Source organism: Psittacula echo (assembly GCF_963264785.1).
Source record: "Psittacula echo genome assembly, chromosome: 2".
NCBI classification, from domain to species: domain Eukaryota; kingdom Metazoa; phylum Chordata; class Aves; order Psittaciformes; family Psittacidae; genus Psittacula; species Psittacula echo.
The window spans coordinates 58129138-58257955 of NC_137737.1; the positions used below are offsets into that span (position 1 = coordinate 58129138).

At 44.0% G+C, this 128818-nt stretch overlaps 1 protein-coding gene across 1 annotated transcript; it reads right to left on the bottom strand.

Annotated features, from left to right (window-relative positions):
• Positions 1-5509: 5509 nt before the first annotated feature.
• On the bottom strand, positions 5510-93865 carry WNT3A (Wnt family member 3A; the record flags this gene model as incomplete). The annotated part of the gene is made up of 4 exons (XM_080611633.1): positions 5510-5989; positions 8557-8822; positions 42357-42598; positions 93795-93865. 4 exons carry the CDS (start codon positions 93863-93865, stop codon positions 5510-5512), a joined length of 1059 nt encoding a protein of 352 aa, XP_080467759.1.
• Between the last annotated feature and the right edge of the window lie 34953 nt (positions 93866-128818).

The following is a 128818-nucleotide window of genomic DNA, read 5'->3' on the forward strand; positions in this document are numbered from 1 at the left end:
CAATCCACCGTCTCTCCCATTATCTAACACTCTCTCTGCTTCTCCTCCAAGCAGCTGCTTGGGCACATGACTGACAGATCTGAGCAAATATTCCATTCACTTGCCATACCACAGACAGCAGTGTTGCTTTCACAACAATCTCAGCTCTGGAGCAGGTCTCTAGAAGAGCCAGGAGTCATTTTCGTATGGGTAGCCTATTTAACCATGTGCAAGGTGTTTGCAGGACAGTTTGATTTAGCGCCTTTTCATGGCCCTGCCTTATCTTTCCAAAGCAATATCACTAAGGCATCAACGGAACCCTGGAGTAATTTCATAGTGCAGAACCTAAGACTGGATTCACAACTCCTAGCTCCTGCAGAGTGCTCATGCTGTAACCCTGAATATCACCAAGAACACCTAGCCCCAGATTTTCAGCACTGAAACCTCTATTTGATGCTAAAAATGTGATCTAAAGCTCAGGGTTCCTCCAAAGCTCATAATGTTACTCCTGCATTTGAATTTAAGAATAGAGGCATGACAAGCGTGTGAACACACATTCAAATGTACTATAACCCTTGGACATCTCTGAGGCAATAGATACGAATGCACTGAAAACCCTAAAAACGTTTTAGATGGAGGGGCAGAAGAAATTGCTCTCTCAGGTTTACTAATACAGAAATCCTGCAGTGCTCAGCCGAGACTGTAACACTTCTGTCTGCGGGGCTGATGTGGTTGGTGCTGACAGAGAGATTTCTGCACCATGTTGCATTTTGAGGTGTGGTTGTTTATGCAGTCCCCTCCCAAGATTAGATCCTGTATGCTTTAGTTCAGTACACAAAGCCCCGCATAAGCAGTGGAAAAAATCTGGAGACTTCAAAATGCTTTGGAGGAAACTGTCAATGATGCGTATGACACTTAGCCAAAAGAGATGCATCGGGGGTCAAGTAATAGAAAATATCATGCATTTCCCTCCCCATGTTTTTCTTTTCTCTGAGAAAGAGAAGCCCCCTCATTCTAAAACTAAACAAAAGCAAGAAAAAAAAAATCATCCTAAACTTCCCATTTCTTTCATAGAAAGAAAAGAGATGAAGCCAAATTCATCCCTTGCAGGTAACTCCACTGTCTTTCATAAGGCTGGATGTGGAACTGATGGGCCCTGTCAAACCCATCTGTTCAGCTAAAGGAAAAGTTGGATAGCAGCATGTAGGAGGATGGAGTTATGCTCTTTTTTCATTTGTATTTTTTCATCTGTGTTACTTGGCTGGATGATATCTTCTCCCTTTTCCCTGGTACTGCCAAACACATTGCTGATACAAACCATCTGCCTGAAGACAAACCTCACAAGAAGTGAAGACTGAAGAGAAGGGCACCATGGATCATGGAGGTTGAGTTGGTCAGCTCCCATTTGTTGGATATTAATGTTCTTTTCCTTTTGACTATAGATTGGTGCATTACCCAGATCAGCTGAAGTGGAGGGGAAGTTTTGACTGAACACCATTTCCAGACAAGTGCACAATTCAACTGTCTACACTGAGGCATCTCATGTCATTTTGCACACCCTACAGTCTTTGACATATCTGCCCAAGTTTAAGACTTGCAGGAGTCCTATGCCATTGAAGCAAATGCTGGATTCCAATAGGATATTGTAGGGCACCTAAAATGTCACCAGGTGCTGATATTATTGAATGAAACCTTAAGTCCCCTACATAAGGAAGTTCCTATCATTTTCACAGAATGGAAGAATCTGAGGCAGAAGGTGGCTCTGGGTTAAATTTAGACCATCTCCTAAATGAGACTCAATGCAGGCATGATGAGTTGTAGGAAGGAATGGCACCTCACTCATCACTGACTCAATCTTTCATACCAATACAGTGGCAACCCTGACTTGAGACATCTATTGTAGGCAGTGGACTGGGATCTTAGTTTCCAATGACACTTTCTGAATTCATGTATACTAAGGAGTGACAGGCTCTCCCTCTTCCCTCCTTATAGGTTGGCAGAGCCAGAGCAAGGACTAGGACCCTCAGATGCACTTGGGATGATAAACAAAATTCACACAGGTATTTTTCATTGACTTTAGTAGCAGCTGCTCAACCCCTTACATTATATCATCACAGTGGATGACTAATTACATAATAAAACTTAACAATTATGCATAGGCTTCATTAAAAATCCCTTGAACGGGGTGGTAGTCCCCAAGCATTTTGCTGTTTCAAGCCTGACAGCCTGACCCCAGCTTTGAATGAAGGGGTACAACTTCCAGCCCATCTCAGCTGACGATCAGATTGTAGCTTCACCTCCTTGACTCATGGTGGACTTCACATCATCAGACTGTACCCATCTAAGAGCTCATCATCTAGTATGAGCTCATCAGCTAAAGTCGGAGGAAAGACAGAGGTACACCAAGCGGGCAGTTTACCACACATAGTTCAGATACCATCCTAGGCTATAATGAATCAGCTTCTGGACTTGTTTGTTTCTTGCCGTTTTTCCTAGCAGAAAACTAGATAAATAGCTTAGACTAGATGACATAGCCAGATGAGATAAATTCCAGTGCTGCAGCAAAAATCTGTTTAACTTAAGAGGCAATTGCTCAGCAAATGCCTAGTCTGTTTTTTCTTCCTCCCATGCTTCCCAAAGAGCTTCACCTGCTAGTGATGTTGGGCTTGGTTCTGGTGCAAAAGCAGAAACAGTGGATGTTAGCGTGCTGTGGATGGGCTGTGGTCAGAGCCCAGCTCCCATGTTCAGAGCCAAATCCTTCCACCCATTTCTTCACTGTTATGGTATAAAAGACAGAGTTTGAAACCATCTTGCTCAAAAACATTAGGGTAAATTAGTTGTGGGTGTGACTCTTCTGAAGTCAATCGATTGTCAGGGACTGTGACCTGCAATGATTTGCATCTTCACTGTCGGGGCACCATTTACTGACAGAAGTACCTGATGGGACATGTCTAACATCTCTCGATGTGACTGCTAACACTGCAGCACATTAAGTAAACGAGGTGAACCTTTCCTTGTCCCATCTTTTCCAATTCATCATGTCTTCTATTGCATATATGGTTTTCTTCCATATTTCCTTTCTTGACAGCTTGTGTTTGAATACTAGTTATTATGGCAATTTCATGCTCCAGTGGCTTCGTTCTCTGTTTTCCTTTTCTCACAGTCTGTATTACAAAAGTCAGTCATACATCCCTTAGTTGTTCCATCTTTCTTTCAATTATTAGTGTTTTATTACTTTCTACCAGTTGGTGTGTGGCCATCCCTTGGGTGCAATGTTTACATATACAAATATGACTGTTTTTCTTCCCATTTTTTTCTTTTCCTCTCTTGATCTTTTTCATTCTCCTTCCCTCCTTTCTCTATCTCTGCTCTCATTACATTCCATCTTTTCTTGCAGAGCACTGATAGAAGTGCCTCCATCAATAAGCAAAGCTTGCTTGTGCCCTTGGGCACAGCCCTGAGACAGATGGGTGATGCATAAACTACACCAGCCTAGGACTAGTCCCAGGAGACGCCATGACTCAGAGTCAGCCCTTGGAGGCATAATTTCTTCCTGTTTTCTCTCTGATGGGATTAAGCTCTGTTTGTTTCCTGCCTCTTCTGCATACTCCCTGCTTTGATTCTCTGGAATAAGCTGGCATGCAGGAAGAGAAGAGCTCTCTGATTTCTCTGCATAGATGTGCAGGTGTGAACTAGCCAATAGTCATTACAATACCATGATGAAATACTCTTTATGGGTCACTGGGTGTTAGCTCATGCCCCATTTCACTTCCCATACTGAAAAGGAAGAAAAAATGACAATCCATTGTCCTTTTCCAAGGTAGAAACCCAAAGGTATGGGTAAGGCAAAGAGAATGAAGGACAAGTGCATCTGAGGCTAAACAGGCTACTACTTTTTGCTTGGTTCACAAAAATTCTATATGCCAGCATTGACCAGGAATAACTCAAAGAGAGTTACAGTGCTATAAATGCCAAGGTGGTGGCATGAGATTCGTGCCTGATACCCATGTGGCTGAAGGAAACCCTGATGACCATGGAGGAGGCGAGAGCTGTTTCTGTAAACTGGCAATCCTGATCTGAAATCAGAAGTAGAGCAGCATTCAAAGGCAGGCAGTCCGAGGTGAACAGCAGAGATGAGCCAGAACTGCAAAGCTGGGATTTGTCTCTGTGTCCAAACTTGCCCGGACTCTGGGCTGCTTCAGAGTCTGGGGTTTGTGCAGTATAGTCTGTGCCACTTTTAGAGATGTGAATAGCTGTAGAAATTAGGTTTGGAACAGAATCTGGCTCACGTCTGAAACTGTTCCAGCTGGTGGGGTGTGGTGGTGGTGGGTTGGCTCACCATCATGTAAATTAGCATGTGACAAGCAGTCCTTCAGAGTCTTGTTCCCAACAGATTTGTGGTCTAAGGCTTTTGCTAAGTGCCCAGGGGGAAGCCTTCATGAGGTGCAGAGAGAGGATGGACTAAGTGCACTTTCCACTCTTGGTGGCAGCATTTTCTAATGAGGTGGAAGGGGTGAACACTTTCCCTTTCCTCCTCTCCAGGAACAAGCTGGGATGCTGAGGAGGTGGATATCCTATGCCGGGCAGCGAGTGTCCAACCCCAGGAATCTCGCTCTGCACTGCATGTTTCCAAGGAAGACTTGTTGGCTGAGCCATGTACCAGGCTACAGCTGGAGTAACATCTCTGTTTGTGGGGCGGTCTCCTTCTCAATACACATAGTGAGTCCTTTTCACTTCACAAGTCATGCAATGAACTTTTCCATACCATGCACATCACTTGAGTGCCAGCAGGGCATTTGCAGGAAACCATCGGCAGTTTTTTCTCTTTCTTTCCTTCTCCTTCTCCCTCTCCTGCTCTCTACAGGTGTCACTGAATTCTACGTCAAATCTGACAGAAGCTACTATGCTAAAAAGTTCATGTGAAAAGGCTGCTCACTCTACAGCTCTATAATATATTTGTAGACTTCTCTGGTTCCAGGGCAAAAGAGTATTTGCATTATTTTATTTTTTTTTTTTATTATGAATTTCTCTACTTTTATTTCTTTTGCTGCTGTTGTTGTTGCTCATATTATACACAGAGTCTGGCCATTTGGCTGTGTAGATAGATCTCAGAAAGCCTAGAGCTGCTGTCCAACACAGCCTTTATCTGGCTGAGGGAAAAGGAGATACTTAGGAAAATGCAAGTCTTTCAAAGGACACTTAATCACACGAGTCACTTCAAGTGGGGGAGAGCAGAGCAAATCCATGCCTTTGCTAATGCTCTTCTTTCCAGCTCTGTGTTGTCGGCTGGTTGAAAAACCACTGTCTCCTACAGGAGGCATTGTTGGGGCATAACTTGTGTGACTGCCAGATGTACCTCAGGATAGCCCAGAAGTCATTAGACCTATTCTATCCAACCAGTTTTAGCCTTTTTTTAAGTTTTTATTCTTTTAATATCAAAAAAGTAGCCTTCTCTCATGTCTTCAACCTCAGAGGAAGTAGGCTCAAATCTGTTTCTCCACTTGGAGCCCAGCAAAGGGTTTTGCCTGCTTTATTTGCATGTGTGGACATCATAGACCCGTATGCACTCCTGGCAGCGGACGTAGCAGCACCAGTGGAAGATACAGTGGCACTTCTCTTTCCGTTTCTCAGTCCTTGTATTATGCCCGCGGCCGCAGCACAAAAGGTCACAACCATCAATCCCATGGGAAGTGACATTACAGATCCTGTCACGGGTCCCAAAGGAACCTGTCTCAGGGTTGGGCTCACAAAAGTTTGGTGAGTTCTCATAGTAAACCAGGTCCTTCTCAGTTGGAGCCTTGAAGAAGTTGTATTTGGGTCTGAGGGTCTCGACCCAGCCACGGGATTCTCGATGTTTTTCCACCACCATTTCAGAAGCGCTGTCGTACTTGTCCTTGAGGTAGTCACCGATAACCCTGAAGTCTGGCTGAGACCACCAGCAGGTCTTCACTTCACAGCTGCCTGAGAGGCCATGACATTTGCACTTAAGATGCATGAGTTCAATAATAGACTGAAAAAGAGGAGAGGAAAGGCAAAGAAGAAGGAAAACATTAGCCTGTAATCAAAACATATTACATTCTGTTATTTAGCTAGGATTTCTCAAAGAATTGCAGTGTTTCCATAGATATATTTACACTCTTGTGAACAGAAATCACTGTATCCTCCTGAAAATTCTCTGCCCTGCTGGGTCAAAGGCAGATAAAACCTCTGCAACTTTATTGTTCTCTGTGACAATCTCTGATTCCCACCCCAAATTTAAGCATTAGTGTTTTCACTAAGGGCCAGAGATATTTCTCTGCATACTAACTTCTATCTTATCAATGTTCGTGTGTGAATATTGCAGCATGGTCACCCAAGAACACAGTTCAGGCATATCTACCACAGAAGCGAAGAACACCCAAATCTACTAAAACAATGTCTTCATAAATTAAACATACAGCTATTCCACTGAAAACTAAAGAAATATGGAATGTCCTAACCATCTAGCACAGTATTCCATCCTTTATGTGTTTGATGTTTTCTTAAGCAAACAAGATTTTAGCCTTGCTGCGGCTATGTTCAGAAACCTGAAAAGTAATGCATTTTTATTTTTAAGCCATGCATATGATTTTTATAAAACCATATTAAAAAAAAAAGGAGCCCAACTTTTGATTTTGAAGGACTCAGACTTCAACATAAAACATTGTCCTGGAACAAATGGGAAGGGGATTATTGATCCCCGAAGTTTACTATTACCTCTTATGAAATTAGTCTGAAGGTTTCTAGAGGTGTTGCCCTCCAGTATTCTGAGGTGGAAGACAGCTTTATGCAACTTACTTGATAATCTGCATTTTCAGACTGATCAGCAAATTTCCAGGTACATGAACAGACTAGTGCCAGCCTGAGTCCAAAAGATTTGCCATGAATCAGCACCTTGGTGTTCACCAGGTGCTTTCCTGTGTTATTTACGGAGTATAACCCGCCGCAAAGGAGGTTGTAATTAGTGATGAGAGAGAACCACAAAATGTTTGGTTCATATAATCATGCTGAACTTAATCAAAGCTTCTGGCATAGTGGTAGGGTTTGAGTTTATATGGGAACTAATATGAAACATTGCCTATGGCTCAGGTTTAGCTAGAAACGCTTGAGTATGGAGGCCTGGAAGAGCTACCCCATGAGTGCTGCACTGTGAGTGTGAAAAACACCATTGCTTTATAAACCAGGAAGATTTCAGATAATGGTGTGACATTTCTTTAATCTTTGACATCTGTAAAATGTCCCAAAGTATCTCAGTGTCAAGTAACAAGACTTACAGTGAAAAGATCTCTGCAGGCTTGTGATCACAGGGTTTTTGCTCAAAGCTCAGATTTTCCAAGGGCTCTCACTTTAAGGCAAATCCCTCCTTTCCACTCTACCCACTTTCTCCACAGTCCTATTGGTCTCATTATCTGTTCCACCAATGCACAATACCTTGGAGTACCTGGGAGAATTTGGGCCAGTGCTGGAGGAAACCACATCAGTGCTTGTAGTCACCTAACATTGCAGACAATTTTTGTTTCTAGTGGTATTTCATTTTGAAAGGTTGAATTCCTGATTTCAGACCTTCTCTCCTGTGGTGTGAGGTGGAGTAACTCCACCAGGGTTTGACAGTATCCACGTGAGGAGCTCACACCAAAGTCCTAGCCTGTGTGAGGACAGCTGTTCACATGCATCTAGTGCCATTTGTGAGCTCCAGGTGCGGTTAAGGTATCTATCTGTCATGAGATGGCAGAGGTCCTGCAGGACACACACAGTCTTTCCCAGTAGCAGTCCAAGGAAAGGTTGGATACTTCAGGATATCTCAGTTTATACTAAAATGAATTTGTTTAAGCAACTGAATCCTCCCCATAAACCTTGGTCTATCACATTTAACTTCAAATGTCTACAGAACAGACATCTTTGGCTGTACAACCCACCTTCCAGTGGAGAATAGGCACAGTTCAGGCATCATTAACTGAGCTATTTCAAATTTCTTCTTCAGGCTGGGATGAAATCACATCCTATACCTGTCTATCTTCATCTATTTTCTGTAAAAGAGGTCTGGACTACTGACTCCAAGGTAGACATTTACATCTGGGTGGGTGAATTTACTTAAAGCTTTCATAGATCAGGTGCATCGGTCACCTCCCTAACAAGAACTATCATGGGACAAGTATCATAGAGTAACAGAATGGTTTGGGTTAGAAGGGACCTTAAAGCTCGTTCAGTTCCAACCCCCTGCCATGGGCAGGGACACCTTCCACTAGACCAGGTTGTTCCAAGCCCCGTCCAACCTGGCCTTGAACACTGCCAGGGATGGGGCAGCCACAGCTTCTCTGGGCAACCTGTGCCAGCACCTCACCACCCTCACAGGGAAGAACTTCTTCATAATATCTTATCTAAACCTACCCTCTTCTAGTTTAGAGTCATGTCCCCTTCTCCTATCACTACATCATTTCATGGTGTAAAGCTGCTCAGATTTATGTTTGGTTATTCCACTCAATTCCCTCCCAATGTTCATTATGGCAGGTAAGAAAAGATTAATGGGAGATTGAGAAAGGTGAAACTAAATATCCTTACGGTCCTTCCAGCTTCATTGTTGTGCCTGTTCATGGCTGACCGAGCGTCTGGTCTGTTCTCTCTGGCATCCGCAAACTCCCGAGACACCATGCTCCCAAACTCCACATCCTCGCTGCAGCCCCCCCATTTCCAGCCTTCCCCTGGAGAGCCCTTGTGGCGGGTGTCACAGCCGCAGATGGTGGCTGAGCCCTCGGCGCAGGATCTGGTCACGGCAAAAGCCACTCCAGCAGAGGCAATGGCATGGACAAAGGCTGATTCCCTGGTAGCTGTGAAAGAGAGAAATCAATGAATAGCGGCCAGTGAAGGGACCACACATGGCTTTGATCAGCCCTGTGAGCACCTTCCCTCAAGGGCATGGCAGAAGGCCAAGAAACTCTCCTCTTTCCTGTGGTCCTGCTTGGACCTACTCCAAAGACATTTTTGTATACTAGGAAATAAACTCCTGTGGAGACAGGACCAGGCTTGATTCAAGGCCACTGAGGTCAGCCAAAAAGTTTTGACTAAGGTCATCCTGAGGTCTTAGGGTAGGGCCATGGCAAAAGAAAAAGCAGTGCAAACCTGAGTTTCAGGCAGTGTGTATAATATGCTATATGGTACTTTGCAGGCTATGCGTTATGTAGCCGTATCCTGAGCTGCAGTCTTGGCTTCAGATGTACAGAATTTGAGCTATGTTCCCATAACATGGAAAATGCATATTCACAGCCTCCACCATTAGTGGTGGGACCTGAACTAGGTAAAGCACTTCCTCCTTCTCAGCTAGGAGAGCTTCTGATGGCTTGAAGGTAGGAAAATAGCAGGATGGCCAGATACTTCCCAAACGTTACTATGTAAACTAAACATTGCCCCCACGCTCCATCCCGAGACCACCTTCTTTTTCCTAAGCTCACTTACAGGCAGTGTTTAATATGTGGCATCTTGTGTCTATCGAAAGTTTTGCTCACTTGCCTAATTAAGGTCCCTACCAAGGGGACTGGAAATGAGCTTTCCTTTTGTGCCCATTGCCTCAGGATGGTGGGTGGAATCAGCTGAAAGATATTGTGATAAGGACTGAGAAGCCTTAGTCTCTGTGGAGACTTTCCTTCATAGTTTTTCATCCTACCTGGAGCTGGGTCAGGAAGGACAGCTCAGCCTTAGTCTGGCTTTTGTGGATGCCAGTGCTTTTTCTGCACTGTGCCAAAATGAAAACCAAACACCTTGAACTGCTTTGTGAATTGGGAATATACCAAAATATCAGTTTGATTCCCCTCCAGTTTTGGTCTCAGTGTGTTTCTTCACTCACTAGAAATGCCAGTTCCACACAACACCTCAGAAAACACCACTGAATGCTTCTTGGATTTAGCAAAATGACACTTTTAAAATGAACAGGGATATTCTCAAACCCTTGAGGCAATTCTAAGAAGAAACAAAGATTCTCGTAACAGGCCTCCCTTAACCTCCTATACCGTCTCCCACACGAGCTCACCTTGCGCCTATAAACCAGTTACCAAGAAAGCATGTTGTCAATGATACCTTTCAGATGATTGATCTAGGACAGTGCTGAAATATTGAATGAATCCATACAGGGAAAATATCAGGTTTGCAGCTAATGCAGCTTCACCAGCTTCTACTGAGCTTTGCATCAGCTGACGAGGTGCCTACTCAAAACCGCACAAACCTTCTCTGCTCCATATTTTGCTGATCTGAGCTTTCTCTGGACATTTTGTCTTAATCTTTACCATCTAGGTGCTTCCAGGCTTTAGTAACGTGAAGACAATTTAACACGCCAAGCCTAAAAGCCAACGTGTTCTTGGGGAGAAATCAAAACTGCATGCTTGCAGAGCAGCCCCGGCTGGATTGAAGGCTTAAGCAAGAACTTGTGCAGCACCGCTTAGCTTTGGGAAGAGAACCAAATACAACAATATGCAAATCAAATAATGTGCATGAACATACAGGCCGAAGGTATGAGCAATGTCCTGGAACATGTTGTCAATGCACATCATGAGGTTAGTAAGACACTGAGGGCCAGAACCAAAAACGGAAAATGCAGGAACCCTCAATTCCAAAATGTGATTTTGAAAAGCCCTTGTTCAGCATCTGTCCAGCCTGGAGGATCCCAGCTTCCTGCAAATGGTGATGCCATTCATGAGCTGTGTGAAAGCTCAGCTTTTGAGCATAAACAGATGAGTCCACTTTTAACAGGACTGGGGACTTGGCATCTTGCACTTACCTAAGCACAGCTGGGATCCAGAAACCAAATCCTGAGGTGGGGAGTGTTGCATGATGTCTCCAAGGACATTGATGACCACCTCTGGGGTCTGTGAAGGCTTGTAGAAGCCAGTCAGATATGCTAGTGGGATGAATGCCATTTCCCTCTGGTAGGTAGGTAGAGGGTATAGTGACTGATAAGATAATAGCTGACAATGCCTTTCATCTCCCCTCATTGTGGTTTAAATAATATTGAAATCTTTTAATAGAATCATAGAATGGTTTGGGTTGGAAGGGACCTTAATGATCACCCAGTTCCGCACCCCGTGCCATGGGCAGGGACACCTTCTACTAGACCAGGTTGCCCCAAGCCGCATCTAACCTGGCCCTGAACACTGTCAGGGATGGGGCAGCCACAGCTTCTCTGGGCAACCTGTGCCAGGGCCGCACCACCCTCACAGGGAAGAACTTCCTCAGATCTCATCTCAATCTCCCCTCTGTCAGTTTAAAGGAAATCCCCCTTGTTCTGTCCCTACAGGCCGTTGTCACAAGCCCCTCTCCAGCTTTCTTTTCGGCCCTTTTAGGCACTGGAAGCCGCTCTAAGGTCTCCCTGGAGCTTTCTCTTCTCCAGGCTGAACAAGCACAGTTCTCTTAGCCTCTCTCCATTGCAGAGGTGCTCTGGCCCTTGGACTATCTTTGTGGCCTCCTCTGGATTTGCTCCAACAGCTCCACATTGATCAACACCCCCAAGTCCTTCTCCTCAGGGCTGTTCTCAATCCAGTCTCCCCCAGCTGGTGTTTGTGCTTAGGATTGCCCCAACCCAGCTGTAGGACATTGAACTTGGCCTTGTTGAACTTCATGATGCTGGCACTGTCACTCCTCTCTAGTGTGTCCAGGTCTCTCTGGATGACATCCCTTCCCTCCAGTGTGTCAGCTACACCACACAGTTTGGTGTCATTGGAAACTTGCTGAGGGTGCTCAATGCCAATGTCCATGTCATTCACAAAGATGTTGAACATTGCCAGTCCCAACACCTTGTCACTGATCTCTACTTGAACATTGAGCCGCTGACAGCAACTCTTTGAGTGAGACCATCCAGCCAGTTCCTATCCACCAAGTGGTCTGTCAAATCCATGTCTCTCTAATTTACAGAAAGGATGTCTTGTAAGACATTGTCAAATGTTTTGCAGAAGTCCAAGTAGATGACTTCAGTTGCTTTTATATATCTTCTTTTTATAGCATCTTTTCCCATTGCTCTTGATGTCCCTGGCCAGATTTAATTCTATCCTGTCTTCAGCTTTCCTAACCTGCTCCCTGGCTGCTCTTACAATTTTTCTTTATTCCTCTCAGGCTACCTGTCCTTGCTTCCACACTCTGTAAGCTTCCCTTTTTTTGCTGGAGTTTCTCCAGGAGCTCCTTATTCTTCAATGCAGGACAGCCAATGTCTGTTGGCTCCTCGTCCATACCCAGGTAAAGCTCTGTGAACTCCAGCTGGTCACTGATATAGAGGTAGAGACTCCCTTTTTGTCTCACCTGCCCGTCCTTACTGAAGAACCTGTATCCTTCCATTCCAACACTCCAGTAACAGCAGCCATCCCACCACTTTTCTGTGATACCAATAAAATCACAGCCCTGCGGGCATGTGCACATTTCTGTCTCCTGTTGTTTATTCCCCATGCTACGTGTGTTTGCATAGAGGCATTTAATTTTAGTCCTGATGAAAATGAGTTACTGAAGCTGATTTTTGATACACTGCTATTCCATGGACAGGAGAGGAAGATGATGATTCTTCTTCTTAGTATGAGAATGGTGAGGCCATGGCACAGGTTGCCCAAGGAAATTGTGAATGCTCCATCCCTGAAGTGTTCAAGGCCACGCTGGACGGGGCCTTGAGCAACCTGGTCTAGTGGGAAATGTCCCTGCTTATGGCATGGGGTAGGAACTGGATGATCTGAAGATCCTTTCCAACCCAAACCATTCTATGATTCTACAATTCTGAGATTCTGTTATTCTACAATTCTTTTTCTCCCTTCTACCTGACAGATGTAGTGGCTAAAGCACATTGCCTGGGTAGGTTAGCTCTCATCTCTTGGGAATCATCCCTTTCTCTGCTCAGGAAAAGAGACTTGATCTAGGCCTTTGGCTCTTTGAGAAGGTGCTGTAGGTGCTGAATAGATGTTTGCAAGTGCCATGGAAAGCTCCTGTGCCTTGCCATGCTAAGACTGAAAAGAAAGCACCTACAGGCACAGTGTTTGTGCAGAAAACCTTCTCCTAGATGGTTCTGAGATGAGTAGCCTTGGCTTGGAAGTCCACAGGTCATGGATTCCATCCTGGCTTCAGCAGGAGCCATTAGCTTAGAACAGAGATGGTTCTCTGCGCATACAGGTGCAGAGCTCACCAAAGCCCAGGGAGCTTCAGACAACAGCCAGAGGGTCTGCAGAATTTCTGCATTTGCCAGGACTTGGAAGCTGAGCAAGCAGTTCCAGGAGGACACTCAATCCTAAATCCCAAGTCCGTTACCTAGACTCTCCACTGTTGCTAGTCCTTCCTGAAAGCCTACAGCTCCAGGTGGCTATTGATAGGATTTGCCTTAAGAAGCACCTATTATACTCAATTCTCCTCTTCCCAGAAACAGCCCAATGCCTTTTACAGCCTGTATATGCTGTAAGCACTCCCCTGCTTTTGAAATGCAGCCACCGCCGGGGTGGAGTGCAGCCACCACTTAACAGCACACAACAGGAAGCAAATAGCATTGTATCTGATCGTAACTACCTGGGGAATGTAGGCAGGCAGAGCAAAGAAACTGAGATCTGGCCTCGGGCACTGAGGTTAGGAGTTTGTCTCTTGAGAAAGTTGCAGCCTATCTCTTAATGACTCCACGAAATTAGGGCACTAGGTTTACATCTCCTACCCCTAACTTAAGGCACGGAGTTCAATATTGACGCAGATGGAAGAGCGCCATCGCGTGAATCACGTCCTGCCACCTCCTAAGTTATAGGACTGTCCTCCGATTACTAAGCAGACCTGACCCTGCTGAGCTCTGAAGAGCTCCCCAGGTTGTAGCCAGAGGCGGTGTGGCTGCAGGAATGGAGGAGTGTATAGACATACAGATAAGCAGAAGGAAAGCATGCACTTGTAATGGAAATGAGGGGTTATTAAGGTGCCATATAAAAATGCAAGAGACTTAGCAAAGATAACAAGAAAGTGCAGTATATTTGTCAGGTCACTTCATTCCTCTCTGGGTGGTTCTAGTAGCAGGATACAAGCAGCTCGTTACAACTTGAAAAGAGCTTCTGGAAAGTCATCTGGCAAGAGAAGGTTAATAGGGACTAATACCTCATGGGGATGTTGACTTAAGAGCATATTAACCACTTTGTTTTCAGTGCAGCACAAGGTCACCAAAGCTCTGGCTTCAGCATGTTAAATTTCTGCCTAGTCCTGAGTTTCCCTGCAGGGCTTAGAGACCTGGATGGCTGGTGCTTTGAGGTACCCTTTTCAGGACCCTTTTGAGAGAGCTGGCTATTAGCGGAAAAGGTACTGAGACATACAAAGGGCCTCTAAGGATGCTTTGTAGCCGCCTCCTAATGCAGAGGTCTTCAAGTCCGTGGTCACTCCTGGAAACTGTTTCTTAAGGAGCCTGGTGTGTGAAGCTGACAGCCTGAATCATAGAATCGTAGAATAGTTTGGCTTGGAAGGGATCTTTGAAGGTCATCTGTCCAACCCCCATGCCATGTGCAGGGACATCTTCAATGAGATCAGGTTGCCCAGGACAACATCCAGTCTGGCCTTGAATTTCTCCAGGGATGTCCTGTGCAGAACACCTCTGATCACTCTGCCTCAGCATCAGAAAAATCTTGGGATGCAAAAACACATGGCCAAGCAGTAATCATATGGGAATTCAAAAGGCTGAGGATGAGGTGACATAAGAGTTGAGTTCCTGCTTTCACAGGGATTTTTTATATGACTTTGGACAAATCCTTTAGTCTGTCTGTGCTTCTGCTTCCTTATCCATACACCTGAGGGCAATCCTGCTTATCTCGTCAGAAGCCTGCAATGTTGAATCTGCAGTTCAGTGATGTCTTCAGAATTGTGGGCAGAAGGTGTCAGAGATGAACAGAGCGTCATCAAGTTGTCAGAAGAGGAAGGCAAATGAATAATCACATAAATATCTCAACTGTCTAGTATATGAAACCTTCTCTCATGTGTTTTTCTGCCCAGACAGTGACTTATTTTCCCTGAATCTTTCTCTGAATGACTAAATTATTAACCCCAGGTCAGGTAGATGTTCCAGGTATGTGGGAGGAAGGACTGTGGTGATGTAGAAGAATGAACAGAATGGTTTATGTTGGTCTTAACATGCTACAGTCCCTTTTAACCACCTTTGTACCATAGTACTGAGCCCTGTTGTCCCTGTTCTTGACACCCTAAATCTTCCCTTCCTCCCTGCACAGTGGCCTGGTGGTAACAGCAGGATCCTGGGACAGGGCAACACAACCCACCTTCAGGTGTGCTGGGAGCTGAAGCTGCAAGTGCTGGGAGCTGAAGCTGCAAGTCCTGTGTCCTGGACTACAGCTTGAAGAACTAGGTGGTATTTTAGAAAGAGAGCACCACTGTTTCCACTGACTGCTCTTTAAAAGAAAGCTCTAAGGGGTTTCCACTCAACATGCCACTTTCCTAGATGGTTCTTCTGAAGGTGTAGAAACTCCTTTGCAAAGGAAACCTTAATGTCTCCAGGACATCTACTGACTTTGTTTTGTGGAGACAAATCTCCCTTGCCAACAACCCTCTACTGCCCTGGACCTTGACACCATTCTTTTTGAAACATAACCCTTGGAGTGAAACACTGGAGATGTATGACAGTGAAGGAAAGAGTTCCCATGTCTTAGCCACTCCTCCCAGCCATCATTAGCATGTCTATTCTTGAGTAGAGCATCCTACTCCCTGTTCCACACTAGAAAAGGCACAGCAATAGTGTGGCTGTAAGCCCTGGATTTCTGGCACCACAGACTTCTTGAGGGCTCTTGGAAAAGTCGCTTGGCAAGTGAGGCAAAATAAAGAAAATATATCTGCTTGGCAGGACTGCAAGAAGGAGACACGTTGTTTTCTTTGAGCTTCATTTTGCAAAGCTGAAAGAGAAAAGAAAGCTACCTGTTGTGTCAGCTACTTCAGAAACCCAGACATCCATCTTTGAGAGGTGGAAGGTGTAAAGTCTTTCCAACATTCGTCTGGTAGGGCTGTACCCAGGGAGTGTGAAGAAGGGTTTCAGTTCCCTGCTTGGCTCAAGGGGATGCAAACCCATAGCTGTCATGTTAGAATTTGTACAACAGTTGACACGACATTGACTCTGCATTTAAAACCCCTAAAAACCTAAATAAACCCGAAGAACCAAGAAATTGGAAATAAAACTGAGGGCACAGTAGTGCTCCTGGTATCTGAGGCCCACACAGCCCTGCCTCTTACACTGGGGGGCCATCCTAATGGCTCATTTCCCTTTTGACTGCTGTGGTTGGAGTTCTATTTATACGTTAGACATCATTGGGGTTGCAGGGGAGGAAGACATTGTTCAATGAAGGAAGGTGATGAGGAATTAGTGAAATGAGCTTTGAGAGTTTTGGAAGCCCAGTCTTTGTCTCAGGTGAAGTTGAATTTTGTTTTCAACTATAGTATAAAAAGGACTACTCAGATGCTACCAGCTCACTGTGATTTCTTCCTTGACTCCATCAGGACAGACATCTTACCAAGATGTGGGAGGAGAGCTGTGCTGTTTTTTTTGTGGAGAGGGTCACCCTTAAACACCTCCATGGTGAAAGCTAAACCAGAAGGGCTTAAATGAAATACCATGTTGTACAAGTTTGAATGAAAAAGAAATTAATGTCAAATGCAGGAGCAGTAGTGAATTATTATTATTCTTATTAGTGAATAGTAGTGAATTAGCAGTAATGAATTATTCTTATTAAAATAAATTAATGTCAAATGCAGGGTGCAGGAGCTGTAGCACTGGTGGTATGGAAGTCAGCAATTGTGTAAGTCAATGCCTGTTCTTATTTGCAACTGCACTGAAGCCAAGGCTGGAGGAAGGTCTCAGTTCTGAAGTGTACCTTTCAGAGCTACCTTGAGCCAAAGCCTCAACAGCTGTTAAGAAGATGGTGACCCCCAGGAGAAGTGGGCTTTTTTAGGCTCACACTGACAGCCTTGCAGGCACAGCTACTTTCTGAATAGCAGAAGTGAAATCCAATGGGACTGATGAGTCAGAGCTCACAGGATTTGTAAAAACATATGCAGATATCACTATTGGATTATACTAACATGAACGGCATTGCCTGCTGGCCCTGAAATCTGTGTGTGGGATAAGTAAGGACCACCTGAAGCAACACAGCCTTGCTTGCCCCACATACCAGCAGAAGATACTCCAGTCCATCAGCCCAGGTGGCCTCTGCGCTAAACTTGCCAAACAGCAGATCCCTCAAAGCCAAAAAATGAGGGTTCAGGACATGGGGACGATGTCCTCCATTTTATGATGCAATTTGCACTAATGGAGGCTTAATAGAAAGATAGGGACAGACCTTTTATTGGTACCTGTAGAGACAGGACAAGGAGTAATGGTTTTAAACTAAAAAAAGGGTAGATTTAGACTAGATGTGAAACAGAAATTTTTTACAGTGAATGTGGTGAGGCATTAGCACAGGTTGCCCAGAGAAGTGGTAGATGCCCCATCCCTGGCAGTGTTCAAGGCCTGGTTGGACAGGGCTCTGAGCAACCTGATCTAGTGGAAGATGTCCCTGCTCATTGCAGAGGAGTTGGAAGTAGATGACCTTTAAAGGTTCCTTCCAATCCAAATCATTCTATGGTTCTATGAAATGGTAGGTCACATCTCGGAGCATGGGACATATTTCCCCCCAGAGGGAAGGTGGGGAAAAACATTAAAAAGGTGTTGGTTTTTTTTTTTGTTCTGTGATCACAAAGAAGCAAATCATTTGCCAATCAGAACTATTAAATATTGGCATGGCACCAGGTGAAGACAGAGAACAGGGAACCCCTTGGCACATACCAGCTGACAGATCCATCATGCCGCAGAGACATTGCCCAAGTGCTGGAGAGGAACAAGTATTATTCCCATCACAGAGGAGGAGGAAGAGGAGGATCACAAAGGTGTCATGGTTGCTGTGAGGATGCCATTGCTTGTGGGGAAAATACTGGGAACGTTGGAAACCAAATATTGGCTCTGGCAGCCTGTGAGGCAGATGAGCTTCAGTTTCACCACATTCCTCTCAATTGTAGCAATAGAGGATCCCATATCAGATAAACCAACTGAAAGATTTTTACATAAGCTCTCTGGCTCAGCCTCAAGCTTCCTTCAGCTCCTCTAAGGAGAGGCCCCTGTTTCCATTTTTCCTATTTTCCCTGACCCATCCTCACCAACCTCAACATGTTGGTCACCTGCAGCATCTCCTGGCCTGGCATCAAAGATTCCTTAATTACTCCCTTACCCCTTACAGGGGAATCATACCACATTTGTTATTCAGTGATGTGCCTCCTACTCATTAGGAAAGGTGAAGAGGTGCAAGATGTGGCACTAAGTCCATTCCTCAAAGATCCGTCTGTAAGACCACAAGTCTCAGTATAGATTTACACACTGCTCTGAATTATTTGGAGCCAATATAACCATGAAACCCAAAGGCTTGCTGCCATTGTTTGGTGTGTAGGCTTGCCTCAGGTCCCCTAGTTTTTAGCAGCATTTCCCAAGTGGATTATGTTCTATGTCTGGGGAAGCCTGCTTTGCAAAAAAGCAATCCGTAGGACTGCAGGTAATAAAGGCTTTCAGGTCTAACCCTGAAATGAACTAGGGGTGGCTCCAAGAGCAAGCTTTGGAGCACCCACACTGCAGCAACTGATGTTAGCCAGTAGCTGCCCCATGGATCCATACTGGGGTCTGTGTGATGCCTCAATCTGTGTCCTTCTTCACAGAAAGCCATACCAACTTCATGCCCAGATGATTCGGCACTGTTTCTCATAAAAATCCAGCTCCGGGGTTTGTTTGACTTTTTTATCCTTTTAAAAATCAAGCCCCTAAATGCAAAGACTTATGCAAATGCAAAGCATAATAACAAGAAGCTAACCACACTTTTGCATTATCTTAAAGGAAAGGTTAGGTTTGGGTCCCATCTGTGTTTTGAATGAAGTTCTGATTGAGTTCTTGTTTCCTCTGAACCAGCATGCTAGCGTCAACACATCCCTGGGAAGATGAAAGGCCCTAAAAAGACATTTGATCAGATTAGCTGTGATTCAGATCATTGGAGGGAAATTATTAAATGGGCAATTCCTGCCAGGGAACATGAAGGTGATACAGATAAGAGGAAATGTTGGACTGAAGGAGGTTGGATTAACAGAGCTTGTAAAATCCTGAAGGCCAAGTTTCCCTGAAACATATGAATGATTTTTTTTGAAATTTTTTTTTCCCCCCACTTTTTTTATGCTGGTTGCTTATGGTTATTGTTGCACCCAACGCAACAGAGCTGCAACCTTCAGAGTGGTGCTCACAATTCTAAACCTTTCAGGCTCTACTTGGAACAGGTAGAGCCAGGTTGTCAGACACTGGAGCAGCCTGGGAGCCTTGTGCATGGTGCTGGGAGTGGGGCCTGTGCTCCCTGCTGCCCTCAGAGCCCTCCTGTGAGCTGAGGGTGGGTCAAGGGCTGGAATGCTCTTGCTAATTACCTACTGTCAAAATAACCCCAGGTGATCACAGGTAACCAGACCCCCAAGATAGGCAAATCAGCAGGAAGGTCTGGTATCAGTAACCCAAGTCTGATACCTGTAGAGCAAACATCCTTTTATCTCTCTTTCTATCACCCTATCTCTCTGTTGATCTAATCATTACCGTGTATGTCTCCCTACCTACCCTGCTTAATGCAAGCACGTTTTATCAGCCTTTCTGTTGGCTTGGTCATGTGTGAAACACTGGGCGTTGGATCCCCCCCTCCCACCATCCTGTAGATGCCTTCTTTTGAGTATTTCATAGCCATCTTGAGTCCTGAAACAGTATGGTCCTCTCAGCCCTTCGAACCGCCACAAATTGCCCCCAACCTCTCTTCTCCCCAATGGCCTGATGTCGCTTGGAGGCTCTAGACAAAAGGAAACTGTGTGCCAATTGGGGGTTATTATCAGAGATACAGCATGTGCATTGTGAGAGGACCAAGTCCTTAATGAAAGGGGAAGGTAGAAAAGGAGGGGGAAGGACTGGGATGAAATTCTCCGGGGCGCGTTCCAGGTTAAATGATCATTGGGGTCCCTTCTATCCTTGAAAAAAAAAAAAAGCAAAGGAAAAAAAAAGCAAACCCCAAAGGCTGCTATGCAAAATAGCCCCACTGGTCAATAGCATACAGGGAAGGGGAAAAAAAGAATATAATTGTATTCTGTTATCAGAAGCAACATGGTCGAACAAAAGGATCGCCTTCGCCCACCTGAGAATGGAATGTGAGGCTCCATTTCGCTGCTCTGATCGTATTTGACAGCCCCCCTCGAGACTGCCTGGTTGGTATGGCAAATCGTCCTTATTACCTGCTGGGGTGAATGAATCCCCCTTTGTGCTGGCACTGTCACGCTGCATTAGGTTGACAATGGCCCGAGATATTTTATATGAAATTTGCCCTCACTTGTGATTAGCCAGCACCAACTAAGTCATAGCAACCTAGAACTATGCATTGGCCGGGCCCCGTTGTCGGCCGAAAGGGAAATCCCTATTCAAATGGTTTAATAAAACAATCTAAAGGGCGTGTGAATCCTGAAAAGCATTTTCACTTTTCTCTTTAGCTTAATCTCATGGTCGCTGGGATATTGTGCTCTGAGCAGACCCCAGCAGGGTGTGGGCTAAGGTCCCCCATCAACTTCTTTTACAGCCTCCTTTTCTGCGAGTTAATGATATACCGGTGTGATTGCCTCCCGCAGCAAGAAGAAACACGCATTTGATGAAAAGGATGGACCTCCTAACACATCCTAAATGGCAACAATTTCTCATTCAAAGGTCACAGGTCATAACCTGGATTTTGAATCACCACCCAGCTCTTTTTCAAAGCCCTGCTAAAGCTGGGGGATTCTGCAAGACCGTTTTACACAGACACACACACACACATAGACACAGACACTGCGTTTCCTCCAGAGGTTCTTGCTCTGCTTGAGTCCTGAGTTTAATGTTTGGAAACAACTGGATTTTCCCCTGGTTTTGGGCTACAGTTTGCTGCCTTTTTCATCCTCTCAACCTTGGGTTGCGACACAGGGAAATGAACATGACAGAGGTGGGCACTGCAGAGATGTGCAGTCTCTGCAAGGCACCTCCCGAGCATCCCCAGAGTGTCACCCAGAGCTCAGCAGCACTGGGATAGAAGCAATACCCTTACTTGAATTAGCAGCTGGCTGTTCACCCATGCTCCCAGGCCCGAGCATCACCTCCAGCAAGGCTTTGAGGTCTCAAAACTCTCCCCACTCACTTGCACGTATGGAAAAACTCTCCCAGCGCTGACCCCCTGACAAACAAGATCTCCCATGTATGAGTGAGATGCAGCCACCGAGATTCAGCTGTGGAATGAGGTGGAAGGAAGGAGAACTTCAGGGCTCCTTTTTTGCATTTTTGCTCCTCTTCCTCACACAGGCTGGGAAGTAAAGGAAGACAGCAGCAGTGGGTCTGGCGTCTCTGAAAGACTATCTGAAAGCTGCTTGCTCCTCTTAACGTTTACCCAAACAGAGGAACTCTTTACGTCTGAAAAATGAGGCTGGAAATCCCCAGGGAAAAAAGATCCCTCATGAACCTCCTGCAGCTGAGCTTTCAAGCACAAACAAAAGGTGAAGGGGAAAGCAGCACAGGAACCTGTTTTCATTTCCCCTCTTTTCTTCCTTCTTCTTTATTCCTACTCACCTTTCCCATTCTGAACCCTTGGGCTATCTGGGTCTTCCTCTGTTGGTTGTATGTCAATATTCTCACTAAACTTTTTCTCACCAGAATCCAGCAAGAAGAGCAGGGAGCATGCACAATGAAAGCAGCGCAGGGTCTCACGAGGGACCCTTTGAGGTTTTGAAATCAATGTTAGCCTCCCTTAAAAGGTGTTCACATGAGCTGTGGTATGTTTCCACTGCAGCTCTCCGTGTAATTGTAAGCTATCTGGGGCAAGGAGTGATTTTGTTATTATGTGCTTGTACAGTATTTAGCACAATGGGGCCCTGATCTCTGCTTGGGGCCTCAGAGTCTACTGTAATACAAATAATTAACCATAATAGAGCTGGGAAAATATCTTAATAAAACCATGGAATCAATTTGAGGCAATTAAGCAATTTTTTGGCTTGCAGAACTTTTTGTTTTACAGGCTTGATTTGGAGAAGGGAGGGGGTTTTGGGTGCTGGGGGAGCTGCAGGGAGCTGCTCATCCTCCTGCAGCAGGTTTTGGCGATCTTTTTTCTTTCCTGTGGGTTTCAGTTTCATCAGTTGAGGAGGCAGAAAAGTTTCATGCCATTCCCAAAGCATTAAAGCCACTTTTTATAAATAGCTCATAAGAGGAAGCGTGGTTTAGAGGGTGGATATGTGGTTCCTGAGGGAGAAGGGGCTCAGACCTAAACAACATGACTTTCTAGCAGCTCGTCTGCTCTACCTCTGCCCCAGTTGCCCACCTGTGAAATGGAGAACAATCATTATCTTCTTGCTTTCTAATCCCAAGCACTTAAGGACACAGCTATCTGCGAAAGCATTGAGGATTGCAGATCTATTTAGACAGAGAGGAATAAGAAAACTGCAAAGCCCCGGACACAGACTGAATGATTTACAAGCAATTATAAGTCAGCAGATAAGCTCTGGATGACAGATATTCTGATTATAGTTGAAGCTCTTGTATAATTTGCAAGTGGAAAAGGGAGCTGAATATATTGAACACTTGTCTAAAGTTGTATTCAGTTCTGTACTTGTTCGAAACGTAGAGAGTGCATGTGAGGACACTACAGCAACGAGCACATCTTCTAAGGCTGGGCAAGCTAATGAATTTACTGGCTCATCCAACCAAAATGATGACCTCAAGGACTGAACTACACCACTCTTTTCTGAGGAAATAGCTATACCCTCTATCAACACGTCTGCTGGCCAAGTGGATTCAGACTCCAAGCTTTGTCATGAATAGACCTTTCTTGGCCAAGCATTTGCAGCAGTTCTTCAGACCAAGAGGCCTTCTCTTCAATCTTTCAGCCCTAGAAAGACACAATCAGACTGACCACAGCAGAAAAAGTGAAAAAAAATAAAGATATCCCTCCATAAACCATTGTGCACCGACAGTATGGCTAAGACAAGTCTGTGAACTGATCATCAGCCTGATGTTGTTGGTCCCAGACATGAGGAAATTAGTCCTAGTACTTAAAAGCTGGAGAAATGGATTTGCACCACAATTCTTTCAAAGTAGACCTCATCTGCTACTTCATGTATGTCCTAATAACAGCTCATTTAGCTGCCACAAAGAGCTAGCCTGTCATCCTGCTGGACCAAAAATGTCATCAGTTTGATTTGGGAAGCTGGGCAAAAAACATGCAAGGTGAATATTTGGCTATACACCTGGCAATCTGTCATATCCAGAATAAGACAAAGAGCTTGAGTCCTTGATAAATACAAGACCACAGAAATGAGATAAATGGAAGTTGTCCATCAGCTTCACTGTCAAATGATAGACAGCAGTTAAAAAATAATATTGACAATGAAATAGCCATAACTTTTATCTACTTGTGATTTAAAACAATGAAGCTCTCACATACACAGTGTCTACCCTGCTCCCACCAAAATGAATGGGCTACTTGTCATGGACAACTGTCCACTCATGTGCCTGTGCCCACGCTGGAGAAGCGAGTGACAAGCAGGTCTCATCCTGTGCTGTGGTCAAGCGCCACATGCTCTTACTGCAAGAACAAGGAGCCAGCTCCATGAGTGAGCTGTCTTCAACCAGAACATCCAACCTGAGTTAGGAGAATGGTCTGGGGTTTCCGGTGCCCACCAGGAAGCTCCCAGACATGATAATTTCTTCTCCTCACTAAGTCCCACATATTTTTGAACCAGTGACCCCAAAACAATTTCAAAATTGTGGATAGATGTTGGCAAGACTTGGTTGTCCTGCTGCTATTTGGTCCCTCCTGTAATCACAACCGCAGTTGTTACAGCATGAGATAGCTACTTGACCTCAAAAAGAAAAAATCCTGCTGTAGGAGGAAAGGATACCAAACACCTCCAGACAACTTTCTCAGCTAGTCATCATTTGTACTCATAAGCCAATTTCATTAATCTTATGCTTACCTTATTTTGCCCAGGTTTATTAAGCTTGAATAATGCCCACCTACCTAATTACATAGATGCAGCACCGTGCCACACACTCATCAGCCCTCATGGTGAGTGGAGCTGGAGGTGTGCAGAGATGCTTTCTCCTACGGAGATGATCTCTTCTAGTCTGAACTGCACATGGGTTTTACCCTCCCAAGCAAGGAAAACAGTGGGCACCCAGCATTTGAATAACCTTCAGGCAGGAATTGGATTCTTTCTGAAGAGAGACAGGGGCTGTGAGTGAGTGGGAAGAAGAGACAGGTACTGTGTGTTTTGATCCAGCTTCAATCTTTCTCTATGGGTTCACCTGTTTTAAGTCAGATGATAACATTCCCTTTGATGAAGCATTCCCTTCCTCAGACTATATGTCATTAGGGTATTTTTGCTTCTTCTCTTTCACATTATGAAGCTTTTCCAGATCTTGACCAATCTGATTGCAAGAAAACTTGTAATTTCATCTTATACTTCTCAATTTTGCTGCTTTTAATTCACCAAACGCCTGTTTGCTCTTACATCAGTCCTGCCTTTGTATTTGATAACCGGACATGATGTTATTCCTGATTTTGCATCTGTTGCTCTGCTACAGGTTCTTAAAGAGCATCCACACCCCATGGCTATGTGTGTATGCACTCGAGTTGGTGGGAACAACGCACAGCTCCTTATCCAGCATATTAATTTGGAGAGAAGGAAAGGTGATGACCTGTTCTGCCTACACTGTCCTTGGTGACTTTTGTAGGAGTGGAAAGCATTTGCAAAACTGCTGGAGGAACACAATACCTGAAGGGTTTACTGACAGTGCACATTGCTTTCATCCCTGCCTATCTTACAGCAACAAAATCAAAGCTACGCATCCTGCAGTCTCTTGAGACGGGAGCTGCTAAAGATTCCTCTCTTTCTGTTAAATGTAAGCTCCCTTGGTGGCAAAACTGCTGCTGCCCTGTGTGATGAGTGGGGACAGATGATATGTGAAGCGCAGAAAAAAAAAAAGAGAACAAACAAGAACCCTTAGGAAATGTCTTTGAAAATCAGTCACTGAATACATTGGGTGAACTAAGAAATATATCTTGGCTATTTGCTGAAAAGCAAGGGACTTGATTCTCCTCTTTGTTTGGTGTAAATCAGAATAACTGTTATCTAATTCAGTGGAAGTGGCATAAAAGTGAACCCAGCGTAATTAGGGGTGCATCTTGGTCCAGGAGTATTTATTTTTCTTACAAAAAAAGCTTACTTTTTCTAATGAGACACCTTCTTTTTTGTTATTTTGGATGAAACTGGTATTTAAATGAACTGGCAGCCTCAGCCCCTGCTCCAGAAAACCTTAAAATCATAGATAACAGACTTGGACCTCACACCCTTCTGCCCAAAGGCAGGATCCACTCTGCCTAAACTATCCCTGACAGATGTTTGTCTAACCTGTTCTTGAAAACCTCCCAGGTCGGAGCTCCCACCCCTTCCGCAGGCAATCTATCCTCATGCTTCACTACCCTTACTGTTAGACTGCTCTTCCTAAAGTCTAGCCCCAGTTCCCCAGCTGCGATTGAAGTGGACGTGGAGGAGAACTTGACAAATTAACCTGGGCAAACCAAAGGAGGATGTGCAAGAAGAGAGGAAAATGAAGTAAAACTGTGAAGTTGCAGAGCTGGGAATAGAGATCTGGTCCCTCGACTCCATCTGTGTAAGCAAGGGAGTTCTTACTGTAATCCCACAGGATACCTTACCTTTCTCCTGGCCTTTTTTAATACGTTCCCTCTTCTCACTCACTTCCACCTTTCGTTTTAATTTCCCTTGCCTTTCAGCATCTCACATGTACCCTCAGAGGGTGAGGCTGTTGTAACATACACAGTCTTTGACTGATTCATCCCTTTGCTTATACATGACTAACAGTCATACTATATGTCTATAACTATTTTGACTGATGTATATTTAATATGCAAAAATTTAATTAAAGGATTATTCATAAAAAAATATCTGTGCCAATTTAGTATTTTTTAAATACCCTAAGGGAATATTTCAATTAGGTGCTAAATGACAGAAAACATTGTCAGATTCCCTCTCCTCCCCCATCTCTAATCAAAGCAGCAGGTTTTGATATTGTAAAGAAAAAGCCACCAAAACCACAACAATATTTACAGGAATTCTCTCTGCAAGTGCAGAGATCAATCCTGAGAGAAGCTGAGAACTTCCAGCTCTCAGTGGAAACCAGTGGAAGTTACTCTGAGCCAAACTATGTACCCAAAGCCAGCTCCTTACCTAGTGGATCTGTGCTAATGCTCTGATTGGAGAATTTGCTGAATTTTTCTAATCAGCTCAGTCCTGCAACCTTTAATCATGCAAACAGCTCATGCCTTCAGTGCAGTTCCAGACTTTCCAGCAAAAGGCTTGCAGGATGGAGTAAGGCAAGGGAAACTGGGATTTGTGCTGGCACAACAAAGTTCTGATGGTTATGGGCCCGAAAATGCATCTCTCCAAATAGATGCTTCTCTCAGGTTAGCTGGGAGGAGTAAAAACTCTTGGACTTGCACATTACATGGCCCAACAAGTCTCTAGTGGACAACGTCATTCAGGAGTTTAGCAGATATATTAGTATTTCCTGCTTCCAGATAGGCAGGGACTACCAAAATGACGGAGTTAGACGGAAATCATGGCCTAAAAAACCACAACAACCATATGAGTTTGTTTATCCTAAGAGTACCAACTTGGTTTAGGTCTTGGGAAAAGGCTGGGATTAAATCACCCAGTCTTCAGTTAACATCATCCAGACCTGATTCACAACCACCTTCAGAAAGTCCGATCTCCAGCAATTTCAGGTACCTCAGTACAAAAGTCTACCTAGGACAACTCCCTAGAACAAGGCTGGGTGTGTTACATGCAGCACACAGTGGGTGGTAATAACAGTGAGGACACAAAAGTCTTGTGTGACTGAGAACAGGGTGTCACACCAGTCAGTGCTGATGGTGGCCCTTGGCCTACCTAATCCTTCCAGCCTCCCGGCATCCACCACAAGCCATGAAAACTTGTGCTCCCTAACAATCCCAGTGCTTCCTATCAAGCTGAAGACTTTCAGCATGAAACAGCAAAGCCTCAAGAGCAGCAATGATGAAAATGTTCAGTCACCCACATCCCAAGTTGACACCTTCACCCCAAAACTAAAGCTGTTCCATGGATGACATCTACTCACAGGTTTTTGAGACCTTTCCAAGGCTTTTCAAGACTTGTGAGAGCCTTGAAAGGCCTTACTGCCATGCCAGTGCAAATGAGCTGCAGAAATCCCAGGATTTTCCTCAAACTAGAGTGCCTATATCCTAACTACAGCATGGAAGTCACAGCTGCCATGCCAAAACTGAGTACAATAGAAATGCTGTGCATCACATGTAAGGAGTCACCCCCAAAACTCTCTAGCAGAAGGCTGTGTACGAGTTATGAGATTCATTCTTCAGGAAGATCTTCAAGCCCATTTAACCCAAGCCTTCATTTCAGGCATTTTTATGAGGTCATTGCAAAGGCTCAGCCATTTATGTCTTCAGAGGGAGATAGTAGGGTACCTGAAATATGTTAGCGCATGATTTACCTCCACGGAGCAATAGCCTTGCACTGCACACATAGAAGCTGTTAAATATGCTAATATGTGAACACAGGCCTCATCTTGAAATCTTAAGAGGGGATTAGAGCAGATGAGTCCTCATTTTGTTTTCCAGCACAGCGGCAGAGATAAATCTGGCTACTGTTTGCAGGGTGTTAAAGGGGGATTTCCTGGTGGGTGGGTCTCCTCAGTGGGGTATTATTGTATTGACAGTGGGGTGGGAAGGAATGGATTAAGCAACTGGCAATGAGATATGGAGCCTTTGCATGTGTTGACAATGGATATAAGCTGGGGAGGGTGTAAAACTGTCAGTGGGCTACAGGAAATCAGGTTTGGTTCCTGGCTTATTCCTGGAGACCGCACTATTGCTCTTGAGCTGAGCACTACTCTTCAGAAATTCATCTGTGGCTCCCATGCTGGGTAAGTCACTGGTGACCAATGGTAGGGTTCAGGTGTTGTGGATACTGCTGGACCTCCTGCTGTGGAAGGCAGTCAGCCGCCTGGAGCTGTTGAAGTTGGGTCATCCATACACTGCCCAATCCTACTCCCACAGTGGAGCAATGCCAGTACTGGGAAGAAGTGTTATCTGCTGCCCATATATCACTCCCAGGTCCCACCATCCTCTGGGCTTTCTTGAATATGTGCAATTTTTCTGCTATGTTTCTTGGCTATGGTGAAGATTTTGGCATGCTTTTGCTCTAATCTTTGTGTTTGGTCTTCTATTCTGAATAAGCATAGGCACTGTGGCATCACCATCAACTTTGGTGCTAATTTCAGGGAGTGCTGGAAGCCTACAGGCAGTTCAGGAACTACCTGAGAGCACAGCTGAGCAAATCAAAGCTAAGAATGGGTTTTCACTTCACCCTGGAGATGTCGTCTCATTTAGAAGACAGATTTTGGTGAGGAACTGAACGAATTCTTCAAATTTCAGGGTCTGTGTTTACCCTTATTTTAATGCTAAATGCAACAGTCTCTGAAGCTCAAAGTCCTATTGAGTAAATACATTTGAGTTAAGAAGCAAAATGCCCATGGTCTGCAGATTCCCACAGTCTCACAGAGCTTCTTAGAGATCCAGCACAAAAATGGAGAGCTCCCAGCTGATAAGCCCCACACAAAGACAAGTACTTCACCTAGGCTAGTTAATCTCAGTTGGCCAAGTTGAGATAAAATAGGTTTTAAGGCAGGGCAGTTTGTTCAGGTGAGTAGCTTAGGTTCAAGGTAGGTTTGGATATTAACTTCGGTGAGTTGCTGAGTGGCTCCCTGGCAGCTCCTGAATCACATGTGGCTTTCCAGTGTTTTGCATATGGTTCTTTGGCTTGTGGTTGGTTAGCAGTAGGGCTATGCTGTGTGGGGACTATAATCCCAATATCACTGGTTTGAATTACTCTGGGATGTGGCTTGCTTGCCTAGGCCAGCTCCGAGGAGCCACCATCATCATCTGAGGTAGTTCTGGTACACCGCTACCCCAGACTTTCTGCTGCACGTCACATGTGGCTTATTAAGTGAAGGATGTCCACCACACTGATGTTCATCCCAAACTGTCTGATCCCAATCAGTATCCATCTTAGATCTTCAGTTCTTTTAAGTCAGGCTAAGTGCTTGGTTGCACAGCCTAAAATGAGAACCCCACTCTTCTTTTGGCAGGGTTGATGGAACCAAAGAAAAGTCTAAAACATCAGGAGGCACAAACCTCACAAAAGAAGGTGCAGCCTTGTATTACCAAACTAGCAGTTAGCCTCAAGCCTCTGAAATATCAGAGCCAGCCCTAGCAAGAAAAGCCCAATATACTTCCCGCTTTTGGTCAACCACATTAGTGGTCAACCCCATAAAATAGGCAAATACGTGTAGTTAATAGTTCAGAGTGCTTGACGCAGTGACCTCACTGAGTTGCAACACTGGTGATTACAGCCTCTTTTCCAGTAAAACTGTAATGCTGATACATTTTTTTTTTTAATTGCACCTATCCTACTCTGAGACTTTGAATAACTATTATTTTGTAGCCAGCACTGCTGTATGAGGCTTGTGCCAGAATTGTAATCGTGATTATGGCTGTTAGAGAGGAGTATCATCCATTTCTAAACTATCTATATGACAAGTTAAGTTAAACATGGAGATATATTTAGAATCCTTAAAAAAACCCCTAAATCAACAAACAAACCCACAAAACAAACATCTTTTTTCATTTTTCCTTGTCTGTTCTTTTTGAAAAAACACTGGCTTTAAGTCAGATTGATTTAAATATTTCAAGGAAGTCACAGTAGCCTTAACGTGAATAAGGCTATGAATATGAATAATACTAAGGGGACAGGAATATTCTGGAGGTTAGTGGTTGGCTTTGGTTGAAGTGAAGAGGTTTTAGAGAGAGTTTTTAACTCTTATGTTTGATTATTCTTACATATTGATTATTGATTGTTTGATATAGTTACTGAAGGCTTGGGACAAACAATGGAGACATTGAACTGAAAACTGAGATGGTGCTTTTTTTTCTGCTGGCTGAGAAGTTCAAAAGCTTCAGCATCCATCTGGCCTCTTGAGAACCAATACAAGAAGGCAAGACTCCATTGTTTTTCTCAGTGGAAGTATAGAATATTTTATGGTAAAACATCTACATCCTCTTCAAGTCTTTCCTGGTCCACAGGGATCAATGACATCATATAGGGATGTGTTTGGACCAGAGTTATAATTTATAACGCCATAAACAGAATTTTACAAAATCTATCATTTGCCAGGGTTTTGCCTTCAGAATCATGAAGTCATGTCTTGTGTTTGGGTGCAAGTGATACGCACATTAACTTTTGATTGAGAAGACACTGTGCTCAGGGGAGCTAAATACAGAGAATATCCTTCATTTCAGATGCTGGGCACAAATGATAATTCAATTACAAATCTCACCAGAGTACTGCTGAGCTGGTCACAGACTGAACATCTAACACAGACTGGTTGTGCCCCACAAAGTTCCCATCTACCCCTCTCAAGACACATGTATGTCTTCTAATTTATCTGTCAAGGGATATATCTGAAATTCAGATAGGAAAGCAGACTGAAAATGTTTTATGAACAGAAAATCCAATAGCACTAAAACACTTTTCCACATTTTGTTTCTTCTCTGAGAAGAAGCTGTGCAATTTCCTGTTGGAGCATCTTCATGATGTGTTTATAATGGGGGAGAATAAGTCACAGATTTGGGGCCTATGTTACAACTCTCATTTTATAGAGCTTTAGGGCTGCTTTATGAATTTAGAGGGGTCCGTAGGAGACCACTGCTAATACTCCACTCTCAGTTAATCTGGATTTAGGTAGCCTGTCAGAATGAAGGAGTTTGGAGATAATGTCATGCCTAAGGCCAGTAATGAGGGCCAAAAAAATCGAATTACCATATTATGGGAAGTTCCTTTTTGTTTTCTTTTTAGGAGTTGAAAATCAGATGGAAAACATGAGAGTCTGAATTTTTCCATGTGATAAAAGGCTGAGAAAAAAAAGATACTTTTGACTGTTGAAGTATGTTATCTTACTAATATCAGAATGTTTTGTTTGACAAGATAAAACGATTCAGCTTCAATAATAGAAAATATTCTTCAATAATATAAATATTCTATAAAATATTAAAGGTACAGCAGTGTGCTTTTTTGATATTTTAATGATTTTCTATCTTAGAATAAGACCATATTCAAAATAAAAAGAAGTAAAATGGCTTCAATTACTCAAATTAAACTATAAGAAATTTGCAAAACAAAACAAGAAATCCATGGCTGTGTATTTTTGCCTTGAAATTTTGCCTGCAAAACATCTAAGTTTTGATACAGCTGCCTTTTCTGGTGGAAAACTGGCCTAGAAAATAAATAAATACGTTTTTGACAAGGTATAATATCTCCTAGGCTGGATCTTGTGTGCCTAGCCTAAGGGGTCTCTAACTTTTTTATGGCTCCGGGTGAACAGAAATATCTCTTTATGCCCTCCCCACCCATTCACACTCCCACAACATCCCTGTGGCAACAGCTTCCCTGGGAAAGTAGCATGATTAGGAAAGGATAAACCATAATTATTAGCTATCATTTAATGTGATTTAGCACCTGGAAATAATGGAGAGGAAATTGTGCCAGATGCTTAGTCAACAAACTGCAGCCTACCAGGAAGTGTTCCATGAAGCATTAGTGCCCTGTCGATCAAACTTGAGAGCAACAGTCATAAGTAGGCCAATAAAACTACCTAAATTATGTTGCAAAAGCTGCAGGGCCCTACATATGACCTACTTTGGTATCACTCTCTTTGAAATATCCAGCTGTTTCTGTGGTGAACTCCGTGGGAAATGGAGATGGAGAAGAAGGAGGACCTACTTCACTGTCTGCGTGACAGCCAAAAGCAGAGTCAGAACCAAAACTTCTCTTTTAAGCCTTGGTCCCCATCACTGGTCCAGGATGAGAAACCAGACAAATAACATGTATGCTTTGTAAACTGTTTCCCTCCATTGGAAAGGTGAGATGAGTCAAGATGAAATAAAAAGTGAAAGCCACTCTTTATTCCTTCACCCACAAGCTCTACCCACCCTTGAGTTCCACCTCCAGCAATGTGGATGGCTGTGTGCTTCCCAGGATCTGGTGGGCTCTTTGCCTTTCTGTCTGTGCTTTGCCATTAGATTTTAGGGTCACCTACAGCCAAAGCTCCCTGAGCCTCCCTGAGGCTCACCATTCTTCTACTTCCTAAAAAAGCCCATCCAAACCAAACGAAAACAACAACAGTTTCCTTCAGTGCATATCCATGCTGTGACATATCTATAGCCCTCTTTTATGGGCCCATTTTACAGTGATCTGCTGTACTCTTCAGCAGCATCTCAGTGCCCCATGGAAGCATGTTGAAGGTGAGCAGGAGACAGCTCACCATGCACTCTCCTGCTTAATGTCTTGGGGTCTACTTTGCACAGTCCTCAGATGCTTCAGCTTCACATATCTCATGCTGTTTTTCCATAACTTGCCCCTTCTGTGCAGCACCTTTACCTACCCTGGAGTGGTGGAAATCCCTACCCACTTCAGCTGGGTGCTGCTTGACATGAAGCTCTCTGATTCTGCGACTTTGCATCTCCCGAGACTTCTCAGTTCCCAAAAGGCTACTTTCCTCCTATTCTGGCTTTACCTTCCCTGCTCAGTCTTAAGTCAGCTGTGTCCTCATCATTTCTATGAGCACATCATTCACATGCACAACAGAGAGACTCACACAGTCATAACAAGCCTTTTGAACCATTCCCTCTCCTGCAGGCTGATCCCTGCCTGTTTGTTAATCCTATGGCTCTTCCTGGACGACAAGTCCTTCCTTTGAAGGAGGTCCTCCCTTAAAGATGGGGATGAGGAAGCAAAGAATGGGTGAAGGTGGCCCATCAAGGCCCACACTTTGTCCTGCAGCAGACCTTAGCAGACAGCACGATAACTTGTCTCCTGTCAAAAAGTGCCTTGACTGTCTGCTCTGCCTGCTTGGCAGGAGACAGCCCTGATCCCCTGCTGTGTAAGCCCATAGTGCAGAAAGAAGCATGCAGGGCATCTTTATATGCTCTGTTTTTATTCTTGCTGCCCTGTTATATCTGCTCAGGGAGGAAATTCTCTGCTTGTTATACAGGAATCCAACCAGATGACCCCACAGCCCCTTCTGGCCTTTAAATTCCCACATCTATTCAGCACTGTCAGCTCATAACACATCTCACAGGAAAGCAAAGCCACATTCACAGGCTTGGATCCCTCTTTGTCAGAAGACTTTGCTTGTTTTGGCTGTTTGGTACATAGGAGCGTGGGCAGACACATGTCCGTCTCCTCAACTAGCAAACCCCACCTTTGTGGACCTGAGGACAGGGCTCCTTGGCTTGGGACCAACCCACCCCATAGTGGTGCTTAGTGGTGAAACCCACCGTGCCCCCTTTCCTCCCCCAGCGCCTGCATGAAGGCAACCAAGCCTCTGCCGTCTCCGTTTCCCTCCCTGGCTCCCGTCCATGCGTGTGTGTGTGTTTGTGCGCCAAAGGCCCATTTAGGGCCGGGATTCTCTCGGGACAAAGGGATGCTAATCAGCTCCCTCTACTGTTCCCTTTTGTCTAGGACTAGCTCCCACGCTTGGACTTGGCACTCTGGGATGCGGCAGAGGGAGCTCCTTGTTGCAACCAACCTGGGCCCAGTTGGGGAATGCAGTGTACCCAGCAGGGAAGGGGGAGAATGGGGAGGGGGAAGGAAATAAATCTATAACTCCGCACAACCCGCTCCCGGCCAGCCCATCACATTGTGCACTCTGCCTGAGGCAGAACTTTCCCGTGCCTCCCACCGCCAGGAGAGACGCCACCGGTTTTGTAGCCACAGGCTGTCTTGTTCCTTCTCCCCTCCCTGATCCCTCATCTAATGTTTTAGTCGCCAGAAAAAATCTCCATGTCAGGGTTGACAGATGAGGGTTCGTACAGTGGGAGGTAGAGGGAGCACAGAAAGCAAACAGGATCAGCTCCTGGCATTGCTACCATTTCCTTTTCACCATCACTGCTCGCCCAGGTTTGCAGCCCGAGCCTGGGTGTTGGCTGTTTACAGCTGTTTACACGGGCTGTCTCATCTCCAGAGAACTGTACAGATGCACAAGAGCCAGATCTTTATCCTGGGATCACTTTGCAGGCAGAAAGGTGGTGAGGTCAGGGCCTCTGAATAAGAAACCCAGAAAATGCTTGAGCCCACCAAACCCAGGCCATGTGCAGCCTCCAGCTACAATGGGGATGAAGGGGAAAATGTGATGTTAATTGTAGTCTTCTGGGTGCTATTCTAATGTAGCAGAGGGCTGCCTAGTTCTTCCCTTTGAACACCTCTAAAGCCACAAGAGGATGAAGTGACCCCTTCTGATGATGACCTGGCCCTACCAGCAGCTCCAACAGCAAGAGGTGCTCCTGCACCACCTCATTGGTATCCTACTCCCAAAGGCTGAGGGGCAAACATGTTGGCAAGTTTCCTCAGCATCTCTGTTTGCTGCTGCTGCAATTTACACCTCCTGCCAAGGCTCAGGGGAAGCTGCTAATCTCCCAGTCCTGATGTGAGCGACAAATCAGAGATGTGGCTACAGTTCATCTACACATCCTCGAACTGCATTCGCCCCCACTCCTCCAATGCTGCTGCCTGTAGAGTTAGCTACATAAAAGCCAGTTCAGAAATGCTGCAACTATCAATATGTTCTGTAGATGTGGCCCGGAACGTAGACTTATGCAGTGCAGTGATAGGCACTTCCAACTGTCGTATCCCCTGCAGTAATCCCCAGCTCCAAACTTGGTTTATACTGACACAAAACACAACTGAGGTTTCTGTCTTGAGCAAGGACCTGCTAGTCTCTTTCTCAGCAGCACTGGCAAATCTCTGGCATACAGTATTTATGCATCTTGATGGCTGAGTGGAGCTTGCATAGTCACATTTTCAATCCTGATCCTTCCAGTTTCCTTCCCCATAGTTACAGGGTAGAGTTTGTAGATCTCCGTTGTTGATACCAGGGCAGCTGCCCAAATTGCCATTAGCGGAGAGGTAGACGGGGTGTGGTTGGAAATCAGATCCTCTTGGGAAGAGTTTCATGAGAGAGCAGAGAGTACCTCCTACATGTAACTAACCTCCTGGATGGATTGGTATCTTGTGGCTTTCTGCTCATGCCTTACTTTATTGCAGAAGTGGAGAAGTCTGATCTAGAGCAGGGAAAGAGGGGGAAGCATTTGGCACAGAGACAACTGAGATGCCAGAATGCCATCAGGAAAATATGATGAGGTCTGCTAAACTTATTAATTTTAAACCATGCAAAACAGTACAAGATGGTATTATGCCTGAAACAGCAAAGAGCTGCCTGTATTCAGTGGTCCAGGAGATCCTTTCCAGAGCCATGTTCTTGCATTAGTAAAATGGCCTCTCTAACAGAGGCTAGGTGTAAGGATTGCTTTCTAACAGGAGAAAGATGGGAAGTGGGAGCTATTTGCCCTCAAAATGGGCCTCTAAGAAGTATACATGGAAGTCTGAGCCTGTAGCCCTAGGCTCCCTCTATAGTCAATGGAGAGAAATAAACATCTTGGTATGATTCATGTTATCCTGAGATAGGTGTCTAAGATAGGTCAGATGAATTGCTCTCTGGAGATGCCGATTGTTCTCCACTGACTGCAAAGGGAGCCTGGGGTGACTAGCTCAGACTTTAACATCTAACTTTGTAGATGAGATCAGGCCTATCAGAGAGCCTGTGGAGCAATACTGTTACGACAGAGCAAGAAAAAATATAGTGGAGACTTGCATCTCCAAGGTATTATAAATGAATATAAGGGTCTTGTTCTATTCTTGATAAACCTGGAGAAAAACTCACATGGATTTCGCTAGGCACAAGATGAGCTTTCTTATCCACAGTAGTAACAGCGAAAAGGGAGTCAACCCATGAACACAGTTACATTTGGGCTTTCTTGAGAGAGGTAAGATATGGAACTTATCCGCAAAAAGTCTAGAATCCAAAATAAGACTAGTTGCAAATATAACAGTGCCCAGCATCCCAGATGAAACTGGATGTGACCTGAATCCCACATCTGTCATGAGCCAGACAAATGCCTCCTCTGCCCTTCATGTAGTCCCTGGGAGCAGGAGTCTTCTCATCAAGAGCCGGTCTCCCTGGATTCCCTCAGTGATTGATGGGGAGATGTAGAAACTTCAGGGTGTGAATAATGTAATCCTAACTGTCTAGAACGCATCAGATGAATCATGCCCCAGAGGACCCCAGCATCAAATGGAACTCCCTTGAACTGCCTTGATGTCTGATATAAAGGACCCAAATTTTGCTGCTTTTCTGCAGGCCTCAATTTTTAATTTTTAAAAACTGTAAGTAGCAAAGAAAAAGCTCAGTTCTGGAAGAGCTATTCTGAATCTAGCAAAGGAAAATATAGTGGCTGGTCGTCAACACCAGAGTAGTGTTGCATTAGATATGAAGAGGCTTGTAAAAGGGAAGGTAGGTGTATTGTCTATCTCTTGGTGGTATGTCAAGGCAAGATGTCCTTTGGGAAGAGATATCATAGTCAAATCCAGATTTTGGTTTCATTCCAGAAGTTCTGAGGGGAAATTCTCCAGGCTGCATCATGCAAGAAGTCTGCTTGGATAATCTGACAATCCTGGCAGGTTGTAAACATTCAGTGTATGCTCTACTGTGGGAAGGAAACAGGCATTTGAAACTCAGAGATCTCATATCTCTACCAGTATAGCACTATCATTGCTGCCTTTTTCCATTGTTGAGTGACCTTCAAGAAGATTATTATCATTTTCTGAAGGTCTACTCTGCCATGTCTGTAAGACAGTGTCATCTGTGGGAACATCATGAGTGAAGACAATAGCAATTCCTTACATTTCATTGTCTTCCTGGAGAAGATGACAGGGAGATACCAACTGGAAGACTAGACATCTACCAAATTGAATAATGAAGAAATCAAGTGGTCTTGAATACTCTGTATTTCTTCCACGCTCATCCTGTTAACTTCACAAACAGAAGCTGTATCAAAAATGACATCTCTTTGCTGGACAGGAACAGGGTTAATCCAGGGGAGCGTGACAGTACACTGCTTTTGTGGCTCTCATCATTTGCCTTCTAACAGGGTCGACAGCCAGTAATTATTTCTGGAATGAATTTATGCCTCCAAGCCTCTGCATCACCCATTAGGCTCTCATTTGTCCAGTGGGGAATTTGATATATGTCCTCAGAGGGCACATCCGATGAGTGCAGACACTTGACAAAGCCACAGGATGCGCGCTCACCCGCCCTGGCTGGTTCAAACCCCTCACATGCCAGCAAGCACCCCAATGTACAAAAAGGGACGGTGTGGCTTCCCAAGGTTGCACGAGTGTTAAACTCTAATAAACAAGCCGCGTCAGAGAAAGCTGAAAGAATCTGAGCTCTCCCCAACAAAGCATTTAATCCAGTTTGGTGTAACCTTTGACATTATTAGGGATCGCAGTGACCCTAATCCAATCAGATTGATTAACTAAAGCGGAGACCCCATAAGCTGACCCCCCTCTGGCCTCTGCTATTTAGTCCTGACCAAACAGTGGGAGAGTCGTGCCGTATTTACACCACAATGGGTCTGTGCTGAGAACCTGTTTCATTACAGAGCAACTTAAACTCCCATTACTCCATCAATGTATCATTCTTCAATAGTTCATTAAAAGCTGCTCCTCCACAATAACTATTAACCATTTCTCAGTCCAGCTGGCAGGTTTAAAGCCCCAGCCAGTCTTTAGCAGAAGGAGGTGGGAGTGAGTGAAAGAAATAGATAGACAAGGGCTCTCTTTTTAAATTTAAACGAACTGGGGGCTTAAATAGTTTGAGGTAATTTACTTTTATTGAATGGGGGGAGGAGAGGGAGGAAACTTTTATTTTGACTTAATTATGTGCTGAGGTCCTTTAAAGAGACAGGGCCATGATCAGCTTTTATTGTATTAATTTTCTTGAGACTGGTTCGTATTTCTGCCCAGAGGAGTTTCAAAGAGAACTCATACAGCGTTGAGAGATTATAAGATGCACCACAACTTAAACGTGAACAGCGTCTTCATCCACTATAGCTAAAAACAGGGCAAAAGACACAATTCCCAATATATTGCACTAAAGTTTGAGATGGCAAACACCTGTTGGGTTGCACCATTGATTTTTCTGTTGTCAGTGGTGACATATCTCTCTTGCTATATCCTCCAGGGTTTTGTTTTCTGTATTTTTAAAGGCAACTCAAAAATATCCCTTGTCCTTGGGAAACTGAAAGATATGGCAACTGCCTTAAAAACTGCCAAACATCTCAGGTAAGAGGGTAGGCATGGGCTGTGGCTAAGGTGAACATTTAATGTCCTGTGTCTATGGCACTGCTTCACACCACTATGATCCACTGCTTCACACAATACAGGTGAAGAAACAAATGAGAACATTTCTTTTTGCTCTAGAAATCATAGAATCATAGAAGAGTTAAGGTCTCCATGCACCCTTCTCTTCTTCAGGCTGAGCAGCCCCAACTTTCTCAGCCTGTCTTCATACAGGAGGTGCTCCAGTCCCCTGATCATCCTCATGGCCCTCCTCTGGACTTGTTCCAACAGTTCCATGTCCTTTTTATGTTAAATGACTCTGAAAAGTTCAAGTGAGGGGTCCTTTCAGCTGTCCAGTAGTTGAGATTTGAACTTCTGGGAAACTAGAAATTATATGAACTGTAGCCTCTTCTCTGGAGGAAAGAAGGCTGTGCGCAGATCTCATGGCAGCCTTCCAGTATATGAAGGGGGCCTATAGCGATGCTGGGGAGGGACTCCTCCTTTAGGGACTGTAGTGACAGGACAAGGGGTATCTGGTTAAAACTTAAACAGGGGAAGTTTAGATTGGATATAAGGAAGAAATTCTTTACTGTTAGGGTGGTGAGGCACTGGAATGGGTTGCCCAGGGAAGTTGTGAATGCTCCATCCCTGGCGGTGTTCAAGGCCAGGTTGGACAGAGCTTTGGGTGACATGGTCTAGTGTGAGGTGTCCCTGCCCATGGCAGGGGGGTTGGAACTAGATGATCTTAAGGTCATTTCCAACCCTAACTGTGGTTCTGTGGATTCTGTGATTCTATATATGACTGATAACCAGATAGGTAGGTTTAGGTAGAGGGAAAGAGAGCAGGCTCACTTCTTTTCTATATAGGCATTCTTCTTTGCTTTCCCAATAGTCTAAGGTAGTGAGACACCTACTTCCCCGTGCTTTGCAAGAAAGACTGAACAGTTTCACCTATCTGAATGTTTCTCTATGGAGCTGCACAGCTGCTCATATGTTCCCTGAGACCACAAAGGAGGAGAAAACCCCTTTTCCAACAGCCCTGTAGCAATTTCTCCTCCTGCTAATAACTGAATCATTCTCCATCATAGTAAAGAAAGTGACTCTGTTCCCTTTGAATGGGGAATGTTTATTGCTCAGCCAAGGACCTGCAAAACAGAGTAATCAAATAGCTGGATGGATGGGGGATTTCTCTTCTTCCTATGTCCTCAGTGATATATATGAAGAACTAGAGGGACATAGGGCCAAGCCTGTCAAGTATTGCCTCCAAGTAGCAGCAGATCCGGATCACCATTCCCTTGTCATCGAGCTCATGAATACCATTACTGTTAATATGATTAATTAGGCCTGGCTATGGAAATGCAAAAAAAATACATATATAAAAAGACTTGTAGCAAAACTATGTGGGATTTCTCTGCATAAACAGGCTGATGGGAAAAAAAAGTCCGATTTTAAAACAAGATATCAGAACATGGCTCTTAACAGGACCAGAGTCTGGTGACAGTTTGGCACTGCTGAATCACAGCTCAAGCCTAGCCCTGAATTAGCAATGAGATACCAAGGCAGCAAGGGCAGCCCAGACAGTAAGGCAGTCTCAGTGAGATTTAGGCCTAGAAAGTATTTCCTGAAGGCATTAAAATCAGTCCTTTTCAATGAAAGAATTGCAGATAGTTGTGTAAAGCACAGGGGAGTTGCTTTAGTGACTGCACTGGTTTGTGCTGAGGGAGGACAGGTCCCTGCTGACTCAGATGAGAAGCTGCAGTTAAGTCACTTGGGTGAGTTAAAATCCAAGCGGCAAAATAGAGTTTTGCTTTCTTGCTTCCTTTCCTTCCTTTTCTCCTTCTCTTGTTCTGGGTAGGAGCTCAAATATGCTCCTACCCTGGGGGATCTGCTGCACAAGAATGTGACTGAACTGTTTTTTTTTCACCCCCCTCCTGCTGTAGATGAAGCAAAACTGAAGGGTGGTTTGATTCTCCCTCAAGGAACAACATTCTTCAGTTATGAAATAGTCCCAGCCTTCTTTCCCTCCCTGAGCCTGGCTACTGAAAACTGCAGTCTCAAGCATGGACAGACCCTTCATGTCGACACCATTATGAGATAAGAGCATTGGGCAGCCTGCTGGACTGGAGTTTGTTCAGTGGGCAAGGAGGTGAGGATTGCTTTCCTCATGCACAGAAGATGTCAGGTGTGTAAACCAAGACCATCTGGGAGCATGAGGTGCTCCTTGTGTCATTGAGGACATCCAGCCTTGTGACAAGGCAAAGACATTAGGTTATCTGTTACACTTACTGCCTGTGCCCAGTCAATGACCTTGTGCAAGTCATGCTGGGCTTATGTGTATGGGAAAAATATCAGTTTGTCTCTTCTGGCTAATTCAACTGCTTTAGTCACCCAGGAGTGATGCACCCAGAATGGGTGTTTTAATTGTATGCAAAACATTGTGGTATGATACTTTGAGATGGGCATAAATGCACCACACTAGAAGATCTTACAGGCATAATTATTTTGGGATGACCTCTCACCACTAAACCTGAATAGTGACATGAGCATTAATATAGTGCCTCAGCTCCACAGCTCTAACGGGGCTGAAAATGAGCTGAAACCACCCCTTCTTCTGCTGGGTGCATCTGAAACACCTCATATTGTTGGTGGAAGCCCTGCCATGATACAAGGTTTTTGCTCTCTCTTGGTTGCCCTATTTTTCAAAATTCACTCAAGACGAAGTGCCCAAATCTCTTCTGAGTAATGCAGCAGTGGAACAACAAAGAAAACCCTTATCTCCAGATGGCAAGTACTGGAAGAACGTGCCCTAAGGTGGGTGAGATCACCTACAAACACCAACTCAGGAGATTCCCTGAAGCTATCCCAGATCATGGAATCATACCATAGAATCATAGAACGGTTTGGGTTGGAAGTGACCTTGAAGATTATCTAGGAGGAACCTTCAGATAGAGAGACAGAAAGAGAAAGAAAGAGAGAAAGAAAGAAAGAAAGAAAGAGAGAAAGAAAGAGAGAAAGAAAGAAAGAGAGAGAGAAAGAGAGAGAGAAAGAGAGAAAGGCAGGCAGGCAAGCAGGCAGGCTGGACTTCAAAACGCATACTACAAGGGCAAAGAAAAATAAAACAGTTCTTATAGGCTAAAATAGGTTCTTGCCAACTTATAGAGAGAAAGACAAGATACTCAGACTTAGCCAGGGTGCTAAGTCAGAATTAGTTGTCTGAATAAGCACTCTGTCTTAATTTGCCATGTTCATAACTAATGAAAGAAGAACTATTAATTGATGATGATTTCCTCAGGCCTTTGATCTTCACTGTATCCCACTATGGTATCAAAACTGATGTTATCTGAAAAGTCCAGCTCCTAGGAACCATCCCCAACAGCGGATCGTTTCCCCTCCATAATCATCAAGAGAGCTGAAAATGCAGCATGAAACGCCATGGGGTCAGAAAAGGAGCCAGACATCCAGCTTGACCACTGAAAACACAATAAACCTTTGTGTTGCTTCCAAGGGGCATAAGATCATAGGATAATTCATGTTGAAAGGGACCTGGGAGGTCTCTAGTCCAACCTCCTGCTCCAAGCAGGGTCAGAGATGATGCCACTCTCTGTGCAGTGCCAAATGGGGCACTTCTAAGTTCTCTGGGTTACCTATACAGTCCCAGTAGGGATTGAGGTAGAAATAGTGGTTACCTGTGACTGGATGTTTGCTGTACAATGGATTTGGTGGGTAACACCCTTGTTGCATTTGGGAAGCACACATGTACTTTCTGTCCCTGTTAGAAAGTTAGAAAGTCCTGTCTCCTGCAGCCTATTTTACATGACACTATGAGAAGAAATTGTGTTCACAGTAGGTTTCTCAAGATCTCTGCTGCTACTCCATTATGGATGTTGCTGTCACCAAACCAATAGCACTGCACTCACCTTTATCTAGCACGGGCCCAAAGATGGCTAAGCTGTCATTGACAGTTGTGCAGTTCCACCTCCTGCCTCGAAACTGGTGTTGGCATTCCTGGATCCCAATCTTTACGCCTTCTGCTACACTGGGCATGATCTCCACATAGTTCCGACAGAAGCGTAGCTGCTTGGGTACAAGTCCTGGGATGCTCCCGCAGAGGATGGGCTGAGTCCCTAGGGAGGAATACTGGTGACCAATTGCCAAGGACCTGAAAAAAAAAACCAAGGAAGAAGAGATGCTGTCAGACTGGCTTTCACCTTTGTACTTGGTTCACAAGAATGGGTACAGAAAATCAGCATCTTCAGTTCCTCTGCATTCCCTGCTCCAGAAAACATCCTTTCCACCATCATCCCTCCCCAAAACAACCTCATCTCTCTCCTGAAGTTCCCTACAGGCCCAACAAAGCAAGAAACTCTACCATTAATATCTTCCCTTTTCTTCATCCTCTTAATGCCTTAATTCATCATTGTGCTTCTTCTGCCCCAAAATGCTCAGTTCATACAGCTCAGCTTATTCTTTTGCAACCAGAGGGTCAAATCCATATTTCTTTTTTTGAAAGCCAAGCACACCTTTGCAAGAGCAGGTAGGCTTTACAGAAAATTTGGCAGCTGAGGAAACCTGGGGCTTAGACAGTCAAAAGTGCTTTCAGAGCTACACAAAGTAGTAACACTAACAGTAGAAAACACCATGCTTCAAGTCTTTGGAAGGGGAACACCACAAATTGATCAACCATCATACAATTCAGCAGTGTGCTCTATATATTTGAACCTTACCAGGTAACTTCTGTGCACTGAAACTGGCCCTAAAGACTCAAGCAATTTGGACCTTGAGAATTTAAAAAACCCACCTCTGAACTAGATGCTGTAGGAGTGCCACATAAACTCACTACCATAAGCAGTAAAGTTTCCTGTGCTATAGAGGAAAGGGGTTGGAAATGTAGCCCTGATAGAATAGAAACTCCTTGGGGAAAACCTCTCCTGTGGATCCAATATCAATGCTATTCTCATGTGTAAGGAACGGTATTCATGTTACTAGAAACACTCATGCATAAGTGCATGTAAGTTGGGAGCCATGCCGGGCATTTTGGTAACATCCTGTAAGTACAGCCTAGAAAAGATTTTCTGCTGTTTAGCAAAGCATTTACACACCTGCTTAATCCAAGCATGTGTTTTACAAAGCTTAATACTGGAACTTTCTGATCAGGTTGAATTGTATGGCTGTATTTTCACAAAGTAGTGCTAGCTTTGCTGTACTGTCACAAGCACATGGAAAGCCTGCTTTCACCATCAATCCATGAATTGTTTTGGTTACAATGAGAAAAGTGAAATAAAAACAAACAAACAAACACAAAACTGAAATACAATACAAACACCAAAAAAACCCTAACAAAACTTGAGTGCAAATTCTGTGCCCAGACAAATGGAAGTCTGCTGAAAGAAGTATCCATGAACCATTATGTTGGTTGAAGTCTTAGAGACAAACAAGTCAGCTGTGCAGAGATCAGCAGATATGTGGCTAATTAGACAAATTTTTTAAAGTGTTTTTACTAGTGCTTCTAATAATAACCTTGATTACTAAAACTAAAGGGATTTTTAAAGTATAATTTCCTTTTCTTCTAATTAAATCTCTTGATTGACTTTTCTACTCACAGTTAATGACAAACAGAAACCTGCCTGCGCAGTGTGTATTTCTGTTTACATTAATTTTTGCTGTGTGGTTTTCATTTGGGATCAGCCTGGTGCGTTTGAATTATCAACAGGGCAGTCAGGAATATGCTTCATTCTCTTTTTCTCTGATCAAAAAGAAGTATAAGAATTCTACCATTGCTGGGGTTAAGAAGAAATTAGCTTGACTTTAGCACTTCTGTAGGCTATAATAAAAAATGGTCTAAGATGTCTGTCTTTTTTATGGGAGAAGGGTCGTTGCAACCAGTTATCTCCCTTCCTGGTGGATACGTGGTCAAGAGGCTACAGAAGCGAAAAGGAAATGAACATTCAGATGGTCCGGTACCACATCTCAGTGGTTTTGCTAACTGTGCATAGAATAGGCTTTACGTATGAGTCCTTTCCAGGCAAGTAAGACACAGGGGCATCCATTTCTGGATCCCAAATGATTCTAGGTAGAAGTCTAGAACCAAGATAATCAGCTTAGTCAAGAATGTGCCCTCCAGTAAATTTGCTTTAGGTGGACAAGATAGCAGGTGTCTGGGAAAGCAAAAGATATTCAGCCAATTTCCAAAACTTAGACGCCTCTTTTCACCTCAGCTGCACTTCTGGGAGAAGAATAAGTTCAGTTAACATTAGAGAGCAATTTATCTTACCCCAGGGAGTGAAGATCGGACAAATAACATCACCTCAGCCTCTAGAAGTGCCTCTCTCTTTCCACTTCATTAAAAGAGGGAGGAAGGCAGCTCACACTGACCAGGAACCATGTTTGTGCTAGTTGCCTTCTGAGGTCTGCAACATGGACATCTCCAGCTGATCTAGTCACCCCAGTCTGCTTTTGCAAACAGTCAGTGGAGAGAAACAGGTACTTGTAGGGCACGATTCATCTGCCCATTTTTGATGTCTGTTTTGGAATGAAGTGAATCATGGCCTTGCCTCCATTGACTGTATTGGCTAGACTATCACGACAGCTTGGGTGCCTGGATGAGTGGGATCCGTCTGCATTGTAAAAGTCTCCAGATGAATCAGGCCATGATACCTAGCAATTGGGATGGCTAGGTTACTTGGAAAAGTCCCACCCAGGAAAGCTAAGTGCTGTGTGGAAGCCCATGCAAATAGCTCAGCTGGAAGAAGGAGGCAAGTTCCTGCAGGAACCTGCAGGAACCCACAGGAGAAGACCAAGGGAAGGACCCAGTTAAATTGTTTTTCCTATCTAAATAGCTTGATGTGGGTTTTTCTTGAGCTCTAGATTAATTTAGGGAGCAACTAGTGGCAGAAAAGCACCTGTGAAATGAAGCCCATGCCAAGCCAAAGGGTGTTTTCATTTTGACTGCACTGTGTGCTTTTTCATTTCATTGCTGTTACACAGAGAACACTAGATCACAGTTTCCAGACTAAAGACACCTTCTAAAACAATGCTTCAGGCTTCAGAGAGTTTGTTGAGAGTGTTGCCTCTGTGGCCTTGTTGGGAATGTGGAGTCTCAGGGTGCCACATCTCCAAATCTCTACCCATTCAAACCTCTGAGCACTGGGAGTTAGTAGGTATTCACAAATACCAATTTTGGGCTCAGGAGGTAGATGGTCCTATCTCTGTAAACAATGTGAAGAGATAGATGCCTTTATCAAAGCCTCCAGAGAAAAGCACTAGCTTAGTTGCTCTTACTCATCCTTCAGAGAGTAGTTCAGCCACTGACAGGGAGTCCAGGATGTGTCCCAGTCTCTAAAGTTAACTTTGTTGGAAACATCTATATAGTTTGTTCCCCCATCAACCACAATCACCAGCATTCTTCCCAAAACTTTCAAAACGCCCTATCTAGTTCCCACCAAAGATAAAAGTATCTGCTGAGATGGAAACAACCCACTGTAGGCTCCATCCACCATGTTGTGAAGGCAGGAGGACTTTCTTAAGCTATTTCAATAGGACCTGGATGAAGTTTTAGAATTCCAGTCTCATAAACTTAATTATGTAATCAGCCAAAGTCATGCCTGTCTCTATTTTTTGGTGGTTACTGCAGTGGTAGAGTGAAAATACCAGTCGTAGGAAGAAGAGTTTATAGGTTAGGGCCCTCAACCATTCGTTTCCGTTGCTGGGAAGATCATCGAAGATAAAAAAAATAAAAACATGTAGAAATACTTTTAATTGCATTTCACACTGCTCCCTTCTCAATACAATAGGGAAACAGTCACACCTTGCTTTGATCTATGTTACAGTCTGGAAAGCTTTTAATCTGCAAAAGACAATCTCCAGCAAGAGTCTTGTTCCCAAGGTGTCATCAGGCACTGAGACAGTGTAACGCAAATTTGGCATTTCATGGAGGAGTGTGTAGTCACTTGACTTTCAGCTGATGATACAGGATGGAATCTCAAAACATCTCTCCATGAACAGTGTCTTTGCTGTTAAACATAGCTAAGCACAGTCCTTTTCCTAGCTCACTTGAAGACCCTGGAGTGTGATAGTATCTATCAGAGCACCCTCTTTTGGTCTCTACTTTGCTTTCAGCTTCCAAGTGTAAACACTTTCTCCCTTTCTCTAAAGCAAATTTGTCTTTAGGAGAACCAAGTTCTTTCAGCTTCCTGCCATTTTTATTGATCATGAGATATGAGCTTTATGAACCTTCTGACTATACCTCCCCCCCAAAAGGCAACAGCTCAACAAACAAAACCTTTAGGAAAGATTGTGAAAGTCTATAAAGATCAGAATCTCTTTTCAGTGTTACTCAGCTCCGTAGTAGCTCCCTCATTCATTTTTCTCACTGATTCCAGTAGTTAAATCTGTCTTTTGCATTTTTCCACTCTGCTGAGATCTGCTTCTGAACTCTCTTCTGTATGGGGGCAATATTGAAAATGTGCTGTTGAGAAATGGCCCAAGCATTGCCTATTGTGGTCTGACCAGACATCATCTTCAAATTTTTCAAGCACCAATATTTCTTGGATGCATTACACCAACCTCTTCTTTTCTACTGGAGAATTCATGAAACACTCAAGTTTACGAACACACCCCCGGAACAGGTACTGCTCAAGTTTGATCCAAAGGAAAAGGTCAAAGAATTGCTCTTCTTAAACCAATTAGCCTTTTCTTCCCATTAGCTCAGAAGGAGCCATGAAAACATTCTGTATGTCCACAGCCAAAGTTCTTGGCTTATCTTTAAGCCTTGCATGCCCTGAAGTGTTTAATTCAGCTTTCAGTGAGCATTTTTCTTTGCCAACACACCTAGAGAGCTCTTAATTTCCCTTATCTCAATCTATCTGCTCCTTCAGCAGAGCTATTGTAAATAAGTACCTGGCCACCTTCTTAATAAATTACATGTACCCTCCCTCTTGGAATGGACAACCCAGTCAGTTTATGAGAAAGAAAAATGAAGGAAATTTATGCTCATAGCTTTTTCAGAAATAGAGAAGGCTACAGATGACCCTGTAGCACTCTACCGACTTTTCAAAGTCACTACTTTCTCATTATGGCTGTCAAAAGTCCTTGACACATCAGTAGCAGCATGTAGAGACATATATACCTACCTGCTTCTTCCTGAATTCTGTTGTTCTTGAACTCTGTAGGAGCTCTATTTTGCTATTCATCTTGGAGAGGCCTTTAGCTGGCTCCAAGTGCTGCTGAGAGGTTCCTCAGTGGAGGTCCTCTTGGGGTTCCCAACACAGGTAAAATAACTGCATTTACTAATGTTGTACAGCAAGAGTTTAACTTGTCTAATGACCCAGGATAAGACCCAGAGAGCACTTAAGTCCCCAGTGAACATTGAAAACTCAGGAATAGCAGTGGGTCAGCTCCTTTTGTCTTATGCAGATGCAAGGTGGCAGTGAGTCCTCCTGAAGAAGTTAAGTCAAAGGATGTCCATCTGCTTATAATAGAGGGGATTTATGCTCATTTGCAGGTGTTCTTCTCCCACTCTTCTCCCTTTGAATGGAATCCCCTAACAAGATGTCACACTTCCTCCAAATCTTGTCTTTTAATGCACTCAGATTTCCAGAGGTTCACCTCACTCTTTTCCTTTCACATTCATTTTGGCTGCCTGTCTGTGGTGCCACATCTAGCTTTGAAGACAAATCTCAGACACACCATAGGGAGGGGGCAAGATGTGCAGAGTGGTCTATCTAAAAAGATGCATGCTCACAAGATGTCCTCGGTATTATGACACTAAAATATTGAAGTGAAGAAGGTGGCTGGAGAAGTCTTCGTAAGTTCTGCCAAGCTATAAGGAAAATCCATCAAGGGTTGTCTCACATCTCCTGGTATCAGGCCAGAAAGGCTCACAGGGAAGCTGCTAGCAAGGGATGAGTAGGCAGCCCTTACCCTTACTCCATCCTACAAGATGCCAATTAAGCCCTGTAACATGCCCTAACCATGATCCCCATGCGTTGCTAAGGTCGACCATCATGAACTTCATGCCTCTGAGGATGCCCAGAAACCTATTTGGGGATAAATGAGTAACTAGGAGGCTGTGAAATTTCAAAACACTGGAGGCTGCCATGAACAGCCAATGGCATCTGAATGTTCGAGAGTCTCATGGGATAGGATCTGTAAGTCAGCCTTGATTCAGTTCCCACAAACCCTCACCACACAGGGATGGTATACGTGACAGAAGAACTATGATGCCCACCTGGAATGGACAACTGGAAGTTGGGAAGGGCTAGGAGACCAGACACAAAAGATGTACTGTCTTTTACAGTCTGACAGCATACCTCAGTTCACAGTCTCTGCAAAACTCTTCTGTAGAGACTTGAACCACCAGTCCAGAGGCCAGATGAGTAGACCGGCAGAAAAAATAATAAATCTGCATTCATTTAATGGCATTCTTTTTCACAGGAAAACATCAGTATTCCAGCATGTGTTGTGATTATTTTTCTGTTTTCCTAAGAAAATGAAAATGAAACCTGGAGAAATTTTAGAATGGAAAGAAAAGTAATTGTATTTGCCAAACCCCATCATTTTAAATGGAAAAGGAAATAATTACGCTAACTAATGTCCCTCCTGGATGGAATTGATTTTCTTCTATGACGTAACTAGATGATCTCAAGGTCCTTTCCAACCCTAACTATTCTATGATTCTATGATTCTATGATTAAAACTATCCCAAACCTAAGAAATTACAAAATGTGGACAATAACTAAATTTTTAATAAATATTTTTATTGAAAATTTGAAAACCACCTCAATATAGATCAGCAAAGTGATAAATTTATCTCTAGAAGACATGAATCAAGTAACTGATTATCGTGAAAAACATGTTTTCAGCTCGAGAGGGTATTTTTGGTTGTGTATTGCTCAGTAATAAACCCAGGCCTAAGCAGTGTAACAATACAGAAGTGGCACATATTAATTTAGAAATTTTGAGTGTCCGTAACATTGATTGCAGTGAGGTCTTCAACTTCTGGTGTCTGATCATCTGGCTATTGACAGACTATTCCTAAGATGTTCACTAACTAAGAACTAAGAAATCTAAACTTGTTAGATCAAATTCACTGTGCAGGTGTTTGTCCTAGAATTTTTTTCTTCCAGTATGGAAAAAAAAGAAGACTGAAACCTACTGGATTAACTGTTCTTTCCACTTCTCTTGTTAGATATCTTTTCTTTCACCCTGAAGTAGAGCACAAGAGCTGTATCTAATTATTTTTTTCTTTTACCCCAGAGAATATGTATATAATTTTGTGGCTGGGTCCTATCCTGCAAACTTGCAGGCATGGAGGTAACTTTTCTCCCATGAATAATTCACTCACCCTTACCCTGCATTAATAATAATGATGGTGATGATGATGCAGCTTTGTATTTCTCTATCACCTTTCATCAGAGGATCTCTAAGTGTGGGACTCATCTCACCCGACTTTGACCATTTGAAAATTAGGCATTTCAGCCAAGTTGGCTGTCTGCTAGAGTCCGTGGAGCAAGATCAGCATCTCCAGAGGGCAATTCAGCCCATCCTAAGATAGGTGCCTCAGATAGGTGGGCTGAATCACTGGAGATGCCTAGGAGGCAGCACTGGCTGTGGAAAAGTGATGAGCGTAAACTAGACACCTTGTTTTTAGCAAGCCAAAGGTAGGGACCAGGCATTACACCCTTTTTTGTTGAATCTCAGAAATCTCTGGGTGGAAGAGGACACCAAGTAGTCTTCGCTGAGATAGATAGCAAATATCGCTAATATGGGCCACACAGCTTACTTATAACACCCAATACCAGTTTGGGTCTGGATTTGGAAAATAATATACTCAATGGCATCTTCAAGTGGATGCTAAGAAAGCAAAATATAATTATCCAAGTTGAGGTTTGGCCAGGACAGTGAATTCCCACAGGAACTAAGGCACACCACAACACTCAGCACCTTCCACTCAGTGCAAGAGATGTTTCTTTGACTTTGTCTTCCCTTAGGATCTACCGAACAGAAGAGGAGAGAATACGAGTATTAACAACCCAGTGTCTTGCAAAAAGTCTCAGGAACTCTTTAATTACCTAGGCAATTAACTCCTCTGTTATACAACTCATCTGAAAAACAACCCATCCAGCAGAATAATTGCCTCTCAAACCATGTTTTCAAACCTGGATCCAGGACACAGTGACCTCTGATATTGCTTCCATACCACATCCTACATCTGGGGCTTCTTCCTGGAGGTCCCTCTGCTGAAATCTGCCTCCATTCAGCTCCGTATGTCTTACAAGATTTGCCAGGATTGCAGTGCAGGGTATTAGAGATGTATAAGCCTTAACATTTTAATCTGCCACCTACACTGCAGTTTATGAGAGCTGTAAATCTCGTGGTTATAATGAACTCATCTAATGATATTGCTGATGGATAAATTTACCTGGGATGAGGAACAACAGTTACTTGCAAATGAAAGAAGAGTAATTTAAAGTTTCATGTAAACACCTTTGCTGCCTTGCTTCTGACTTCTCCCAGCCTAACCCCTATCAGGATTTCATGACAAATGGAAAATATGCATGTATGTGTGCTCAAAATGCAATGACTGGCAGGTCTGCAAGAGAACCTGCCTCTTTCTACCCAGTATAATCCTTATATACCTTGGGCATTGGAACCAAGTTTTAGATTAAAATGGATCAAATTTTCTGGGTCAGGTGTGCTAAATTAGGGGAATGGAGGGAAGAGATAAGGTGGCATATTAGGCAATGAAAAATACAGTATTTAAAGATATTTAGACTCTTACTATGAATTTCAATAATAATTAGAATTGTGGCTAGTCTTAACCCTCCTAGTTCACCCTCTCTCCTAAAGCATTCCAACTTGAACAGTTTTTAAATGATCAGCAATATAAATTACATAATGTGGTTTCAAACCTCTCATTAATGCTCATGCCCCTAAATTGAGGTCTGTCCTGGGCTATGTCAGTGCTAAATACCTTGGAGGACTGGGCTCAAAGACCTCAGATCTTTGCAAAGATTGGATTTGGACTTTTAAATTGCTTAAGTGCTTAAGTGCTTGGGGGAATTTTATCCTGAAACTCCTTAGTGATGAAGCCAGTTCTGAAATAAGAACCCTGGACGGAAAGCTCTGTCATTGTGGTGTTTAGGAAGTGCTATAAGACCATGATTTTCACTGACCACTATTTTAATACAGCAAGTTACTTACATGTTTTGCCCTTTCCTCCAAGAATGTATTTTGAATGCATGCATTTGGTCATGCTAAATACACATATGTACCCTCTCTCAGTTGTGCACACACACACACACACAACGTCTGTGAGTTCCTTCTTTGGCTTTCACTGAGTCATCAGGCTCACCAAATGTGTGAACTCACGCTATAATGTTCTCCCAGAAAAATAACAAATTGATTTCATTTTTACAGGCTACAGCATGCTATATAATTGGAGACACTGCCTTGTCAACTCAGACCGGTCTGACCCGACCAGAGACATTGCTTACAGCTGTTTACAGAGCCATAAAGTTTCCTCCTCTTTGTTTTTCCTTCCTTCTGCTCTCTCTCTCTTTTTTTCTCTTTCCTTCTCCCTCTAATGAATCCTACAGCTACTTTGTGTTCTGGTCATAAAGTACTGTTAAGGAAAATGCAGGAAGCCTTGATTTAGGAAAGTACATCAGTGTGTACTTCAAGTTAACACTGTAATCAATAGAACCTAAGCACATACTAAAACTGAGCATGTGTTTAAGGACTTTTATTGCACCAAGCAGTCAGTAAGGAACTTTCTTTTACACTTGTGTGTGCTTTTTTTTAGGTATTGATGCCAAGTTAGAGGGTTTGATTGAGCAGTCTCAGGGACTGTTTCCTTTTCAGACCAAGAGCACAACTCCAGTTGCATCAGGAATTTTCCCATTTCTCAGTCACTGTGTCCAAACCCTGATCATCTGAGGAAGAGCAAACACCTACACTACTTTATCTACTCAACTGAAACTGGCCACTAGGACTGGGCACCTGTTTTTTTACAAGAATCTATTTCCCATTAAAAAAAAAAAAAATATATATGCAAACCACAGTGTGAAAACTTCTGGGTATTTTTCAAATATCTATGTACTTTGCAACATTTGCCAAGCACTCGGAATAAGTTTAATTCTTACGACCATTGTAAAAATACAGTTTTGTGGAGGGTGGTTTTGCATACAGTTTTACTTTGTGTAAGATCTGTTTATCTTAAAATACTTAGAACCTCAAAACTTGAGTGAAATATTTTGATTCATGTGGAAAAAAATTTCTGCTTGATTTTCCAAACATGAAAAAAGATATTTCTATTTTGAACTACTGAACTGGAAAAAAAAAGATCCCAAACCTGAAAGAGCTTTTCATCTAGTTGCATTGTCAATCAAAATACCAGTTAAGTACTTTGCAATAAATTATGGTTGTGCTTCATTACATATTACCCATTTATCACAGAATCTGCTCCTTTGGTCTGAAATGTCACTAGGCTCATTCAATCCCTCTGAAAGGCTAAAGGACTGAATCTGAGGTTCAAAAGTCATACGTAGATATGAATACACCTTACACCCTCTTTTAGGACCATTTCTGAACACAAGATGGTGTTAGGACTAAAGAGAATATTTTTGTGGATCTTGGTCCAAACATGTATGGAAAAGGAACATAAGAAGAAAAACTCAGGAAGAAAAACTTTCCTCCAAAAATGCATTGCAGCTTTTCAGGTCTATATTTTTATTTTTAGGAAAAAAATAAAAGGAAAGCAGCAGAAGGCTGCTGAATTTCACCTTCCCTCTGTTTTGGAAAGGCTGGAACAAAAGATGACTTATTATTAGACAACAGAGAATCCACAAGGAGGAGGGCTGTCAGGAATGCCCTAACTCTAAGGGAAGTTGACTCTTATTTAGAGCTGAAGTCTTGCAACACTGCCATGAGACAAAAGCTCGGGGTTTTTTGCTGCTGTGGAAACTCTACAGAACTATTTTTTAAAATGAAGCAGCAATTTCTGCTGCAACAGAACAACTGGATTTTTTTTTTCTTTTGCAAAGAAACTGCTTTGCATGGGAAAAAATCCTCATGGCTCCTTGACATGTTTCAGCTAGATCTCAGTAAAATTAAGGAGGTACAGACTGATGAGTCGCTCAAAGGTACAGGAAAAATGCCAGTGTATGTCCTGGCATATGTATACACTTTGAGAGAGAGAAAAATTCTCTCTCAAAGATCATCTCTCACAACAAAAATAACAGCAATAAAACCTAATGCAGAGAAAGAAGAGAAAGATTTTGTTTGCTTTACAGCACTGACTTTTACCGTTGTTTGCAGATACATCCTGTCTACTGGAATGAATGTACTGGGTCTCTTTCAGTCCAAAATTCATCCTGGTGTGAATAGAACACGCAGGGATGTTTCAGCCATAAGGCAGCTTAATTTTCTTGGGCTGCTAAACGAAACCCCTCAACTTCCTACATCTATGGCAATGACATAACATTAAGTCAAGGTTTTATAATCTGGTTTTGAGATAGGAAGCCCTATATGTATGTAATGTGAATCTATTCACAACCACTGTGCTTTCTCTAGCCATCTTCTGTGGACATCTAAATAACAGGCCACCTACTCCAAGGATCTCCACACCTCTTAGTCAAAAAAAGATGATCTGGGTGAAAAGCGCTTCCAGTCTTCTGAGTGATAAAGTGGCAGACCTGGTCTGATATCCTGCAGCACAACTGGAGAATTATGGCACCATGTGTGCACCACCAGACAACACAGAGAAGGACCAGGCTATCTTCTCCACGCTCCTCTCTCTAAACTTGCTGGAGTTTGGTGTTCACACACCAGGAGCTTCGGCTTGAAGGTCTTGCAGTGATTCAGGAGATATGGTGACTTGACGTTCCCTCAGAAAAACATAACTGTTCTCTAGCCTAGACACTTCCCCATGCAATTGGTGACTCAGTGCCTGGCCGAAAAAAGGCTGGCAGTGATCAGGCTGGTAAACGTGGAAGAAACTTGGGTGGAAGAGGAAGTGTGTAAGAGGGTAGGATTTAGAGGAAAGAAGGTGGAGAGGGAATTGTCCATGCAGCAGGAGAAACTAACCCAAATCTCTGACTTGGAAGATGGAATAAGGTGCCTGGTGAAGAGCAAATAACCATAGCAGTGGGCTCATTTTCTTTGGTTGATGAGGGCAAGTGACCCCGCAGAGCTCAAGACAAGAAGCTTCCTGCAGAAGGACTCTCAGAGAGTGGCAGCGGCCAGGATCTGCACCTGCAGTCCTCTCTGCGCAGCATCAGAGCCTAAATGATTTCTTTCTGAAAGCAGCTGGGGAAATGCAGACAGGCTGCCAGATAGTGATCAGCTCGTGTAGGGGTGATCACTATTAGGCAAAGATACCAGCTTTGACATGCAGCAAGGGAAGCGGCCAAGAATTTGGGAAAGCAATCCCAGCTTTCTCCTGCACGTTCCTCTGCCAAGATACCGCCTGTGTTTACTTCAGAAACCAGAGACGAGCCCTCCTTTTCATAATAATAATAATAAAGCTGCAGGGTCACTCAGTTTAGCAGATGGATTCCTTCCAGCTTGGATTTCTCTTTGTTACCTGCAGAAATGATGCACTGATGTATCTGGGGGATTATGCAATATTAATAATTGGATTTCACAGGAGATCTGAGCAGTGACAATGGGAGGCTGTGGGAAGGAAGCTTCATGGGAGAACATCAAATTGACCCATGGATCTCATGCGGAATACAGGGGATACCTTAGAGGCGCCTTCCAGTACCTAAAGGGGCCAACAAGAAAGCTGGAGAGGGTCTTTTTACAAGGTCATGTAGTGACAGGACAAGGCAGGATGAGGAACAGGTTGCCCTGAGAAGCTGTGGCTGCCCCATCCCGGGCAGTGTTCAAGGCCAGGTTGGACGGGACTTGGAGCAACCTGGTCTAGTGGAAGGTGTCACTGTCTGTGACAGGGGGCTAGACCTGGATGAGTTTTAAGGTCCCTTCCAACCTTAACCATTCTAGGATTCTGTGGTTCTTGCTTTGCTTGGGTCTAAGGTGCCTGAATAGCCACAGGGACCATGCAACCCTCTGCAGCAAGCTGCTTTCCTTCATGTGACAGAAGCAGCTCTGTATCACCAAAAGCTGCAGGAGCAATCAACCAGACCACTTACTCTCTAGTTTTCAGCTTTCCTGTGCTTGTAGATCCTAAATATCTAGTGGTGCCTATCATAGCGGGGTCAGAGACTGAAATCTGCAAAGCTGCAGGAATATTCCCTTCTATTTATTTTCTAATCAAAACCTTAAGCTTTGGATATGATTGTGCAGAAATCCTCAAAAGCCTAAGCCCCCCTAAAGCTCTTTGTGTGTTTTTGCAATTTTCTTCCATGATGCACAGGTTGTATACAGAGCACTAAACCTGCACCATTGTTGGGTTTAACCAGCTAAGGTTTCATTTTTACTGTAAAAAAACATGTTTCGTTGCAGCACAGGTAGCTTATTTTCCACATTGAAACAACTTCTAGCATGATAACTTTTCAGTCTAGTCCTGCATGCATTAGAACATTGAAAAGTATAAAACTAAAGGTGATACTTTGACTTTGCCAGAAATATTTAACTGAACAAATCACTCAAAATTCTAGCAACTTCTTTTGAGTAAGAAATGAAGAGATTTCCAACCATATTGCTTGGAAAAGAGAAAGTTAAATTTTCAAGGATTTCTACAGGAACAACATATTAAGTGGTATACAGATGTTACAGTTAGTATCTTACAAGGCCCTGCACAACTCTGAGTTTTTCTGCAATGCTCAACTAATTAATTAATGGAACTTAGTTTCACAGATTTTCATTGAGGCTCAGAGCTTAGTGCGTATAAGAAAGGATCAGCTATTCTACACAAAGCAGGGACATCTGGAGATTTGACATAGGATTTCTAAGCACTTCATCTACAGGACATTAGCCTGTTTATAGCCCACTAGGAGGAAAAGAGGAAGCTTTCTTTTGAAGGAACTGTCTATCCCTTAACTGCAAAGATGAAAATTGCGAAGCAAAACCACAAACACAATAACATATTTACCCTAGATGCCACCACCAGATGTTTTCTGCCTTCTGTTGCTTTCCCTTCCTGCGTGTACTCACGCAGAGACACACCTATTGACACATGCCTGTCAGTGGAGGCACGATTTAAAATTTCTCAGCTCCGGTGCACCCAAGCATCAAGCAGAAACATCAAGTGCCCTCAAAGAACTCTTTCTTATGTCTTTTTTATCCTGCTAATACTGACTAATAATATTTGGAAGTCAGAAGCTCAGAAATAGGTGGGTCAAATTTCCAAAACCTGGGGAGGTATTTCAAGACACTGGAGGGTCGGTTTGGTTAACTGAACATGGGCATCTCACAGCCTTCTAGCTACACTTGGAAATCCTACCTAGTTCCCAGCTGCCACACCACAAGAGCACAGGCCTTCTAGGTGACTACGACCTGTGTGGTAGCTACCAGCCCCATATGAGTGTCTTGGGTACCACCAGGAATCTACGGCAGAACTGAGTGCCTTGATGTGGCCCAATCAGCTGGGTAGGGTTCAGCTCAATGCCGAAGGTTGCAGAATAGACCTGAGCTACATTTCCCATGTGTCCAATGGAAAGAAAAGGGCTCAATTAAGACACAAGTAATTTAAGACACAAGTAATTTAGTTTAGTTTAGGTGTCTGTTTCAATATGAATCATGGAATCATAGAAGAGTTGGAGTTGGAAGGGACCTAGGGATGGAGCATATCTCCTGTGAAGCTGAGAGAGCTGGGGTTGTTCAGCCTGGAGAAGAGAAGGTTCCAGGGGCACCTTAAAGCAACTTCCAGTGCCTAAGGGGACAAGAAAGCTGGAGAGGGGCTTTGACAAGCACAGGTAGGGACAGAATAAGGGGAAATGGATTTAAACTTACAGAGGGGAGGTTTGGATGGGATCTGAGGTAAAAGTTCTTCCCTGTGAGGGTGGTGAGGCCCTGGCACAGGTTGCCCAGGGAAGCTGTGGCTGCCCCATCTCTGGCAGTGTTCAAGGCCAGGTTAGACAGGGCTTGAAGCAACCTGGTCTAGTGGAAGGTGTCCCTGACTGCGGCAGGGGATTGGAACTGAGTGATCTTTAAGATAAAGTTATGTCATGTGCTGGACTCCACTGACTATTAGAGTTATACTTGAGGTGAGCACTACTGACACTGTAGGTGTTCAGTGAGACGAATTCCACCTCGAACTGAGAATCATGTGGTCAGGTGAGAAACAGGTTTGTATTCACCTATACCAAATCTTTCATCCAATCAAAGACCTGATTCTGAAGGCTCTCCAAAAGGAGACTTGCTGAGAGGAGAAAGAAAGTTGTGGTGGTATAGGAACCCCCTCCATGGGAAGTATAATGAATACAGGAACAGAGATCCAAATCCATCAATTTCCATTATAGCCCAAGCCAGAACATGGGGACTCTCACTGGGACACAAAATTCTGAACTGAAGGTTCAGCACCGTTCCCTTCACTTGCCTCCTTGTGAGATAGCTTTCCTCAGTTGAGGCAGGGGAGCTGGTGAGAGGTAATAATGAAAATCTAGGAATTCTGCCTAGTTTCTCGTCACGAGCACTGTAATCCTATTGATTCATCAACACATACACTTTCTGAGCTAGGCTACCCATTAGCTCATATCCTCTATACCACTGGCCATTACTGCATCAGCTCCTTCAGAAAGGCACCCAGTCTTGATCCAAAGATAACCAGACATGGGAAATCTACCACTTCCCCTGGGGATGTGCTGACCACTTATCCTGGTAAAAACTGCTAGCCCTGCTGAAACCAGCCACTTGCAGTGGCAGTGACAGCCCCCAGTGCAGAGACCTGTGCAAAAGCAATATGGCTTTCCAGATGAGGACATTGCAGGTGCTAATTTTTGCTCCACTGAAATCAGTGAGACCTGAGACCTGAATCCTGTCTAGAATAGGAAGCAAGAAGAAGAAGACAGTCAGTCCTCCGCAATTTTTTAATCTGGTTTTGGTACTTCCTTAAAAGAAATAATTAGAGGCTTTACGCACTCCCTGCAAGAGATCATATATTCCTTCTGCTGCAAAATGAGTTTGCAAGCAAATAAGTTGGACCTCTTCTGCAAGTACTTCTGCTGGGTATTCACTTTAATGAGGGTGATCTCACCACCAGCTCCCTCTGGTGAGGGAGCTGGTGGTGGGGAGGAGGGGAGGGCTTGCAGTATTTAAGGAGGCTTGTGAGGGAGGATAGGGACCTACCTCCCCTCCACTTCATTCTGCTTTTCCCTCAGCTCCCCACCACGCTAACCTCCTTTTACTTTCTGAGCAGCAAGCTGCTGCTGCTGCTGGTGTTATTGACACATATTTCAAACAAGCCCGTGCAAGGGATTCGAGACACATTACATTGCACATGGTGCCCCGGGCCACAGATTCGCCTCCTTACACCGACAGCACGTTTTGCCTCATAAAGAATGTGCAGGCCTTCACCTCGAGCTATTTATCTGGTGCTCTTGGAAGAAATAAGAGAGGGAGAAAGCCCTACATGCCCATGTTGGCTGTTAACCCCATACTACATACCCCATAAGTGGCCAGACGTTGACCTCTCTTCTGCATGAGGTCTGGGCCACTGTCTGCTGATGAGCCTGGATGGATGGCTACAGTCCATTCCCCATCTTTCTGTGAGTCCGCATTAAGGAAAACAGCTTCTTGCAACTTTTTGTAACTTCACTGACCCATTCATACAGCTCCTAGCACATGCTCTATCACAGAGCACAATCAGAGCTCCCAGACTCTAGTATCATCCCACACTGGAAGAGGAAGACTATCAAGTGATTAAAAGTTGCTGATACACACCTCTTTCCAGGATCAGGATAATCTTACCTTGCTGTTAGTAACTTTATTTTTTTTTTTCCAGCTTTCTCTAAATCTTTCTATCATTGTTATTATAATGATAATAACAATAATTATTACTATTATGCCTTGAACTTGAGTCTAAGATTAGGGCTCCCTTTGTGTTAAGAGCTTCATGGAGAAATATCAAGGAGACAACTCCTGCTGTAGAAAGCTCATTGTCTACATTCAGGCAGGACATAAAGCATGAAGAGGTGAGCAAGACAGGTAAAAGGGGCCAGGAATGAGGTAGGATGAGAAGCAGCAATAAGCAGAAAATGAAGAGCAGTTAGCAGAATAGCAGGAGTCAGCACTGGTGCCTTGCCTAAGCAAACCCCACTCCTTGTCTGTGTCCACACATGTCAAATCTCTGCAGGGAGAAGGGCAATGCTCCTTTGAATTTCCTAGTTGCAGAAATGTGGATATTTTTTTGAGCGGGAGAGCCTGTAGCAGCCGCACATGGGTCAGACGACTCCCATTGCCTCTTTGCTGATAGAGCTCTGATCAAACTATATCTAATGCCCAGAAAAAAAACCTTCCTCTCTGTCAAAATCAGGGTGGACAGCTTTCCATCACAAAACCCCTACATTACTCTTGCCTTGAGAAGAGATCTCTGCAGTCATGTCCCTTTCGGGAGCTGGAAAGCTGCCAGGGATCTGGGGTAAATGCTATGATTGTGCCATACTAATAATTCTTCATTTCATCTACTTTTTTTTCTGTCTCTTTAGATTAGGTTTGAAGTGCTTTAGGGCAGGGACTGTCTCTCACTATGTGTGCATATAGTGCTTAGGACAAGGAGCCTTTCGACTTCCTTGGAACTGACAACTGCTAATGTATTGCAATTAATAAATAACTGGAAAGATCTTGAAAGGTGGGATGTGAAATTAAAACAGATTGAGAGGGGCTGGGATGGTTCTAAAATTTTTTGTAAAGCTTTTGGTTTTGATAAATGGTATAAAAATGCACACATTTCCTGGCTGTATATAGGAATAGATTAATGCCTCTACTTGGACTCTAACACATGAGCACTGAACTACAGTCTAGGCAAGAAAGGGTAAAAGAAATGGCTATCCAGGTAGTGACATGAAAAGTTTAGATAAAGTGAATGTTTGCTCTTACAAAAAACTGGCAACGTAGGTAAAATCCCGTGGGATAGTTTAAAAATAATCCATCAGCTCACAGCACTGCCCACAAATCTCAGACTCGCTCCATTTCTACTCAAAAACAATGGAAAAGAGTGTGAAATTGTGGACATAGTGAACATAAATTGGGACTAAATAAGACAGATAATGATAAGGGAAGTTCAAAACATCAGTGAATAGTCCATGACTAGTTGGAAGATACAGTTGGAACTAAGCAGTCTTTAAGGTCCTTTCCAACCCAAACCATTCTATGATTCTATGAATGCTAAGAACATGAGAATGAACAATAAATAATTGTTTAATGTATTGTTGGGGGATATACAGAGATATTCACACAACTTCATGCACAAACATACATCTATAGTCCCTAATAATATATTAACCATAATAAACGAGGAGATAAAGAATGACTGGAATCTAGGATATTTCTGGATAACTGCTGTTAACATTTGTAATAAATCTCAAAGTGATGATGGAAAACAAGAGAATGCCAAATAGGTTAGGAATATACTGTGTTGTTAAAGAGCAAATGGATAACTGTAAATCTGTTATCTGGCCCAAAAGGGAAATGGATGACACAAGACTGAACCCATAGAGAATGAAAGAATTGTAATATAATTAGTGCTAGTAACCACAGTTATATGGAAAATCAATTTTATGCAATTTTAAAATGAGATTGTTATTTTAACAAGGTGATAAAAGTAATTCTGTTGATATAGCATTCTTGTCAGAATATAAAGGAAAAGAGTGAATAAAGAATTCAAAGTGGTAACATATAGGATCAATACAGTACACACTAAAGAGATGCACAGCTGATAGCTCTCCAGTGTCATTCTGCTAAGCAATCATCATCAGATGGAGCTGTTTCTAACTGAAACTCTCCAACATCATCTCAGTGCCACTTAACTTTCTTGCCAACAGTCAAAATAACCTCCGTAACATCATTATTGAAAAAGTCTTTAGTATATCAAAGCATTAGATGAGTGAGAGTGAAGGATACGGACAGGGCAGCAGCACAAAGCAAGGGATCAGGATGTTTCCACCTAAAGCCACCTTCATGCACCAGATGCCATGTCAGGCTGGTAGGGGCTGTTTAGCTTGGAGAAGAAAAAGCTGTGTGGAGACCTCATAGCAGCCTTCCAGTATCTGAAAGGGGCCTATAAGGATGCTGGAGCGGGACTCTTCACTAGGGACTGTAGTGACTGGACAAAGGGTAACTGATTAAAACTTAAACAGGGGAAGTTTAGACTGGATATAAGGAAGAAGTGCTTTACTGTTAGGGTGGTGAGGCACTGGAATGGGTTGCCCAGGGAAGCTGTGAATGCTCCATCCCTGGCAGTGTTCAAGGCCAGGTTGGACAGAGCCTTGGGTGACATGGTTTAGTGTGGGGTGTCCCTGCCCATGGCAGGGGGGTTGGAACTAGATGGTCTTAAGGTCCTTTCCAACCCTAACTATTCTATGATTCTATGATTGATGTAAATCATGTCTAGGCTCCAAAAGGATGCAGGGATTTGAGGACTGACACCCATGATGGGAATGTTGAGCACAGCAGGGCTGGCTAGGAGGTGGAGAGCATAACCTCTGCACACAGCAGTGGCAAGGACACTACCAAAATACTGTATCCAGATGTACTGAAAAGCTGGAGAAGGCCCAGAGAAGCAGGAAGACATCTAAGTTTGAGAGGAACAGCTGTTTCGTACCATTGGCAGTCCATAGCTGCTACATCATTCCTCCTTTTACAGATAACAAAGAAAGCAGACACAAGATTGAAGGCAGTCACATATTGAAGATACTCTAATATTACCAAAGCTTCTTTCTGGTGACTGAAAGAGAGCTAGAGTTTAGACCCGAGTTATTCATTACTTTCTTGATCTCCAAAGCTATAGTATGCACTGATAAGATCCTCTAAGGTCTAAGAGCCTTAGAGCAGTTCAAATGAGAACTAGAGGAATTTTAGGTAATGACACCTTGAACAGCTTTCTAGATGTTTTAGCTAAAACACAAGTTACTAGACCCACAAAGGAATGACCAGGTGTAGCTCTCAGAGATCATGGTTATAATGGTCTTGAAAAGACAGAATCATACTAAGATTTCCTTGAAGACTTCCCACCCAAGTAGTGAATCAGCCTCCTTATTGTTTTAGGTAAGGAATCTGACACAATCAGGCCCAAGATGGTCAATGTCTTCAGGCCATAAAGTCCCCTATCACCAAGTGCTATAAAATTCTCTGATCAGAGGAACATTCACTACAAGACCTCAAAGGGCTGAGTACCAAGATCTGCCTTGGACAATGGGATGTAATATATCTACAACCATATAAATAGCAAGTTGGATGAGAGTTTGATAAGATCATGGCTTTACAATGCTACTCCTCCTGCTTTTAACCCATCCCAGCGTTGGCTGAAACCAGGATGTGGCAAGCCTCAAAGGGATTTATGCCTTGAAATTACCAGCCTTCTTTAGCCTTACAGGAATAACGATGTTGATTGTCACCAGCAAATTACTCCCACTCAGTACTGACTTTCCTTGCTGATCCTTTTAGCACCACCTTTTTGTTTAGAGCATCTAATCACTTATCAGCAAAGGTCTTAAACTAAAAACTGTTTGGAAACATCTCACTTGTGGCCCTTTAATTCCATTGTCCTGCAGCATCCTGCTCAAGAAAGACTTTTGCACCCAGACTCTTCCTATAAGCGATACTCTACTCAGTTTGGGTTGTCATTGTGAAAGACACCCTGTGCTAGCAGAAGAAAAGGAATTGCCTTGCTGCAATTCCTATGCTGCTTGCTGTGACAGGACAGAAATGTCTCTTCGGTACCCAGAATTTGGCTGGCGCCAGTGCTCTGGGAACAGACTGAAAGGCGTGGGCTGTTTTTGGATGAATCATGTTTTTAATCATCAAACACTGCCAATCAGAATTGTAGCAGATTTTTCCCAATTTTTTTTTTTTTTTTTTTTTTTTTTTTTTTACCTTAAGAATGATAATTTCAGACACACAAATCTGGATTAAGCACAGTTAGGAGCTTCACAAGCACTGAGACTTCAGTCTCACAGCCCTCTTGTTTGAGATAGAGAATCTTCAACATCAAAAAATTAGGTGATTTATGAAACTGTCCTTAATGGAGCTGACATTAGATTTGAGATAATAATCCTTCCAGAGTGCACATGGATCAATTATATCAGTGACTAATTTTAATTAAGAGAGAACATGGCGTAGTTAGTAAGGCATGAGTATAGGACTGTGTGTTCAATACCTCACTGCACAAAAGATCCCCTGCGGATTTGAAGGCAAATCAGGGATTTTGGTTTGTCTCAACTTCCCGTCTGTGAAATGGGAATAATATTACCACACGCGTTCATGAAAATATTTATTTAAGGAATTAAAGACGAAAGCCATTAACACTTAGAGGATGGATTATTAATGAATGAGCCATAATTGCAGTGGTAAACAGAGGCTCATGCCAACCACAGAAACACAGGAACAAAAGGTAGCTGATGGATCACTGAATGTATTTTCTTCCAGAAGGGCTGCAAATATCATCCTCCACCTCATCCATAACATTTTCTCCTTGTTGTCTTTGGAGTAATACCAAATGCAGTTGCTGTCTGTGGTTCTCGTAAAGCTTTGTCTGATAACTGGTGGATTTTTGTTTTCAACCTTTCAACCCACTGTACTAGATAGGGCAGATGGTGGGAAGCTGGAAATTTCTTTTTCTCACTCTTAGATTACATTTGTTCCCAATTTACCCAGTGCCCCCAGTAAGCTATGGGTTAATGAGACATAAGCAAGTATGTAAGGGCAGGATGTCCTAGGTGCTTAAACATGTGGTTAAGTGTTTGACTGAACCAAAGTTTTCATTAGGTTTAGATTTAATGCAATGAAAGTGAGCAATCCCATGCATGACCCAGGTTTTCCTGTGTTAGATGGTGTAACATTGGATCCTACTCTGAAGAAATTCCTGTTTATTTTAAATGGTTTAAGACTTCCATAATTTAAAAACATGAAAATCTCCAAAGGTTTTAAAACAATAAAAAAAACCCAAACAAACAAACAAATAGCAAAACCTCTTTCAGGTAAAACTTCCAATAAATCTATGTTCAGCTCTACCAACTGTAATGATCTACTTATGGATTTCATTCAAAATTTGTCTACTGAGGGTACTATTTCTTCATATCAGTTGCTAAATTGTCAAATACCTTTAGGGATGCTTTAGCAGTCTTAGACAAAAGTGAGCACATAACGCACTTACACCTTAGGGGGAAGGCTTGATCCATTGCCTGATCCATGTAGTCAAAGACTACTCCTGAGTAGAAATTTCCAATAAAGAGACCTCTAGGAAACCTCTGCCTCTGCAGCTGATGGAAGCTGGCTTGAAGGGGAGCCCAATCAGAAGCATGATACAATATCCTGAATTAGGAAGTGAGAGTAGCAATGTGGCATGATTGTGTCCTTGCAGAATGTCTATTTTAACTGTTTTCACCTATTCTTTCTATTGCAGCATGCTCCCAAATGATGGCCCACAGACTAAATTCAGTTTGCAAAGCACAACTAGACATGAAGCTCAGACGAACCCAGAAAAACAGCAGACTGCAGTTGTCTAAGATCTGATACTCATAGAGCTGAAGGCAAAAGTCCTGAGCAGACACTGACCTTCAAGACAGTCACAGAAATATGACTCAGATAAGAGTCCTGAGCTCTCATATTCAGTTCACCTCTCTTCATACACTGTTGCATTTAGTCTGTATGCTTTTAGTGTCTTCTCATATCAGCTTCCCTTTAAAACCAGTTGGGAGCTTCTGTTTGAATTTATTTTAAAGGATAGATGAAAAGAAATCACTGGGATAGTCAAATCAAGCACCCTCATTTTTCAGAATGTCATCCTTCAGGTTGTCTTTTCTGCTCTTTCTTTTCTTTTTCACAGAGACAGGTAAGGAATCATGTGGTCAGGCTGTCCCATGGGAGAAAGTCTATATTCAGGTGGCCACAACTGTCACATACACTCTCCCAGGAGAAACAAGTCCAGAACAGGCTGTCCCCATCTAACACAGGAGTTCTGGAGGAATAGAAACCAAAAGGCATTTTGCATGTTCCCTTCCTTGTATGTGCATCACTTCAGTCTTCTTTGAGTGAAAGAAGAATTGTTTGGCAAGAGTTGCCTTCAGAGCTTACCAGGGCTTTGGATAAAATAAAGCAAGATCCTGGTCATCTTTTTACACCTAAAACCCAATCATAACTTTTGCCAGCTAACTGCTCTTGCGGGTACCCACACTGTGCAGACAAGATCAACTTAGCGCACAATTGAGATTTGGGTATTTGATCAAAGTGATGAGATAAGAATCACAAAGGCCAACTTTATGACTCTGTTACTGATAAGGTGACAGAGCAGGGACTAATCTAGATACTAGCATAATTGATAATAACCTTGGAGCTTCTGGGAGCTGTTTAATGACCCAGGAATCTGGGGAATGCTGTTGCATGGCAGAATGCCTGCCATGTGCCTAACACAATCTCTACCTCCGGCTCTGAAAGGAGGCATTAGGTCAGTTAGATTGGATTGATAGGGCAATACTGAGCAAAAGGATTACTTCAGACCCAAATCTTGGGTGTCTGAGTTCTTGGCTCCTAGTGCACCCCAGATCCTGGAACACAGCATCACAAAGGTAAAGAAAAAAAAATATTTCTCTCTTAGATAATTCAGCAGCTGGGAGGCAATCCAAATTCACTAGGCAAATTTGGTTATATGAGCTAGGAACCTGCATGTCACGCCTCAGCCTGGAATCAATCATATTTCAGTAGCTATGGTAAAATATGCAAACAGTGGCTTCCAGCTGAGACAAGTTCAGCACAGCTTGGCCAAAGGGGTGGAGGCTCCATTTTTGACTCACCTAATAGGGTTACTGCCTAAGGACCATGAGGGTCTCTGTGCAGTGTGCACATGAACCATGAAGTCCAGCCAATGCTGAGAGAAGGGGTGGGGAGGATCTGCTCATGTATTTGGCCTCCAGCTGGATAAGAAGTGTGAGATTCTGCTCCCAAGCTTGTCTCAGCTGGAAGGAACTCACCACAGACATAATTCATCCAGACTCTGCCCTCTGCAGCTTTCTGTATAAATCTCATCCCAAGGCATTTTGGAGCAGTACATAATGTAACATGACAACACTGCTGAAATACAGTGATCTCTATCAGCTCTGAGGGAAGACAGATCCCCAGCCTGCAGGTTTTGTCAAACAGCAGCACTCTTGGGCTAAGAAAATAGGGACACAGGTCCTTAAAGGCATTTAGCAGCCAGTCTGTCTTTAAAGATACTTACACCACTTTGATGACAAAACCATTCTTCCTTTCTATCAGCTGCATACCGATGCATTTACAGTGATCTAAGTACTGATGGCAACTCCACAGCTAATAGTATACTCAACAGAACAGTCCCGAGGACCCTGAAGATGAGTTTGCAAATTACGTATTCCCTTCTTCTATCTGTATCTTTGCAAGTCAATCAATAAACTCCGACTCTTTGCCTCATATATAAGAATTTCTTTGGCTATTTTACATGTCCTGTGAAGAGCCTCCTCTTTAACACCAACTGTCTGATTGCATGAGTATGCTGATTGCTCAACTTTTCAGCAGGGTGCTAAGAGTACCACAGCGCTTACATAGTGTTGATCCTGAAAGTCTTTTTACAGCTGCTATAGGTACAGCTCTTTCACACTCTCTAAGTCTGGGAAGTTGAGAAAAGACCATCTCATGCTGAGTGTATGTCCAAAAGAGGGAAATATCTAGGTTCTACTCTCACAAGTGGCAGGGCATCACCCCACTTCATCTTCACTTATGGAAATCTAAAGTAAAGCATTGACCTTAGCTTAGGGTCCCTGACAAATTCTTATCCATTCTCCAGAGCTTCTCAAGTGCTCATTTGCAGTTCAGGTAGGACCCACCTCACCTAACATAAGCCATTTAAAATATGTTTCCAGTCTCACCTACTCATCCAGTTCCTACTAGATTTAACAGAAGGAAAGGCAGCTTCAGAGGACAATTCAACCTACCACATCTGAGTTATGATAACCTAAGGGAGAAAAATCCCATTTGTGGAATCATAGAATCATAGAATAGTTTGGGTTGGAAAGACTATCAAAGATCATATAGTCCAACCCCCCTGCAATGAGCAGGGATATCTTCAACTAGACAAGGTTGCTGAGAGGCCCATCCAACCTGGCCTTGAATGTTTCCAGCTGTGGGGTCATATACCATCTCTCTGGGAAACCTGTTCTAGTGTTTCACCACCCGCAATGAAAAAAATATCTTTCTTCTATCTAGTCTAAATCTACCCTATTTTAGTTTAAAACCATTACTCCTTGTCCTATTGCAACAGATCCTGCTAAAAAGTCTGTCCCTATCTTTCTTATAGCTCTCCTGAAAGGCTGCCTTATGGTCTTACTAGAGCCTTCTCTACTCTAAGCTGAACAACCCCAGATCCCTTAACCTTTTTTCATAGGAGAGGTGTTTCATCCCTCTGATCATTTTCGTGTCATCTAGATCCTCTCCAACAGGTCCATGCCTTTACTGTGCTGAGGACTCCAGAGCTGGATGCAGGACTCCAGGTGGGGTCTCACAGGAGAGGAGTAGAGAGGGAGAATCCCCTCCCTTGACCTGCTGGTCACACTGCTGGTGATGCAGCCCAGTACATGGTTGGTTTCTGGGCTGCAATTACACACTGATAGGTCATGTTCAGCTTTTCTTCCACAAGTACCCAAAAGTACTTCACAAGGCTGCTCTCAATCCCCCTGATCTCCAGCCTGTATTGGTACCAGTGATTGCCCTGACCTAGTACAGAACCTTGCACCTGGTGCTGTTGAACCTCATGAAATTCACATGGTGCCACTGCTTGAACTTTTCCAGGTCCCTCTGGATGGCATCTTGTACTTTGGATGTGTCAACTGCACCATTCAGCTTGGTGTCATTGGCAAATTTGCTGAGAGCGCACTCAGTCCCACTGTCTATATCATTGTTGAAGACATTAAACAGCTCTGATCCCAGTACGGATCCCTGAGGGACATCACTTGACGTCGATCTCCATCTGGATATTGAGCCATTGTCCACTACTCTCTGGATGTGACCAACCAATTAATTCCTCATGCACTGAACAGTCCACCCATCAAATCTGTATCTCGCCAATTTACATAGAAAAATGTTTTGGGGGGCCAAATACAGTTACTTACTGGGATAGAAAATATGTTTCGTAATTAACACTGTGAAGGCACACAAACCTGGTCACAGAAAATTATCTAAGTCAATACAAAATTATGAGTTCATACATTTTGTTATATCTGGTACACAAAATCACAAATTGGCAATTTCACAATTTTATATCTGAATAAGTGAATGTCCAAGTCCTCAGGCTGAGTACACAGATTAATGCCTTGGGAGTCCATACATAAATGAAGAGCTGAATTCTAGCTCTTCAGTTGCCTCTTCTATCTCTTTGGATATCTAACAGCTTCACCAAAGTTGAGGGAGCTATGGTGATTCGTAGCAGCTGAAGAACAGCCCTCACTGAATTTCATTATCCTGGATTTGGAGAAGCCTGAGGTTCTTAATGACTTCTTTGCCTCAGTCTTCACTGACAAAGGCTCTGACCACACCACCCACGTCTTGGAAGGCGGACGCAGGGACTGTAAGAATGAAGACCCTAGGCCCACTGTAGGAGAGGATCTGGTTCGAGACCATCTTAAAAACCTAAACGTACACAAGTCCATGGGACCTGATGAAATCCATCAATGGGTCCTGAAGGAGCTGGCGAATGAAGTTGTTAAGCCACTGGCCATCATATTTGAAAAATCATGTCAGTCAGGTGAAGTTCCTGATGACTGGAAAAAGGGAAATATAACCCCCATTTTCAAGAAGGGGAAAATGGATGACCCAGGGAACTACAGACCAGTCAGTCTCACCTCTGTGCCTGGCAAAATCTTGGAGCAGATTCTCCTGGAAGACATTCTAAGGCACATGAAAAACAAGGAGGTGGTTGGTGACAGCCAGCATGGCTTCACTGAGGGGAAATCCTGCCTGACCAATTTGGTGGCCTTCTATGATGGGGCTACGAAACTGATGGACAGGGGCAGAGCAGTTGACGTCATCTATCTGGACTTGTGCAAAGCCTTCAACACTGTCTCACACGACATCCTTGTGTCTAAATTGGAGAGACATCAATCTGATGGGTGGACCACTCGGTGGATAAAGAACTGGCTGGATGGCCGTATACAAAGAGTTGTGGTCAATGGTTCAATGTCCAGCTGGAGACCAGTAACGAATGGTGTCCCTCAGGGATAGGTGTTGGACCTGTCTTGTTCAACATCTTTGTTGGTGACATGGACAGTGGGATTCAGTGCGCCCTCAGCAAGTTTTCCAATGACACCAAGCTGTGTGGCTTGGTTGATACGCCGGAGGGAAGGGATGCCATCCAGATGGACCTTGACACGCTTGTGAGGTGGGCTGACGCCAACCTTATGAAGTTTAACCATGCCAAGTGCAAGGTCCTGCACCTGGGTTGGAGCAATCCCAAGCACAGCTGCAGGTTGGGCAGAGAAGAGATTCAGAGCAGCCCTGCAGAGAAGGACTTGGGGGTGTTGGTTGATGAGAAAATGAACATGAGCTGGCTTCAGTGTGCGCTCACAGCCTGAAAAGCCGACCATATCCTGGGCTGCATCAAGAAGAGCGTGACCAGCAGGTCGAAGGAGGTGATCCTGCCCCTCTACTCTGCTCTCGTGAGACCTCACTTGGAGTATTGTGTGCAGTTCTGGTGTCCTCAACATAAAAAGGACATGGAACTGTTGGAACAAGTCCAGAGGAGGGCCACGAGGATCATCAGGGGACTGGAGCACCTCCCGTATGAAGATAGGCTGAGAAAGTTGGGGCTGTTCAGCCTGGAGAAGAGAAGGCTGCGTGGAGACCTCATAGCAGCCTTCCAGTATCTGAAGGGGGCCTACAAGGATGCTGGGGAGGGACTCTTCATCAGGGACTGTAGTGACAGGACAAGGGGTAATGGGTTAAAACTTAAACAAGGGAAGTTTGGATTGGATATAAGGAAGAAATTCTTTACTGTGAGGGTGGTGAGGCACTGGAATGGGTTGCCCAGGGAGGTTGTGAATGCTCCATCCTTGGTGGTGTTCAAAGCCAGGTTGGATGAGGCCTTGGGTGGCATGGTTTAGCGTGAGGTGTCCCTGCCCTTACAAGGGGGTTGGAACTAGATGATCTTAAGGTCCTTTCCAATCCTGACTATTCTATGATTCTATGATTCCTGATTTACCTTGATTCCGTCCAGCCGTAGAATAGAAACTTCCATCACAAATTTCCTATGGTTTGCCTTGGATCATGCCAAATAACTTAAATGATGATATTTTCATTATTGTAAAACACTCCTCTACACTCTGACATTCTAGAGTATCAGACAAGGTACTTTCCCTGGTATCTAATGTATCCCCCTTTTTTTGTTATCCTAGTCATGCCCACTGGTATCCTGTGGAATGACTCTTCCTTGCTTTCCTTTACTATATACACCTGACAAAAGTTTGAGAGCTATTATCATATCATTACTTGGCCCAGATTAGTACTTGCTAATCTTTGCTCATAAGCATCAGTCCTTTCAGCCCTCTAGCTCTTTGAATACCCTCCAGACTGTCAATAACTTCCTAGCATGAGCATGGGATGGAATACAGTAGTCCAGGTGCACTCATTCTGGAGCTGTATCATCATATCAACTCAATTGAAGGGCTCAGTGCACTGGATCATGTGGGTTCTTCTTTCCCATCACCTTGCATTTAAACTGAAGGATGCATGCCTGTGCATAGCTCACGTGTCTGTGTGAAGTTGTGCTTGTTGACATGACAACACTTTTCATAAATGTAGAGGTAGGGGCTTTACCTCCCTCTGTTTACTCACCAAGGTGATGAGAAGCAAGGTATTGGCACACAATGAATGAGATAGAGTAATTGACAAGTTCCTGCCTGCTGCAGAGCTGCTGCAACTGTCCACACGAGTGCTCTAAGCTTACACCAACTGGGAGACATACAGGCTTAAGTCTCTTCCTTTTGCTTTGACGTTAGATTAAGTTGAGGTCATATACAGGTGTTGCAGTGTTGTTGATGTCTGGTAACATGTCAAGCCACAGAAACTACATTGCAATGAGTCATCTGAAGATGGTGCATTGTTTTATCACAAAGGAAGTTAAACTCTTTGATAACCCACCTGTCTTTAGATTTAGCTCAGCTGCTGTGCCAGTAAATTTAAGATTATCCTATGCAACACCACAACTTACTTTTCTAGGTAAGACTGACATCTTAATTTTCTTCTTCATCAGTAATCAGACACAGATCTAAATCAGTAATACTGTATTACTGTTAAAAGTGACAAGTATTTAAAGTCAATTTAAAATTGGCAACTGGTGCTAGACTACTAGTTCTGGAAACTGTGGTCTTCCTTCACCTCCACCCATCCACTGGCAAAGTGAGCTTCCACATCCCTGAACATACGCTAAACCTGGTCCAAATTAACTGAACCAAAACACATGAGGATGGTTAATTCTTTCATACTTCATCTCACTGACTTCATGATTGATGACTCCCAATATGTCCTGTTACAGACAAGAGCTTCTTGGCTAGGCCATAGACCTCTCAACCGTCATTTCCAATACCAAGATAAATGTTCATTGCTGTGGCTAATTTAGATAATGTTATTTTACATAATACCACTTTAAGTCAGGAAACACATTCAGAAGCAAGCCTGCTAACAGCTGATTTGAGGAGAAATAGTACGTTTCTGCTTGAAATTATCTTGATTCTTTTTTTGCCTTAGCTTATGTGTTGAATTCTCAGGGTAGAATTCAATTGCTTAAGCATAGGTCTGCTGAATAGTATTTGAGGTGCTTTACAGAATCGACCTGGCTCCATTCGGTCTTTCTAAAGCATGCTTATACCTCAGATGACGTAACTATATAGAAGATACATAACTATAATAAAACTTAAATATCCATGGACTGTAGCAGGACTCAGATAACTAGTTAGGCATTGATGCCTATGTTGTAGAAAAACAAATTAAAATATCTGAATCTGAAGTGCAGGAATCAATTTAATTACCTAAATATTTCCACATGAAAGATCCTATACAAGATACTTATGCAAGGTTTGCAAATATGACATGGGACCCATGGGAGACCTGTACCCTCCTGGAGCAGCACATGGACTCCAGGGAAATCTCAAATTGCTTTAAAGACCTATGTTTAGCCAAGTGTATCAAACTCTCAGTAGGTCTATTACTATTCAGTCTGAAAATTCACTATGTGCAGCATAGGACTGAAGCCTTTCTTTTCTTTGCTCAGGATAAAGAATCACTAAAGTGAGACTACAGAAAGGGCCATCTGTGTTAGAGAAAGGAAACTGGCTCTTGAAAGATGCTGATTTTAAAATAAATAATTAAAAAAATTGCTTGTTTGGGTCATTTCTACAACTCTCAGACTCTCCATTGATATTCTGTGGGCTCAGGCTTGGAACTTGACCAATTCAGTTATTTTAGCTTACATGGAGGCGGGAATTGCGTGCTGCAGAGAATCTCTTGTTCTCTGAGTCATCATGTATACCTATAGAACATGCATATAAATCACTAATGATTTACCTACATGGGACATCATCTCATAGCAACCTGGATTGCAAGTATATTAAGTGCTTTTTATTCCTCACAAGCTCTGAAATACAAGTAGTCAACAGTGCATGCATCTGAATAATCTGCAGTGGAGTATCTCAAAAAGAAAATCGTCTTTGAAAGGAGGTAAGTTACATTTAGGCATAGTTTCTGAGATGTGCTTGTGGGATTGGCAGATACAAGAATTTTGGGAGACCCAAGCTCCTCTGAAGAGGCATGTGGAGGCCCCTCATCCATTTCTCCTCTTTATCAACTGTAAAGGAGACAGAAGAAGATGTCTCTTTTGCAGATATCTGAGCATGGATGTCCTAGAGTACATCCTGAAGGAATCACTACAGAGACATGATAAATTGAGATCTCCACTTAAGGCTCAATCTCATGGTCAACCAAGTGGAGTTCAATTACTACTTCCTAGATGACCCACAGCAATTCTACATATGTGGGTTCCTAGCCTACAGCAAATGCTAGTGAATGTGATTTAAATTAACCCTTTTTTATTGTGGGTAAGCAAAGTCTAATTACCTGACTTGCTGCAGGCTAGCATTGAGCACATAGACAGTTACCAAGGGTCAGCTGATGTGTGGTAACTTGTTGCACCGCAGAAACTTGATCATGAGTTTAATTTGCTATAACTTACACACACAGGCAAACCCTTAGACCTGGATCCTAATTCCTTCTAAAGCCTCAGGCAGTACAAAATTGACTAAAAGTTGTATTAAAGAGAGGCAGCAGTCACACTGATATCCCTCTCTGCTGACAGATGCTATTACAAGATGGGCATCAGCCCGTATTCCTCCAAAAACTTCCATTTTGCACAAATGAAGTATCTAACAGCAGTGGTCCACAAGGCTCTCTTGAAATTACGTATGCAGCAGGGGACAAAATCCCAGCCAGATACATGGATTATATGAGTGCTTTTTTCTAGCATTGAAATGGGAACCAGCGATGGTTCACTGACTAGCCAAATTCAGCTGAGGGGTAGACCTGAAGTACAGTGAAGTTAATGAATCCCCAACTGACCAAGTCCATCAACAGAAAGGATGTGCTCTCCCTCCCTTTCAAGATTACAACTGAAAGCTGTTCCCAAAAATGCATTTCAGTCCAATACAAGTTGTCTGAATGAAATGGAAAAAATGTGGTGAAATCCTCATTGTCATCTTAAGAAATGAGCCCATAGAGCCTTACATCCCAGACCCACTTTTAAATGGATCAAATTATCAATCACCTAATGCTGAAGTTCCTCAGGACAGGACTCAGTTCACAAACTGAGACATATACACATAGATGTCTGCATACAAAAAATGTACAATAGGACTAATTCTGGCTTTACTGAATCCAACACATGCAGAGTATTTTGCAATTAAAACTTATCAATCAATTACTGCTGATGTCTCCAGTCACCTCCGGGACCAAGCGCTCAGTATTTATAAGAAAGCCCAGGAGACATGGACCAGAGTTATGCCAAAGAGGTGAGGTTGCTACTCCCACCATTCCCTCTGACTTTCCAAATATTGCATCAAATTAAAGAGTTTCTTAAAACTTAGGTGAAACATGATGCAAAGAGCAGAAAAGTTCAGACATTGTGGAGTTACAGGAAACTAAATAAATATTTTAATTAGAGAAAAATACAGTCAAATTTGTTTAAATTTCTGCAAAGCTGAAACTTGGATTTACTAGAAATTCAATTATTATCACTTTTGCTATAACAGTAAGAATGGAATAACCATCATTAAAAAAATTGCCGTGGAATTTTGAAGGTCGGTGGAGACCAAACTTGTACTCTGCAAAGCCACGTTTTTTGCAATGACATCTCTCATTTGCTCAGGTTGCTCTGAGGAAATCTCCCCATTTTCAAGTTCTCTCATCTGAGCACACATCCACAAAAGCCTAATGAAACTGTGAGGTTTGTGCTTATGAACTCAGTCTGGAGACAGATTTTCTCACTGTAGAGGTCTGAAACAAAGCAAGAAGGAAGCTTCCAGAGATTCATAGCTTGGTTAAAAACTTCCCTGGAGTCAGAGTTGCTATAGTGTTAGCACAATTAGGCTTTAAAAAGACGTGTAGGTACTAGTAAACTTCTCAAGCCATAACACTGTGCAAGCAGCTTCCGTAACTTCCTCAGCCACAGTGACCTCATATTTCACCTCTGCACTATAATCCTGTTGGTGTGATATTTGTCAGCTGCAGTCCCCATCCTCTAGGCTATAGTCCTGTGCCAGTTCACACCATTTCAGCTTTAAACAGGTTCTCAAGGCTGAAGGACTTCACCAGATTTGCAAAGCCTCTTGGTTCATCAGGACTGAAATCTCACATGTGCTCACGGCAGCAACCAGTGCTCACGCCAAAGCTGGTTACCTGGAACAGAGTTCATCTCACCTCTCTGTAGCAACCTAAAAGTTAGGAATCTGGTTAATGATATCACTTCGTCCCCCTTTGTCCTCCTAACAGAGAGCTTAGGGCCTCAGAAGATCGAGTTGCTCTGTCCTAAGATAGGTGTCTAGGTGGGATGATTTGCCTTCTGGTGGAGTTAGACCCTACAAAAGTAGTCTACATGTAATCTATAAACTAGATGTTAAATTTCCAGATGGCAGAAGCTTGCTAAGATGAATCCTATCCTTCTCATGAACCATATACTTGCACGGAAAAATTACACAGCAAGTTCAGAGGAAGAAGTTTTTAAATCACCTTTCAGCATGGTTAGCATGCAGTGTTGGCAACTCAGCCTAATATTTCTCCCAAACATTGTCAAAGTCATACTGAGCCATTGGCCAGTCACAAACCGTCAGCTGCCCTCTGATGAAAAATTGCTTCTATTTTCTCTATAAAGACCATAGTGTCCCCATTGCAGCCATAAATGGATTAACACTTTGCACATCAGGCTTGTAACAATGCTCCGGTTCTACAAGAAAATGTGAATTAACAGACCTGAGGCCAGTAACCCCTTCCTAGAGTGGCCAGGACCAGCTGCTTCAAAAGAAAATATAAGTACCTTCACAGGACATTTGTGGAACATTGTTTCCATGCATGAATCTTATTCTGGTCTTCAATATCCAGATATCACCTTAAGCCCAGAAATAAAAGCCCCACAATACTTGATGTCATTAACTATGACAATTCTGAATATCCATAATATCTCTGTAAATATTGCCTAAAAAACTCTATCGAAAAATCCTCTTGAACCCTGTTAAGTTTTTGGCCTGATTAACATCCTGTTGTTCACCCCAAAGCTAAAAACTGGCAGGTTGTGCTTCAACCTGAGGACAGAACGTAAGGCTTACTTTCCATGAGAAGGGTGGTAATTTTAATTTCTTTCTGAGGGCTTTTTTGTATTTGGAGTTGACCTTCCTTCCCATTCAGTTTTCATTTTAAAATGCATTTTAATGGCAAGCTTTTTCTTTCTCCTGAAGTCTGCAAAGCAGTATCTACTTCAGTTTGTTTATGTGCCTCAATTGGAAGAGTTGAGCTGTTTGCACCAGCAAGGATTTGGGTCTTTTACCTCGTACCTCCAGGCAAAATCACCAAGGAAGGTCAAGGACTTGACAAACACTGAAGGCTTCTCATCAGCCACTCTTAAAATAGAGATAAAAGCCTTCCAGACACCAACTGGCATCACATCAATGACATTTGTTGGGTGTTTAGGCACTCAGTCATACCTCCCAACTTTAGCTGTCTAAAAGGTAGGTGTTTAGGCTGTTTCTAGAGTGGATGGAGAAAGATAGGCAACTCCAGACAGTGATTCATCACATCCACTAAAAAGATACCTATCTCAGGAAGGATGAATCGCCTTCAGAAGATGCCTGTCTTTCTATGGGGAGGTAAGATGCTTGGCTCAGATAGTTAAACATTACATGGCTAAAATTAAGTGAATGAATTCCATACAGAGATCTGTTAGGGGAGTGTGCTGTCACCCAAGAGTACAAATACAAATCCTTGTAGGCTTAGGAACAGAGTGTGTTCTTAAACTTTCTGAGAAAGCCTTGTGTTCAGAACAGAGTTGTCCCAGGTTGGTAGAATGCTTCCTTAAGGATGAATTGAATCTTCTCAATCTAACTTGAAACAAGATGCCTCAAGATAACCTGAGTCAGCCAGCCTTTGGGATCATCATGAGACAAGGTCCCACCTCTTAAGCAAGTGGTTGGTTTTTTGTTTGATTTGGTTTGGGGATTTTTTGTTGGTTTTTTTTTTTTTTTTTTTTTTTTGACTGGAACATTGAGTCCAGTTCCTGGAACATTTTAAAGACATTTTCCCTTGTCCAGTCACTTGGGCTCATGCAGTTATGCTCAGCCTGCTTTTAGGCAAAGTTGTCTATCTCTGCAACCCTGGAAGGCTCCCAGATCAGTGTGCCAAGAAATGAAATCAAGGTCTTCTCTCCAGAGCTGCTGCCTTCCTTTGTGGCCATTTCCGAGGCCTAAGGGAAGTGCATTGAAAAAGCGGTAAGCACCCAGTGACCTCAAAGCAACCTGCAAGCAGTGCTCATCTCCCAACCACACCACCTCTTCTTCTTCAGTGGCTAAATAGTGTTTTATGTGACTAACTTTCATAGCTCCACATGTTTAAACCTCTTCAGGACTCAGAGGCTGGCTGTGAGAAATAGGAATATTAACATTATGTCAATGCCCAAAAGGTCTCTGACTACAAGGCAGTCAAAGCTTGTGAGGCATCAGTAGACTATCTGTGCATGTTGGCTAAGGTTGGCCACATGAATCTCAAGTGCAACTGTGCTCTGCCAAAAGAGTTCAGTGGAGTCATGCTCAGCAAATAATTTCAGGCAAACCAGAAATGCACTAAAATAATTATAATTGTAAATATAAAAATGGCAGGTTTAGGTTTCTTGTAAAAAGGAAGAGCTTAATGTTTTTTTCAAGATGCATACTCAAAGGTACTAAGGCTAGAGGCACAGACCCAAGTTACTAGGAGTCAGACCAGGGTGTGAGACATTTAGCACCCATGTGAACGTTCTTACCCCCTGGTGTATATGAACCATCTTGTATTTATTGCAGGTAAGAGCATTCACACGGGCAGTTACCACAGAAAAACTGGCATCTTATTAGTTCACACCCTAACTTACCTTGTGGTAATTTGCTCATGTGCCCATCCCCTAAGGTGCCATTCCCAAAGTGAAGTTAGAGGACGCAATGTCCCCTTTGTACTCAGTCAGCAACCTACTGGTTAGGGCACTTACCCATGGTATGGGAAAATGAGCTTCATAAGTTTCCTCTGCTTGATTTGAAGCAGGGTTTTGAACCCAAGTTTCTCAAATCTCAGTAGCACAACATAGCCAACATTATTCTGTTCCACAGAAATAATCAATTATTCATATTGATTGAGTCTTGGCCAACACTGGAGATTAGCCAGAATCCTCTGGAGCTCAGAGCAGAAACTCTCAACAGCCATCGTACGCACAACCTGGGTGCAGATCAGGATAGGTAGTATATGGATGGATTTTGTAAGTGCTGAAGCCCATTAGGATACACACAAAAGTTCTGCAATTCTGTCTTTGCATGCCCCAAAACCCCATCTAGCTCCTAGCCAAGTTTTGCTCCATGTTGTCAGATATATACAAGCCTTAACTGGGTTCCTTCTCTCTCTTGCAATGGGATTGGAGATGGCACTGAGATATGCCTGTAATTTACATACATTATTCCTGTATGTCCCTGATGGCATGTATAATAATGTGCTGTGTATCAGCCCAACACAAGAAAGACTCACTGCTCTCAGGCTTGATCTCAACCTGTGTGACCCAGCTTGATGCCTGTGCATAGAAAATGAACAGAACTGCCCAGATATTTAAGGATAAACACAAGGCTAAGGAGCACTTTCCTGGCCCAGAATCAAAGTATGAAGCAACTTGCAGAATCAAGCCCTAAAGGAGCTCAGAGTATAAGACAAGAGACAAAGAGATTGCTCCAAAGTCTGTTAAAGTCAAGGGAAGATTTCCCTCGAGTTTGACTTGTCTTTGGAGTAGAAGCTAAAGCTAAGGAGAGGGATATGTGCATGTACCTAGCTATGCATATACATATACATACATGTACCTAGGCATACACATTATATATGCATATAGCTATCATCCTTCATAATGTGTATTCCTTCTCTCCAGAGAATCGTCACAGTGGTTTTTAACTGGGCTTTTCTAGGTGTTGCCACTGGGAGCTGCCAACACCAATCCACCAGGGAATTTCTGCAGGTTTTATGCTTCCCTGCTCCCAAAACACAAGCTGACTGTTCTCACAAAGCCTTTGTCACTCTTATTCACTCTACCTTGTGACTTTCTACCAAAATGCCTGCAATGCACAGCTGTGCTGTCAGGTGCATACCGAAGGAGGAACACAATGGTATATGTCCTGGTATGGAGACAAATTGGGGCTGCGAAGAAGCCTTCATCGTTCTTGAACCTAATGAGAAGGTTTATTTGCTTCATCTCTTCTTCAGTCGTATGATGCAATATGTCTATCAAGAGATTCATGGCATGGCTCACTCCCTTCATCTTCTCCTTCCTCCCACAAATGACATAGCCAGAAAGAGAAAGAAGGGGGAAGAAACAGATGAATGGATTAAAAAAAAAGAAGAAGAAATAGAAAAGATAGAGCAAGGAATTATGCTGTGGGCACTGAAACTTGTGAGCACTGACTTCTCTTTCCTTCTGTCTCGATTTATGATGTCCATTATGATGAACAGTGAACACACACACACACACACACACGTATACAGGCACACCTGCATGCTTACTTACATGCACACATGGTCTGCACACAGATGCACACACATTGTGGCCTCTCCCTCTCGGAGGGTCATATTTCCCTGCTACTTAACTGCCAGTTTTTGTGAGAGTTGTGGATATCCAATATCTTTGAAAACCTTTGCCAAATGAAATTCATTAGGCCAATAGGTTCAAATGTCATCATGGGGACAAACTGACAGGCAGCAGGATTACTTTAAACCTTGGTTTGTGCAGAAACCAGTTGTAAGAGATGGAGTAGAGGAGCAATGTGTCTGAGAGCCCTTCCATGAGTCCAACCCTGCCCTGCCGCTAGCCTGTCAGCCAGGTAGCATGAAACACATGCCCTGAAGGACACTGGTCTTTTTGCACAAGATCTCTACTGACAATTACAGGTCTGCATTTTAAACATTCCTAGGAAGGACCTGAATTTCCCATAGAAGAGGGCCAACGCTGCCCGAAAATCACACAAATTACACCTGAGGTATCTTCATCTATCCTTTCCTTATATTAATAATAGTCTAACTTACTTTGCAGTGCCTAAGGCTAAGTTTAAGCCTAATTTAGCACTCAAACAGTTTTAATAGCAAAACTTATGTAGAGACCTGAAATTTAGGCAGTGTAGAGAGATATTCACATCAGTTCTTTCACTCTTCCATTATATTGATGCTGGCATATTCTTCTGGCATCAAAGAAAATCCTAGTCATCTTTCCTGACATCTTTAAGATCAAGGAAATATAAGATAAGCGAAACTCTTCCTTATTCACATTAACAGAAACAGTCTGGGAATTTGAGGACTAGACAACACAAGTGTGTGAGTAAATTTGTACAGATCTTATCAGCAAGGTCAGCAGAGCCATAAAAATCTCAACCTCAGGAGAAGACAATATGAGATGGGAACTCTTGCAGCAGTGATTTCAGAATCATGACTGGCCTTGAGGGTGGTCTCTGTCACTGCCTCCACTTGGCAGCTCATCTCCAGTTACAAAAATTGGTCCAACTGACTGTTTTTTTGATGAATGATGCTTATGCAAGAGCACTTTTCTTGAATTAGCCTTAGCACTGTAGGCTAGCACCATTGAAAACCAGAAAGGACTATTGCAGAAATAGAAATTCCTTGTCCATGGGGTCGCACAGCTGTGGGCAGGATGAACGTAAGGATTTGGGCATGGTGGAGTTAGAGCATTTGACCTAACCTTGTTTATCCAGAAGTCAGGCACCCAACTAGTCATCTTTGTTCTCTTGATTACGAGCACAGAGAGATTGGCTGCTACAGAGTCATTGCATCCAAAGATTGACATCAAAGATAGGTCTGATGAATCACAGTGAGGAAGTGTCAGCCCTCTTTCATTGACTAGAAGCGGAGCTTAGATGACTACCTCAGATGAGATGTCCAGCTCTGAGACAGAGTATGATGACAAATCCTGCTCAGCACGGCTGCAGTGCGTAAGCACTATGTACATCTCTGCATCAGACTGAACAAACTTAAACACTTCACTCATGGTCTCTGTCATATTGACTCATGTGCGTCCAGCTGCCCTGGATGTTATCCTCACCTTAGTGAGTATTTTTTTTGCAGCAGTGAGTCAAAAGTAACTCCAGCACAGCTCTTGCTCCTGTAGTTCAGGCTCTGCTCAGTGACCCCACACTGTATATTGAAATGGGATGTGCGCAGCCTGCTTCTGCCAGAGACTGTAGGAAACAGTCTTGTTTACCAGCTTTCTGATTCTTCTCTGTCTGGACCACCAATCTGTTTGTTTAGGCTTGTGAAAGGCAAAGAAGGAATATGACTAAAAGTCCCATGTCCTAATGATGTGATTTAGCCCCTGAGTTGCCTTTCCCCCCTAGTTTATCACAGCAATTCATTAGATAGCCAAGATCTTCCATGTTGCCCTACCCTGCTTGTACTAGAGATGGACAAATTAGGTTCTTGCATGCAAGAATCCAAATAAAAGCCTTTATTGCCCAGTTCCTGGAAGCTGTGTGCAGGAAAGAATTTCTCAGTTTATTTTGTCTGAGTACCATTGTCAGAGGCAACAGGAGCTACCACCAGCATCACTGTTGGTGGCAGACACCACCACTGTATCTGTGGCTGCAAATATATGATAGACTATTTAACCCTTGAAATAATTTCTGTACTACAGTTTGGAGAGTCTTCTGGTAAACATGACAGTTTATATGTAATTAATTTTAATGGAGCTGTTAGAAATCTGTACTGACAGCACACTGCCCTGTATTATGACTAAGCTTGAACCCTTCATTCACCATTCACTGAGACTACACATTGTGTCAGCAGGACTCATGGACTCAATGCTGGTTTCTATCACACACTTCCCATATGCCTGTGGGCAAGTTGCACCAAGGATTTCAGTGGCCACTGAATTAGCATTTCCCTGTCTGATTCCCAATCTTCTGCTAATGTGTTTTATCTATTCTCTTTCAACTCAGTCGTTTGCTCCATCTGTCTGAACCATGTACTTTTTCAGGCAACTAGCTCCCACTATGCCCTTAGTCTTCTGCATTAAGTGACTTTTAGGTTTTGTAATCAATCCATTCATATCTATGACCAGTCCTGTTAAAAAAAGGCTGTGATCCAGTAAGTTACTTCCTTACGCAGATGATATTCTTGTTAGTAATGACTCAGTGCTAACTACCTCTTTCATCCATCACTTTTTTACAATTCTGATTTAGGTCTATTTAATCCAGCCTGGGACATATGAGGATGGATGAGATGATTTCTGGATTGAATGATTTAATGATATTAGAAGCTGTTATACCTATAATTGCAAACCCATGGTGGGATGCATCTCAAGTAACCTAAGGTGTCTAACAGTTAGGTAGCTAAATCTGTGCTGTTTACCTTCTGTTCTTTCTATGGCATGTGAGGAGAAATAAGCACTTCAATAAAAGCAACAGTGCTAATCCACTTTTCCTCACATTCAGAATGAGCTAAGAGTATTCATGGATCACTCACTGCAATCCATTGACAAGGGGCAGCTCAGTAAAATCAGTTAATTGGTCAGATTATGGCAATGCAGTCAATAAGTCTAAGGCATAAAGCAAGAATTATGTTTCTAAATAGCCTTGCACTTCACTTTTATGTCTTTTTCCACTTAGTCTCCCGTTGCTTTGTCTGAGCACTTCCACTATCATATCTTTCCAGATGGTGACCAAACCACACCTCTGCTAATGTTGCAGCAAAACAGCTTTCAGGCCCTGGAGATCAGGCTGCCACTTTCTTTCTCTGTACATTTATGCTATTTGTAAATGAAAGCACATCCAGGCCTTGAAAAAAATCAGCAAGCTGGTGAATGGGCTAGCCTGATGTTATGCAAGATCAAATGCTGTACCCAGCTCTCCTGTTCTGGATCAGTAAGGCAATTTATTTCACAACAAATGCAACTGAACTGTTCTTCCCATGGAAGAATGTGGAAGAAATTCAATTCCTGTCAAACACCCTTCTGAAAGATGGGATTTTTGCTCAGCTCTGTTATATATATGTGGAATGCAATGCCAGGACTTGAAATGATGGTTGTCTAAAGGCAATTTGGTCATTAAAGATGTAAAGCAACACCCACCAGGATTTTCAAAAGAGTCTTCCAGTGGAGGTCTCCTCTTTCAGTATTCTACATGACTAGATAGATCACAAAATGCCTACATGATCCTAGCTTTTAGGAATGTACTCAAAGGAAAAGAAAAAGGGCAGATGGATTCATCTGTCTAAAAGGAGATCTCTTTGTCTGACCTAGTCATCCAGGATCCTCGGGTGAGAAAACTGGTACAGCTGGGATGTGATTCATCTCATCTGAAAGTAGATATCTAACATATATCACATGAGTTGCATCTTATTTATCACCAATAACTCTAAACGAAACTCAGCTACAGACTGCTGAAGCTGCAGTATCATTCTCCCTCCAGAAGGGATAGGATTTAAGTTTGGATCTCCCCAAACCCAGCATTAACCAGATTTTTCTGCCTCTAAAGGAACAGTGGGTCTCACAGTAAATTCTACAAATCTTATCTGGCACCCACTGGTATTTCCTCAGTCATCACTGGGATTTGGATGGGGTCCTACCTGTCCAGAGAGAGCTTGGAATGTCCCATTTCTTCCCAGCTACTGTAGGTTTGTAAAAAACTGGAAAGGTTCCCTCAAGTGTGTCCCTCAGCCTGCAAAGGATTTAGAGTTGCTTTCTGTTATTCCACACAAAACTGTCTAGCAACAGGCTCTATTGTTGTTCTTCTGGGGGTAGAGGGACAAACTGAATGGCAACTGCTCAATGAGTTCCATTCCTGCCTTCCCACCCCTTAGTAAATATCTCTATTAGACAATGTGCACCCTTTTGGAAGCAGAAAAAACTCCTACTCTACTCTTGGCTGTTTTGGCTTCATTTCTCCGGCTTGGCTATAGCAGAGATGAACTCTGCCTTTTCTCTCTGCTCTGTGCCACAATGTGAGTTCTGCTGAATAACAGCAAATTCCTTGGAAACCTGAATGTGCATAACTTCTGCCATGAAATTGCATCTTCCAACAGACATGCAGAGGAAATAGGAACCTGGAAAGTGAAATTAAGAGCTACAGACTAGGAAAAAATAAAAGCTTTTGATTTCAGAGAATGGTAACAAAGTGAGAGGAATTGTTTGAAAGAAGGTACAACTCTTGCATTAATAAGAGTTGCTATGTCCTCTGCTGAGATAACTGTCATGATAGGGAAGCAAGAAAGCCATTTTGTACTTCTTTTAAGATAAAGTTATACTACAAGCTTGTGCCAGTGACTCGTGGATGTGCTTGGAGGATGATGGGAGACTGGATGTGTTTGAGTATGCTGGATTAGAGTCAGGATTAAATATGTTACAGAGAAAGCTAGAAAACACTTAAGCTGCTTAGGCTATGCTGAGACATGACAAAACATAAGATGTTGTGAATTTGCTGAGGAAAGGGGTGGCCTAGAAGTTTTTAGTACCAACCTGGATGGCATGCACATTCCTTCAATAGCATACCATGGCTGCACCCTTTCCAATACACCAATGAGCATTGTGCACTAAAGAGCTTATTTAAACACAGGAAAACGATGAAGAAAAAGTCAATGACTTCAGTTTAGCTGTGTGAAATTATGCCAGCCAATGGGAATTAGAGTTTATATTTTAACACCTAGAAAATAAGTAAATGAGCAAACTCTCAAAGAGTTATACCCCTGTCTTGGGCATAATCTGACTTAAACCTGGGTGACAGTGGTGGAGCTGGTTGCTTCAACTTCCTCATAGCTGCAGAGGTTTTAACCAGTCAAGTTCAGTCTAACGACTGAGATATCAATATTGCACCATAAGAAAGTGCCCACTTCCCATCAATGAAAGGAGCCAAGAGCACTTGGCTTGCTTGGAGACATTGAAATTGCAGACACATAATGGGTAAAATGAATTCCACCCCAAGGCTTTCTCCTTCAGAGAGGCACCAAGTGCCGCTGAGCTTCTGTAAGGTTTTCTTGACTGGCCTCCATCTGCTGCTGAGAGGAGTGCGTCATCACTGGATTGTATACAATCCCTGACTCTGAGACCTCTGAGAACAATCAGAATCCCATCAAGCATCTCACCTGGAAGTAGAACGTATGCACAGGCTCCAAGTGGGAACCTGAGCATCTTCGTTTTTGGTCTAGATGTCTTTTCTGCAAGACACACTTAAGCTAAATGCTAGGGTTGATGCTTGGCAACTGGGACAATTTTCAAACTCATGATACACATAAAGCCATGCCAGAAATGTGAAGGTCTACCATGATCTGAGCTTGAAGAACCAGGCACACCTGCTCCAACACACTTTGAGCCTCCACTGAAGGGGAGAACCAATCATCCCAGACACACGGGATGCCTTGTGAGGCCTGTGATGTGAAAAAGGCACCAGCCCACATGCTATGATATGACCTTGTTGGTGAAGCCTTAGAGCAAAGATGCAATAAGAGAAAAGCATTTCACACCAACGGAGTGTGGAGAAATATCCATATTGGAAAAGAGCAACAGCATCCCTGCTAAGAATTATCACTACACCAATTTAAAGAGTAACTGACTATTATACCGGCTCAGAAACTGTGATGAGAAGACCAAAGGCACCTTGAACACGTTTGATGACCCAGGCTCTACAAATGCAAAGCTCTCTCTGGGTGTCAGCAACATCCAAGTAGGAAGGGGACTGTGAATATGCAGGTGACGAACAAGGAAAAGAGACAAACAACACGTTTGTGATGCATAATGCTCTGTCCTGGTTTGCAGGCTGTTTTTAAAGCAGTGCCCTATGTTAGGAGTTCAGAACAAGGGATGTATTGGTTCTTCTTCCCTCGCCTTGTTTTTTGCAAGCATCAGCAGAATTTGGAGTTAACTGATGAATTTTTACATGTTGTGTTAAGATGATAACAGGATTTAAAGAAAACTGTGCCACTTTGAAAGGGATGGAAGGGGAGAAAGGCGTTATGAATGGCCTGGGCTAGCTGGATGCAGTTGGTTTAGAGTTTCAGGAGTGACTTTTCTGCAAGACAAGCCCTGGGCCTGATTCAACAAAGCCCATCCTGAAAGGGCTCCTGCCCTCAAAGACTTCCCTGAGTATTCCTCTCCTTTCAGTACTAAGCCCCAATGGACTGCCTTGGCTTTTATGGACCCTGGGCCTTCATTTGGCTCTTGATGGTGTCAGCAAAGGAAGAATGGGTTTAGTGAGACAGGATGGGAACAGTTCTTGCTGCAGAATTGAGTCTATGCCCTACCCAGCCTTACCTGGACAAGATATATGTGCTCTGACCAATACTTCTTCCACTATTTCCCCGTACTTTCTACTATGTTTCAGTGGTTTTAACTAGTGCCATCACACCACCACCTGTCACCACATGACTGGACAGAAAACACCAAGCTCCACATTACCAGAAGACAGTGCTTATTTTGAGCCTAGAAAGCCTTTCTGGTCTAGTCTTCAGACCTCCTGCATGCTCCACCTCTCCTCTTCCCAGCTGCACTCTTTGGCCCTGCAGCATTTCTTTTCAGATCCAGAGCAAGATCATGAGTCCAGTACTGCTCTGGGAAGGAAATTTCAACATGGATGTTGATGGGAGTAGGACCAGTCCTTCGCTGCTCGCAGGATGCCCTGAGGATGAGACTGCATGCTCAGTGCAGAGCCAGCTGCTTTGACCCTGCTGTGTGCAGCTCAGCTGTCCACATAGAGCATCTGTGACTCAGAGCCCGGAGGACTCCCCTTGTGTGCAGTGCTTGCTAAGTGCTGTCATTATGCCCAATAAAGCCACCTGAAATGTGGCTGGGGTATTTGAATCATGCACTCGAGTAGAGCAAGCACAAATGCTGAGCAAGGGAGAAACTGGCACATCTGCCCATAGTTGTCTCATTGGGCTTTCCTTGCATTCACAAACATACAAAGCAAAAACACTTGTTCCTTGTGGAGTCTAGCACAGAACAGCCACCTTCACCTGCTGCTTTGCACCAGTGCGAAGCACTGGTGATCTGGGAAGAGATGCAGAGACTGGCAGTCTGTCTGGAAAAGCAGCAGCAGTGCTGCAGGGCTGGAGGTGAGCTGGCTCATCCCAGTTGGAGGAAGTGGGATGCAAGCAGGAAAGGGTTCCCATAGGTTTGGGATGGAGCCTAGTTTCTCCTGGTACAATCAGCAACCCTCGACTTTTCTTTCCTAGGAGAGACCCCACAGCAAAAGTCAAGGTTCTTCCAGCTTGACCCTTCAGAGGGACCAGTCAAAAGTCTTTTTTGGCTCACAGAAAGCAGGGCTATGGCCATCCCCCTGTACAAACTACTTACAGCAGGTCCAGCTGTAGAGCTGAATTTGGAAAAAGAAATGCTACATGCACAAGTGAAATATCTCATCATGCTGGCACATGAGCTCAGAGAGAAGAACAGGACCCACCTATTTCATAAATGTCTCCTGCTCCTGCTGCAGTCTTATATTTACCCTGCCCTGGTGCTGTGCACTGCAATAGCACCCAAGGACATGAGGATAGTGCAGAGAAGTCTTTAGAGAGAGAAAGAGAAGACTAACCTACTCTCAGTAGATCTTAGTGCTACACCCAGCCCTGCTGCAGGCTCATTGCAATGTCTGGGGCAGGGCCTTTAAATTCTTCTGCCTCTGCTTACCTGCAAAATTGAAATAGAAAAACATCCTCTCCCTTCCTGAGCACATACCAGAGCTTAAGCCATGTTAGTAAGTGCTCAAAAATCTTCATGTGAGAAGTCTTAAAGGTGTTCAAATATCTGTAAAGGACACGTTTTGCCTCTGGGGCTACCTGAAAAGGACTGGGGAGGAAAATGATTCACTTTTCCTTATCTTAGTTAGGAAAGGCTTGCTTTTTTGATGCAATGCTTTCATCCAATGCTTTGGATATCAATATGCTGGTTTTCAGGTTATCTAATAAAGTCCTCTTAAAATTGAAAGAAAAAAAAGATAAATTCATGAATATGTAGCAGGACAATTTAATAAAATGAGACTAAAATCTGAGTAGATAAAGGCTCTTCTTTAGCACACACTGTCCTCTCTGGGAGAATCCCAGCCCTCCCTGTGTTTTGAAACGGGGGCTTCTTGCTAAGACCTTGCAAAATTTTCAGTTCCTACCATGAGAAAGGCTTCTTGTGTGGTGATCTTGGTCCAGTCATTTAATCTCACCAGCACAGCATCTCTATGCCTTGCCTACGCCAGGAGCAACATAAATACCATTAGAGTCTGTTCCTCCAGTTCCACCATGAAAAAATGGAGATGGCAAAATATTTCCCCTACCCTTTGCACACTATATCTTATGCATGGATGAGGCAAGAGCTATTTCTCACCACTCACACCTACACAGCAAGATCCCCTAGTTCCAGTGACCCTCTATCCCCACTGCTGCTTTGGTGCAAATCACCCATGCTGTGCTCAGGAAAATCTAAGCTGGTGGGTGAGTTGGCATCTGTGAATAGGCTAAAACATCCTTCAAGGATTATACACTACCTGGCAAAACAGGGCCATGTAAGATGCTGTTGTAACACAGATACGCATGTATAAAGACAATTCCCAAGCCTTGGGGCAAGGGTGGGAGAGGGCTGCATGCACAGGGATTGCGCTGCATAAAGCTGAAATGCGGCCACCTCTGCAGAGGAACGTGACAACTCTTTAATACTGCTCCACAACCTGCTGTAGTACAGAGGAAATGAAGATGAATGCCATCACCTCGGAAATGTCAAAATCCTTGACTCCAGCTAATCAAGCGGAGGAGAAGTGAGTAGATGCAATTCATATTTCCGAGCTCTAGAGATTGTTTTAGGAGCTTTGGTGCCAACACACATGGTTCATGCTGTCCCTTGGGTGACCTTCCACTGCTTTGCTTCCCTTCTGGCTAACGAGGGATGATCATCTCTCACTTAACACAGTTGTTCTGTGCCAAACCTAAGATTTGCTTTCTCAGGTGCAGAGCCTGCCAAGACTCCGCACTTGCTTCTCTACGATTTGCAACAAATGGAGAAGCAGCTTTCTCTCGGGATCCAGAATCCAGCCTGGCTTTCACCCACCCTGGCATAAATAGGGGGCTGTTCCACCCACCTCGAGGGGGACAGATCCTAGGAGAGACCTGAACCAGAACACAAGCCAGGACTTCATCCCTCACAGCTCTTACTGTGGCAATGCCATCAGACTCTGACAGGAACATGTTCAGGTGTTGCACCTGTGTATTGTTGCAGTAAAGATACTGGGTTACTTGTCTTTCTGCTGGCAACATTCCCTCCCACCATGCTCCCCTGCACTTACATCTCCTGAACTGCAAAACAATAGATACAGAAAGATCTCTTGGATCACTTTCTCCAGCCCTCATGAGCTATGAAATAGATACTGCAGAACATCACAGGCTTTGGCCAACTTCATCCTATGTGGGTGAGTAAACCAGCAGAGCTTCTATAACCATTCTGGAGGAACAAGGAATAAGAAGCCAAGAGGAAACATAGGTCACAGCCAGGAAAATATTCCTAACACACATCCTTCACATCCACAAATACCAGCTTGGCATGTCCATTAACTCTGCATTCACTCTGGTACTAGCAGTTATGGCTCACCTCCTTGACCAGTTTGTTATGGAGCCAATCTCCTCCCACACCACTTAGGATGTGGTACAGGTGCCACAGGGAGCAGCAGAGGAGACAGGAGCTCCACCACTACCAGCGGGAACAGAGGAAGGGGCAGACATTGCCACCTAAATTGGTGCCACCACATCAGATCCCAGACAGGGCCTGTCTCCTCCTGTGAGAAATCCTCTTCCAGTCCCTTTCCAGGCACATGCTTTAACCTTCCACATCCCTCAGCATGCAGCATGCTGCTTCACATCCCAGGAAGAACGATATTTGAGATGCCAGCTGGCATCTCCACTGTGAAGACATCTGCCTGTACTTCTAATTCAGCCCAGTTACCCTCTCCATTATCATCTCCCCTAGTACCAGCCTTCTGGGCTACTGGAGGTTAAGATTCCCAGGGCTGAAGCTCTGTGTTTGTTGCTGGATTTTTTTTTTTTCCCTCCTGAACCAAGCTCATTTTGCTTCTGAATCGTTTCTGCACTCTGACTGTCCTCAGACCATGTCAGGCCATATGCCATTGATGAAAAAAATAATCTAAACTAAATCAAAATGCCTTTTCTATTGCATGAGCAGTCAGCTGGCCGACCAAATTAGATGAAACAAGTTTTAGCTTTGTCTATGCTGTTCCTGTGACTCTGTGAAGACTCCAGACCCCCATGGGACAGGGGACAGGTTACATCTAATCCTCCCCCACCCATGAATTCTGCTTCTGCATTTCCTAAGACTTCCTGTAGTGACTGCACTCTCTCTTCTTTCTTTAAAGACAAACCAAGAAATGAACAGCACTAACATTTGGGGAAAAAAGGCCCAAACCAAACAAAACAACAAAAAACAATGTCTTTTTGCTCTTAATCTGCCCACCCTGGGTGTGAAAGAGCCTGTTGCTGCTACCAGTAGCTACTTTAGGTTGAACAGTGTTGGAGAAGGTCCCATGGGGTTACTGTGCCACAATAAATCACGCCACTACATCCCTAAAAACTTGCCACATTAGTCCCAATGGGAAATGGTGCCCTCTCATTTTGTTATTTTTAAATAATTAATTTTAAAGCCTATTTTATCTGTCTCTGTACATACATTATTTAGGAATTTTCTGGTTTTAGAAAGGTACCCCCGCAATCATCACTGAAAGGACATGGACAGATCAGGAGAGCATCGCTGCTCTGGGGAATCTTTCCCCTTTTAAATCACTGAACTTTTCCCAAAGGTACCACTCATGCGGGTCTATGCGGAGGCCACTGGCACTGCACGGCCTGATTTTAAACAGGTGCCCCCATGCCATGGTAAGAATGTCAATTTAAACAGCTCAGCCACATAAGTAACTCCGTTTAGAGGCAGACAGAAATAATGGTAACTCATGCCCACTGCTCTCCCTGACAAATCCACGCTTGATGTTTCCCCTAATTTCTTTCCTTTGGGAGAATAATTAACCAAAACCTACTGGAGAATATAATTTCTCATTCCTTGCTTTTTCTCAGACTGTCTTGAAGCCGAAAGCAGTGTAAGCATCCACAGCTCTGTGTGCTTCGTGGTGAGTTTACGCTTTAATTACAAACTATTATTTGGAGGGGGGGAGGCACACACTGGGGTGGGTAAATTACAGATTTTCTGCTGTAAGCAGTCAAGTCCCTAGGAGCTAATACAGGGGAGGCTTTAAACAGGGATGGGTAGGATGCCTGTTGCTTGTGCAACCACACTAAAAAAATCTCTGGCCCTCTCTGCAGCTCCTTAGAAAAGAAAACCACCACCAACAGCAAAAAATAATCAAGCAGAAAGAAAAGACCAAAATTAAATTAAACTGAAATGAAGCAGCACGATCAATCTGCTAAATCAGCGAGCTTGGAAGCAGGCTTTCCTTGACTAGGAGACTTTTGGAATGCATTTTTGGATGCGCACAGATGTGTCCGAGGGACCCTGTGCTACCTGCCATCCCTAGTTCCCAGAGCTGTTCCCCAGCTCCAGCCATGGGGTAGCCAAGGGGTTATATCTTGCTTGAGGATAAATAAAGAGGGAAAGGGGTGTGTGGGGGGAATTTAGGCAGCTAATGCAACAACACCCGGCCTCTCCTCCGACTCCCCCACCCCAGTCAAAACCTCCTTTGCATTTCCATGGCCTAAGGGGGGTTGCTGTCTCTGCAAAAGAAACGTCTAAAATCGCTGGCTGGCACCGGGAAGGATTGGAAAGGGGGGAAAAACAACGCCCCAAACCCAGAGAGTCACCGCTGAGCTCCCCCCCTGAACACACCTGATGCCCCGGCTTGGAAAAAGACCGCCTGTCCCTCTCTCCATCGCCTCCTTCCCGACTTTTCCCTACCGAGAGCTGTCTCTCCCTCACCTCCGGGAGCGGGAATGGGACCGGGAGCCGAGGGGCCGGGGCCGCTCTGCCCTCCTCTCTCCTCGGTGGGTGACAAGGGAATATTTATGTTGGTATTAGAGGAATGCGTTTCCTTCTCCAATCAGGAATGCAACCATAGTTTCTAATTATAAGTTAGATGGTGGCTGGGAATAAAAGATTGCTTTTTAATGACTCCCGTCCAGGTGCTCTTTCTGCCTGTCTTCCCAAGAACACATTTGCATTTTATTGCTTTTCTCCCATCCCAACGAATTCCCTGCTTTCAGACATACCTGAAATACTTTGGAGAGGCTGCCTTCAACACCCTCACCTCTGCACCGCCGGGCAGCGCGGAGGTACCGCGCCCGCGGCCCCCGCTCGCCTCCGATCGCACCTGAACCCCGCTAACTCCCCTCGCCAAATGAAAGGGGGGGGAGGGGGGGAGGAAACGACGACACACATTAAATGCACTTAAAACAATTAATTCTTATTATTAGCAAAATCTTTTGGACGCTTCTGAGTTATTCACAGCACCGGGTGCGGAGCAGCTGCCGGTGCCGCTCACAGTGTCCTCCCCACCTCGGAGAGCGGGGCTGGCAGCTCCGCACCAGCGCAGCCCCGCGCTTCCGTCGCGCCGGTGCTGGAGGAGCAGGAGCCGGCCCGCGGTGGAGCTTCCCTGAGCCCAATTACCTCCGCGGGGTAATTAAAGCAGATCTTGCAGTTACATGCCTTGCCCAGCACCATTTGCTTTTCGTGGGGGAGAGAGAGAAAAAGCTCTTAAAGGCGTAGGGTGCAAAGCGCGAAAAAAACCCCAAACCAGAAACAACAAACCGGGATAAGAGAGCGCGTTATCCCGGGGGAAACGGGTGCGCAGGTCCCTGCTGATCTTGCGCGGGGCAGCACCGGTCACACCACCCCTAGCTCCGTCTCTGCTCCTTGCTCTGCTTTTCCACAGCCGGCCCAGGTTGTTCAGCCTCCTCTCATCTCCTTTCTCTTTCATTTTTCCCCCTCTTTTCCTCGTTTTTTTTTTTTTTTTTTTTTTTTTTCTTTCCTTTCTCCCTAAATATTCCTTAAAGCGAAGGGAAAAAAAAAAGTTTTCATCCTTTCTCCCCCTTCCTTCCACCTGACTAGCTCGAAATCACCTTGAAATGCTCATGTCAACTTGTATCATTATCTCTTTAATTCAGGCAGCACCTTTTGTTCTTCACAGGAGAGGATCAAAGCACTTAAAAAAAAAAAATAACTTTCCGATCGCTCTCGCTCGCTCTCTCTCTTTTACAGTAGGAGAAGGAGAGATCAGGTATAACCCAGTCAAAATAAACAAAGTGAATGCATAAATAAAAGAGGTGAAATGCAGGTTCTAAGAACTTGCTGGCGCTGGAACAATCCCACCTCTTTAGCTGAGTGGCAACGAAAGGAGAATTTCAAGTCATCTTAAGCGCAGGGGTTGCAGAGAAAACAGAGGAGGGGAAAAAAATTAATGAAAATGAGAGGAAAAAAAAAAATGAAGAAGAATAAAACTTACCACCAGATTGGGTAACTTGACAGAGCCTGACTCAACCCACAAAGAAACAGGAAATATCCAAAAGAGGCCATTGATGAAAAGTTGTCTTTCTTTTTTTTTTTTTTTTTTAACCAGAGTTGCCAAAAACCTTCCTTTCTTCTGAGGCAGGATGATTATTTTAATAATAATAATAACAATAATTTAAAAAAAAGTCAAATGAAGTGAACTCAACCCGACCAGGTAAATCCTCTCTTGCTTCCTCTACTACTCTCAAGGAAAAAAAAATCTCAGAGAGGTAAAAAACTCTTCTCTCAGCCAAGACACTGAAGGCAAATATTAAAAAAAAAAAAAAAAAAAAAAAAAAAGTTTGAAGTAGCTCTCTTAAAAAGGACCCAATCAGCACTTATTGCCAAAGGGAGAATTCTGATGCTTTGGCTTGTTCTGTCAATCAGGAGCGTGAAGTCAGGAATGAGCTAATTGCAAGGAGATAGTGTTTTAATACTCATTAGGGGGCACGTTGGCCCACAAGCCAAGGGATAAAATGTAGTTTTAAAAAGGGGAAGGAAGATTTAGGGGGTTTAAATAGACAGGGGGGACCCCTGTGGATTTGGGTAGCTATAACAACCTGCCCGGATTTCACTCCCTGGGTCGAAGCTACTAAAATGTAAAAAAAAAAAAAAAAAAAAAAAAGGAAAAGAAAAAGAAAAAAAGAAAAGGACAAAAAAAAAAGTGTGATTTTTTTTTAGGTTTCTTTTTCCCCCCCCCCCTTTTTTTTTTTTTTTTTAGTTATTATTTACTCGGTTTGCTCTTCCTTGCCATTCTGTCTTCTTCTCATACCCTTGTTTCCTCACGGTGACGGGCAGGACGCATTTGAACTAACTTTCTAGAAACTTTCTGTTGGGTCTCTTTTTTTTTCTCTCCTTTTTTCATTAAAAAAAAAGAAGATTTGCACCCAGCCATGCACGCGCTTACACAGACACACACCCCCCCGACACCCACCCCCCTTCCCCACCAGTCCAACCAGCCACATATCCAAGAGCTCCACTGAAGGCATCTGCTATGAAATCAACTTCTTCCGTGCAAATCTCACTAAGACTCATCCAGATCATCGCAATTTGCAGGAGCCCCAGCCCCGGACTTTGCGAAGGCGCTGCTGCAAACGACTTCATCCACCAGATCCATCCCACCGGGCACTAGTAATTGATCTCTTTTTTAATTTCTTTCTCTATGTATTGTAACCAATTTCTCTCTTTTCAGTGGCAGTGGTGGGGGGTGAGCTGGGGTGGATCGCGCCGTTCCAAAAATTCACAGGTTTTCAGTGGGGTGGAAATAAAAAGTAATTAAAAAAAAAAAAAAAAATCATGGTCAGTATTATTATAAAGATGTAGCTCCTCGAGACTGGGTACTTGGTTAGATTTGCTGCTCCTCCGGAACATATTGTTTAAAGCTTGATGGATCTGTGAGCAAGTGTCACCCAGATGACAGGCTTTCCCCCTTACCCTGGGTCATTTGAAAGGGGGCTTGAGAGGCAGAAATGAGGGGATGGAGGCATTAGTTGAGCTACGAGATATTTTCTCCATGGAATAACAATGATGATTCTCTTCATATTGTTGTTGTTGTTGTGGTGGCTGCCTGTTGGCGTTTTTTTGCTGGCTTTTGTTGACTTTTAAATTAATTTTTTTTAGGGGAGAGAGAGAACTGGTTGAGATTTTACTTATTTATTTGACTTTATTTTATTTTATCTGTGAATCAGAAAATCTCTGTGGCTCAGACAGAACAAAGAGAGGTACAATTTTTAATGACTTTTTGGAGGGAAGCTTGCAACCTTGTATAAGCTCAAATCAAAATGCATTTTCTTTCTCATTAAGAATTGCATATATATTTTCCCTTAGTAGGTAATATTTCTATTTACACACACACTGCTTTATATGCATATATACAAAGATATGTTTGTGTTTAGCTAGATGGAGAGATATATTCATTCTAGTGAAATTATACTAGAAATGCAGTTCATTCGGGGATATTTAAATCATTGGGAATTTGGCAGGGGTCGGGCCCTGATTATTTTCTTTAGGGTTGGATGACAAGTGATTGCAAATGTGAGCACTGGCAAGTGCTCCGAGATCTAATCACTCTGTGTAGCCAAGCTTGAGTTGATCTGAGCGTCTTCTCGCTTACTTCCAGAGGAGGAATGGAGGCTCTCTCTGGCTCTCCCAGCAAATCCCCATGGTGTCGGTGCTGCAATTATGCTGAGTGTATTAAATCCGTCCTCCCCACCTCCTTCAGCAGCTCCCCTCACCCCAGAGGAGCCAAAGAGGCGAGAGATGGAGAAGAGAGCTTTATTGCACAAGGTAGGACAAGAAGAAGGAGGAGGGTGGTGGTGTGTGAAAAATCATCTTAAGGACTTTCCCTCTGTATTAGAGAAAATCCCATCCAATTATAGCATTACTATAAAGAAAGAAGCAAAACACTGTGACTTTCAAAGGAGGGGATTTCTCTGTCTTTTCAAGTGAAATTGCTCACACTGCAGACAGGAACACACACACACATACACACACATACAGGGACCCTCAGAGACACCAGCGCCCGCCTGGCCATGGGGGTCCTGGCAAACTGGGGATGGAGGAGGAGGAAGGGGCAGGACACACATCCCTTCCAGGGGTCCAGCTAATCTCCCCTCCTTTTGTTCCTGGGGAGAAATTTAAACATCCCCCAAAGCCTCTGCCCCTCCCATCAGGAAGCACCAGGCAACTTTACCTGAAGGTACAAATTCAGCCACTCTCCCTTTTCCTCTTTGCTTTGCAGCTGCTATTTAGGGAAGATGGAGATAATCCACTTTGTCATAGACACACACACACAAGCAGGATAGTATTGATTTCTTCAGCAGGCAGCACTGCTACTTACTCTGACGCCAACTGCTTTTAATTACACTGATAAAAAGGTAGTCGGGTGTATAATAGCCATTCCCATCACTAGAAACACTACTGTAGATTAGCTATCTATTATCAATGTTATCTTTGAACTAGAGCCCTTAAAGGGTGAGATTTTGCAGTCCATTAGAGTCAGTAAAAAGGCTGCCACAGGCCTTATGGATGTGGAACTGCTGGCATTTGGCTGCCCAGGTCTGCAGGGTTCTCTCCCAACAATTGGTTTTAGAGCCTGATGTCAAAAGCTCCCTAAGCTCATCCATGCTGGTCCATTGGTTTCTGTCCCTCTCCCAAATATTTGGACATGCATTCAGACACATGTTTTTCAATGAGAAGGATCTGGTCCTCAGTAGGGTGATGCTTTGGCTTCTTTGCTTTTGGTGTTGCTTTGGTGCTCAGGGAGAAATTCTGAGGGAAGTCCAGGTGACAGGCTCGTGAATTCTCAGTGGCAGACACCAAGTCTCAGTTCTAGTGGAGCTGCAACCTGCTCTGCACAGATTTTCCACAGTGCCTATCCTCACATCAGCAAAGTAAGCAGCAGGCTTGGCTCGTGGCTTCTCCAGGATGTGAAGGTCCATCACCCCGACTTGTCAAAAGGAAGGACAAATTATTGACTGTGCTCACAGCTGTAGGACCAATTCCTTAGCTCTCATAAGCCTGCTGCAGAAGTAGGTGTGTTAACTCAGTTATCAAGTTGGCATGGGGAGAAGCGGGTGGGAGGACAGGGAACAGGCCTTAGTATCATGGAATGCCCTATGAAGGCATTGCAGACTGGTCTTGTCTTGCTTACTCATGGGGATGGCTCAGCTGGCATCTTCAGGGCTCACTTGGGTGTGTAAATAGAGTTGGATTTAGAAACATGACTGCTTGCGGTGTGCTTAAGTCATAACAGAGAACAGCTGTGCTCACCCATGTTCAAAAAAGGCACGTCCAACATCCCTACAACCCAGATAAGTCTATGTAAAGAGATCGGGGCAAGGGGAGGGGATCTGGAGGAATCCAGGCAGACGGGAAGCAGAGCAGAGCAGTGCAATGCAGCCCATCACACTTCCCAAATACTCAGCGTGTCACTTCTCTTGCTCTCCTTCCCCCTCTGCCCTACATGGAGAAGATTCATTATTGATGCAGGATGGGAAGATCATCCTCACTGAGAGCAAACAGAGCCAGGGAAGGCTCCTTGCTGGGCAGAAGGTTTTGCAGAAGGTTTTGCTTATTTTTGGTGGAGGACAGAAGTGCATTCTGTACTTCTCTTTCTAATATTTGAATTCCCACTACTGATATCTGATTCATTATCTGCATCTGAAAATTGTGACTGTGACTAGTTTGTGCTAGAAGATAGTTAATCTTCCCCATTCGCAATTTACTCACTGCTTGTCTGACCGCAGTGGTCACCATGGCTGTGTACAGCCACCATGCAGCTTGGGAAAGCCACAGCCTATTTTTCCTTCAAAGAATCCTTCCTTCCTTCAAGAAGCCCACACTATGGCTATATTATGTTGTATGGCTATATTATATTATATATATAATATAATATATATAATATTATATTATATTATATGGCTATACTATATTGTAATAATGGGAGCACCAGTAAATCCCCACCAGGCAACTTTGTACTCCACCCTCCCTAAAGCCAGCCTTGGTGAGGAACCCCAATAGCATGTAGGCATTGCTACAGATATCTGGAGACCCAGATATCAAAACATGCTGCAAGCACTAAACCTCACGTATCATATTTATATAAAAATATGAATACTGGGGTCCTGGATACTTGGGCAATGGTTTGCTGGAGGCCTGGCTTTGCCACCGGCCTTCTGACTTGTGGCATATCATTCTGCTTCCCTCTTTCATTTTGCTTCTGTGCCTTTTAAGGTCCCTAAAGACTGAGATCCATGTCATCCATACATCTTGACCAGGAGTGACAGCACTATAAATAGCAACCAGGTAGATTAATATTGATCTCATCAGATGCAGAGAACAAAGCAGATGTGTAATGGATGGCTAATGAAGTGATTCAGTGGCAGAACTGGTGAAAAGATGGGTTTTGCTGCTAAATTCATGTCCCTCCTTCAAGACAGGTCTCTCTGTGACCAAGTTTTTTAACCATAAAAAGATCACTGCTGCCGAGAAGTGGAAGTTGGTCCAATGTTGAAAATGGAGGTTTGTTTTTTTTTTTTTTTAAATACGCCAAATATACCAATGGCATATTTCACTTTGCCTGACTACAGCTGTCCAAATCTACTTAATTGGCTGCCTTTGGGGTCAGCGGTGCAGTGGAAACCCGAGCAACACATCCCACTGTGGATACTGGTCTATAGAAGGTGGGGTAAATTGCTTAGGGAGTTGCATTTCTCTTTGGCACCTAGTATAGACTTGGTGCCTAATCTTCAGATAGTTGAAGTTAGGTGAGATGCCTACAGGCCATTGTCTCTTCTCTGGGCTCTAAAGGGGCACTGATAGCAGTAAACTAATCAGGAGCACATTTGGGGTGGGTTTCTCAGCTCTTTATGCTGCAAGCAGATGTCCTCAACTCAAGGGAACAGCATTCATTTGACACTGCCTAAACTGCCTTTGGCTATGGCTGGGTTCTGCCTATGTTATTCTAGACGATGACAGACTGGGATTTTAGCTGCTTCTGAATTCCCGCCATAACATTTCTATATAAAGGTGTTATCCTCTGATCACAGTGCTCATAAGATAAATGGATGATGGCTGAAAGCATAAGATTCAGTACTGATATGTCACCAGGAAGACAGGAAAGATAACATGGCATGGCTTTCAGTTTAATGGAGGCAGAGCACCCAAAGAGCCGTACTGCAATATCCCAAAACTTTTGTGGAGTGGAGCAGATCTGTCATGGGTGATGATGCTTTCCTTTGGACTTTCATATACAGGATCTTTTGTCATCTTATCTTAGGTGAAAAAAAATGTTATTTTGGGGAGGGTTCCTCTCTCATATTGTGTGTGCCTCCAGTTATTACCTGCAGGCACTGGTGCTGACTGTGTTTCTTGATCACAGGCTCTGAAGACGTATGTCCTGGCGACCAACAAACTGCTTTAGAAAAGCAGTAGGTGGTAAGGCCAGACTTTGAACTGGTGGTGATGGCTCTGCTCTTGCCTCTGCAGCTAGTCCATGATGTGACTTTGTGCAAGCAGCTTCACTAGCATATGTCACATCCCAACTGTGTTGCTCTCACTGAGATGATCGCTTCTTTAGGACAGAACACCTTTCTTGATAGGGTTTGAATGACAGCAAGACTCAGGGTGAAACTTGGGGCTCTTTGACACCCTTCCCTGCCCCTTCCTTCCATCTCCTGTCCCTCAGCCAGCTCTGCCCTGGCCATCAGGGATGGAGTGGCCACCTGCCTTGCTCATCTTCTGCAGTAGAAGGACTTACTGATGTAGCTTTGGCCCACCTAGTGGTACAGCAGGAGAACAAACCTGGGGAGAAATAAAGCAAAGGCCAAAAATGCAGTCAGTCCACAGGGATCTGCAACACCACAGTTTTGGTTTCCTTTCCCCAACACACAACAGTTGGCAGAGCTCAAGATGGAGAAGGCACTTATCTCTGTGTCTGTGGTGGAAACATAGGGATATCAGAGAGGCTTGGTGGGCCAAAGGATGCTTGGGTCTTACCTTGGAAGGTAGAAGGATGAATTGTGGGTGCTACCTCTTCCCTTGCCTCCTCCATGCATGCTCAGGAGAGATCAGTTCTCTGGGACAGTGCCACTGTGCAGTCATTTCCTTGTTACGTCCACACTGTACAGCACAGGGTAGGTGGGGACATCAGCACCCCTAGCCCTGGCCTCCTGGCCTGGTGTAGAGTAGGTACATAGACAGGCAAAATGTCTTCTGAGAGTGATGTTGGGAATGAGAAATACAGGGGAATCACCCAAATCTCCCCTAATGAATGACAAAAGAAGGGAACAGAACATGCATATTCAGTTTTATTACGCAGCAGTAGCAGCCAAGGAGACAGAGCCATGTCTATGTTCAGATAAACATTTCCTTTCATTGTTCCTTCGTCCTAAACCCACCAAGTTGGTCACCTTCAACCCTCTTCTCCAGAGCCTATCACAGCCACTCATGGTTGCAGCAAAACCACTTTGTGGAGACAACCTCTCACAAATGAGTGCTGAGGGATGAGTTGGGATCTTCCTCATGGGTTAGGATTTGGGGAAACCCAATTTATTTTGAAGACAAACTGACCATCTGAAGGCAAACGCAACTCCCTGAGTACCTAAAAAGCTTCTGCTTTTCTGACATATTGAGAACTCCAGATTCATAGAGGAAATAACCCAAAATAGGAACTGAAGAATCTGATCAGTGTTAGTTTTGCCCTAAGGACTGACTCTAATTCAGTATATGTATAGATAACCTGAGCCTTGCATGTGTGTTTGCTTTTGTAAAATTTCTCTAGGCCAGTATCAGCTAAAAACCTATTAATCAGCAGTGGAAACTGATAATGGCTAGCTGCCCAACCCTGCTATCGCAAATAGGATGGTGCAGGCTTAGGTGCTAGTAACTGAGCAAAATGAAATCTTTCCAAGAAAGTAATAATAGTCACCTGCTTTCTTTAAGAGAAACATTTTAAGGTATGGTATTTTGGCTCCTGGGGGCAAATCCTGCAACCCTTTCTGAGACATCTATCTTGCCAAGTCTCAGCATCTAAAAGGGTGACAACAATTGAACAGTACACATCCAAAGGGAGTTCACGAAGTGAAGTGCCATTGGTGGATGTAATGAAATGTCCTTTGGGTGTTCTTGTTTTCTGCCCGCCTTTCACTAACTGCTGCCTAGACAGCTACCTTCACATATATGCCCCAGTCAAGAAGCTAAATTCAAGAAAGGTGATTCGCAGCATTAATAGTCAGTACTGAAGTGAGAGCACTACAAATGTAATATTGCTGGTCTTAGAAGGAAGCCACAGGAGCAGAACGAGGCTTTTGGGGAAGATTCTCTCCAAATTCACACTCATAATATAAGGACTGGCTGCAAAATTGTAATTTATGTATTCTGCTTCTTCCAATCTCTCTTTATAAAAGTGGGAGTTTTTTTGGGGAGGATATACATTGAATTAAGGAAAAAGAAATAGAGAAGAAAACCAGCTGTTTGTGAGACAGCAAGATCAATAACAGAAACAGTTATTTATAAAATCATCGATGCACTGATGTTGAAATTTTCTAATCCCATTCTAACACATAATTCAAATAACCCCTTTTCAACGGGCTAGCCACACTCCTGCTGCAGGTGCAAACAAGAGGAAAAAATTGAAATTGAAACCAGAATTTCACTGCTTTGTGAATTCGCTCATAACACCCCTCTTTGAAACCTGAGTGATACTATCGCTTGAGATGAATGTTGGGCTTCAGTCTTGTGCTTACGAATCAATATGCATTTTAAACAGGGATTACTCTATGCTGCTGACAAGCACCAGTCTGAAAAACTACCCAGACTGGAGTGTCTTCTCTTCAGTCACAGAGCAAGCTAATTAAGATACATTAAAACCAGTAACTAGGAACCTAGGGTACAATTTGAAAGCATAGGAGCATCTGCTTAACTAGCACTCTTGTTCTTGTCCAGCATTGCAATAGTACCCTGGACAAGGTCTCCAAAACCTTTTAAAATGTGTTTTAAACGTGCAAAAAATAAAGATTTATTTATTTATTTATTTATTTTTAGATTACTTGGTTGTTTGGTATTTGGTTTGTTTTGAAACAGCTTAATATGAAATATCACAATGGCAAAGTTATGATGCGTTGCACTGGGTATCAGCCCCTCGTCATATGTGAAGAGGGGAACATGGGGGAGCTGATGAGCTGGGCCATGTGTGATGGAAAACAATGAAATAAGCAACAGTATCTCTCATGCACACCTAAACCCATTCTCACTGTCAAGGGCTGGACAGGGATGGATGGGGGATTGTCTGATGTTTTGCCATAGGAGACTCTTAAACTGGATGTGGGGAAGGAAAAAGAATAGAGATTGGGCTGAGAAAGCTAAAAAAAGAAAGCATTACCCTCCAACACCCCACCCCCCCCCCCCCCCCAAACCCCACTAACGTGCTAAAACCTCAGTCAAGTGAGGTGTTGACAAGGGATCCAAGTTGATAAATAAACAGAAAGAATCTCTCCCTTGCAAAGCCTGAATGACAAAGAGAGAAAACCAGGCACTGGAGAGTGTCCGTTACCATTTTCATTTTCATCACAAAAGCTGATGGTGGGGGGGAGGTTTTGACAAGTCTGACTTTCTCTCCTTTTCTCCCGCTTCTTTTTTTGTTGTTCTTGGCTATTTTTTTCTCCTTCCCTTCCCTCTTATAAACAGGGAGGACAAGAGGTCATATCCCCAGGGTTTAAAGAGACACTTCTTCCACTTCCAGGAAGGGTGCGTGTTCTTTCAGCCTGCTTACAAATTGGTCAAAGTTATGATGTCTTAATGTAGTTGCCGGGTGGCCACCTATCCCGGACTTTCTTCTCTTGCTTTTAATTCATGTGCAGGAGTGACACCTGCAGATGGTTTCTTGCCCAGCACCCAAGTCCGCATGTTAAAATGGGATAAAATACCACGAGTCAGGCACATGCGTTTGTTTTGCTCCAGTGTAAGCGATGGTGAAGATTGGCTTATGGGCCTGCAAAGTCCACAGGATGCTTTGAGGAAGGGCTGTGCTCCCGGAGAGGCTGATTGGTGTATGTCGGCAGCTGTATGGACCCAAGAGACATCCAAGGGAGGAATTTCTGCCAGGGGATCTGAAGCATGGTAATGCATGGGAGCAAAAGCAAGGGTTGCATCACTTTGGTTTGCTCACAACCTTGTGTTTGCAGGACCAAAATTAAGTTTGGATCTTCCCATTCTTCACACTGCTTTAAATGGTTGTTTCCAAGCCCTGGGAATGAGGCAAAGTGGCTTAAGCAGCAGGTAGTTCAATGGGAAATGGTGTTAATGATGCTCGGTGTACCTTCCCCCTTCCTATGTGGGCTCCCTGGTGCTTAATAAAGGTTGAGCTCACATAGCAGCCCTTTTCTCCCAGGGGGAAAGGAGAGAACTGCAGTAATAAGGTTTTTCTTCCCTACCTGTACACTTATTTTCATACAACTTAATCTTCTGAAACCTTTATCTTTCTGCCAAATTGGGCTGGGATTGGCCAAGGGGTTCAGAAGTTGGAGGGGAGGAAACGAGTAGATAGAGGCACACACCATAATCAGCTAAACCAAGTTTCCCAAGGAAACCAGACTTCAAATGCATTACAGAGCTTTACAAGTCTTGCAGGAGCTGCTTACAAATCCCAGTCATGAGCCAGAAACCCCCAGTGCCAGGCACTGTATGAACATATTCCTCAACACAATCCTTTCCCCAGGCCAGTGCTCAGGAGTTTAAAACAAGAAGTTTAAGGCACGTAAGGTTGGCAAGCACCTGCTTTTCAATATGAATGCAGAGCAACTCCCTTAATGTGGGTTGTATTTGGCTGGATTCTGCAAGAGAGCAGAGCTGCACTCTGCTGGAGTTGTTTTTTTCATGGGAATGGCAAGGAAATCACAGAGCTTGAAGAACCTTGCCTCCTAACAGCCTTACTTGGCTTCGATCCTACTCAGAAATCCCGTTGGCTCTGTGGAGTAAGTAGGAAGTAAAATCTGCAGGGCTTGGCTCCATTGGCAGTGGTGCAGTATTCTTTTAATTTATTTTTTTTTTTTCCCCAAGAAAAAAGGTTTATACTCTTTCTCTTCAACCATAACAGGTAGAAGAAGTGCTTAGGTCTTCACAGGGCACTGAGTCACTTTTATGCCAATGCCCTGCTGGTGTCACTTCAGGAATGAGCTGGTTCAGTGTCTGGAAAATGTCCTTGCCTCCTAAGGTAAAGTCTTAAACTCTGGAGCCTGGAATGGAATCTACTACACAGACTGTTTATCTTTTTTGGCATTTGTTGAGCTCTGACCAGTTCCTCATGATCCTGACTTATTGGCTTCAGGCAGGACTTCCCACGAACTAGGGGACTGGACAGTACCTTGTGGCCACAGCCCCAAGCAAGGCAGGGAATGCACAACATTGGGGATATTTGAGTCAGTTCGAAAGTCCCAGCTCTCCTGGAAGGATTTATTGCATCATTTCCCAACCCTGAATTTCCCCATCTACTCCCATCCTTGCCCACAATGGCAATATTGCCTGCACTAGAGAGTGGCACTTCAGCCACTTGCTAGGGAAGCCTTACAGGTAGTTCATGGCTGCTGAGTCCTCTCTTGAGGTACTTCCTCATCCTCTCCTCACTTTCTCTGTCCTTCAGTGGACTCCTCGGAGCTAAAGCTGCACAAGTCTGAACCTGCAAATTCAGAAGACATCGAGAAATAAGCTATTGGCACTCCAGACATCAAGAGTCAGCTCTTTCTGCTTCTGTTTCCTTCTCCTAAAACTCATAAGGTTTTAAGGAATGAAATATATTTGGAGTCATGAGTTGCTTTCTAGTTTGTGAACTTTTTAAACAGGTGTGGAAGATGTTTTTTGAAATATTTTGTACACCATGAAACTTGATGGATGTTTGCACAAAATAACTTGACTCCAGAAGTTGATGTGTTGAAAAGAAAAAATACCAATCAAACATTGAGATATTTGGTATAATCTGACAATACTGACATTTGGGGAAGCAGTGCATGAAATGGAGAAAGTGGCAGGTATATTCAGATAGGTTAGGCAAGACTGGTCATAAGGAATGAAATTTTTTTGGAAAAGTTTTAATTTTTAAAGAAAATGCTATTTTCATTCAGTTCCCATCATTTCTTTGCAATTCTAAGCTCTTCTTAAAGCTCTTTTGAAGAGCTGGGCGCTAGGGGCAATTGGAACATGCCCCCAACTGAAGATCCAGGTAGCTGCAGCAGCGGGTGCAGAGGGGGCACCTTTCTGGGTGACAGTCCCAATGCTGAGGCTGCAGACGTTGATGGTGAACCCCTGTGAAGCAGATGCCTTTCCCGCTGTTCTTTAGAGAAGTTGGACTGCAGCTCCTACTCCTGCAACTTCAGCAACCCCATAAGCTGGAAGGAGGCAGCTCTGGACCTGAAGATCATAGTTTTTTTCAGATTAATAGTCACTTGTCACTATGCTGATTTATTGGCTCTCAAAGTTGTTGCTCTTCATCTTGGAGTTTCAGCATGTCGTACCTTACTTACAGCCAGTATTTGCTGGTCAGCTGGTCAACCTCTCCTTAAAGCTTTTTTGAAGAGCTGGGTGCTAGGGGCAATTGGAACATGTCCCCAACAGCTCTGTGTGGCCAGTTAAGGGCAGGTGTGGAGGAGCTTCTGGTGGGAGAGGACAGAAAGCAATGTTGTCCAAACTGCCTTTTTGCCACACATGCCTATCTGAAGTCTGCCTGACACTTTCTGCACAGAAGTTGACAGAAGGAAATTTTCATCTCAATTAAACAGCTGAAAAATGCCCTAAAGTAAAGGCCCCAGTGACCTTGCTTAAAGCTGCCAAGGGTATTTCCCAGTGTAAGATTACAGATGAAGAAAGGGCATTGGGGCTTTTTCAAGGGAGAGGTATATGACAAGGGAAGGTTAAAACCTTTCTCCTATTCCAGTATAGGATTTGCAGGAAATGAGAGTTCTCTTCCTGTATGTGTTGGGAAATGTAGTGTTGCCTTGGGTGGCTGGAGGAAATATACTCTCATGAGCTTTGCACCATCAAACAGTACAGCACATTATTTGATCCTACTCTAAACTCAGCCTTTTAGGGTTTACCTGGTAACCCTTCTCAATGCTGTTGCCCACCCTGGATATCATGATGAAACAGACCCAGTCCCTGCACTTAAACACTGATGGCATCCCTAAACAGATACAACTCCATGGGATAATGGACAACATCCAACAAAGGGTAAAAAAGGCTTCTCAAGCATTTTAAAGCTTTCTGCATCATCTTGGATGTGAAACAGGGCCTGTCAGCTCCTTTAGACTAAGGGTTACTGAGACACCATGGACACATAGGGGAAAGATTTGTGAGTGTCCAGGGGGAGCACAGCTCACTGGAAAAACAGCAGTTATCCAGAAGAAAAAAATAGTAAAGCCAGAAAGAAAATGCTGAATCCTGCTGAGGGAGATGGAAAGATGAAGAGATGGGAAGAACAGGGAAAAGGAAAAGCAAACGCATGTGGACAAGAGGGAAAATATCAGTTAAAGAGGTGAAGGAAGAAGGAACTATCAAATCAAACATACTGATTAAAAGGTAGCTTATGGACATGGCAACAAAGTGTTAAAAATCTAGTGATGGTTTAGGCTAATTGGGGTTTTCTAAGCATTGGATGAGACTAGCTGATAACATCCAGTAGAGGTGGCAGGTGATGTTGCCTTTGAAGAACATAGGTTAGTGGTCACTAAGCAGGGCTTCTCCACAGACTGCTACCACTCCAAGAAGAGCTCTTGTCCTTGATGGACAGCTCCCTGTTCAGGAATGATCCAAAAAAAAGGGAAAGAAAGGGCGTTAGAATGTGTTTAGGAAAGAAGTGGGAATAATGCTGGGAATACCTCATGAGATTGCCTAAATATGAAAACTATAAATATAAACCAGTCACTTTCTGTCAAAATAGAAAATAAAATAAAATAAAAAAAAAAAAAAAGAGAGAAAGAGAGAATTGAAGCAGATTAAAAATACAAGGCTTTCATTGCTGAGAGGCAGTGAGTAAGAGATGTACAACATAATGAACAGGATAGAAATAAGTCAAGAAGCTATAATTTGTTCTGACTCATAATACCAGCCCAATGGAATTAGAAGTAACAAAATTAAAACCAGTAAAACCAAATGCTTTTATATAGGTAGCTAATGATTAAACTGAGGAACTCACTGCCACAAGACAGCACACGCATTTAGCAGGATTCAAATAAAAAAAATAAACCTCAGAAGAAATGAAAAAACAGTTTTATGCTCTGAAAAATCAAATATTTCCAGATTATGTTTTGGAGAAGTGTAGTAATAACACCTCCAGCATGGCTTGGAGTCTCTCCTTTGCACCTCTCTAGGGGTCCTTGGCTTGCACTGAATCTGGTTTCTGGCATTTTTGAGCCTGTTTTGTGGTCCACAAAGTGATGGCATTTGATCACAGATACAGAGTAAATGGAGGTGAGATTGCAAGTAATTTTCTCTTTCTCTCCCCACTCACCACACTGGCACATGAGTTCATTGAGTACAAAGGAAAATTGTAGATTATTAATGAATATTACATTCAAAATAAAAAATCCCCATCCCAGATGAACACCCACTGTCCTATGCCCATCCAGCATGTACCACCAGTGAGGTCTCCATCTCAAGTTTTTCAAGAAAAAATGAAAAATGGGATGCATGTTCTGTAACTGTTACAAAAAGCCTTTTTTTAGGCAATATTTTCCTTTCCTAAGGTTGTCTGTAGGGCATTGGACACCACCATGGGCTTGCAATGCTTCTGTGCTGCCCTTACAGAGGAGAGGGCAGTGACCTTCCTTCCTTCACCTCCTTTCCCTTACCCAGGGTGCTTAAAAAACACAATGGACACCATCTTCTCTTTTCCCAGCACCTTGCACTGTCAGAGACACTGGGATGCCCGCTTGAGGTCACAGAGGAACCTGATCTTTTATAGAGCTGAAAAGACCTGTGCCAGACACCAAGATGAGGACAAACTCAGGAGAGGACATGGCCAGGCTCCACCGGTGTTCAATCAGAAAAGCAAAGCATTGTGTTCGGATGTGACTTCAGCATCTCAGACCCAGCTCTTCGAAGATGTCGGAATAGTGGTTAACCAAGGAGAAATAGGTTCCTCCATGTCCTGAGGCCCAGATTCTCAAAGGTTTCCTTACATTACCTCAGGCTTTTCTACCTCAGGAAATAAATACATGTGGTGAGAACACAACCATTGAGCCAACCATAATTGATCAGGATAGTTGTCTACCTCTTTTAATAGCTGTCTACAAACTGCTCAATTAAGTGCTCTCCTAGGGAATAATCTTGTGGGAGACCACAGCTGTAAGGGCTTGCTTTCTGCCCTGATCTGAGAATGTTTCTCAGTTTGTTGAAAAGTTCCCCCTCATTTGCTGTTGTATCTCTAATGCTTTTGTAATGAGAATAAAGGAGGATAAATTTTTATATTGAAATAAATTATTGGCAGTTGTCTTGCCTTGATATCTTGTAGCAGTGAGTTCCACTGATGAACAATGTATGGCAGAACTGATCCTTACTTTGGCAGGCTTCAGAGGTGTGAGATATCTCTTATGTAGTGTCCAGAACAACACTGAAACATTCTGGTGGTTCCCAAGCTATTAGCCACAAATGTGTCCTGAATATTCTACAAATGTTGGATATGAAGAGCAAAATAGGGTTCACCAGGAAAATACTCCACTACATCCCTTGCTGTAAATGTAAGACAACTCTTGGGGGATTCCCACACATTTTGGGTAACACTAGCCAAGCTGAACTCCATGGCTTTGCATGCAATTCCTGCACTGGTGAGAGGCCAGTCAAGAAGTTAGCCCTGTGGGAAGGGGACATGAACCCAAGTGTCCCAAGAAAATAAGATTGTTCAGGGATGTGGTTGAGTTCTGCGTCTTCTGTGTTTCGGTGAGGCCGAACAAAATCAGACCATTCCATTTCATTCACTGTCAGAGCCCCTGGAGCTACTTATCTAGATACCTGGCGGGATCGCTATGTCCTGTGTTGATGCATCCATCCACATTACAATACTAAGTAGCTGTTGCTGCTACTGGTGGTACCCATGACCAGAGGTGGGGAAGGAGTGCAGAGCCCCCCAGTTCTGACCTGCTGCAATATAGTGATCCAAAATTGCTTTTAACCGCTGAAGAAGGAGCTTCGCTGTTTCACTAGGTGGCTTGTCCTGGTGGGCAGGATACCAGTCAGTATCCTTGTTGAGAATCTTTGTTCCAACAGATGCTGATTTCTTTTCACCCTTAGCTGGCCCTCAGCTGCCAGGTGCTGTCAAATGTAAACAGCCACTGCCATCTAGTGACCATGGAACAGCTCACAGCTCCAGAAACCTCTTTTTCTGGCTTTCTGAGTGGCAATTGCAACGGGATGTGAGAAAGATGTTCAATTGGTGCCAGACAAAGACCCTAAGCCTGTGTGTAGGCACTCATGAAGCTAATTTGGGGTTGCACTTAGAGATGACATTTAATCCTCCGTTGGTTTGCCATTTTTTGAGCAAATGGGGTACTGTCTTGGTAGATACTGTCTCTGGGGTCTTCAACTAAGTGCTCACAGCCTCAGCAAAAGCTATCCCATCCATGGAAAGGGTGATTTGGGGGTTATACACCTATTGCTTCTTCAGCTACTATAGTTGTCCCTTTGGCTCAAGCTAGAGCTAAGCCACATGGGTGCATTCAACAGTTTCACCCAGCAGAATGTTACATTAATCAATTGATTAAATTAATTAAATTAATTAATAGTTTTGTCTTCTGAAGTGTAAGAGGAATCCACTGCTAGGAAGAACTGTGATTGAAGGCATCTGTTTCCCATCTATTCATCCACAGCTTTTTATGAGATGACTTACTTTTGGATGGTCCCAAGCCTCATCTCAGACCCCAGGCTGCAGCCTCACTTTCAATGGATTAGCAAAATGGGACTGAAATTTCAGTTAGTCCCTGGATCATTCCTGGTGAAAGTTGAAGTGAGTCTATGTTATTGGTCTCCATTGCACTGAGAAGCCCAAAATTGAGCTGGCATATCATTGTACAATCACACAATACTGCACAGACATGGAAAAGATGTGAATTTCCAGCTCTTCCAGGCAGGAACAATCTTTTATTCTACATCTGCACACACCCTGGCAAAACGCAGCTGCAGCCTAAGGCTAACTGTGGTAGTAATACAAACAAGGCTGGTGCATCTTCTGGAGACCTTCCTGTCCGAGGCCACCCTAATGCATCGGCCGGCGCACTGTCCCCAGGACGTGCGCTGCCTGCCTGCTGATTGCGAAAGGTCTCATTTCCCAGTAGATGGCACTGGTCCTCCGTGAAATCGCAAATGGAAACAGGTGCAGCCTTACCCATTCCAGCTGCTTATGCTCCTCAGTTTGGGTTAAATCCCTTTCTCCAAGACGCTCCTTCCAAAGCATTCTCTAGGTTGCTGACTTTTCAGGAACACAAGGGCAGCTTTATCCCCACCTGGCCAAGCCCAGGTCCCAGGTATTCACATCTCTTCCTACATAACTAGTGCAGATCATGCAGAGTGGATTCCTCACTGTAAATGCACAAAAAAGCCACCTCTTCCTTTCCTTCCTATAGTATTTCACTCTCTCATCTCAAAGACTTGCTTTTTTTAAGGAGCAAAAGCACCTGAAATAAATGTATTCAGCTTGGCAAGGACAGAGACTGTTATAGGTTAGTTGCTATTAATCTCTACACTTGCAGCTCAGTGGCAGCTGCTTGAGGTGTACATATGCTCATTCCAGCAGATGATGGGCCCATGCTTTGAGAAACCCACAGAGATCATGGGAGAAGTGGGAAACAGTGTTCTTAATGCAGTGGTAGATGAGCAATTTTGTACGATTTCAGTATGTTTGCAGGTCACTGTGGCCAATAGATGGGGCCATTTCCACATTTATCTTCAGGTCCACCAGAGCAGATTCTTCCAGTGTTAACAGGCAGGTGGTTCCTGTGTCCGTGGGATGAGGGCTTTCTACGTGTGTGGTTAGGAAATGCTGTCAGGAGGAAGGTCAATGCTCTGTATCTTCTTCTTTTTGCCAAAGACCAGCAGACAGGCAAGAACAAGTCTCCTGTTGCTCCACTTCTTCCCCATGATAAAAATCTGCTGGTCGTCCCAGTAAAGACTGGAGAAACTACCATGGGGCAGTGTTGGCTTCTCAGAGGAGAAGCAAGCCTTTCCTAGCTGGCTGAAACAGGGGATTCCAGAAAAAACCAGCACTGAGCTTTCCTCAACACTTTCCATACCCACGCTGTCCCCAAACTTTCTACATATGGTGATATGGGACTTCTGTGAGCCTAGAGAAAATCAAGCTATCAATAAGTCAGTGACTCATGGCACTTTGAAGATGTCAGATGCTCACCAATGAAGCACAGGATTCCCAGACTGAGATCTGGGACCAGCAATGGATCCATCAGAATGGCAGAAAAGATCAGTTTCACATCCAGAGAAGGATGGGAAAAGGGAAAACACTGGTTGGAGAGTAAGATAGGAGCTCCTCTTTATTCCAGTTTCAATGGTCATTTTTGATCCCTTGTGCCTTAAGACCTCAACACGTAAAAAGCAGAAATAAAGGTGCCCACAGCAGACTTTTCCTGCTCATTAATTGCCCTTCAACATGGTGCAACAGCCAAGTGGAAGAGAGTAGTGCTCTGACTTGCTTTGGCCTGCTAGCTACCATTCTGTGTATGGATTTAGTTATCTGTACCTTTAAATTGTTACTTATGTCCTGTAGAGTTAAAAAAGGCCCCAAAACAAATAACCTTCCCCCAGGATCAAAGAATAGGGCAGCAAACTTCAGTTTTAACCCGGGGATGTCTGAGTCGCCAGACCATGACCCAGCAGCACAGGTGAGTACTAGTCCTCTATTTTTATACATCTTCCGACAGTCACACTTGTGGAAGGGCCTTGTGCCCCTTACAGCATCACTCTTGTTTCTCAGAAATCACAGCAAGACAGAGGAGCATGGCACTGGTGTCAATCAGAAAAGAAACTTCAGCAAGACAAGATAGCGTAGAACATAGACCACTTACATACACGCTGTAAGCACATATTAGACCAGGTGTATCAATGCCATAAGTCTCTGAAAACATCTGCACACCACAGATTTGCATAAATGTTCAGCTGAGGAAGCCCCTCCTTCCTAGAGGAATGACTCCACCAGAACAGGAAAAGGTGAAGTTTCAAATAAACCCTTCCAATTCTGGGCATAACAATCTTCCTGGCTGCCAAAAATAAGAGAAGAAACCTATTCCCACTCCCTCTCTGAAAATTCTTAGGCTTATCAGGGAGAAAATACCCACAATCTGCACCATAATGAATACCGTATTATCCTAGTTCTTCTCTTCTATCAGTCCCCACGTCCTTCATCTTCTCCGAATAGTTCACCTAAAAGCCTCTTCCCAGGCTCTAGGCTCCTACTGTTGCTTCTGGCCAAGACTAGAAGGGCACCTACTTTTAGCACCAAGGGCACCTTCAGCAACTAAACCTTCATTCATTATAAAAGCATCTGCTGCTGTAGACTATTTCAGTACTTTCCAGCTTGGCCTGCCAGACCCAGGCTTTGCTTCAACTTGCAGTTTGCATGAGCCCTTATAAATTTCGGAATGATTTTGCTTCAAGACAGGACCTGAAGGAAGGATGGATTAGGTCCAGTCTGTATGAGAAGTGCCAACAAACCTGCCAACTCACACATACTTTTAAGGATTTAGAGTGGTTAATATAGATGAGAATTACTTTTATCTGCTCAACAGCAAAGGCCAGCAGAAACATGCACTTGGAAGTTGCATGCACCTTTTGGCTTTTTAACATGCCACAGTGGAGGGAACAAAGGGCACACAGACTCCTCTCTGCAGGAAACCTAACTGCTGCATCCTTCCCTGAATGTGGGATTGCATGGACCTATGGAGATACCTGCGTCAGCCTCTTCCTGCCACCACCACAGTGCATGGAAACCCTGTCACAGCCCTGTTCTAACTGGGATGGGATTAGGACTACAATTAATGTTAATTGCAGAGAGATAGAATGAGGTAGATAGGGATCTCAGATAGAGGTAGGTAGGGATCTCAGGAGGTATTTATTTGAGTTAGAGAGGAGGACAGTCATTGTGGGGAGACAGATGTGAGACACTTGCTTGGCCTGGAGGTGGGATGCAGAAAAATTGTGAGAATGGAAGAAAGAGAAGACCTGGGCTGATAAAAAGGCTAAGGAGAGGTTTAAGAGAGGCTCGTATAAGCTGACCTGATGATCTTTGTGTTTTCCTTCCACACTGCTGTTTGCCTGGCTCCAGCTCACATTAACAATCAACATTGTACTTTAGAAGCACAGAATCGCTCAAGGGATAACCTGAAGGAGACCCATGGCATACGCTGATGGACTGTTTTGTACCATGCTTTGCCCATGCCTAACCCACACCAATCAGGAGTATGGGAGCATGGTCATGAAGTGGTCGGCTGGTCAAGTGCACTTACTCTAGACAGATGATGTAGGTGTGCTCTATTAGCTCTTTGCTAGTGAAACCAGCATTTTCCATGTGTAGGGCATCTGAATGTGACAAAGCTGCATCTTCTCTCACCCACAGCACCACCTGAAGATGTCTTGTGCTCCCCAAAGCCTGATACCCCTCTGAACTTGCATGAGGAACCATCTCAGGAGTGCTGTGCTGCAACTGCTCATGAATCAGCAGTACGATGGCTTGTTTGAGAGTGGATGCTTCATTGGTTAGTCCCTGAACTATGGCCTAATATGTGTGAATGCTGACAATGATTTACAGGCCAGAAGTGGTTTGCATGCCCACACACACACACTCTCAGAAGTGCCGAAATGACCTTGCACACTGGCAACTATGCAATCCCCTCCATCCCCCGGGCTGCCCTGGCATGAGGCAGGTTCTGAGTCTCTGGTCCAGTGCCATCAGCTGTGCTAGGTGAGGGTGAAGAGCAGATTGCTTCCCTCTTGCTCTGAGTTGAGGCTTAGCAGCAAAGAAAACAGTTGAGGACAGACGGGTAATGTGGAATTGGCTGCAAGAGGAATCTGAGGTGAACCCTGCACATCACATGTGAATGCCTGAAGCAATTTTAAAATGCCATACTGCATTTTGAGCTCAGGTATGCCAGGCTGGCCACAATGCTGCCTATATGAGGGCCATGAAGATGCTCCGAGGGCTGCAGCACCTCTCCTATGAAGACAGGCTGAGAGTGCTGGTGTTGTTCAGCCTGGAGAAGAGAAGGCTCCAGGGAGAGCTTACGGCAGCTTCCAGTGCCTAAAGGGGCTGACAAGAAATCTGGAGAGAGGATTTTGACAAGGGCAGGTAGGGACAGGACAAGGGGAATGGCTTTAAACTGACAGAGGGGAGATTGAGATGAGATCTGAGGAAGAAGTTCTTCCCTGTGAGGGTGGTGAGGCCCTGGCACAGGTTGCCCAGAGAAGTTGTGGCTGCCTCATCCCTGGCAGTGTTCAAGGCCAGGTTGGACGGGGCTTGGAGCCATGTGATCTAGTGGAGGGTGTCCCTGCCTGTTGCAGGGGGTTGGAACAATATGGTCTTTAATGTCCCTTCCAACCCAAACTGTTCTATTATTCTATGATTCCATGAAAACCTGAGGTCTGAGCTAGGACCCTGTGGCAATATCTGTGCCACTAGAATAAAACAAGCTGGAGCATGTACTCTCAATCTGAAGGCAAGGAGAATGGCACAGAACACATCCAGATGTGCATGGTGTCCCCCCTCCAAATAGGGTGGCTGATTCAAATTACCTCCTGAGAAACTTAAATTTTCCCTAGAAATCCACTGGAAGAGTGCCCATGAGAAACCTACATACTCATACACACATACATAAATGCTCTGATTCTTTCCTCCACATATCACAGGTTGGGTTGTTTGCTTGGGAACATTTATCCAAGATTTTTGTTATTGCATGAAACTAGTACATGTGTATACTTGGAACTAGTACATGTGTTGTGGTATGACTATTTTGGAGCAACATAAAGAAACAGGCCTGAGTGTCCAGAATCTGCAGTGCACGCAGCAGAACATTTTCCTACTATCTCGTCCATGGAAACCCAGCACTGATTCAAAAAAGCCAGAAGATGAGGGACAGTAAAAGTAACATAAAGTAAACTGGAAATTAGTGATCAGGGCTCCCATAACCTCCCTGGCAGGCAGGGAAGGATGCAAACACAGAACCACAGTCAGTCTGTTTTGTAGCTCCTTCCAAAGTCAAATTTTGCTTCTCATTCCAGGTCAAAGCTGAGGGCATCAGGCAAGGATGTGCAAGCTCCTGCTTATGGACCCCTGGGCCCCAGAAACCTCCCAGAAAAAGGCTTTGCTGAATCCAGATTACAGATTTCTCTTCAGATTCAGATAACATTTCCTTACACTTGGGTCATTCCATGTGGCCTGACAGGGTCCAGGCACATGACAGGAGATAAGCAGCTGCTGTGTGTCTGCCACAACCAGCTGAGCGATTGCCCACATATTTTGTTTTGGTGGCAAGTGCCATGGCACCTGAGCCCCTTTCAATGACATTATTCCAGGCTCCTGTCCCCCATGCTGGTATGAGCAAGAGACTCAGAGATACCAGCACGTGGCTGCTTAAACCCCTCTACAGTCCCCATTGATCATATCTCCACTGATTATGAGAGCGTAGATAACCATTCAAATAGAGACCCCGAAGCTTGAATAAGCTGCACCAATATAGTTATCTAGTGCTATTTGAGACTCTCTGAGGCATCTAAGACATCCATACGATACTGGTCTGCAGGACATTGGACCTTTTGGAGGACTGCATTCAGGTGGAGTGGCAGATGGAGCCTGATGATGCATCCCAGAGCACTTTAGATAGCAGTAGGTAGCTGTGGTTAAGCAATTGAATTGTGCCTCGAGATGCAGACACCAAGATTTAGGTGCTTTAATGTGCAGTCAAATCCCACTTCTATAGGTTTTTCAAGGTGGAGCTTAACCCAAAGTCTTCTTCTGATCAGCAGAGCTTAAAAAGCAGAGGAGAAAACAGCCAAACCAGTGAACATCTGGGACCTGTGGTGGGTCTCCGTCCTCTGCATTGTTTCCTGGGGCACAAACCCTGTCACTAGCTGTTTCCTAGCTAGCTGTGAGTGAGCTGCTCTGGGCTGCTGCCAGTCTTGCCTCTGGTGATAGACCGAATAGCCCCAAAGCTCATGTAGAGCACTGAGGAAGTGATAAAATAAAACTGTTTGGTACAGGAACATTCAGAAGGGGAAACACCGAGAATCAATGTCAATAGCTTTACCCAAGCTATTTTTATAGTAATCACATTGTAAAGAACAATCACTGTAAAGGAATGGAAGTTTAAACTCTGAAGCTTTTTATTTGGCTGTCAATTAACGTGGCAAACACCTTGGATCTGCTGGAAAGAGAAACCTGGATGGGGGGAGAAACCTATGGGTTGCTTGAACTATATTGCAATGATCTGTGTTGGACCTTTTTTTGGGGACTATCAGACTCTTTCTTCCACAGCATAGCTGTGCATTTCAGTTTCCACTCCTTCAGACAGTGCAAAGGGTAAAGAAAGTATTGAAAGAAGGATATGGGGAAACTGGAGACTGGCTACAAGAAGCAGCAGTGATCTTCATGTAAGGGTGCTACTAGAAATGATGATATATGTCTCAATTGCATATTTTTTTCTAGAAATGATGATATGTGTCTCAATTGCATGTTTTTTTCTGGACCTTGCAGACATCCACAGAAGAAAATGAGGTGGGATTTGAACTTGAATTGCATTTCATGATTTAGAACCCTTGGAAAAGGGAGGGGTGGCTCTCACAAAGCTGTAACAGGCAAGACTGAAAAAAGGTCCTGGGCATTTCATCTACTTTGTCACCCTGCCCCAAGCCAGCAGCACATCTGCCCAGACCAAACCAGGGCAGGAATATGCCCTTAAGAACCTCCTCAGGCAGGTTGTTTCCAGGCTTTTGCTGGATTCTCAGTTAAAAAACATAAGCCTGAGAATCAAGGCTTGAAAGACAAAGCAACCTGCTCATTACATGTGTCCATCAGGAGGACAAGATCCCATAGGCAGGAGCGTATGTTGTTATTGGATGGAGAAGAGCAGAGCTAAATAGGGGAGACAAACAAGCAGGTGTGAACCGTCTTTATTTCACATAGGTTATTTTTGTGTGTGTGTGCCAGGGAGGTATTTTGTGTGTTACTTTGTTTTTCGATCTTGTTAGCTTCGTCTTTTCTCCCTTGAGTAAAATACTGCTTCTTGAACTAAATGATTCGCCTTGGTGAGCTGGGGAGTTTTAGCTCACTGGGCACCAGTGCATTTTCCTGGATGTCCTCATGTTCCTGGGTTTGGAGGCCCAGGCTGGTGTTTTCTGAGTGACCCCTTCACACTTGAGCCCAGTCCATGTTGCTGCCAGCCAGGCCTGCAGACAGGTCACACTAATGTTTAACTCCAGCCTGTGTCACTGCATTCGGAGCCTGCTGTTGCCTTCCCTCTAGATGAGTGGTTTATGCCCTCCCTTTCCCATCAGTGCAAGTAGTTACACTGACCCCAATACCTCTCAATCTCCTCCACACCTAACTGGTCTATTCCACCATTACCCTTCACAGGTCCTTTTCCGAGACCTTTTTTCATCCCAGTTGCTGTCTTGTGACCCTCTCTAGAGGGGACACATCCTTCTCTGAAGCAGCAGAAAGCCTTAGACAGGTTCCTTTGTTAGGATGGACATGTGGGTTCCTGTCTGGGATAAGGATAGAGTCCCAAAGCAGGTAAAATTCAGGATTCATTGTCCCTGAGGAAAAGGAGGTCCATCTCTTTGCTGCATTTGGCCACAGTGGGATCAGCTATTTTGCTCAAGGTGGTGGGATCATCTGAAGTAGCTGGGCTGTGGGCACTGTTCCACAGGCTCCTCCAGGAGTGCAGAAACCTCTGGCACAAGGGCAAGTTGTGGAGCTTATGCCTGAAATCAAGACAAAAAGATCCATGCCAGCTCAGGCCATCTGTGTATCTCTCAGTCTACTTCCTTGTGGAGAAACTTTAGGCTGTCCCATTCTCCCTATTTTTAGGATGTGAGTAAGCACATTTTGCTCCTAGAGACAAGGACTAATTCCTCCTGCTGATCCTCTTCTCTAACCCAGCAGCCATGACCTCTCTTCATAATCTGGTGCAATGTTCACTGCTTAACAACAAAAAAATCTAGTGAGGCTCTGGTGTTGGCGTGCCTCTCCAGATCGGAAGGGGACCTTTACTTCAAAGGTTATCCATCCGTGCCCTGGAAGGCTGGAAGTACTTCCCAAGTGACAAGTATCCGCCGGGGAGGAACAAACACTCCAAGTGTTTGTAGACCATTCTCCTATTACCTCTTACCACCCTAGATGATGACATGAAGCCAAGGCCATTGTTGGCTAAGTGGAGTTGAAGTGTATTGACTGTATTGAGTCACAAGCATTTCAAGACTTCTGTGAGGAGTCCTATGTCTGGTCTGTTAGCCCTTATTGTCTGAGATTTGTCTTTTTTTCATCTAGTGGCTTTCCCAGTGTTGGGTTGCTTAGCTGTGTGTGTTAGAAGATAGGAAAGTAAGAAACTGGTAATGAGTGGTGTCCCCCAGGGGTTGGTGTTGGGACTGATCTTGTTCAACATCTTTGTCAGCAATATGGACAGTGGGATTGAGTGTGCCCTCAGCAAGTTTGCTGATGACACTAAGCTGTGTGTTTCAATTGGCACGCTGGAGGGAAGGGATGCCATCCAGAGGGACCTTGACACACTGGAGAGGTGGCCGATGCCAACCTTATGAAGTTCAACAAAGTTAAATTCAAGGTCCTACACCTGGGTTGGAGCAATCCCAGGCATGGCTACAGGTTGGGCAGAGAAGAGATTCAGAGCAGCCCTGCAGGGAATGACTTGGGGGTGTTGGTCGATGAGAAAATGAACATGAGCTGGCAGTGTGCTCTCACATCCCAGAAAGCCAACCATATCCTGGGCTGCATCAGAAGGACCGTAACCAGCAGGTCGAAGGAGGTGATCCTGCCCCTCTACTCCGCTCTTGTGAGACCTCACTTGGAGTATTGTGTGCAGTTCTGGTGTCCTCAACATAAAAAGGACATGGAACTGTTGGAACAAGTCCAGAGGAGGGCCACGAGGATGATCAGGGGACTGGAGCACCTCCCATATGAAGACAGGCTGAGAAAGTTGGGGCTGTTCAGCCTGGAGAAGGGAAGGCTGCGTGGAGACCTCATAGCAGCCTTCCAGTATCTGAAGGGGCCCTACAAGGATGCTGGGGAGGGACTCTTCATCAGGGACTGTAGTGACAGGACAAGGGGTAACGGGTTTAAACTTAAACAGGGAAAGTTCAGATTAGATATAAGAAAGAAGTTCTTTACTGTGAGGGTGGTGAGGCACTGGAACAGGTTGTTCAAAGAAGTGGTAAATGCTCCATTCCTGGCAGTTGTTAAGGCCAGGTTGGACAGAGCCTTCGGCGTCATGGTCTAGTGTGAGGTGTCGCTGCCCAAACTAGATGATCTTTAAGGTCATTTCCAACCCTAACCATTCCATGGTTCTACAGAAGTCCTACTCAGGGTGATGGAATGTGTCAAGGGTAGTCATAAAGGACATCTCACCAGCATATTGGTGGTTGGTGTTTCCTTCTATCAAATCATAGACACTTGTCTTGGGAAGGGACAGATCGGGACTCTGGAAGTGACCATCTCAAGAAAGTGGGGTTGGATGATCAGTTTAGATTACATGTAGAATTAAACTCCTGACAAATTAGGGGAGCTTGGAGTGAAATCACCATTACCCTCAACCAGCTAAAGTGCATATTTGTCACTGTCAGATTAAGACAGAGATTTTTAGGTCAATACGTAATTATGCAGTTTGGTAGTCTGAATATAGTAAACCAGAAAATTTGACCCAGTGACTCCTGCTTTGACCCTGACAAGCTCTGACTTCTCATCTGGATGACTCCAGGTGCTTCCCGAACTAAAAGTAGTGATGCATTCCCTATATTAAACATGTCCAAGCAAAAGACACCTCCAAAATGTCCTCAGTGAGTAAAATTTGGCCACCTGACTCCAAGATCCACAACATCTCTGCTGGATCTACTTAGATAGCACAGACTACAGAGTGATATGTGCAAGTCTGGGATCCAGAAGGCTAGAGTTGTATGGTGTTCAAGAAATCAGAATAAAAGATATTACTGAGACTCTGAAATCCTGAATGGTGATGGCCCTCAGTCTGATTTGCTCCTTAAAATAGTTTGGAGTGAGTTTTGCTTGCTGGCTTGCAGCCATTTATGTGATACCTGTTAGTCAGCTAATTTAACTGTTGAAAAATGGTCTGGGGTTTGAAATATTCATTTTATGTGTATCTCTGTGTGTGTCTGTTCATACAGACATTTTTTCATGTGCGGGCACATATAGTTGTGTATATGCACACATCTATGCAGTTATATATGTTGTTGCTCCTGTTGTTTCCGCCAATTTGAAGTCAGAGCCTCACAGCCTGGTGTTTCTTCTCTCATTCTCCCCATGTCGAAAGCTTTCTCTGCTCACAGCTGGGAAGTCAGCCTGTCACATGAACTGTAGGCAAGGAGCATTATCTGCATGGGTTTACTTGTTGAACAATGTAAGTAGATGATTAACCATTAAAGCAACAGAGTTTGCTGACCCATTAACCAAATAGGAAGGCCTCCTGGTTGGCTAAACAATGAGTCCCATACAGAAAGCACCCCGATTTGTCCATCTCGTCAGTGCTGTTGCTGACAGACCTGTGCAGATATTGTGATGTAATGACTCAGTTTGGGCTCTCACACAACCAATTACGTGCCAGAGGCCAGGGCTCCCCACATTCTCATCTGCACTGGTTGACCTTGGAATCTAATCTTGCCCAAATCCATGCTTTGTATGAAACTGCGTGAGACTTAATAGCTGCCACTCATTTTTCAACTTCGTTTTTGCATGCTATGTGTCTACGCATTGAAGAAATGCTATGTCTGAATTCAGGAGCCACTAAAGCATGCATATTTGCCATCTGGAGGCGCTAGCCAGACACTCATCAGTCCTTGCATGAGGAAGAACTAATCATTCCTTTGTCACTCATCATTGCTAACTAATCCCTGCACTTCCTGCCATCCTTGCCTTGACTGTCAGATATATTCTCAGTCAGATCATCATTCTTGTGTTTTTCTTCTATGAATGCTCAGCTGTCCAGTACTTATTACCTGTCCTTATCCTTGGTGGTTGCTACTGGAAATTCAGGAAACCAACTCTCCCATTTTTCTAATTTCAGAATAAAAGGAAACCTGATCATGTGATGACGAGAAGAGGGAATATCTTCTATCTGAATGTCATTGAAATCATGATATGACACAAAACCAGATGCTGGAATGGGAATATACCCCTATTTCTTTTTTTTTTTTTTTACAGGTTAGTGCATGTACGTAGACCGGGTAGGTGTTCTGCATGCTGTACATTTGTTATATAACATATTCCTTGTGTACCTCAGGATTCTCAGAACCTGGGATGAGGGCTCAGGTGCTAAGCAGGCATGGGAAATCTTTGCTGGAGATCTCTGAGTGGAGAGGGCTGGATACCTCCAAGGGTTTCTGTGTATTGCTGTATACCCAACCAGATGCATCACGGCTGACCAGCCCAATGACTGCAAACTTGACTTCTGAGCTTGAGTTTTCTTTCAAAAGCCTCTTTTTGCTCACAGCAATGGGGACTTATTCATGACAAGCTCCCTTCAGCTCGGGGCTCATGAGCCAAAATATGACAGTCTACTCACACACTAGCACAGGTAAAAAGACTCAGCTCCTACACACTCTAGCTGAAGATCAGACAGATGACAATGTTCAAAACAATGACATTTCAGTTACAGCAGTAAACCATAAGCCCAACTTTAAAATAAGGCTGAACACTGTGAAATAAAACACTTTTATTAGCATGAAACATCCAAAAGTGAAATAACATGACCAAAATCACTCTTCATCTAAAAATAAAAGCAAAGAGAGAGTGCTGGAAAATACCCGACACACATTCAATGGGTGGGCTTGATATTGTGACTACAAAAATATTTTTGCTCAGTTTGTTTCTGGCTGTTTTGCAGCTGACGGGTTGCCAGATCTCTTGGCTAGATCCCTTCTGCTTCGGGATTCAATAAGATGGGTTTGTTACCTTACTTGTACAGCTTGAAGAGACGGTGGTGCTGCTGGACTTGGGAAATGACCCCCCCAGTAAATCTCTTAGAAATACCACCCTGTTTTGAGCCACTGCAACAGGCAACACTTTTAGAGAAACTGCCCAGAGCTGCTTAGAAAACAACCAACAGCTTCTGCTTGCTTTGACATTTCAAACAGGGAGTAGCGGGAGTGAGGAGCAGTTTCCCCTTTTGTTTAAGTACACATGGCTGCTTGCAGGACGGAGGAGTACAGGAGGACAGGTCCTTGGGGAGACGTCTGCCATCCAAGAGCTGGCTGTGAGTGGTTTTGGACAATGCTCTTGGCTCCTCTCTGCCAGCCCACATGGCCTCAGAATAGGGAGAAGAGAGGTGAATCCCCTGAGGGGAAGCCAAAGGGAGGTTGAACCCAAAAAACAGGGACTAGAAAGTGGTTACAGAAGTTCAGGTAGTTTGGAAAGACCAAAGTTGTTTGTTTTGGTTTTTGTTTAAGTTTTTTTTCCTGGCTTTCCAGCAAAAAATGAAATCGGAGAACAGCAAATGTCCTTTTGGCTCAGCTCGTAACGGTCCATTTGAGTTCAGTTGCTGGTTTTGTTTCCTTCTGAGGGCATTTCACTCCTCCCTTAATTGCCTTTCCTTTGCACGAAGAGATTTTTTTTTTTATTAAGACAGCATGTAATTTTCAAAAAAAAGGTCATATTTTGAAATATCCAAGGAAATCACTTGGCATTTGAGACCTGCCCTGAGAATGTTGCAGTGAAATGTTTAATTTTTTCCCCACAAATTTTCTCCTACCTTTCCTCCAGCCCACAAAATTTCAACGTGAATTTATGAATATCTTCTGTCCCCAATCTCCATTTCCAGAAAATTCACTATTAAAAAAGAAGAAGAAAAGAGAAAAGACACTATCCAGAGCTGCTGTTCATTCACTGTTATGATTTCTTGCTCTTTGGCATGTTAAAATCTGATCCAACATGCTGCATCCCTTCTCAGTGGAGCCGGTGGAGATAAATGGACATCCCCAGTCCTGTTCACCAACCCACATCCAGACACTGACAAGCAAGAAACACCAGCCCATCCCAGCCGTATGTTACTGTACCCATAGGAAGAAGTGATGTCCAGGAAAAGCAGATGCTATGTCCTGTTACTTGACATCAAAGAGAGACCCAAAATGAATTGGTGACAAGAAACTAGAAATCAATAAGAGGATACAGTATTATTATTTTATCAGAGCAGTAATTAGGCGAACTTCAAATAACCCACAGTGGATGACAATATCCACAGACAACTGGAATGACAAGAAACTTACAAAACATCAACCAAAAATGATTTTGCAGGGATCTGAAGAGGTTTTTGTGTACTTCTTTCCAAGAGGGCAGCAGTGACTGGAGCCAGGGACACAGAAACAAGGGACAGCGGGAATTCAGAAACACAACATCAACTCCCGTCTCTATTTTAATTTTCTCTTTCTTCTTCTTTCATTTTTCTCCTTTCTCTTTTTTTTTTTTTTTTTTTTCACAGATTGTCATCTCTCACCTTTTCCCTCTCAGGAGCTGTGCGTGTCCTTCATTTAACTGGTTTAATATATGCTCAAGGTCAAAGACCCTTGACTTGGGCATATCCCTGGTCATTGCCATCAGTCCCTAAGATACAGAGGCAAGGTGGGTGACCTTAAAGATAGAGGACTAGGTTACCCCAGGACACCTGTCACCTTAAGGATGAGGTAAACAAGAGGCCCCACAGGAACAGAGCTAATGAGGTCTCCTATAGATCTGCAGACAGTATCCTGACATCCACCCTCACAGTAATCCTTGCATCACCTTCAGCCCCCCTAATGCCTATCCCCACATATGCATAACCTCCATTTCCCAATTTCCCTCCTCCAGTTGCTCCCTTGCCATCTCTGGTATCTCCACAGTAAGCCTACGAGCAGTATAGCCAGGGGCTGCTTCAGGCCTGGCACCACATTAGCAGTATTAATCAGCTCAGAGGCTGCTGAGCTCACACAGAAGCCTCCCCCTCCAGTGTGCCTGAATTCCTGTCTCTCCCCTCTACCCGATTTTCCTAAGGAAGCAAATTGTAACCAAATTCCCCAAATAATGACTGGTAAATCGTTGTGGTTTACAGTATGGGCTTATGCAGAATGTGAAAAGAGTCCTTGCTTCTTTGGCACTATTTGCTCAGACCTAAAAAATACCTCCTGCAGCACTGTTTAACAAAAACACACTCATTCCTAGCATGCCTGATTGTCATAAAGACAATAAGGACCTTATTTTGCACTGGGACTAATTGTATTAGAAATAATTCTGGTCCAGATTATAAAGTCCCTGATTCTCCATTAAATTACCAGGAGAAAAACGATTTCCATGTAAAGAGCAACCTGTTTGGGTTTACAAAGAAGGTCTATTTGATAGTCCTCATGTATTGCTTTGGAATAAAAACCTTTGCAAAAGCTGAGGACAACTCAGGAAAAACCTTATTTTTAGGTGACTTTTAAATAATTCTGCCAGCACTTGGGAACATTCATGAAGAGAGATATCCTTTGCTGCCAGAGAGAAACCTTAAGAGAAGCATGTATTGGGCTTTCCATGAGTAGGAGGTATTTCACAATTTAAATATTTTAAGGATGAAGTGAAACTAAAATGTAAAAAGCTCAAAACCATTTTGTTTCAGACACTCACATATATAATATCAGCAAGCCCTGAGACTTGGAGGACCCCCGATGGTGCTTTTCTGTAGTTCAGGCACACCAAAGCCATTTGGAGGAGTCCCACTGGGTCATTCTTCCCTTTCCACCTTATGTGTGCTGGCGCAGTCCATTGAGCTTCTTTTGGTGGGACTGCCCTGATCTGGATCTACTGCAAGTCTACGCAGGTGCTGGGTTATCACTGCTATCATACATTGCTCCAAAGACCAAGAGCAAACGTAACAGGGCATTTGCAGCTCCTGTGGGTAAAGGTTTGTATGGCATACCTTGGGATGTAGGAGTCCTTGTAGAGGATGCACAAGGGAAGACCAGCTATGAGCATCTCCACCTGTGTGCAATGCTCGTACATGCCTTGGAGACACCTCGAGCTCACTTGATACAAATAGGTGATGAACTTGATCCTTCCTTCAGCTTAACTTGCAAGAAATAGCCTCTTCAACTGGGGGGAAAGAGGAGAGTGCTCTTAAAGTTCATCCCTTGCTGTTCTTACAAGAGATACTTTCAAAGTATTTTAATATGGATCCTGTAATCAGTTAAGAGGGGATCTCTGGTGGAAGTGAAGTTGAGGGAAACGTATGGCTTTTTGAGATTTGGTGTGAGAGACCCTGCTAGGGGTGAGCCCCATTGCCACTTGGTGCCCTGGTCTGATGCTTTTGTTATCAAATTGCCTCACTGGGGACTTACAGGTGTACAAGCAAAAATTCAACATAGGTAGCTCAGTGAGCTATGACTCTGACTACAGAATGGTCCCCACAGCAGATGGATCTCAGAGAACAAAGCTAGTCACCCCCCCGCCTTCTGCAGCTGGGAACACACACAGCTTTACAGAAGTCCCATGTCCCCGCATCCATCTCTGCCTGATTTGGAAAGAAGGGCTCCATGATGGAGAACTGCTTGCAAACCATCACGGCATGACAGGCTCTCCTTTGTTTTTTTGCTTTCAGTAATGCTGAAGTAGTGAACTGCAACTGGCTTTGGTACTTTTGTACTATTTGGAAAGGTGTGAGACACAAGGCAGGGGTGAGGATGAGAGCCATGCTGCTCCTGATTTGCAGTGACGTGCACTATCCAGAGCCCTGAGGAAGCAGGGATACTCTCAAGCCGGCTCTCAGCAGCCCAGCTGAAAGCAACTGCTGTATTTTGACCACCTCTTTACCCCTCAAAATCATTGACCCTGACCCTGCCAGGGTGCTGGCAGGATGGAGGGAAGGGATGGAGGTATAATACATCACCACGTTGCCTGGAAGCTTAGAGCTATCCCTGGATGACTCTAACTGTACACAAGCCTGATGGAAAAGAAGTGAGAATCTGGCTTCCAGCCAGCGTGTGATCACTCAAAAGGAGGAAACACCCTGGAAGTCCATGTGATGGTGAAAAAAGAGTAACTGGAAACTAAGGCGGTGGCGCAGGGGGGACTTGTACAGTGTGATCCCTGAGATGGTGGAATAAACGACGTCCTGTGGCCAAGCGGTGTTCCCGGGTCTTGTCTGTTATTTCAGACTGTATCCGGAGGGCAGATAAATGCCAGGCCCACTTCTAATTAAGGAAACTGAGGAAGGGAAATGTGAGTGGCTCATCTCAGAGGCAATCTGTCGGGAGGAAATGCAGCCGAAGGCTTCTCAGCTATCCCAGGCACAGCCTTGGATACCCAGCCCAGACCCAGCCTGGTGAGGTCCCCACCTCTTGCTGCCTTGCTTGAGTTACTCTGATCTGGGAGCCAGTGCCAAGTATCTGGTGGGGAACCCTTGCACGAGTGGGATGAACAAGATGACCTCACGGGTATTTTCCTTCTCTCTCACACTCCTATGACTCAATCACCCCACTGAGCTGGAGTTGCTGCCCTGGAGAGGTTTGGTTCATGCAGCAAGACCTCGGCGAGCTGGTCAAAGTCCTCTCCTCTCTAATGGGAGCTGCTTGGAGGGCAGAGAGAGTCCAGCTCTCTGCTGCAGAGAACACCATAGGTGTTCTCCCATATGCAAAGCCATAGAGAGGGAATGGGAGCCCCAAGCAAAAGAGATGCTAGTTTTCCTGCAAAACAAACCCTTAATGAGGATCATGGCAAGGGCTCCCCTGAGGTGGAGGAGCCTCTGGAGGGATGCAGGCAGTCTAAGCCCTGCTAGAGAACTGAGTCATGGAGAAGGAAAACTTGAAGTCACCCTCCAGACTCCCCTGTGGTCTAACGTGCTAAGGAAGAGCCTGACAGGGCGGCTGCAGCAGCCTGTGCTGTCCGAGGATGACTTGCATAGCTGTCACGGGTCAGTGTCACCACTGGCACTGGGAGGCAGGGCTCACCCTAGCAGCAGGCGCAGGATGCCAGGATCTTTGCTTGAATACTCACAGGTCACCCTCCCAACTGCTTTGCACTCAGGAGCACATTACAGAAGCACTATGGTGGGATTGGGGTTAGGGAGAGGATGCAGAATTTCTGCTGTTACCACAGCACAGACAGGTCTGGTGACAACCACTCCTTGCCCCATGTTAGCATTGCACCTTGCTATCTTCTTTTGATGCTAAAGACGGTGGTATGATGCTGGCAGCAGCACCATTCATTCCCTGGCGAGGTTATGGTCCTTTGAAGTTGTCACTTGAAACGCCAAACTCCTCAGTTGCTTGGCAGCTTCACTCTGCGTGTGGTGTGTCCCCTCCATCCTGGATGTAAAACACCCTTCTGAAAAACTCTCACTTAAAAAAGCCAAGCGCAGGCCAGTATGTCCATCACCACTGCGCCTGTGTGGCACTGCCCTCTGCTGTCGGTGGCTACGAGTAGAAACACCTAGCTTTTGTGTCACCCCAGGGACTGCTGGAAAGGCACAAAGCTGCCCCAGAAGGATGCTGCACCCAGGACCGGTGCATGATCCCTTGGCATGACAAGCAGCACCTGCCGGCAGCAAAGCCCTGGAGCAGTCAATGCCTGCTTGGGCTTCCCCTTTCCCCTGGCTGAAAGCAGAAGTGGTGACTATTTTTGGTGGTGCCTCACTTTGGAAAGAGTCGTGCATGCCCCAGAGCATCACCCTCGCCAAGGCACCTTGCTCTGGGCAGAGGAAATGAGTAACAGCAAGGGTCGTTACTGCCTTTCCATGACCCAGCCCCAGCTTGAGCCCCAGACCTCTGCCCTGGGGCTGCTTGGCGTAATATGACTTTCCTTCCACATGCTGTGCACACCGGTTTCGTGGAGACATGCATGAGGAATGACTTTTAAACTGTCTTTTCCATCAGAGAAACACTTAAGCAAAAAAGCTCCCAGTGACATATATATATGTAACTTTGTCCTCCACTCCAGTCCTATATTGCCTTTCCTTAAGGTGGATGAGCTCTGGATGGGAGGATAACACCAAACTGGACCCCAGAGCTGGTCCTCATGTCCCAAACTCTCCACAATGAAAGGCCTCTAGATGGGGCTTTAATGCAACATTGCTGCTGGCCTCTGCCAGCTTGCCATTGCTCGCAGAGCCTGGGAGCTGCTCACTTTTCAGCACCCATGGGAGCACACAGCGTTGGTAGTGTGGTGCCATTTCACCACAACCACTGGGATAAGGGCATTGAGATATTCCCAGACTCTGGTGAATCCCGTGGGTTTGAGGAAGCTATTTGCTGGGTTGG